Below are 117,727 nucleotides of genomic sequence, written 5' to 3' on the forward strand. Positions count from 1 at the left end.
TACTTCCTGTTCTCACTTACGTTATAGTAGCTAATATAACTATAAATATAGTTTTCTTTCTCTCTGTCATATCTTGATAAAAGCACAAAGCGCTCGGTGCTGGAAAATTTCCCATTTGTTCCAAAAGCACTGAAACTGGAGACTCCTTACATAAACACTAAAATTGGCATCTCCTTACAGAAAACTCCGAGCCTAAAACGTTTTTTCTTGCTGCTCTATACCGGACTTGTTACTGCAGAACTCGACGCAATCGAGACGCCAGAAAGATTCAGTCAGAAAGGAAAATCCGATCTGGGTGTGAGCCGTCACTCGAGAGCTCTCGGAAAAAGGAAACATTAAATAAGTCATAATAACACAACCCTATAAACATGACCTCGTGGTGTGGTTCACAGCTCTTACACACCTGTTCATAAAAAGGTTATGAGGTTGTTGGTGGAAAAAACACACGCACACACACACACAATAAGAATTAAGAGGCTTTATATTAAAGGAACAAGAAGAACCGGAGGGGAACGTTTTTTTTTTTTTATTGTAGAGCGTGTGAATGTTCATGGAAATGTTCTCTTTCGATCCGATGAGTTGAAATGTTCAGAGCATGTGCTCTAACTCTTTAAAATTCCTAAATAAGTGGAAGTAAATATTTGGGAAATACCGTATCATAGCCAGCCAGTGAATAAAAACAAGGACTTTAATTACCATTTGCTTCCAGTTTCTCATTGTGGAAAAGCTCCATCAGCCAAAACTTTAAAAGCACCTAAGTTTTGGGTTCCACCTACACCCCCTGGGCAGCTCTGGTCCCTCCCCTATGGGGCGTGTCTCCTCAGGGCCGTTGGGTGTTTATGGGACTCGTTTGTCGGCGCGTCCCATGGGAGCTCTATCGCATTGGGATCTGGGGCCCAGACGGCAGCGTTGAGTTCTTTTCCTTTTGGCCTTGTGTGCTGTGGGCTCTGCTGCGCTGAATGTTCTGGTGCTTTTCTATCCTGACTATCATTGACTTTTCCAAGCGATTTGTGCTGCATTGCCTTTCCCCTTCAGGCCGGTCCCCGTGGGCATCGGTGAGCCTTCAGTGCCCCATGATCCTGTCACTGGTTTACTGATATATATATATAATTAATATTCATTGTGAGTGTGTAATGGTTATGTGGTTTAATGATCAGTGTACAGGGTACATATTAGTGTTTGTTATTAATGACCTTCTCCTCCTCTTCCTCTTCCTCTTCCTTTACTCCCCACATAATCCCATCACTATTTATAACATAAATGTTTTTTTCTCCATGTGCTATCTATCTACAGTGGTGTGAAAAACTATTTGCCCCCTTCCTGATTTCTTATTCTTTTGCATGTTTGTCACACAAAATGTTTCTGATCATCAAACACATTTAACTATTAGTCAAAGATAATATAATTGAACAAAAAATGCAGTTTTTAAATGATGGTTTTTATTATTTAGGGAGAAAAAAAATCCAAACCTACATGGCCCTGTGTGAAAAAGTGATTGCCCCCCTTGTTAAAAAAATAACTTAACTGTGGTTTATCATACCTGAGTTCAATTTCTGTAGTCACCCCCAGGCCTGATTACTGCCACACCTGTTTCAATCAAGAAATCACTTAAATAGGAGCTACCTGACACAGAGAAGTAGACCAAAAGCACCTCAAAAGCTAGACATCATGCCAAGATCCAAAGAAATTCAGGAACAAATGAGAACAAAAGTAATTGAGATCTATCAGTCTGGTAAAGGTTATAAAGCCATTTATAAAGCTTTGGGACTCCAGCGAACCACAGTGAGAGCCATTATCCACAAATGGCAAAAACATGGAACAGTAATGAACCTTCCCAGGAGTGGCCGGCCGACCAAAATTACCCCAAGAACGCAGAGACAACTCATCCGAGAGGCCACAAAAGACCCCAGGACAACATCTAAAGAACTGCAGGCCTCACTTGCCTCAATTAAGGTCAGTGTTCACGACTCCACCATAAGAAAGAGACTGGGCAAAAACGGCCTGCATGGCAGATTTCCAAGGCGCAAACCACTTTTAAGCAAAAAGAACATTAAGGCTCGTCTCAATTTTGCTAAAAAACATCTCAATGATTGCCAAGACCTTTGGGAAAATACCTTGTGGACCGACGAGACAAAAGTTGAATTTTTTGGAAGGTTTGTGTCCCGTTACATCTGGCGTAAAAGTAACACAGCATTTCAGAAAAAGAACATCATACCAACAGTAAAATATGGTGGTGGTAGTGTGATGGTCTGGGGTTGTTTTGCTGCTTCAGGACCTGGAAGGCTTGCTGTGATAGATGGAACCATGAATTCTACTGTCTACGAAAAAATCCTGAAGGAGAATGTCCGGCCATCTGTTCGTCAACTCAAGCTGAAGTGATCTTGGGTGCTGCAGCAGGACAATGACCCATAACACACCAGCAAATCCACCTCTGAATGGCTGAAGAAAAACAAAATGAAGACTTTGGAGTGGCCTAGTCAAAGTCCTGACCTGAATCCTATTGAGATGTTGTGGCATGACCTTAAAAAGGCGGTTCATGCAAGAAAACCCTCAAATAAAGCTGAATTACAACAATTCTGCAAAGATGAGTGGGCCAAAATTCCTCCAGAGCTCTGTAAAAGACTCGTTGCAAGTTATGGCAAACGCTTGATTGCAGTTATTGCTGCTAAGGGTGGCCCAACCAGTTATTAGGTTCAGGGGGCAATTACTTTTTCACACAGGGCCATGTAGGTTTGGAGTTTTTTTTCTCCCTTAATAACATAATCTTCATTTAAAAACTGCATTTTGTGTTTACTTGTGTTATCTTTGACTAATAGTTAAATGTGTTTGATGATCAGAAACATTTTGTCTGACAAACATGCAAAAGAATAAGAAATCAGGAAGGGGGCAAATAGTTTTTCACACCACTGTATCTATCTATCTATCTATCTATCTATCTATCTATCTATCTATCTATCTAAAAACTTTGTTGAATACTATAGTTAAGAAGTGAAGAAGAAGATGAAGAGTTTCCTTATAAGGGAAAAGCAACTAACTCTAAGACGGTGTGATGAGACGGTGTTAGTATTCCAACCCAGAAGTTAATTATTTTCATATTTTTTTCATACAGGTTCCATTTTATGAAGCCATTGAGTGGTCACATTATATATGTTTTCACTTTGGGAAATTATGGGAAAAGAAAAATGCAACGTGAAAGGTTTTCTAGTTTTTGACTTGCTTTACTAAATTCTGCGCAAACCCACAATACATTGTGACCAATCTTGCCTACTCAGATGGAAATGCTTACATGATGAAGCACTTTTCCGATCCAGCTGTTGTTCAGAATATTAACCGGAGATTAGGTTCCATGGAAACCTCCATAACCACATACGAGTTTAGTGATTCAGACAGTTAAACATCCCAGTGCGTTATAGGAATTTTTAAAACAAACGAGAGAAAAATAAATAAATAAATAAATAAATAAATAAAATACAGCTTATCGTGCTGTCTGTCCTAAATACAAGTTTATAGACGTTACACAGCACTGATACTGGAGACTCCTCCCAAGACACGAAGGCAGGGTTACAATATGATATAGCACCTACAGGTACATAGATTATATTTGGCAAAATTGATCTTTATTTGACTTGTGTAGTTATTAAGTTTTTTTTTTTCTTCAGTTATGAAAGATGTGTGTGTACTTTCAGTGAAGAAGGCTTAAAACCAATGTGCTTTTTCTTTTTGTGTCTTTTAGTGCCATCTGCTGTGCAGAGAAGGAAACTGCTCCAACTCTAACAATCTGGATGGATGGATGGATAGATAGATAGATAGATCTTGAACAAAGATAGATAGATAGATCGATAGATAGATAGATAGATCGATAGATAGATAGATAGATAGATCGATCTATCGATCGATCGTGGACAAAATTCCTGACGTCCAGTAGCAATGAAGACAGTAACACAAAGACGGATGTGATATAGATCTTACATACAGTTAGTAAACACAAAAATAAAAATATCTCAACAATATCTTGAGTAATAATTAAAAAGGTTATAAATGAAGCTTTGATCGATTGTATTTATGACTACGGTGAAAATAGTAATAACATCCAATACAATAAAACATTTATACGTATACAGCGAAACGCGTCTCTGTGTGGAAAGTGACAGCTAATAACATGTAACACTTTAGCCCTAAGCCTACAGTCCGCTCTCATATGCCCCTATGGAGAGGTGTTGAAGTGCATAATGGCTCTGGGGACAAAGAATGTCCAGAGTCTGTCAGTTGAGCAGCTTTACAAAAGAAGTCTTTTACTAATCCCCAAAAAAAAAAAAAAATGTGCAGTGGTTGGTTGTGATTGGCCGTGATGGACAACATTTTGTTCTGTTTCCAGTAGTTACTCAAAGAGAGTACAGTTCCAAACATTAGCTGAGCTTTGTACAGATCTTAAAAAAATCCCTAGTCTCCTCAGGAAGAACAGCCGACTCTGAGCTTTCTTGTTCCCTGATGAGTCGAGTTCGTCATCCAGCTGCATCTCCAGGTATGTGTATGATTTTACATGATCTTAACATCCACTTCCTTAAAAGAGACAGATATCAGGGGAGACCTGGACTGGTGAATGTCCATCACCATCTCCTTGGTCTTGGTGATGTTCAGCTGTAGCTGGTTTAGACTGCACCGCTCCGCAAAGTCCTTGACCAGGCTTCTGTACTCGCCCTCCTGTCCATTGCCCCACAATAGAGAGTGTCATCTGAGAACTTGTGTATGTAATATGACTCTGAGATGTATCTGAAGTCAGGGTTGTATAAAGTGAACAGAAAGGGGCTGAGGACCGTCCCCTGAGGTGCTCCTGTGCTGTAGTTTCTAAGACTTTCTACAGTCCCTCGTTCTGACATGCTGTGGCTTTCTGGTGAGGTATTCAGTGATCCAGATCACCAGGTTTGCATCCACCCGCATGTCCAGTCAGCTTGTTATCCAATCATACCCACACTCTACACACGGTACTCTTTAACATCCAGCTCGGCATTTTCGACTAGAAGATCATTTACAGCCCTAACACCAAAATGTCATACTCTGAAGTTTCTTCTTCTACTTCTTGTTCTTCTTCTTCTTATTATTATAATTATAAAAAGGAGCCATGTTTTCATGATGGTCATGCATTGATTTGATACTAAAACTTATACAAGTCATTCACGAATTCTGAGGTTTAATCTGGATTCTTTAAGATGGGCTAATTAAAATTAAATTAATTAATATTTATTTATAGTTATAAAGGACGAGAGAAGCAAATTAATAGTACAGTGTGTAACATCAAGCTATCTTGTTGAATATCTGAAATATAAGAAAAATATATATGAATATTGAAAAAAATCAGTAGTGAACACCTGTTTAAAAGAATAAAAAAATCAGATATAAATAGTAAAAAAACAAACAAACATAAAATTTAAATCATAATTTTTATTGTTGTGTGTGTGTTGTGTTTTGTTTGGTTTACTCTGACCCACACACCTTCTCTTTATGTCAGCTGAACATGTACACTATATACACTCGCCTAAAGGATTATTAGGACACCTGTTCAATTTCTCATTAATGCAATTATCTAATCAAACAATCACATGTCAGTTGCTTCAGTGCATTTAGGGGTGTGGTCCTGGTCAAGACAATCTTTATTTAAGCAATTTTGAGCGTGGCATGGTTGTTGGTGCCAGACGGGCCGGTCTGAGTATTTCACAATCTGCTCAGTTACTGGGATTTTCACGCACAACCATTTCTAGGGTTTACAAAGAATGGTGTGAAAAGGGAAAAACATCCAGTATGCGTCAGTCCTGTGGACGAAAATGCCTTGTTGCTGCTAGAGGTCAGAGGAGAATGGGCCGACTGATTCAAGCTGATAGAAGAGCAACTTTGACTGAAATAACCACTCGTTACAACCGAGGTATGCAGCAAAGCATTTGTGAAGCCACAACACGCACAACCTTGAGGCGGATGGGCTACAACAGCAGGAGACCCCACCGGGTACCACTCATCTCCACTACAAATAGGAAAAAGAGGCTACAATTTGCACGAGCTCACCAAAATTGGACAGTTAAGGACTGGAAAAATGTTGCCTGGTCTGATGAGTCTCGATTTCTGTTAAGACATTTAAATGGTAGAGTCAGAATTTGGCGTCAACAGAATGAGAACATGGATCCATCATGCCTTGTTACCACTGTGCAGGCTGGTGGTGGTGGTGTAATGGTGTGGGGGATGTTTTCTTGGCACACTTTAGGCCCCTTAGTGCCAATTGGGCATTGTTTAAATGCCACGGGCTACCTGAGCATTGTTTCTGACCATGTCCATCCCTTTATGACCACCATGTACCCATCCTCTGATGGCTACTTCAAGCAGGTTAATGCACCATGTCACAATGGTACATGCACAATGCACAAGATGCTATCCTATCAATATGGGCCAACATTTCTAAAGAACGCTTTCAGCACCTTGTTGAATCAATGCTACGTAAAATTAAGGCAGTTCTAAAAAGGGGGTCAAACACTGTATAGTATGGTGTTCCTAATAATCCTTTAGGTTAGTTTAGTGTGTAGTGTTTAACATACTGTACACACTGTACGCTCTGGGGGCCGAGGTTTAAATTTAGATCAAAAACTTGTTGTTGATTTAAGGTTTGAAAAATTCCTGATTTGTGTTAATACAGCCAACATTTTACAGCCTGTCATTGGCCTGGAGGACATTAAACCCTAATGAGATTTTATGATTTGAGGGGGAAAAAGTAAAAGATAATCCCCCCCCCCCCGTCTCTCTCTCTGTGCTTTTCTCTAAAGTGATGATTGAAACCCTGGGATTGTTCATTTTTACATGACCATGTTTGAAAATAATGACATGCAAATACTTCCTTTAACGTATTTATGCTTTTTATTTTTATGTACGTTTTGACACTTCTTAACTTTTGCTTTTGAGACCCGAGAGCCAAACTTTTTTTTTTTCCTTTTCCCAATGTTAGATTCATAATAAGTAAATTATAATGAACAGTTATTGGTAGTGGCTGTTGGAAACCGTTACACTGTTTCACTTTAATTGCAGGAACTTATTATTATTATTTTTTGATGTTTAAAGGCTTTCTGATCAAACAGACTATTGTAACAATAAATTTTATTGTAAAAATAAAATTTAAAAAAAAGTATGGGCTAAAGGCAACTGTGTGAAACTTCCTTTCTTCCTTCCTTCCTGCAGTGCTGTTACTGAGCTGATTAGTTACTCAGGTGTGTTAGTGAGTGTTGGACCGTGAGCCTGTGATGAGGAACAGCTGAGTGATGAGGATTAATCCATTAACCTGAGCGTGTCATCAGTGTGGCTTTGTTTACATTTGTTTACATTTCTAATCCCCCCCCCCCCCCCCCCCCCCCCCCCACACACAAAAAAAAAAAAAAAAAAAGGTGGAGGTGAAGCTGAGACATCCTGTGTGGGCTCAAGGTAAGAAAATGGAGACACCAAACTGTGTGGAAAAACATGCTGCTAAATAAATAAATAATGGGATATCTTATGACAATTAAAACTATTGTAAATATATGCATGCTGAACTAAACATCTCCTCATTACATGGTTTTAATCCAAATACAGGATTATAAAACTCATTTAAAGCTTAAGCTGAGGTTTATTAGCAACTAATTTCAGTTCTTCAATTTTAGGAAGAAGCAAACTTGTAGACCGTGTGGTTTGCATCGTTAATCACATCATGAGTTACATTCCAAACTTTAATATTCATTCAATTGTTAAATGATGGTTTAAACAGTGCACAGAAATCAGGAGATATTTTGTTTCTAAAGGGTTTTTACTGTATTTGTGATTGTTGGATCTCAGAGCAGCAGAACAGGACATCATACAGTAGATTTGCTCTTACACTTAATCATGCATTATGTTTCTCTCTGCCAGATTTGACTTTCTTGTTAAGAGATTTTTAATGCATTATGTTAAGGGAATAGGGCACAGCAGAACACCGGGATGGTGTAATGTAGAGTAGCTCAGGGTGAAGCTGTTATTTGAAATTAACCTGTTAGCCTGAAATTGCTTGTTTTGAGTAACAACATAGCGAGAAAATCAAACAAAAACAAATGTTTAATACAGCAGTTAATTACAACGTCAACAATTACGTTTCATTTACTGATAAATGACGTGCTGTATAACACTGTATATAATTTGTTTAGTAAAACAAAAATATTAACATCTTGTTAACAATTTCACCGTCTTGTGAAAGTCTGACACTGGAGACTCCTTCCATAATTATATCCTCATCCAGTTTGAATAATAATGGAATCATGTTTAATACGAAACAGAAGTGGGAAAAGATTAAAGTAATTGTATTTTATTTATTTTTTTACTCTTACTGTCAATTTTATTTAATATTTAAGTTATGGTTACAGGTCAAAGCTTGTTCTTATTCCAGACTTGTTCTTTACGGACTATTATGCACAATTTAGTAAAACGATAGAATAAATTAGGGGAACCATGTCCACTCTAATATTTACCAACGCTGTTGAATTCTGATTGGTCAGATATAAAGATTTTCCAAACTCTGCCCCTGAAAGTAGTTCTAGCTGTAATTTAACACGGGGTTCTGTTCCGTGCCTATTCTAATGTATTGTCACAGCTCCTTCACTGAGACTTGTACTGTGGACTCTCCATGTAAATGGACTTTTAAATATTGCGTGTAATTGTTGATATGGTGCTGATTTTAGTTAAACATTTATTTAAGGCTGGGAATGGTTAATTATTTTTTTACATCATTTTCCATTAGGTTTTGAGCTGTTTATTTCTTGTATAGTTGCTGTCTATCTTTTATGCGAATGATTGCACTAATAGTGCTTTTTTTGTTTGTTTGTTTTTTATGTTAGTATTTCATGTTAAAATAAAATGGACTTCGAAAAACATTATAAATGTGAACAGTGAAAGGTTAATTAATATTTATATATAATTAACCTTTCACTGTTCACATTTATAATGTTTTTCGAAGTCCATTTTATTCCTACATAAGACCAAGACCATGTTTGAGAATTACACAAATAAGATTCAAGACAAGTCTTTATACTTTTTACTTTTAAGTCATTTTGGATGTTATACAGTGACCTTGTTTTTTTTTTTTAGACCCACACTTTTGTGTACATATAGTTTTCTGTTTGGCACAGAATTTGAGAAATACACAGTTCTTGGCAGTGAACTTGTGCTATGGGGTTGTGCCGTACCCCAATACAAAATAAAATATAGAATTTAAATATAAATGTATAAATTACAAAAGATTTGCATAATGTACAAAATTAAATTGTAGACAGTTAAGTATAAGAATATAGAAGTGTAGAAATATGGTGTGTGGGTTACACACACCGGGCTGATAAGTGGAATAATGTTAAACATTTATGGAAGTGTAATGAACTTTAATTTTATTTGGTTCTCCAAGGAATGAAATTGTGTGTGTAGAAAATGGAACATATGTTACTGTATCTCTAGTAGTCTTCATCCTATTTTTGAAAAATGTAAAATTTTAATGTTTAACATGTTTTAGTATTGTGTATTCTGCAATCAATTCTCTTTAAATTCTTTTCTGCCAGGGTTGCAAGTTTATATGAGTCCATAAAATTGGAAGAGTTTGGGAGAAAAAAAAAAAAAAAAAACGCACCACAATAACTGAAGTTTATTTATTTGATTTTATGGAAAAAAACATCAAACATGATATCTGTTTTAAACAAAAACAAAAACACCAAAATCAGGCAGTATCTTTTCAGACTCGTCTAATAATTAACAGGATTTTACTAGAGTTTCCTTGAAATGAAGGCCAAAGACTAAACCAATTTAAGACACAGTGCTTTAGCAACAACTCACACAAGGATATATACAGTGGACACACCACCTAATCTTATCTAATAATAAATGCCATAAAAATTAATGTACTGTATAATCATATAATAAGGAGCTGTTTTTCAATATGGTTCAAGACACTGGCTTCAGAGTTTGGATTTATTTTGCTTTGCATTATGGCAAAAAAAGAGAATTACAAAGCAGAAATTTAATACACATATCATAAAAATATTTAAATAAATGTGTTAATTTCTCCCAAACATTTTAATTGAAGAACGTGCATGACCTTCGGTTTGGAAAGCTACTGTAGAGCTTGCTTTTTATATAATTATACTTTATGATATTAAATTTATTATAACTTTTAATATATAAATTGAATAAGTAATATAATAATAAAGTGTACATTCCCACTGAAGGTGAGAAAACCCCTTTGTCGTTGTTTTTGATGTCTGGAAAGCAGAGTCACGAGGCAGGACGTTCTCCATACAGACAAGTCTGACTTAATCATAACTTTTAAGATTTTTGCTACAAAGACTTTTTGTTCCTTGAAAGTGCACTTTGAGTGTTCGTTACATTCTGAAGTCACAGTGATCTGCAAATTGAAGAATCTTCAAAATAAATGTCATATTAATAATTTGTAGTAATTCTACTGTACAGAGACTTTTACAGGTTAACTGTGAAGAGTGATTCTTACTTCACAAGTGTTAATGCCTGAGAAAAGAGCACATTTCCTGGATCTGAGGTAAATAGGTGATTGTTCGATTCCTCTTCCTTCATAGTGATTTTTAAGGCAAGAACATAGAGCTTAAACAATAAAACAAACATGGAAAAGTAGGGATTGCTGATCTGCTAAAAAGGTCTTGGATGAGGAAAGCAGCTAATGAAATGAGAACTACTTTGATAGCAATTCCATTTGGAATTTTTACATGGCAGTAAGTTATAATCCCAGTGAGCACTCAAGTATTTAAAAGATGTGAATAAGTTGAAGCTCTAAACCGCAAAGTTCTGGGTGAAAAAACAAGTAGTTACATGGTTTTCATTATTTGGACGTAATAGTGGATATACATTTTTTTCCCTTCATTTGATGTTTATTATAATTAGGACCCAAGCACTATGATGTCATAGCTCTAATGGTGTTGTCATAGTACTGATATGTCATACGAAAGCCCCTATTTTTCTAAAGATATTTTTGGGTTGTTTGCCGAACGCATCCAATGGGATTTGATATAGTCCATACAATCGCCACTGTGGCTGTTTGATATCTCAAGAAGTTTAGCCATGGCGATGCCTTAAACTTGTGGTGAAAAGTGGCTAAATGCTTCCTTAGTTATATAAAAGCTGGTGACGATGCTGCCTCAGTGAGGAACGCCTTTGATGTGCTACTGTTGTATTGACACGTTTCCCCCTTTTAATGGATGTTCTCACTGATTTACCTTTCCGATGCAAACGGATGGCAATGGCGTTGTTTTGCAACTATATATGTTTTGACTTAATAACTACTAATCTAATTAGCCTAGTTTAGTAAATAGTGGCCTATAATTCCCTACACTTTCATTTTTTTGGCGGTACTGCATTAATTTAAGAGTGGCTTAAAATAATGAAGTTATGAATGACATCTCAAATATTTTCCCATGCACAGTTCGCAGCTTCCTAAGCCTATCAAGTCCGTGCTCACCGGGATTAATGAACAGCACCATGAGATTTAAGATCCCAATATCCGTCTCAGTAGTCTGATTGTTCTTTGCAAAACTAGACTTTCCCCAAAAGGGTGGAAACGGCATACAAACCTGAAGAGTCTAGAGGAAACTAATTAAACAGAGAAAGATAAATAAATACAATAGTTTGTGCACACGTACAAAAGGTCCCTCTAGTCCCTGAGGTCAATGAATTTTGTATGAAAAAAAAAAAGCTACCAGAATGACGTTAGGGGTTCTATATCGATTCTGGAATTTAGTAGTAACTGTTTGAGGGCGCTCACTTGTCAGTTTTTGCACATGGCTAGCTTCTTCAGTAGGTAGTTAATATCTCGCTAATATGGAATGTTCAGGGGTATCTTTGGAGAGCTGTAGGAGCTTTACTCTTCAGACTAACACCAACCAAACTCCATGGTTTGATAGAATTTATTTAGATTTTAGCCAGAGCAAAGGGTTTTAATGTCTCTTCATGTAGAAAAGATGTCTAGGTGGCAGGACGATGAATGATTGAAAATATGAGTTTTTATGTGGAGCTTCCTAAAAGTGTCACCTAGTAAGTAGTTAGCAAAGCGGCTAATTAGTGACTGATTAGTGATCATTTAACTGATCGGATGTGAAAGTTACACTGCATCTTTTAAAAGAACAAAATGCTGGTTCAACTGTGTATTTAAATTCGCTCCTAGTATAACTGTCCGTCTTAACCACACTGAACGCAAACGTTGCTGAAACTAAAACCACAGATTTAGGTAGGCTTAATGAGCGTCAGGTGAATGATGCGTATGCTTGCAGTGCATTATGGGGGGGAAAGCCCTGTCCGTTAGCCATAAAGGCTCAAACAAAGGCTGTGTCTAGGATGAAACTTAACATGGCTAATAGTCTGGAAATCCCTGGGATGCGCCGTTAAAGTTTACTTTAGTAAACTTATGCAGGTTCAAAGCGGCGTAGTCAACTGTTTCGCTTCCTCTTTTCTCACATCCCCAAGGACCACAACCACTTCTCCAGAAGAACAGGAGTCTTTGACTTTATGGAGATCGGTGTGGTTGTGTGTTTTGGGATCGGCAGGGCAGCAGGCTTGCTTCAAACAGTCGTAGGAGATGCACGGAGTGGTGCAGTGGCTGTCCTCCACCTCTTCATTGGTGAACTCCATCTGAAGAGTGACGCTGTGGACTCCCAGTCGATGGAACATCGCTCTGACCTGCATATGGAGGTTTCTGATTTCACCTTTAGAGCTTTCCAGGTCGGAGGTCACTTTGATGTGCAAAGAGGCCACGTTCCGATCCTTGGCCAGCTCCCATACGTGCACTTCGTGAACGCCGAGGACTCCAGGCAGCTGGCATACGTCCTCCACTGTGAGAGAGAGTGAATAATGAAGGGGGAGCGCGTCAGCCTGGATAATGGTGTAAAATGACAAATCACAGATTTAACCCCAGCCTTTTATACTCACAGATCATGGAGACGTCCACGTCAGGTGGACTCATCTGCAGCAGGATTCTGGTGGTCTCTTTTACCAGAGGAACAGCTGAGGACATGATGATGGCCACCATGATCAGCGTCAGACTAGGGTCCACGTAACACTGCCAGTTACAGGGGGCATCAGGTGGCAAGGGCCATACGTAAAACAGCACAGAGGCCACCACCACAACGACTGAGCCCAAAGCATCGTTCAGCACGTGGAGTAAAACTCCTACAGGCAGGACAGGAAGAATAAGAACAAGAGCCCCAGGCCGCCAGCACTAAGACCTGTAAGAACCTTAAATATACTGAAATGTCCATCTTTCTTTCGTTCTTTCTTTTGCTTTGAGTTTTTAATTTTAATTAGTGCTATATAGTACGTTTAGTTCCTGCATTTCCAGGATGATCTCTTCTTTGCTTTAAAATGTATATAATTCTTCAGTTAGTCAGCTCTTCGTGATCTTTCTTTTCCATTTTATTTCTCTTCCCATCTCATCTTTATTCTATGAAAGTATAACAGTGGCAAAATTCCCCAAAGCAAAAAAAAGCATGTTGAATTACATGGACTGAAATAATATTGTTACAATTTTTCTGCAGATATTTCAAATGTTATTCAAGCATTTTAAATTACATGCAAAAATATATTCTAGTGAAAAAATTTTGCTGTTCGAAATATTTGTAATTATTAATCTGATTGGTTAATTAAAAAATATAATAAATTATTTTTCAATCAGGGCTTCACATCCAGGATATCACAGGAAGAGCAATGGATTGCGGTCCGTGCCGACGGGAAAGTTTGGCAAATAACACCATTTATGAATGCGATTCCGATTGAAAAATAATAGAGATTTGTATTTTTAACACTTAAAAATATTTTTGGACAGCAATTTAGTAACTTTTATATTTGCATTGAATTTTAAATGCTTAAATTACATTTGCATTTGAAATATTTAACCACAATTAAGTGCAGTGCCAAAAATTTTAAGCATCTGAAAGGATTTTTTCAATTCAGATCAAATTGCAATGAAAAAAATTTTTTAATTCTTTTTTTTTTTTTTTGCATTCATGTAATTCAACATGCTATTTTGCTTCGGGGAATTTTAGCGCTGTTGTAATTCTATATTATTCTTTTCATCTTTTTCTTTCTTATCCCTTGATCTGTTATATCCTTTCCCTTTTATCTTTTGATTTTCCTAATCAGTCCCCACCACCACCCCATTTCCTTTTTTCTTTGTTGCCCATTCTCTTCTTTCTTTATTATAATTCTATATTGGCTCTTCAATTATTATTTTTTTTATTTAAAGCGCTTTTAACAATCGTCATTGTCGCAAACCAGTTTTACCCAATCAAAAGAAAAATCTGAAAATGTACTCTGGCGCATGTGGAGGTCCAGTGTGATGAATGGAAGTGTGTAGTGACAGTACGGAGGTCTGTGAGACGCTCTCACCTCTTATGTTTAGTGGCGGGCCGTCGCTCTGCTTCTTCTCCTGGTCTGGTAAAGCAGCCTGATGCGAGCCTGTGGATGGACAGAACACGAGTGCTGAGCGCAGTTGCCGCTATCGCGCAGGAGTTGCACCATTTACATGGAGCTGAGGGAGGAGGACATGTGCACGCATACATTGACATGGGTTAACTACTGCTACTTATTTTCAGCATGCATTCTTTAACACATCATCATTTTGCTTTCAAACAAGTCTGTGTGTTTCGTTGCTTCATATTGAAAAGATGTGCACTTGCAGATTACTGACACATTTTCACCTTTTATAGAATGCTAAACTCTAAGGATGTGTTGCCCTTTAAACCCCTTATGACTCGTACAGGAACAACCAGTCAGGCCAGGGGAGCGGCACGAACAGATTGGCCCAGGGGCCGTGTTAAAGAAATGTTGCAACTGCATAGCAAGCATAACATCTTGACAAAGAAGGGTCTATGTGGGTGCAGTTTTCTATATATATATATATATGAATTCAAACTCAATTTGATCAAACTAGGACAAATCCATGGTCTCGATCCTATCCTCCTTTAACACACTGCCGCTTGTGTAACGCTGTGTGTTGATAAAAGCTCTACAGTTAGGGCTGGGTACTTTTTTGCACAGACTGAAATGCTCTGATACAATCTATATCAGAAAATGTCCCGTCATTCTATGCCAATTTTCGATGCTGATAAGACGTACTCCCTGGGTGTCGGTGGATCAGTATGCACGCAGCGTGCTGATTACAGCGCGCAGAGACAAGGCTCACGTGTGTGTTCCGTTTAAGAGTTTTGAAGACAGTGCTTAGACTTAGTAGGTGGAAAAATGCGTATGGTTTTATATGTTCAATATAAACAAACAGCCATCATTGTTAAGTCCGACGACACAACAAAATTAGTGAGACGCCGGAATGTGTGGGATAAATTGTAGAGCAGAATGTTGCACAGTGTCGGGCTGCGAGAACGAGATCTAGTGCACCCGACATTATAAAACTTGCTGCAAAATCTCCACCAGCAGATTCCCTTCATCCTGTATAACTGAGGATGGTGGTGTAACTGGGATTTTAGCTTGGCTGCCTGGTAATATGCAGCTTCCCATCCCAATTATGGGTTTAATACATTTGGTTCAATCGAAATCTAGACATTAAAATTATGACAGTGTTTAAATAACACAAACGTCAAACCTCACACACGGTAATCAACGGAGATGGACTAAGATTTTCTAATGTTAATGAGCTCATTTCCCTGTTCACTCACAATGTATTAACTAATCCACAGTTAGGAAACTGAGCAGACTCATGACGTAACGGCACAACAAATCATCCACACTTCAGTGACTAGTCCATAACAGGATTGTTCTACCACATCACCTTCGGTAGGATGGCAGACGATCCTAGAGCTAGCCAGAGTCCCCACAAGATTTCTAGCCCCCATGGAAGCAAAAACCTTCCAGAGCGACACCTGTTAATTGGCTACACTAGAAACGAGCCTCGCTTATTTGTGTATTATGAAAACCGTATCAGATGAGGCTGAAATATCGAGACTCTGTGCCTTCAGATTTACTACGTTACATAAAGTCATAACGTTACATATTGTGGTTTATTGCTTGATGCTTTGTCACCTGACTCTTCCCTTGTTAGTACTGTTCCCTGTGTGACTAATTAAATACAGCTGGTGGACTAAAGCGCATCAATGACGGGCCTGGAAAGTGGAAACAAAGATGCTGACTCACAATGACGATGCTGATAATCCAATGCTGAATTTCCACAAATTAAACACGCTTTACTACGGTACAATAATCTTCTGGTCCAAGCTTAGCTAATGAAGTTTAATACATGCATTATATTAAAATACACTTTTAATAAATGCAATTTGTGAAAATGGTTCCTTTTTTCTTTTTCTTATCCCCAAAATGAACTAAACCTGTACAGGTCACACACGTTGTTGGGATCATCTGTGATCTCCTGATCCTTTTTGTCTTTGCAAACAACATAAAAGTTTTTTGTGACTAATATTTCAAGTCCATAACCACCCTAAACGTTTTTTTTTAGGAACCCCTCTACAGTATGTTGCCTTCAGTGGTGAACACCTTAACGAGGTCACAGGTTCTACACTTTATTTGATCAATATTTCGAGCCTTTGTTACTTTGTTTCTCCCACTGAACTATTTCATGGTATTTGATAGTAAAAGTGTAAATTTGAGAGTAAGAGACTGTAGCACAAATTGGAGCTCCCTTTAATACCACACCCTTCATCTTAATTTGAGCCTTTTTGTCTTTGCAAACTTGTGACTAATTGTTACTTGTGCAGTTTCTTCTAACAAGTCTTTCATCTTTTTGAGCCTATTTTGTTACTTTGTCTCTCCTACTGAGCTACTGTACATCTCCACTGATGATGAAGTCTACACGTGACTGTACTGTGCGTGACTGCAGCACGATAAAGAGCACCTGCTTCGCCGTTCATGACGATCTTCCCGGCGGCTTCGCCTCGGCCGCGCTCCTGCTTCCTGGGGCAGAGCCACCCGCAGTCCTGGAAGACGAGCAGCCCGACGATGTTGACGCCGAGTCCGAGGGCGCCGACGATCAGCACGATGAACGGCTCGTCCACGGCCTCGGGCCGCGCCAGTCTCTTGAGCGCCTCGGCGGACACGGAGAAGCAGAGCGCCGCCAGGAACGCCGCGTTGGCCAGCGCGCCCACCACCTCAGCCCGGCCCAGGCCGAAGGTGCAGCGCGGGGACGCGGGGCGGCGCGCCAGTCTGCCCGCCGCCAGGCCCACGCACAGCGACAGGGTGTCCGACAGCATGTTGAAGGAGTCCGACACCAGCGCCAGCGAGTTGCCCAAGTAACCCGTGACGATCTCGGCCACGAAGAAGATGACCGTGATCACCAGCATGAAGATGAGGCGGCACGTGTGTCCCGTGTAGCGGCCCATCGCGGTCTGCTCTGCGGGGGAGCGCGCGAGGAACGACTCGGTTAAAGCCGCACGGGCACCGCCTCGCGCCATCCAGGCTCCGCCCCTTCCTCCTCTATGGTGATCTATGGTGATCTCGTCTCCATGGTAACGGCGCATGGTGGTAGTGTTCTATTAATGTGCACAATTATTTCAGTTAAAGTACTGTGTGTGTGTGTGTGTGTGTGTGTGTGAAAAATGGAGGATATTACTTGTAGTAAACTTTCATACATACAGTCTTGTGTCCTGAGCTCCATGGACAGGATCCTCACCTCCTGGTACAGGTATAAAATGGTATAATACAGGTCAGAGATCCATCTAATACTGTATGTGCAGCAATTTTAGAATACCAAAAAATAATTTAATAATGTAATCATTTTCACTTATGCTGAGCTGAAAATGAGAAATCTGCTCGTTCCAGGTTACTGCTTGTTACCTGCATAACGTACTAATAACTTAATTATATAGTATTGTCTTAAATTGTGTACTTTTTAATTTTAATTTATGTTTTTTTTAATTAATCTAAAGGCGTTTCTTTAATCTTGGAGCTGAAGTCTGTCTCCAGAATGCTGGGGAAGAGGTGTAGATATGCCCTGGGGTGTCCAGCTCAGGGTGGTAGTGGTAATGCTACCTATTTTAGTTATTCACTTGAAGTTTAAATAGTATAGTGTATCTAAATTTTTGTTTTGCTTATTGATTTGTCCTGGGTCTGAGTGGATCCCAGAAAGAATGGGCATGAAGTGCAAACACCCTGCATGCAAGGGCTAATAATGATTAAATGTAGTAAGTTGTCCAAAATTGTTGCATTACTTTCAGCATAATAGAATTCATCCAGTATCGGTAATATAAAAATATTTTCTCTTTTTGTCCTTTTTTTTCATTTGCAGGAACACTAGCCATGATGTGGGAATGCACCCTGGGTAATGGGGGTTTAGTAGTACAGTAAGTCTCTGACTTACGAACATTCGTGTTAGGAATTTCCGTAGATACGAACAAATTGCAAAAGTAGCTTGCGTGTATTTTACAAAAAAAAAAAAAAAAAAAAAAAAAACCTGTTGTGCACCAGATACCAATATTTACAATTATATACAATATTAGTGTAACTAGTTCAGTTTAAATCAGCAAATTTTAAGAAATATTAAGTGTATTTTACTCAATTTCTGTTAATACTTGGACAAAATATACTGAGTAGACTTTAAGTGAGATGTTGATGTTTTCTTTAAAGACTAAATTTAAACGTTTAATAAAAAAAAATTGCTACAAAAATTATGGTCAAATCTCTATTCAGCACACCAGGACAAATAAAGACAAGACAACATAATTGTCTCTGTTGTGGCAGACAATCTAGATCAAAATTCCCATCTCAAAGCACTGAAGGGTGTGCTTTAAAAAAAAAAAAAATTATTTGCATGTATCTGTTTGGTCATGCAGATACATGCAAATGTGTCCATGCGTCTTTCTCATTAGACGAGAATCTATCCAGCAAGGCAGGTCTCGTACAGTCACATGCTTGCTAGTGTCATGTTAGCATGCTAACCAAGTCAAAGATGCTATTAGCTTTAAGTCTGACAAAACGATGAATGACATAGCAGCCTCCTCTAAACCAGCGGCCTGTCACAAGTGGTGGAAAGAAAGAGGAGAGATGATCTGGGTGGAAAAACCACAACAATTTGAAAGTGTATGCCAAGGTAAATGTTGCATGTCTTAATGACTGCTTTGCCTTTGAAACTAGCGATGATCACCCCAGAGCAGGACCATCACTCTCTATCTGGTGTTTGTAAGCTAACGTTAGTTACAATGCAGAACTCTCGGTAGTAAAATTTTAAACATAATGGACTTTTCCAGGATGGCACTTGTATTGTTTACAATGCAGTATTGAAGTGAATATCCTATGTGGGGTGAACTTATACTTGCATTTACTTTTGGATGGGTTTATTGACGAAGCCATACATTTCTCTCAACAAATATAGAAAATTCTTTTAGTATATAAACATTCTATTGTCTCAAAAGTAAAGGCTGTTTAGCTTTTTCTGAAAAGGGGTGTTAAGGACGACTGCAGTAATTAAATGTTCCATACAAAATGTTTACTCTGTGAATCTGATATTTTTATTTTACTCTTTCCTTTTATACATTCTGGTAAAACTGCTATATTTCTTTAAACGCATGCTGGGTGGCCTATGTTGGATCCTGCCAATCCCAAAGACACAATTGAGGCTGTTCTGGAAGCTGGACTGTGGGAGGATGTCTTTAAAAGTTCGGCCTGTAAAAATAAGCTTCTTGCTTAAATCAAGGGACCCTTCTCGAATTACAGGGAATTTTTGTAAACTCTTCAAATTGAACTCCCTCAGTTATTGACCTGCTTAGGTGGTTCTTGAGTTGTTAATATTTATGTTCAGTTCAGTTGGGGATTTAATCTTTTTACAGCAGATGGGCATATTTTTCATTATCGCCCTACATACACACCTATACAAGTTGTATACTGTACACCAGGTAGGCAGGTCTTTAGGTAAATCAACATGTGTTTGAGCAAACTAATAACTTGTTTAGGTTAGTGATGTATATACAACTAATAGTGGAGGAGGAAGTGGAGGTACTTTATTCTTAATACTCACACTACTTACAGTAAGTAACCTGATGTATCAAAACTTTTCTAGCTTAAATACTCGAACCTGTTACGGTATGGTATGAACATGGGTCCAGAAGTTTATTTGTAGCTTCAGCCACCTGAGTGATGCTAACCAAGTGGTAATCTCCCAGAATTTGCTTATTATAGGTTTTCTTTTTCTTGTTAAAATGGTCCAAGTGTAGCTTAATGGGGGAAACACCGTCTGTTGGATCTTGTCTATCCCAGATTTTAATTTTGAAGATATCCACTTGATTTTACAAACTCAGACTCATGAAGCCAAATATTACCTTCAAATACAGTTTAAACAGTTATACAACGTCTGAAATGGTTCCAATTTGATAGTTTTTATTTTAAACTTTTGGCATTATGAAAAACTATTGCCAGCAAACAAATTTATACTGTCTATTTTACATAAGCATTTAACATGTTTTTAAAATATTTGAATAATTGTGCTTAGCACTATCGCCTTGCATCTCCAGGGTCTGGGTTCGAGTCCTGGCCAGACTCGATTCCTGTCTCACTGTGCATAGAGTTTGCATGTTCTTCCCGTGCTCGGTGGGTTTCCTTCGGGTATTCCGGTTTCAGACAGTCCAAAGATATGCAGGTTAGGCTAAACTGCTGTGTAGTGTGTGAATGAGTGTGTGTATATGCCCTGCGATGTCCCCACCTTGTGCCCTAAGCCTTCTAGGATAGTCAGTGGTCAGTTTTAATAATTTAACTTTAGTATTATTTATACACATGTATCCCCCTCTTGTGTGTATATATGCAAGTTTTTTTTACACTTGCTTATAACTTACAAGCAAGGTACACTGATGTTTAATTCAGTCTAAAATGAAAAACACCTGAGCTGAAAGAATGTTACAGTTTAATTGCAATCAGAACCTTAAACCAAAGCTTTAAAGCAAACTTTTAAAGCAACGTCCCTTTAAGTGTCAAAGATTTAAAATATGTTCCTAGTGCAAAAGTAATGCACTGTTTGCCTGCAAAATGTTGCTTGTGAACCTAAACACTGTAGGACACTGTAATACTGAGATACTGTACTTCTGCAGTAAACTCCCTGAGGAAGCCCTGACGTCGGGTGGATAAAAGCAGGAAACGCCGTATTCAGATGAAACGTTGGGATGTTCAGCTCCATTTAAAAGCACAGCAGAGCACGCACAGGATGCGGCAAGTGAACTATCGCAAAGTCAGTCCAAACACACTGCGTCCCGGTGTGAGAAACAGCTCAGTGTAATTATAATCAGTGAATCTGAGTGATGCGCGGTCTCTCTACACGGAGTCACTCACCTTTTCTTTGCGCATTGGGATCCGCACATCCACACCGCACGGGATGAATACCGGAATCTTTCCCCCGCTTTTCAGCCTGTTACTGCAGGATCAACTCCTAATTTTCAACTGGACGCGTTTTGACTATGAGGCAACAATTAAACTCTGACGTTAAACATCAAACGCGCGCCGTCTGTCGACGTTGCCATGACAACAGCAAACTATTATGTTTGTTTTTAATACTTGATTGATCCCGAAGGAAATTTCTGACATCCAATAGCAAAGATATTAATATAATATTGTAGCGTTTTACCGCTGGAAGGATCATGGAGAAACAAGTTAGGTTGATTGCTGCCCAATACAAATGGCCGAAAACCCCTGCAAGGCACGATGGTTGTCAGCAGCTGCCCCGCCTACGCCACACTGCCCCACCCGAGCTGTAACTGTCCCCGGTAACCCATGACTACCTCAGTCTCTGAGGTGTGAAGGCGGTCGCGCTGGCGTTGTGAACCGGAGTCCTTTGGTGGGGGAGGGAGGACCGCAAACATTGTCCTGAGGCGGTCCGTCCTCCGCAGAGTTCGATGTGTCCCCGGCGTGCGGCTGGTATAGAGTGAGATGGTCTCGGTGGAGCACAACCACTCGCGCCCGCCCAGCCAACCGCACCCGGTAGACGACATCGGAGAGCTGGGCAATTACCGTACAGGGGCCCAGCCAGTGGGACATAAGCTTGGGTGAGAGGGGGAATACACCCATACCTGCTTCCCAGTAGCAAAGTCTCGCCCCCGGCTGTGAGTGCCATAAACACGGCGCTGCTTAACACCAATGTCCGCCAAGTGTTTACGTGCCAACTCGTGGACACGGAACAGTTTGTCTTTCAAAGAAAAAAAATAATCAAACCCAGGCTTCGTGGGTAAATCCGGTTGGGAAGGTGGTCCGAATACAAGGTCCTCGAGAGTGCGCAACTTGCGGCCAAAAATTAAAGCAGCTGGCATTAGCGGTGAAGACTTCTGCACTGCTGTGCAGTATGCCCAGAGCACGAGAGGTAAATGTTCGACCCAGTCCTTTTCAAGTTCAAGTAGGCTGTATTGTCACTTCAACCATATACACTTAGTACACAGTGAAACGAAACAACATTCCTTCAGGACCAAGGTGCTACATGCAACATAAATTTACAACATAACTTAACAGAAAAACCAAACTAGCTAACTAAGAGGCCTAGTTAGCTGGCTACAAGAGACAGACAGATTGACCTAACATAAATTACAACATAAATTAACAAAAACTAACTAACTAAGAGACTATCGACAGGGTTTTTACAGACAACATAAAGTGTGCAAATGTGCAAACAAAAGCAACAGTGTGACAGTGCGACAACATAACAAATAATAAGGTGTCGAGGTGATGAGTTGAGGTAGTGACAAGAATTAAGAAGTTAAGAAGTTAGTGCAAAAAGAAGTCCAGTTATGAATATTGTGCAAAAGAGCATTTACAGGTTGGTGTGTACGATAGTTTGGTGGTGTAGGTCAGTGTGTTTGCGCTTGTGTTGATTAGTCAGTCCAGTCTCAATTTTTTGAGGTAGTTGAGTTAAGCTGAGTGATAGTGTGTGTGTGTGTGTTTATCAGTCCAGTCCCTTTTTGTTGAGAAGACGGATAGCTTGTGGAAAAAAGCTGTTGCACAGTCTGGATGTGTGCCCGAATGCTTCGGTACCTTTTTCCAGATGGCAGGAGTGTGAAGTATGTGTGAGAAGGGTTTGTCCGATCAGCCACAATGCTGGTGGCTTTGCGGATGCAGCGTGTGGTGTAGATGTCCTCAATTGAGGGGAGAGAGACCCCGATGATCTTCTCTGCTGTTCTCACTATTCGCTGAAGGGTCTTGCAGTCCAATATGGCACAATTCCCAAACCAGACAGTGATGCAGCTGCTCAGGATGCTCTCGATAGTTTCTCTATGGAAGGTGGTCAGGATCGGTGGTGGAAGCTGGGCCTTCCTCAATCTTCTTAGAAAGAAGAGACGCTGTTGGGCTTTCTTATGTAGGGAGCTGGTGTTGAGGTGACCAGCTAAGGTCCTTTACTAGGTGGACACCCAGGAATTTGGTGCTTTCGACGACCTCCACAGAGGAGCCGTTGGTGCTCAGTGAAGAATGGTTGCCTCGTGTCCTCCTAAAGTCAACAACCATCTCCTTTGTCTTGTCAACATTCAGAGACAGGTTGTTGTCTTTACACCAGTCCGTTAGCCTCTGCACTTCCTCTCTGTATGCTGACTCGTCGTTTTTGCTAATGAGACCCACCATAGTCGTGTCATCAGCGAACTTAATGATGTGATTCAAACTGTGTGTTGCTACACAGTCTTGAGTCAGCAGTGTGAACAGCAGAGGACTGAGCACACAGCCTTGTAGTGACTGAGGCCTTCCGGTCAGAAAGTCCAGGATCCAGTTGCAGAGGGAGGTGTTCAGGCCCAATAGGCTGTTGCCGATCGCTGGTAAGCACTGCGAGTTGTGTGGTGAGAGTCCGATTAAGGCGCTCCACTAAGCCGTTGCTTTGAGGATGAAGTGGCTTGGTGCAGGTCTTTTTCACCCCGAGGCGCTCGCACACTGCCGCAAACACCTTAGCCTCGAAATTTCGCCCCTAATCACTGTGTAATTGTACCAGCACTCCTCGCAATAACTCGGCTGCACGCCGGCTCGGACGGCTGATCACCGCCGGAGAGTCTGGAGGACTGCACGGAGGGGATGTTCTGAGCAGATGGTTTTGGAGAGTGTTCTAACTTGCAACCACACACACGCTCTTTAACCCGCTCGCAGTACCGAAAACACGCTTTGTTGCACGGCCTGCGGGATGAAGCGTCTGTGTTAGCGTGTAATTTTTCCACTCTGTGCTGAATGGTAAAGCTTTAGTCTTGTAACCGCTCGAGCCAACCTGCTAACTGCCCCTCTGGCTCTATAAAACTGAGCAACCAGACTAGCGAAGCGTGATCGGTCCGCAGTAAGAAGGCTTGCCCGTATAAGTACGCCTGGAAATGTTTTAAAGCCGCAACAACCGCTAACAGCTCGCGCCGCGTGACGCAGTAATTCTCCTCCGGTCCAGACAAAGTGCGGCTGAAGTAGGCGTTAGCACGCTCTTTGTTAACGAAAACCTGAGACTGTAAACCCCAACAAAAAGGAAACAAAAACTATTAGACGAAATGAGAATATACATTCTTCTAGTGTTTTGCATTTTTCTTTAGTTTTTTGTGCTTGCATTTTACAACGTTTTCGCTAGACAGCATGTGGATAATCAAGAATGGGAGATGTGATTAAAGCTCCACGTACAGCATGCGCATGCACATTGTCCCAGTGAAATGGTTGGCTCTTTTTCATTAGCCCATGCAGCGGGCTTGCAATCTTGGCAAAGTCTTTTACGAAACGGTGGTAGTAAGAGGCTAAACCGAGAAAAGTCCGTAACTGCGACACATTTACCGGTTTAGGGCCAATTCTTTACCGCAGCAATTTTGGCTGGATCGGTAGAAATCCCTTTGGAACTAATCACATGACCCAGAAAGGCGGTCCCTTGCCGCAACAGCTGGCACTTTTTGGGGTTAAACCGCAAATTCGCCCGCCGGATAGCCAGAAATACTTCCCTTAAGTTAGCTAACACGCCCCCTTATAATCTTGTCCGTGCACCAGTAAATCGTCCAGGAAAACTACGCAACTGTGATGAGGGATATCTGCAAGTACTTTCTCCATCAGCGGTTCAAAAGTGGCTGGAGCGTTACATAGGCCGAAAGGCATACGCCGAAATTGCCATAGCCCTTGCCCGAATTGTGAACACGGTTTTAGGTCATGCCTACGGGGCGAGCTCTACCTGCCAGTACCCGCTACACAGATCCAATGAGCTAAACTAAGCCAAGCCCGCAACATGTTCTAAAGCATCATCAATCCGTGGCAACAGATAAGAGTCTTTACGTGTTACCTTGTTTAAGCGCTAGTAATCTACACAGAACCGCCATGAATCGTCCTTCCTGCGACCAGATGTTTACATTGGGGGCCCCACCGGAAGTTCCGCCCCTCAGGTATGTGCTGCTAAAATGTCCGGCTGTTGTTTAGGTATTAGCAACATGGCTAACCCGAAGTTACCACGCAGAGTTCCGTCATTTTAGTCTAGCACAGCACCCCATTTTGTCAAAATGTCCAACCCCAAAATGCAATCATCTTTGATATTCCCCACAAAAAATTATGTGAATGAATCCGGTCACCTATTTTTACTCGAACTGTGCGACAAGCCTATCTTCACGTAGCTCTCAGAAACGTTGTAAATATTGAAGGCTGGATCAGGCAGTCTGCAAACAATAAAACCAGGAACAATAGAAACAAAGCGAAACAATAGAACCAGGCTAGGTTCACCTACAGCGCTCCCCCGTGATGATCCGCCATTATGGGTTCAGCGCGCACCGCCTCGCGTAGCGCCTCGGTAGGGGAAGCTGGTGCCGCTAACCTGATGTGCTCGCAGGGCTGCATCGGTCAGAGTCCATGGAGGAATGTGCAACGAGCTAGCTCTTCCTGCTTATCGTCCTCGAATTCTGGATAGCCCTGGCGCGCGAGGCACCTTAATCCATGGCGACATAATCCATTAAGACAACTCCTTGCACGCTGCCTCTTTACAATCACCAGCGCTGAACCGGAAGTGGAGCGACGTAGCTTTGACCAGTCCTTTTGCTCACTGGCCCTGAGGTCTTCCAGCGCCCAGAGCACTTGCCTTCTAGCGAGAGTGCTACTTAGACTGCAGTTTCCGCAGGGGATCAGCCCGTGAAATCGGCAGCTAGCTCTACTTGCGCGAAGAATGCGTTGGGTTTCATGCAATATATATATATATATATATATATATATATATATATATATAATACAGTATAAATAATATACCAAAAAAGCATGTAGCTGCAATTACTGATCGTTAGTGACAATATATATGGCAAGTTTAATTTAAGAGTTAATTTTAAGTTAAACTAAATTAAATTAAAGAGTTTAATTTAGTTTAATTTACTTTACAGATATCTTTATAAAACATGTATGATGTTGGTCTTTCAGCTGCTCCAGTGGACCATCTAGTCTGCACATACGAGCTTGGCTCAGGTTTTATTCCGGATGGCATCTTCTTGACGTAACCCTCCATTTTATTCGGGCCTGGGACTGGCACTGCATTCTGTGACTGGGATTTTAGGCACTGGCTGGGAAACGAACCTTGGCCTTCCACATGACAGGCGAAACACCCACCACTGAGCCACCAACGTGTAAGTTTTTTCTTACAGCTTTCATATGCTCTCCATAAATGCTAAGCATTTCACTAGCAGTGTTGATAGTTACAGTAGCAGCAGAAACACACACAAACCGTCTCTCTCTACCCCTTATTCTGAACATGGTCACAGGAAGCCTGTAGCCTATCCAAGGGGAAAAGGCATGAAGTATCACATGCACATACTATGGGCAATTTGAAAATGCGAAGTGTGTATCTCTGAATTTGAGGAGGGAGGCAAGCGTGGGCAAAAAGAAAGAAAACTATTATTGATAAAGATATGCTAATAAAAATGTTTTCTTGTTTTTTAACCCCAGGTACTGTGGCTATGAGTTGGATGGTGGACGATGATGGTAGTGGTGGTTATATTTGTTAATAGTTATTGGTGGGCTGATATTTTAAGAATAAGTTATGCACTGATGTTTCTATTAAGGATATAGAAATGAAACAGGTTATTTCTTTCATTTCCAGGAACATCAGGATATGAGGTGGGTTTGTAACCCTGGATTATATTTAACATTTATAAAAGTGATGAAACAGTACTGCATTGTTGCCCATTACACCTCTTATTTTTATTTTTATGGAATAACATTTTTATTTACTGCTTCATCATGTGCAAGGTCATGGTAGTACCTGGAGGAACCGTCGTCCTTGAGTTCATTTAGGGACATTTTTATAGCTGTTAAAAATGCTAGCTCAGCCTCTGGGCCAAGTCACCTACGAACAAAGGTTCAACAGATTCATGCTGTACCTTTTTATAGAAGGTGTTTTAAAAAAAAAAGACTGTAAACATGATTGTAATCTCTACACAACGGAAATTGAGTTGGACTCTTAATTTTTTTTTTTTGCAATGCAGTTGATTTCTATCACTTACTTTCCCATAAACTGCAAGTTTGCATTTTTTTTAAACAGTTTTCTGTAAGGCCAGTCTAACTTGTCCAGTAGCCTTGCTCCTCTGCCATTTGTGTGCTCGTTTTTTGTTTTTCCTACAATTTGATAGTATTTATTTAAAGTGTACCATGTGTAATATTTTTTATTTATTTATTATTTTGGCAGATATTTACTATTTATGAATTCAGCAGTCAGAAAAAAAATGGGCAAAAAAAAAAAAACACAGGAACATTCAACATTGGATCAACATTTTTTAGATTAAAGAGGTATTTGGCTTTTCAAAATGGATACCAACGCATGATGTTCATGTATATTTGAAATAAGACATGCAGTGTTTTGAGATGATTGCAGAATATGATGCAGAAATCTAAATGTATTATTTATAGCTTTGAAACGTGCCGCATGTGCATGAAACTGAAAGTATTAAAGATTAACTTATGAAGAGTGCATGAAACTCAAGCGATGCCCCATGTCAAGTCTACTCTGATTGAGGAGTGTTCAATGCCACGTCTCTCATTTTGCAAACTAATTTTCTTCTGCTCTCTCAGAAAAGAGAGTATTATTATGAGGCCTGGTCACCTGACTAAATGAATCGTTTGGTGTCGTTATGTGGGAAGCACATTTGATCTGAACGAACTAGGTTTAAGAGTAGATGCATGTTTTAACCATAATTGAAACATTCAGCCAGTAAAATGGAGGTTTATTAGAATTCTTTGTGGTATAACTATTCGGCTATAACATACAACTACTGATAATCAAATTTAAATGCACTATTTCTCTTGTATTCTCTGGTTTATTTAATAATCATGTATCTAATGCATTTGAATTGCATTACTCGCTCACATGGCTCCGTTCTGAAACTAAAGAACCAAGTAACCCGAGCTGTCTGAGGAACCTGTCATACGTGTGTTCGTGAGGTTTCAGGTCACTTAGGCTATGTGGGTGATAAACCTTGAGCACAAATTAACTCGAGCCGTCGCATCTCTCATACACACATTTGCAGTAATTAAGGTGGCATGAGTGTGTTGGCTACATAATAACCGGAGTTGTGTGGTTTTGTGATTTCAGACTTTGTCACAGTTAGCAAAAGTTTAATCATAAAACTGTTTAAAAGAGCGCAATCTCCCACCTTTTATTTCTTGTTACAGGATCAGCGGATGTTTGGTGATGTCACCGCTGCAATTAATGAGTGTCGGATCTGACCAATGTGCAAAATGCTGCTCGTAGGTTATATAAGCTGATGTGTACGTGTGTAACGTGCCACTTGAGTTCTTTTATGTTAGATAACGTCTTTTATGTGTGGGAGTGAGGTGCAGCGCAGAAAGAAGCCAAAGCCATATTATAGCCGTGTACTGTACTGATGGCAGAACATTTTAAAACTCTTCCCTCTAAATGTGCTGTGATTACTAATTTTACTAGAAAGTTGGTTATTAGCATAAGAAATTAAAAATAGTAAATTAATGTTCATTTATTATGCAAAAAACAATTTTTTTTGTTTGCAAATTCCCTTTTTTTTTTAAAACACAAAATGATATTTGCTCTAAATTGACACATCATGATAACCCGTGAGAACCCTAGGCCATTAGGAAAGTCTGACAAATATACCAACATGGGAGATTCCTTCCTTTTTGTAAGGCATGTGACCATGCATAGGATGACTCCTTCACCCAAAAAAAGGGAACATGTGGTAAATGAAATAAAGCTTTTCGCTGGATTTCATGGACTTTTCACATTTTAGATGAGTACAGTATACAGTATATTATGTGTACACAGAAGGCTGTGTGTGAAGATCTCAACCTGGTAAATAATTGCAGGTTGTAATGCGTAGAAGGTCAAGCTATTATTTATTCATAGGGTCTTTGTATCTTAAAAATAGATCTGGATATGTTGTGTTGTTAGAGAACTGATGACAAGTACAGCGAACCAAAACAAATTTTTTTTAATAATGTGGCCTACAAGTGTGTAGCCAAGAGAGGTGGGTAGTAACGAGTAGTAACGAGTTTACTTCTGTGAATAGTTTTACTGCACCATACTTACATACATACCTTTTTACTTGAGTAGATTCGCGAAGAAAAAAAACGCTACTCTTACTCCGCTACATTCAGCTACACTCGACTCGTTACTTTCCTGATCATTTATTCTACACATTAGATATTCTATATTTTTGCCAGAGAAATGCAGCCGGTGGATCTACCACATGACGTTGTTCCACCAATCAGATGTAGCAACAATAATCACACGACTCCGTTTAATCAATTAGCCTGGCAAAACTGGCTGCATAGCGGGAAAAAAATTCTCAGCCTTGGTAGACGGCGAATTACAGCATAAAAATTAGCAGAAACATCTGTCTCCAATGCTACAACAGAAGAGGATAAACACCTCTGGCCTAATATAAAAAGCATGTTTCGCTTACACACAGTGCAAAAGAACAGCTTCATACTGCGGTGTCTTCTGTCTGCCAAACCACACAGACACTTCTGCATATAAAAACTTTTTAAAACCATTTAGTTAAGAGTGTTCATTTCCAGTAGAGCCATGCTTACTACAGCTAACACGGTGTACGATGGCCACAATGTTTCACAAATCAGGGATGTTAATTGCCAATTTTTCATTCTGTCACATTAGACCAGGTTTATCTGTTCTAACCGCCATGCAGGATGCTTTCTAACTCACCACAGGACTGTGTTCTGACTTTAAGTTCTATCTTTGCTTTCATTCTTTGTAGTCTCTTCCATCCACGCATCCTGCTCAGCATGAATGTGCTGCATCCTGTTTCATCTATTTTAAGCTCACCCAGAGAAAACTTGTGTTTTTTAAAGGGGGAGCATCCCTTGAGGTTTTTATGATCATCTCTTTATTTTGATGCAAGCTTTGACAAGTCTGAGTCCTCCAACTTCATGTTGATTTGTATAACAACTAAATATCGTTGACTATTTGGGTCTTATATGTTGGAGGCAGAATATTCTTGGTTCATGCTCTCCTTGGAGGATTTCGATTTGCTTTTAATTTTGGGCAAGGGTTTTGATTACATTGTGGTTGTTCTTCATCAGAGAAGAAGCTCCTTATAGCATTACAGGTCTTGCCAAATGTGTAATCCAATGCCCACATCTTTGCTTCGGGCCCTGGTATCACTGCACAGTCTGCACCCTCCAAAATGAGGTAAATCCGCAGAAGGTGCAGTATTGAAGCATATTCATGGAAAGTTGCCTGGAAGGGACAAGTATGGTAGGAAAAGGTTTACAAGCAACAGGGATGACCGCAGGCTTAAGATGAAAGCAAAGCCCTTCAAGACCTTGGTAGAGCTTGACAAAAAGTGGAGTGAGGCAGGAGTCAGTGCGTCAAGAGCCAGTCTTCAGGATGTAGAATATAACTGTTGAATTCCTAGTTTCAAGCCACTCCTAAATCAGACACATCATCAGAAGTGTCTTACCTGGTCTAATGAGAACAATGATTGGGTCGTCACTCTTTTTCAGATAGAAGTTGATTTTATTTTATTTTTTTCATTTCATTTAAAATTCAAGGTCTGGAGGAAGAGTGGAAAGGTGCAGAATCCAAGTGGGATGAATTTTACAGTCTGTGATTTTGTGGTTCTATGTCATCTACTGGTGTTATCCACTGTGTTTTATCAAGTCCAATGTCAATGCAGCTTTATGCCAGGAGGATTTAAAGCAAACGTTAGCATGACTTAAGCATGATGATGATGATGATGATGATCCTGTACTTGATACACACAAAAAAATGCTGGGTCATTTTTTTCTACCCAAACACTGGGTTGCCGCTGTTGGGTCATTTTTCTGGGTTATTTACAGAGAGTTGGGTAGTTTTTGTGTAACCCAGCTGCTGGGTTAAAGTTTGGTTGTTACCGTGGTAAGGTTACACTCAAACTTTCAGGCTGGTCTGAGGTTTAGCTGACAATAGCTGCTAGTTAGCCAAAGAACCCCACCTGTGTATGAAAGAAACGGCTAAGATGTCTGAGCTTTTTAGCTTTCTCTGTAGAATGCTTGCAGGGTGTATGAAGATGGTGACGTGATTAATGAACGCTAAACTGTTAACTGTAGTGCTAGCATGATGCTAACATTTAGTTAGGTTGCTAGCGTGAGCAACCACATTAACTAGTCTGACATCAATATTAAGAAGTTTTATCCTAAAAGCCATGCTTATTTTGCTGTTTTATTTTTGGTAGTAGCTGTCTCTGTTTTTGTTTTAGGTTACCTATGCCCTAGCTTTGTCATTTTTTATTTAGTATCAATCCTATTAAACACTAAATTGATAGTCTTATTCAGTTTAATCTTTGCTTTTTCAATAAATTTTTTTACTTTCTTTTATTTCTTTCTTTCTAAGGTTGGAACCAACATGGTGGAATACCTCCAGCAGGCTGAAGTGTTAAGGCTGTACCCCTACTGTACATCCTGACGTTGGGAGATAATGACCAGCGCTGGTCTCAGGCATTCGTCATACTGGTGGGACAGGCTCTGGAGCAATGCACACTACAGTACTTGGGGCGGTTAATGTGTGCTTCAAGGCATTTTATATTTTTTACATTAACTATCCAAAGCAGTGTGCTCCTGTATAGGACGTTTTGTAATGTTGCTATGAAATAGCAAAGCCTACTTGAAAAGTTATAGACAGTGTTTGTATGTTAAAATGAGACCAGGGCTGGATAGTTTTGTTCTGCAGAAAAGATATCTGAAGTCACAGAGAGATCCTGCTCTGTAGAAGCTGCCTCAGCCTATTTGGGCAAATACTTCATTCTGCCCTTGTGTAATAGTATAGTAATGATGTCGCTGTTGATTATCTGCTCTTGTGCTTTGAGTCTCGATTTCCGTTAAGACATTCAAATGGTAGAGTCAGAATTTGGCATAAACAGAACGAGAACATTGATCCATCATGCCTTGCAATTGGGCACCGTTTAAATGCCACGGGCTACCTGAGCATTGTTTCTGACCATGTCCATCCCTTTATGACCACCATGTACCCATCCTCTGATGGCTACTTCCAGCAGGATAATGCACCACAAAGCTCGAATCAATTCTAATTGGTTTCTTGAACATGACAACACTGTACTAAAATGGCCTCCACAGTCACCAGATCTCAACCCAATAGAGCATCTTTGGGATGCGGTGGAACGGGAGCTTCGTGCCCTGGATCTGCATCCCACAAATCTCCATCAACTGCAAGATGCTATCCTATTAATATGGGCCAACATTTCTAAAGAATGCTTTCAGCACCTTGTTGAATCAATGCCACGTAGAATTAAGGCAGTTCTGAAGGCGAAAGGGGGTCAAACACTGTATTAGTATGTGTTCCTAATAATCCTTCAGGTGAGTGTATGTATGGTTTGCAAAACTTGGAAGTTTTTTGTAATAGACCAGTATATCAAAGTAATTTAACGGTTTAATAGACATGGGTAATTGTTTTTATTTTTTTACAGATTCACTGTAAAACATGAAAGAAATATGTATTTGTAAGGTAGAATTAACCCATTATTTCAGTAAAAATGAACCAACATCTGGGTAGAACATTTGACCAATTTATGTGGTGGAATTAACCCAGCATTATAGGTAAATATGACTCAGCATTGGGGTTGAATATTTAACCCATTTTGCTGGGTTAAATTAACCCAGCATGTAGTTGGTCCAATATTTACCCAGCAGCTGGGTTAAAAACAACCCAAACAGGGTTGTTTTTAACGCAGTATTTTTTAGGTTGTAGGTTAGCCACCTCACCTGATCTGAACCCTAAGCAAAATATATGGGCTATTGTCATGACGAAGATGACAAAAACACCCAACCCGACAATACAGACAAGGGCTGAAGGCTGTTATCAAAGCAACCTGGTCTTCAATGATGCCAAAAGCAGTGCCACAGGCTGATTGTCTTTATGCCATGTCACAGTGATACAGTAATTCATGTTAAACGAGCCCTAAGCAAGTATTAAGTGCATAAATAAATAAATATATATATATATATATATATATATATATATATATATATATATATTCTTTTTTTAGTGTAAATCCTTTTTTAAAATAAGGGAATATTCTATTTTGAGATGCTGTTTTTTCAATAGCTGTATGCTTTTGATCATTGAAATTAAAACATATTAAATGGCTTGAAATATTTCAATTTACTGTATATGTAATGACTCTAGAATGAGTTTAATTTTTTTTATTAAGTAGCAAAAATTATACTACTTTCTGAGATTCTATTTTTTCAAGATGCACTGTCCCCTTATTCTCCTTGCCTGTTTTGTTAAAGGATGAAGGCTCAAATAGTCCATTTCTGTCATGGACCATGTTTCTGCCAAATGCTTCATATGAAACAAGTTTATGTTCTTGGTGAGTTTGATGGGGGTCACCTCTCCGAAATATTCTCCTGCTTGTCATTCATTGATGCTTGTTCCTGCCCCAGTGCATATTATTATGCATCAACACAATCCGTGCATGGAACTATCGTAATTTTTCCGTTGCATCAGCTTGGAGGAGTATGGTTGCAGACATTTCCGCTGCTGTCGTGGTAATCCTCTGGAACAAGGCTGAGCTTGAATGTCCTGGAGATCAGTATCGCTTCTGGGAACGGTATCCATGGAGACATCATAGGCAGACTGGTCTGGAGTTCTTATGCCCATACAGTATATTGATTCTTTCCTGATCCTCATGTCGAAGGTTTCTCTCATCATCTTAATTCCACACTTTTGACACAGTAATCGTTTAGTCTACAGTGGTTTAACCAAGTGTCCAAATATTTCATGTTTACCTAATGAAATTGAACCATGATGCATGCTGGTTTTATGTTCAAACAATACTGGCATTGCATTCTTTTTTTTCTGTTTAATTTCAAATCTAAAAGCTTTGGTCTGCCCTTTCTTACATTAGTAAATTTTACAAAGCAAGGTTTCTGCCAGATAACTATTTATATATTTTTATTTATTATTTAAAAACACAAAGAAAATTCTGAATCCTGCATTTTTTTTTCCAAACATGAAAAATAAATGAACGACGACAGGCACGCCTTAGCCTCACTTGTTGTGCTAACACACCTTACCGGGGATGTAACCCAGTCAGGTTAATCACACTACCTACTCTGTGTACATCACAGTGACTCAGCAGGTCACGTACAGACATAGAGGCATGGAGACTCATCCTCTAGAGGGCTCTGTATCCTGGGACTCTAATGAGACGTGAAATGTCTAAGCTCACTTCTAACCTTAAGATAAACCGCTTTTCCTTATTAATTGCAATTAATTTTTTATACCATGCTATTAGAAAGCAAAGTCATAACTATTTTTTATCTACTGTTCATTTTGAACATGTAAATAAGTCTTAAAAATGCCACCTTAGCTGTCAAAACATTAATAAAGACATGTAATCAGTAAAGAAAGAATTAATATCAGATCTGTTCACTCTAAATTGGTTATATAAACCACAGATTCCATAATCTCTAAATATAATTGAAAAAAAAATACTGTTTAAATATTTAATATTTTTTAAATCCTAAAATTGCAGCGGTTCATGGGCAGTTGATATCCACGATAATTATGCAATAAATTGTGTCCCTATGATTTATCGACCACAATGGTATCCTTGTTGTGCAATCTTTTTAAACCTCAAACTAAGGAACAAATCTACAACAATATTCTAAAAGATAATTGTACGGTATACATGTCCACTCGACTTATTTATTTATTTTTTTTAAGTCATTTTTTATCTGTTGTATTTAATGGCCATTTTTCATGATTAAGCAGCCATACCTGAACCTGAAAAGCATTGTCAGACATAAAAAAAAAAAAAAAACCTGGTTCAGGTCGTAATGATTTTAATACTCATCAGCCATTTCCTCATTTATCATTTGTTTATAAGGTCCTGGCATGTTATTTTAATGTTCTCCATGAGCTTTTCCAATTTAGGTTCCGAACAAGACAAAGCAGATCTTGTTAGAATATCTAATGACCACCTGTGCTGCTGACTATTTGATTACTTTTTATTGTCACTTTGTTGGACCGAAGATCTGCCTTTCAATACGATATCCCATTCTGTTCTTTTAGAACGGGTTTCTGATATTGGTCTACAAGTCACAGTCCATCAATGGTTCACCTCTTATCTTATCAGCAGGACTTGGGCTGATAACCACACACGTGAACAGAACAAGAGCAGTGGTATCACTAGGGGTGTGCCTCCGGGCTCTGTCCTGGGACCACTATTGTTTATTACTGTAATATTTTCACATCAAGGTTGTGAGAAGAAATAGAAGGAGGTTCACATTTCTTAAAAAAATAAAGAAAAGTCGGTCATCTTGAGGTTAAAACAAAGATATTACTGTATGTTGTTTCAGAAGGATCAAATAATTGTCCTGCATCAAGCAAAGAAAACTAAGGACATTTCTGAAACTACAAAAAATGGGTTTGAACTAAAGACTGCATTATTAAAACCTGGACAGATAGTAATGGACCAACACTTTTGAGGAAGAATTGTGGTCGGGAAAAACCATCTTGAAGGAACTTGATGAAATCAAATCAGGAAACAGTAGAGCTCGGGGTTATGTTTAATAGTGAAAGTAAAAGCATTTTCACACACGAGGCAAACTCAAATATCTGACACCTCAACACAATCTGCGTTTAAAACAGCTTAAGTGTCTGTTTTCTGGATAATAATTTAACATACAGTACTTTTATTGTACTTTTTACATATGGATCATCAACATTTGTTTTAATGATTCATTTTGTTTTATACTTCTTTCTAATAATATTTTTACTTTTTATGATCTTGATTATTTTCTTAATTGTATAATGAGTTCATCAGATGGACAACCCACGTTAGAGCCCCTGTCCTGTAGACAACCCTGCCTCTGTCCACGATTCGTCCTCTGCAACTGATCCAAAATGCAGCAGCACGTCTCGTTTTTTAACCTTCGCAAGTTGTCCCACACCACCCCACTCCTCCGCTCCCTGCACTGGCTTCCTGTAGCTGCCCGCATAAAATTTAAAACACTGATGCTTGCTTACAAAGCCAAAAATGGCCCAGCACCCACTTACCTCTCTGCTCTAATTACACCACGCACTGCACCACGTTCCCTCCGAACCTCCTGCACTGTTCGCCTCATCCCACTATCTCTCAGGGATCGAGGGCGGCATTCATCCAAGCTCTTTTCTGTTCTAGCACCTAGGTGGTGGAATGAACTTCCTCTAGATGTCCATACATCAGAGACTTTGACTATCTTTAAACGACGACTCAAGACGCATCTGTTTCTCCAGTACTTGGACTATAACCCCTATGACATCTTGGGTGCTTGAAAGGCACTTGTACATTAAATTATCATTTCTGTTGTTGTTATTATTGCATAAATATTAGACAACATGCAGAGGAAGTTAAATGCTTGTTTTTGCAAATCAAGCCCTTGAGTGTTCTCAGGTTTATGTACATGCACGTCCTCGTGAATTCAGACAACAGGCATGCAGTTAATGTTATCTGATCATTACCAATACAATAGTGATGTTTGATGGTTAACCTCTTTCCTGCATCATCAGTATCAGTGTTAATCTTCTGGCAGAGGCAACCATGTGAAAAATGTTAACATTTTTGTTTGTTTGGAAATAAGTTTGGCTTAATATCTCTTTTCCACAGCCAAGACATACACAGGGACAACTGTGTAATTGTGAAACACACTGGTGGTTTTGTGGGGTTTAATTTATAGTTATAATCATGATATTTATAATTTAAATAATTTAATAAAAAAAAAACATTTAATTTATAATAATTGCACATTCTTAACCACTTGGCAGAGGTAAGCAAATTCTGCACTCATTTAAAAATATTTTTGTTTTAATGATTTCTGGTTTTGGTTCACATAAGTGTTTAACTCAAGAGCTTGTTAAACTAGCAGAGTTAACATGGTCTTCAATAAACATCTTTTGTGTTACAGGTAATGGAGGAAATTTGTTGACTTTTCCGCTGCTATTAATCATCCAAAGAACCAAATGTCTAACAATTTCTTTCATGGGCTTGTGGATTTTTCCCCCTTTTGAGGTTTTGCTCAATGATGATATAACCTCTTATGCATTTCCTGACTTGTACAGTAATATCAATCCTCGGTTTTTGATGTGATGTTGGTTATTTACCCAGATAACCACCAGATAGCGCTCTTGCATCAGTTGTGTGAACTCCTTAGAAATCACTTGGTGTAAGTTGTAAAGTTGAATAATGTGACGTGGCTCCCAGGAACAATTTAATTTATTTTTTTGCTTAGTCTTTTCAAAGCAGCTTTATATTGCTTTCCTTTGTTGCCTCACAGTCTTGATGTTTGGGAATTTAGGATGTGGTTGTGGCAGTGAACCTAAATCCCCATACATATCGGAAACTTTTGTTGATTTTTGTTAGTTTTGTTGTAAATTTGTGTATAAAATGTGTTCTGTCTTTAATATTGATTTGATTATGTTTGTCTTGAGGAATTATCGACTTCATTACTTTATAAAACCTTGTTATAATTTATAATTTCTTTTTGAACTTGGCAGCAAACTTTCACAGGTAGAAAGTTGGAGGTTCCAGGAGGATTCTTCATCTCTGATCGAATTAAGTCTGAGGTTTTTACCAAACCCTAGGAATACAGCTTAGATGGGTCATAAAAGTAGGCCTGCATTAGAAACCAGATAATGTGTAGTTCTGACCACCAGAAGGCACCCTGCCAGAGCTCCCTCACATAAACAACATTCTTTTTTTTTTTTTTTTTTGGTCTTAAGGCCTTGATGTCTCAACCTCTCAGCTCTGCTGGCCTTGTCCACTTCACCAGCTGCTTTATTCCTGGAACTTGCTAAGGTTCTTTCTTAATTTATCCAAAGAAAACACTTCTTTCTTTTGTTCCCTGCTTCTGTTGGCCCTCTACTCTGCTGTGGTCCCACAGCCGCTCCAGAGGTGACCCCTCTAGTTTGCAGATATGCTACTTGTGCTCCAGCTACATGGTTACACTTGGGTGTCTTCTCAGGAACCAGCTTAACCTTTTTCATTGTGGTTGTAAAGGATCAGTGGCCACAGGCTCCTTTGCAACCAATTCTGACTTCTGGCTTTAAAATGAGGCTATTCTTGTGTTTCCCCTCAAGTTTTTAATAAAGATATTAAGACTGAATATTTGGCATTTTACTTGTTTAGCGCATGACCTGTCTATAAAATAAAAGACAGGTTTAATAGACACCCGTGGTTGTCCAGTCACACTATGCGAACTGTCTGATCTACACAGATTTTCTGTGTGTGGATTGGTGGTTGCGGGGCCTCACAATTTAATCCAGTTTACATCACAAAAACACATACATGCAGGCTTATAATGTAATTTTTATCAATTTTTATATAATTTGATTACACTGGTGTTGGACTTTCAGCTCCTTCCTCATCGAGGGGTCACCTGTGGCACAGGTTTTAGGCTGGATGCCCTTCCTGACACAACCCTCCCATTTGAACTGGGCTTGGGATTCGGACACGGGCTGGGATTTGAACTTGAGCCTTCTGCATGGCAGGCCAGACACCCACCACTGGGCCGCCCATGCCCTGATGTGTGAAATTACATATCGTTTTGTAATTCATGGTTTTATGATTGATGTTTCGTTGTATATTTGTGGTTAATCATCTCTTCCATGTGCTTTTGTTAAAATGTTTCAGTAATTCATGCCTTTGTTCTCTTTATTGTGGTTCTTGTAAACGATCATATTTTACTTTTTTGACCAGTTGTAACCATGATGGTGAGAGATTTTGTGTGAAACCTGCAGGATCATGTTGGTCATCTGTAAGATCTTACAAGCATTCGTTTTATCTTGTTTACAAAATTCCACATCCATCACACATGTTTCATTTGTATTATGACTTCTTTTTTTTGGCTCTGTGTGAGTTCTTACTCACTTGTACATAGCTTCTGCTTCGCGGTCATGGGAGCAGAACCTTTCCCCCTCCCCCCGCACTGTTTTGGCAGTCTGCAAAGAAATTAAGCTGATAAAGTTGACCCAACTGTAACCTACTACAATAATATACAGACCACTAATCCTACAGTATCCAATAATACTAAGCACTACACAAACTCCTTGGACCTTTGTTGACCCCCAACATCTACTGCTCAGACCCTGTGAAGGAGTTTAAATACTGAATATTTTTTTCATCGTGTGGTTGGTGCTTGGTGTTTAATCCAAAATCCAATGTAAGTTGTACTGTTTTATTAACAAGTCATAAAAGTAACAACGTCCCTGGGGCTGAATGAACAAATGGGTGTTTTGAGTGTATTAAGTGTTATTTTTGTGGTTGCTGCTTTACTGGTAAGGCTGCTTGTTCCAGAAAATGAATCAAGACATTTTGACCAATCAGAATCGTATATATTATGTTGCCGCTGACAAAAAGGCATGAAGAGGAGCTAGAGGAGAGCTGAAGATGTTGTGATTTCTCTTGTGTGCTTTGGGAGTGGTTAGAGTGGACAGGATCTAAAGTGGAGAGTATACTAGAGGGACATTGCAGGTAGGACAGTTTGGGGACAGCGTTAAAGAAGCCAGATTGAGATGGTTTGGACAAGTGCGGAGGAGGGATGAGGGGTGAATCAGCAGGAAAGTGTTAGGGATGGAGCTGCCAGGCAGGAAAAGGGAGTCTTGAGAGAAGGTTTATGGAGGCGGTGAGGGAGGACATGCTGGAGAGATGTGGTAGACAGAGTTAGATGGAGACAAAAGGCCCACTGTGGCAACCCTTAACGGGACCAGCCAAAAGAAGAAGAATCATGTTCCTCTTTGTAGGATTAAGTAGTTAGTATGTTTATGTTCAGCATGTATGAGATCTACTGTACAGTCCAGATTTATTCCTCTTCTTATGTGTATACTCACACACACCTGCTGGAACTCATTGAAACACCACACAGACAGTAAGCTTACCTGAGACTTGAACCAGTGATCATGGCTTTCCAAGGGGATGGTGTGATCCTCTCCACTAACACACTGTTGTAGATAAACCAAAGATTTTTCACTAGTATCAGTTTTTTTTTATTTCTTTAGTGCTAGGTTGTGTAAAGCTGAAGATACAGTAAACCTAAAAAAAGCAAGCAAAGCAAATTCAATTTGCTATAAAGGAAAGATAGCTCAGAGTGTAAAGAGTGCATGCTTGCCCAGTCTGAGGACCCAGGTTCAAGACTGGGTTTGGGATTTTACTTCATAAGCACATGTCTTTTGGGATTTGTGATGCAAAGTAAAGGATAAATCCCTGTGAAAACGCAGACAGGTTTGTCTGAAGGCACCGGTGGCTCAGATGTCTAAGGGTGAGTCCCTTTGTGGTGTGCACCGCACAGGATCGAGACTGCCTGCAGGTGAGTTGAAAGTGCTGGAACCAGGTGGGGCACTAAATCTGGCAGAGAGAAAGAGAGAGAAAAGCCAGTCTGTCCCACCTGGGGTTCCTAGAGAGATGAGACCAGGGGTTATGCTGCAGTGGACCAGAACTAGGTAATAATTTTATATCTATATAATCTATACGTGTGCACATTAGTATATTTAGCTACACCTATTCACATACTGCATATAATGTTCATGTACATTAATACTATATATATACTTGTATTTATATAGCTATCTATATATTGTACATGTTTGTTCATCATGTATATACACATACATTTATCACACAAGTGTACTGTACATACACATGTATGTTACTGTAAATAAATATAACCATTAGCCATGTAGGTTTAAAACTCTTTCCCCCACTGCTGGAAATCAAACCCAGGACCTCCACAGAACTACAACATATGCCCTTAAACCACAGCACCACAACAGCTACTCAAAGGAGAAAGGTTTTTAACAGCATACTTACCATTCCTTTGCATTTTCAATGGAAACATTTAAAATCTTTTACAACCGCCAAGATTAGATTTGAACCAGCAACCTCAAGGATGATAGTCATGCACTCTCCCACAGAGCCACAGGGGCTGATACAAGCTGCTCAGCATTTACAGTAGTAACTTCGTCCTCCACTGTTGCCGTTCATTGAGCATTTGTTCAGAATGAGACACGACAACTGAGCAGTCCCCGAGTTCTCTGGTGGCTCAGGGGACTAATGCTGTATGGTAAGTGTGTGAGAGGTAAGGTGTGAGGCTTGGGTCAGGTGGATGATGAGACTTTGTGTGTAAGTTCGTCTAGTTACTCAACAATAAATAAACACAGACCTTGCTTAGCTCCTTGTGTGTATCTGAATGTGTGCTGTAAATCAGTCTATAAAGGTACCAGGTAGGTCAGTGTGGATTAGGTGACTGTCTAAGTGGTTCCAGAGTATCAATTGGAAAACATGTCTTCAACGGGCACCACCTTGGGTCATGTTCTATAAGATAAACATCCTTTTCATGGTCAGTGATTGAGATGACGAGGGAATGGAAAGTTTTGGGTTCCCTGCTGGAATCACTACCCCTGTGACCCGACAGGTAAGTGATTGATGATGGATGGATAAGAGGCTACATTGTTGTTTTGTTATGTTTACTGTACATAATGACAAACAAATGTATTTAACACAATAATATGATCATTCCACTTAAACAAGAAGAAAATATGAAGGGTTTCCTCAGGCCCAGCGGGATATTAACATGAAGACATTCTTAGCGCTTAGATAAGGAGTCTCCAGTGTCAGCACAGTGTTGTCCAACATCTTTAGGACAGAGAAGTTTCACTTTGACTAGTTTCTCAGGAACATAAGAAGCTGGGGGTGGTGGTGAGAGAACATCCTTGTTCTGCATGTGTGTAAAAATACAGTATGATCATTAATCTCATATGATCTTAAATCTAAATTTGATGCTTATTTTAGTTCTCGCGGTGTGTGTGCCACCCTTATACAATACGTACACACACTAATATCCCACTGTGTGAGTCTCAGGGCTCATGCTCCTGAAACCCATCTTTCTTTCTCTCCAGCGCCCTCTTCAGGATGACACGCCCTCGCTGTAGCGCTGGCTGACCCCAGGTTGAGAGACCTTAGATCCAGCCCAGGTCGCTGTTGCAGTTTGTACAGCTGATGTAACACACCATCACGCGGGTCTGATCATCAGGGTACAGCGGACGGTCCTCCCGATGTCAAGACCGATACGGACAAACACACACAGACACACACATATACACATATACATATACAGTATACACTAGTGGTTAAATTCTGTGCTGAGCTTGCTGGGCTGCAGCGAGTGTGAACGAGAGAGTGAATTACGCTTGTTTGAAGTCTCCAGACAGAATTCCTTCCACAGCAGTAAACAAAAGGGAGAAAATCCGCTAAGGCTCGGCCACAACTGCGCGTTTGTATATCGGACGTGTCAACGGGGACATATTTTGCCATTGTGGATGAGTATCTTGTCCACCGGTACACGTTTCAGACACGAGTCGGTCGAGCTTTCTCTTCTGGTACGTGAACATCTGCTTAGGATCACATCTGTGTGAATAAGCTAATGTGTAACACTGCCAGGGCGGTAAACACAGGGGACAAGAAGCAGCACACTGGAGGCTCTGCGTCTGTCTGACTCGGTGTGTGTGTAGGAGTGTTGGTGTCCGCACCAAACCATCACTAATTTAGGAAGAAGGACGTGGCATGTCGCAAAGGTCTCCTCATGAGCCTTTTTTTCAAACTTAATAATTTAATAAGTAACTTCAAAATTTTATACATTTGTTTCAAGCTTCAACAAGCAACAATGTCAAAAACGTTCGAATCAACACATTATTTACATTATATTTATATTTTAAACTGCCGCAGAATTCTTCGATCTGATTGGTCAGAAGGTGTGGAGTGATGTTCCTACAGTAGCTTCCGGACACAACAAACAGTAAACATCAGGTTTCTATCAATGTGCAGGCTCGAATACGTTATTGTTTCCATAGCAACAACTCAATCTCTTCTCTGACACCATTAACCTCTTTTTTTCTTTTGGTCTCGTAAATCTTAAGAGGGAAATAAAAGTGAGAAAATGACTGTTTATAGCTGCTATCATGTAAGTGAGAACAGCGCAGATGTTAAATGTAACTATAAACGGATTTAAAAAAACAAAAAAAGAAGGGTTCTTTTAACCGAGTGACGACACTGTAACTACTGCTATGTTCGATACACATTTGTCTTAAACCACTTCACTTTGGTGCTCATTAATCACTATTCTTAATTAAATAATAAAATTGTTGCTACTTATTGTAGATTACAGAGCGCTGCAGTGGTACCACGCTGGTGTCTTTGTGTTGTTGTTGTGTTTGTATAGTTGCTACACAAAACTCCCATGTTGTGGAGGTTCACTATTTATAATGACTTTAACATAAATAGTCGACTTCATCCAAACACTAGCTGAATAGTTGTTAATGTCGCCGGTAACAACTGAGACCGACTGGATGTGGCTACCGAGCGCGACTCAGACAGCTGATCTGGGAGACAGGAAGATAAGCAGGAAACAGGACAGACCCTGAGGTCCTGAGGGTTTGGGGGAAAGAGAATGAAACGCGGCTCTGTATACAAATCCACAGATAGAAAAAGTTTTTGTTGTACCGCTAATAATCTCTTTCACCTACAAGTGACCTCATGTAACATCACTAGGGTTGATGATATTTTTCTTCCAAACCTGTCCGTTTATCTCCTAAAGCATGTTACAGAATCAAACCTACTATATAAATACATCTGATGATGAAATGATATTATCACTTATTATATATGCCGTGATCAGGTGAAGCAGTGGTGCGCGGTTGATCAGGATGGTGCCGCAGTTGGTGTGTGAGAGAAGAAGGAGGTCCGGTGTGGTAGAGAAAGATTCTGTCTGTTGTTGCAAACGTCCACATGCAAAAATACATTAACTATCGCTATAACTCAAGGCTTTGTGAAGATTATTAAAACTCTTTCGAAGAACATCCTAAAGCAATTATTTTAATTCTTACAGCAAGTCATTATTTCAATATATAATCTATTATTATTATTATTACTATTTAATGCAGTTGTTGTGTTGTTTACTAACTCTTATTGGTTAATCTTATTACTTCACAATTACTTCTTTATAAATAGTTATTTCTTAATACATTATCTGTAAGAATTTTTTTGAGAATCTGAAACAGTTTTCTCATTTGTTGTCTAGTTCAGGAAAACACCAATGTCAGGCAACTTATTTTATTTTATTTTCATTTTATCCCTTACTTCCAGCTTTAAAAAAAAAAATCACAAATTATTTCTCTCTTTGTTTGAAAACATGTTGCGGTCTAACATCTCGCTTTGATTAGATGAACCAGGTTTGACTCCGCCCGTGCTACTGTACATGGTTCCTTTTGAACAAAGCATCCATATTAACTGTTTGTGTGTTTAGTTAACTCTATTACTTCCTTTTTGTTCATTCGCCTATAAGGTAATTTAAAAAAAACAGCATTTAACATTTAAACCAGAGTTTATAATTATACTCTGTTACTATGTTTAAATAAATAGCATGTACTTGCATTTGTACTAAAGTAGAATTAAAAGTTATTATTTAAACTCTCTTAAAAAAAGAACACAAAACTGTTTAGTACATTTTCCTACAAAATACAAATATAAAACCCTAGATTCTGACAAACTGCAGAGATCCTGCTATCGCTGGTCAAATAATAAGTGAGACCCTGTTGCGCTTCTGGTTTTAGACTCGTTACTTTCTCTCTTGAAGTTGAGAGAGAAATCACAGCTTGTCATGATACTGAGACTCTGCAGAAATCCTCTGTTCTGAAGTCGACTAAAAAACTTACATCTTTTACCTCTGACACTGGAGACTCCTTCCATCATTCATTATATTAACAACTACGCAGTTTTATTTGCTAAATAACATCTACTTTTAATCCGTTTATGCCTCCGTGTGATTATTATGCAGAATAAAACGGTCATCAGAGGTTTTATCATGTTCAGTAGTAGCAGTAGATCATGTCTGATACAAAGCCGTGTTGGCTGAATCGCATAGATTCCGTCCAGCCTTCGCCAAAAATGGATTTCCTAGATGAGAATTTCTAAACAGTATAAAACTAGGCTCGATGTGCATCTGGTGAAATGACCTCATAACTCTCCATCACAGCGCCTTCTGTGGATCATCAGCAAAAGGCATCTCGACCTCTTCCTGGTCTCTGAGAAGGATCTCCGCAGGCCTGCGTCTTCAAAAACAAATATTTATATGAAAAGCTCTTCAGACTGAAGGGATTTAGGCTGAAGCTATGCAGCTGAAAAATCCGGAGCTGGTGGTGCACTGAAAGTTTATCATCCACAGCCTAGCCTTCAAGAGTCTATTTTTAAAAAAATATATTATACATTTATTTATTTAAATAAGAGTTATTGTCAAAATAAGCTGGAATTTAAGCTGTAGCGTCTGGGACATTAGCGCATGAGCTGAAGCATAGAGTCAATGTGGTCTTGTTTTGAGCAGCATTACAGCATTGAAAAAAATTCCTGGAGTTTGACACGTCGTAAAGTTGAATTAACATTATCTTTAACTGGAAGGCATGCTCTCGGAATGGCTCGCTCTTTTCAACAAGCAGCTTGAAGTCTTCATCGGTTTAAATACACTTAGTTTGCATTCTTGGTGTAACAGACATAATGGAAATGTACTGCCGTCTGGCACACGGTCCGATTTTTTTACAGCTATGAACATGTGCGTTTAGATACTCGGGCCAATGTTAGTGGCTCTGTAGCACTTTCATCACATCTTGTAAGAGCGTGTACACCGATGAGCCGCTGCATTAAAACAGTCTGCATCACACCGCCTCCGCCGGCTTGCCTTCTACTTTAGATATAAAATTAATTGTTACATTATATTTACCTTAATTGGTTCCAGTTACTTAATATTTAAAAAAAATGTCAAGGGTCATCCTGACCTTTGAGATTGATGCAGTGGTATTTTAGAGTGTTTGTACTTGTCCGTTGTCTGACCTGGAAAATCATTCACATTTTTTTTTAATGGAAAGTTTCTATTACACAAAGTTCCAAAAAAAAAGTAAAAAAATAAAAATAAAAGTGCACTGAAATGAAAGGAGTGCTTACATCAGGGTCATCATGCCACATAAAAATCCAACAAATTGCTTAAAGCATGACATTTACTATGTCAGGAAATTACTTTTAAGCCAAGACTAGATTGTACGATTTACTGCCTGGTTTTTCTGTCACAGATAAAAAAAACAAAAAAAACAATCCAAACCGTAAAAGAAACATTTGGTACGTGCTGCTTTAGAGCAAAAACACCAAAAACTAATTTTTACAAAAACGTCAGTGTGAAAATGCTGCTACAGTACAATGCTCGCACTTCTTGGAGAAATATAAACAAAGCATGTCAACAGAAATCATAAATACATACAGTAAATACGCTAATAACTTCAAGCTCACTTTAAAGAACATCCCTTTTTGAATCGACCCCCACCAGCTGACTCATGACTCAAGCAGAACATTAACACTACATAATATTAACACATTAACATTGTTTAAGAATTATACACCAGTAAACTGCTGACAGAGTCATGGGCACCCAAGCCCCACCCATGCCCGCGGGGACTAAAGGCCAGTCCGCTCAAACCGATCCCACAAAAAATCCAATGAATTGAAAAACTGCAATAAAATAAGTCAATTTTAATTATGATAGAACAGTACCAGTACACCCAGTGCACCACAGCCCACCACTCACCAACAACCCAGCCTCCTCCTTCCCAGATCCAGATGTGATCGAGCTCATGACATGCACCAGACAAGCAAGTCTGATGCACAGAGAGACCCCGTCCATTTTAATCACAGGTGTATTGTTATGATCCGACATCGAATTCAAGCAAAATATTATTTGTATTTTGTGATAATCACTGACATGAGGTTATCCAAAACCCGACTTCTTGTTTGATAAACTGCCTCCTTACCCAAGTCTTGAAGGAAGCCAAGGCGAGGATAAAAAGAGAGAAAGAGAAAAAAAAATTATTTGCATGTCATATTTTTATACGGTTATTGTGTCAAAAATCTGGAAAAACCAGATTTAGTCCAAAACACATTTTTAATTTCCTGCAAAGGTCATATTCAGTCAAAGGAACGATCAAAACGTTTTCCAAGACCGCCTATCATATATCGATTGCTACACTTGCTTATTTTATCATTTCCACCATGGGCTTCATCGGAATGACTTTTGCACGTCCTTTCAACTGATTCAGACCCCCCCCCCCCCCCCCCCCCCCCACACACACACACACACACTCTATAAGAAGGTTTTAGCAGCAGTTGTCTCTGTATATCTTTTGAGACTCTGCCTCATCACTTTACATGCACATTGAATCCTTTTATGGTTTAAATGTTAAGCTGTTCTTGTCTTGTGTAGACAAAATACAAAAAGATGTAAATAGTTGTTCGAATTATTATTAATATTTTAATAAATTTCAGTGGTAAATTATAATAATTTCTACTTAATTCTTTTGTTTTAACAAGGAGAGGAAGTCTATGTGTGTGCGTGAGAGAGAGAGACGCGCACACACACACACACACACACACACAAACACTCTTAATGCACTTAATGTAAGCAATGCATCACACAATAATGCCAGAACATTCCTCGTCTGTATGAAAAGAAAGGATTATAAACATACATTAAGAAAACACTGACCGTGCACACACACACACACACACACACACACTTAGTACTAGCTTAGTCACGAAGCAGTTTTGTTACAGAGAAATTACAAAGAAAATCCCGACACCTTCCAAAGAATCAGAACACAGAGTTCAACAGTGCTGCGCTTTAATAATGCGAAAAAAATAAGAAAAAGAGAATAAGTGATATGAAGTGTGTGAGGTGAAAGATTTAACTTGATATATAAATTTACTTCACCTAAACATTAAATAAAATGGACTACTAATTATTATGTGCTGTTTCTCCCTCCTCTTTCTGTGTGTGTGTGTGTGTGTGTGTGTCAAATCAAATCAGTGAGGAGTGGCTCCATAAACGCGCATGCCAAGTATTTCGGTGTCCGCGGTTCTGAGACGCTTTTTTCCTCTGACTTTCATCACCGGCTCATGTAAGTGTTCTGTCTTTATTTATCTCTCACATCTTTTATTATTGAAAATTTTTTTTTTTTACTAAAATATGTTTATTCTACTTGAGTTACTTTGGATTTGGTGTTAATAAGTTTAAATTATAATAATTTAAAACATTGTGTGGACAACATGAACAATATTTAAACTGGAGTTTAGATAAAGTTTCAGGTTATTATACTGAGTAAAGGAGCCTGATCGAGTGTTCGGGCAATTAAACTTTAAACAGAAATCTTAATACGGTATATGTTTATACAAAGTGGAAACTGAAGTAACACCTTGTTGCAACTTTGTGGTATTTTACAGTGGAGTGCACAAGTCTTAGGCAGCACAATAAAAATAACAAAATAAAAACTTTAAATGATGTTTATTTTATGATGTACAGTGTGAGTCGGTTTAAAAGTATGTTCAGATTCAGCATGTTACACTTCCACCAAAAAGATCTGACAAAAAAGTTCTCAGTGAGTTAAAATAGCGACATAATATAAACCGATCTGCCATATTGTTACAATGATAAATATTATTATTATTATTATTATTATTATTATTATAGTATTATATGAGTTGTTCTTGTGCCACCAGAGGAGCCCCAGTCCTTCACTGTATTTCTGCGGGGCCTTTGGGGATGTGCTATGGTGTTTAGTACCAGGATGTTGGCACTGGATCCTTTTGGTGCTGTGAGTCCTACGTAGAGCAGACTTGTTTGTTCCATGGATGCTTAATCAGATTGGGTTCTTGGGTGTTTGAAGGCCGGTTCGGTTGACTTTTTTCAGGGATTTTCGCTTCTTTGGCTTTTCTGTAGAATCAGACTGGGTGGACTGGTTTTTGGCCCCTGCGAGCATGGGTGAGCCTTGGGTGCCTATGATCCTGGTACCAGTTTACTGGTTAGGCAATGTTAATGTTATGTGGAGCTAATCTTATTATTGATCGTTATATAATGCACCCTTTTTTCAAATAAACAGCAATGAAGGCTGTCATGTCAATGTATGGTCTGGACTGTTTAAAGATCAGAGTGACAGATTCTCCACCAAAAATAAAATAAAATAAAATAAAATAATAAAAATAAAAAAGGGTTTAGAAAAGCTTATCATCCAAGTTCCTTCGAGAACTGTCTCCACGCAACTGCCACCACTCCCACCATAGTGCTGATTATTTGCCTCTTATAGTATTACACCATTTCTCTGAGCATACCTACAGTATTACTTTCAAACAACACTGACCCGGATAAAGCACTTTTGAAAAAATCATTAATTAATTATATAATCCACCAGTTTCTATCTATATTTCAGTGAAAATGCTTGCACTTCCCAGTACTACAGTATTTTTGCGTGGGGAGGTGGGTGGGGATTTACTGGAACACTACAGTATGTACAGTATTATAATGAATTTCTCTCTAAAACTAGAAGTAAAAAATAACTATTGGTTTCTTCTGAAATAAGACAGCAACTTGCAACATGAGGCTAAACCAACAAGAAAAAAAATATATAAAGAGGTCAAAGTTCTACCAGGATATTTGGAGAACATTGGATATAAAATCTGAAGTATAACAAATACAGTATTTAAAGAAAGGAAAAAAGGAGAACGATGCTAATATCTTGGTAATATCTTGTTGGCTAAAATATGCTAACGCTAATATCTTGTTGTCTATTTATAGTTTTTCATTAAGAGTAGGTTAACCATACTGTACAGTATACTTACCATTGACCTTGGAATTTGTAATTAATTTTGAAATAAAATGAAGGAAAAGCTGACAACAATGAAATTATAATAATGTTAAAGAATAAGTGTTATCTGCTTTGAAGGATTGAAACTTTGATCAATAAAAATCTTTAAAAAATGTAAAGGTCTAAAATCTATTAACTGTGTTCATGTTTCAGAGTAAAACTTCAAATGACAGTCTGAAAAAAAGTCACATGATAAGGTAAAGTGGATGTTCAAAATTAAGCAGTTTTTCATTTTTACATAGCAAAATTATTGTGCTATTATTCATTTAAACAAATTTTCCAAAATAAAAAAATTAATGTAAAGTATATATATATATATATATATATATATATATATATATATATATATATACTGCACACATACAGTGGGGGAAATCTGTATTTGATCCCCTGCAGATTTTCCAAGTTTGCCCGCTTACAAAAAAGCGCTTATAATTTTTATCATAGGTTAATGGTACAGAACGGAAACAGAATATCAAGCAAAAAAACAGAAAAAGCACACAATACAAACATTATAAATCGATGTATATAAATTACACGGTTTATTTAAACTTAATCACGGTGCCTTGCAAAAGGATTTATACCCTTTTCCACATTTTGCCATTTTACAACCACAAGTTTAAATATATTTTATTGGGATCTTGTATGATGGACCAACATAAAGAGCACATAATTGTGGAGTAGAAGGAAAATTATAAATGGTTGTCCGAAGTTTTTATCCAAATCAAAATTTGAAAAGTGGGGCGTGCATTTGAATTCAGCCCCCTCTAGGGTGATACCCCTAACTAAAATCCAGTGGAACCGATTTAATTAAGAAGTCACCTAATTAGCAAATAGAGTCCACCTGTATGTAATTTAATCACAGTATAAATACAGCTATCCTGTGAAGCCCTCAGAGGTTTGTTAAATACCATTAAGGAACAAACATCATAATGCAGCCCAAGGAACACACCGGACAGATCAGGAATAAAGTTGTGGAGAAGTTTAAAGCATTGTTAGGTTATAAAAGAATATCCCAAGCTTTGAACATCACACAAAGCAACCTTTGAACATCTCAATCTATCATCTGAAAATGAAAGGAGTACGGCACAACTGCGAACCTACAAAGACATGGACGTCCACCTAAACTGGCAGGCTGGGCAAAGGAAGCATTAACCAGATATTGATTTGTAAAAAAAAAAAAAAAAAAAAATCCTTCTCCTTTACAATTATGTTCCACTTTGTGTTGGTTACAATTATGTTGGCACTTTGTTAAAATGTCAATAAAATACACTTGCTTTTTTGGTCGTAACATGAAATGTGGAAAAGTACAAGGGGTATAAATACTTTTGCAAGAGACTGTAATTTACTTATTTGACTTATATCACATCCATCATTTTAAGAGACATGCCTATTTTTAATTGATTTCATGACCATGGGTTTATTTATATGAAAGATTTGAAAAACCATATTGTAAAATAAAAAGATAATTTGCAATTTACAAAAAGTGTTATTTCAGGTGACCAGAAAGGGTCCAGCGATGGGGTTCGCTCATGGATTACTTTGTATTTTTGCAATCTCTTCACACTGTCTCATAGGCCATGGCCAAAAAGTTGGTAAGTTAATTTTAACCAAATATGAGAAATATACTATACTGTATAGGCGGCATGGTGGTGTAGTGGTTAGCACTGTCGCCTTGCACCTCCAGAGTCCAGGTTCGATTCCCGACCAGAATTGGTTCCCGTGTCTCTGTCTGTGTGCATGGAGTTTGCATGTTCTCCCCGTGCTTGGTTCCCTCCGGGTACTCCGTTTTCTTTCCACAGCCCAAAGACATGCAGATTAGGCTAATTGGCATTTCCAAATTGCCCGTAGTGAGTGTGTGTGCCCTGCGATGGATTGGCACCCTGTCCAGGGTGTACCCCGCCTCTTGCCCTAAGTCTCCTGGGATAGGCTCCAGGTCCCCGCGACACTGAATACAGGATAAAAGCGGTATAGACGTTGAGTGAGTGAGATGAAACTATATATAATATGATTTTTTTTTTGATTAACATTATTGGCACTTTTTTTGAACATAGTTATAGATAATCAATAAACTGGCTTCTCTTTCTTACAGTGTGCACACAGGAAGCCAAGGCTGATATTGTGTTTTTAGTGGATGGCTCAGCCAGCGTCGGTCTACAGAACTTCCAACAGATTCGAGAATTTCTCGGGTCCATCGTGTCCAACTTTGACATCGCTCCCAATAAAATCCGGGTTGGCATGGTCCAGTTTAGTGACACGCCAAAAACCGAGTTTTTCCTCAATACCTATGAAGAAAAGCAGGAGATTCTTGATTACCTTAAGCGCTTGCCGTATAAAACTGGTGGCACCAACACAGGCCGGGCATTGCAGTTCTTGCTGCAAAACCACTTTGTTGAGCAAGCGGGGAGTCGGTCAAATCAAATGGTGCCTCAGATCACCTTTGTCATCACAGACGGGGAGTCTCAAGATGACGTGGAACCATACGCTCAAGAACTGAGGCAGAAAGGAATCAAAGTTTATGCCATTGGAATTAAAGACGCCCAGGAGAAATTCCTAAAGAAGCTTGCGAGTCAGCCATATGATCATCATGTGTACAGGGTGTCTGACTTTAATGCCCTCCAAGAAATCTCGCTGGGTGTCAGCCAGGAACTGTGCACCACCGTGGAAGAGGCACAAGGAGAACGACAAGGTAAGAGCTCTATGTACAAAATCAGAGGAGTCTCTGAACACGCTTGTCTATCTTGAGGGTTTTTTAAACTTAAATTGTGAGGTATTTTCAGTTACACCACTGCGCTGTTGAAACTGAGGATCCGATTGCCAAAGTTCTTTTTCTAAAGCATTATCGTATTAACAACTTACACAGGGAGTATATTAACCACTTATGTAAAAAGTTGCATGGCAGAGGATCAACATCAATGGATTAATGAACATGGAATTGTAGATGAGGTAAAGTTTTATGAGATGTTTTTTTAATTTATTTGATTTGAAGAAGTTAGAAATCTCATTATACATCAGTTGAGGCTTAAGAACCTTGCTCAGAAGCCCAACAGTGGCTACCACTGCCCATACCATATACCTATACCCGAAGGCCAAAGTCTTTCATTATTCACTAAAAAGTTAGTCAAAACAACTGAACAAGTTCATCAACTGAGGGGAAAATTACTCTGATTCTTTTCAGTTAACCAAATTCATATTTTTCCTTCTTCTAGAATGCAGCGAAATTACTGCAGCAGACATCGTTTTTCTTGTGGATTCATCTGACACTATTGGAGACACCAAATTTGGAGAAATTCGCCGTTTTCTCCATGAATTTGTACAGGGACTTGACATTGGCGAAAAAAAGGTAAGAGTTGGTCTTGCCCAGTTTAGCAACCAACCGTACCAGGAGTTCTTGTTTAGTGCAGATGAAGCCATGAAGGAAGATCTACTCGGAAAGCTGCTCAGCATCACATACCGCAAGGGTGGGCCAAAAAGAACAGGAATTGCTCTGGACTTCATTAGAAACACCTACTTCAGCCAAGCTAGACAAGACATTTCTAAGATTGCTGTCGTGATCACGGATGGGGAATCAAGTGACGGTGTACAAGGGCCGGCTCAGGAGCTCCGCAAGCAGGGAGTCGTTGTCTTTGTGGTCAAGATGGGACCAGCAGATACTGCACAACTCCAAGCTATCGCTAACAGTCCCCAGAAAGAATTCTTATTTAGCAGGGACGGTTACCAAAATTTAGCAGATCTGATTGAGAATCTTCGCAGAAGAGTTTGTATTGCTGTCGATGACCAATTACGAGGTAATTTGCACATCTTTTCTTTAATCCAGGCTGTGCTCAGATATATTCAGATTCATCAAGTAAAAATGACCTACAGATCTAGCTATTAGCATTATCACGTTAAAGCTGTCACGTTAATTATCACAGGTTTAATTGTCCACTTGAAAAGGTGGTCTAATGGACTGTAGAGCATTTTCTGAAATATCAATAATAGTAGGCATACTGCCACCTGCTGTATCGGAAAGTAAAAGATCTGTATGCGAATGTGCCAGAGTACGGAAAAATAACGGGGGGCCAATAGGGGGGGCAATTCATCCTGAGCATGGCATAAATTACTGGAGCCTAATCTGAAAATACCCTAAATTGCCTGTGTATAAATGTGTGTAGGCATGTTATACTGCAATGGCATACTGTCCCAGTGTCCCAGTGTCCCAGGGATGGGCTCTGGACCCACCTTGACACTGATGACACTGATCATGAGTTACTGAAGATGAGTTAATAAATAAACATTACCTTAAGCAATAAAGAGCTCTGTATGCTTAACAGCCACTAAATCTTTATGCTACTTTCCATTACATTGTCAGTTACAGTCCCATTAATTGTTTTTAATAATCATTAAAATGGCCACCTACAGTATAAAGGCCATGGGCAAAAGAAAAAAAAAAGTGTATAGACGGTCATATTAAAACACATAACCTAGTAATCAGTTGGAGTACCATTATAAGTTTTTTTTTTTTAGTTTTATCTTTTTCATTCCTTTTTCTTATTCTCCCACTTTAGCTTCTTCCCTTAAGTTTGCTGATGTCTTTTTCCTGGTGGATAGTACCGCATCAAAACCTGAGTCCCAACAAATCAGAAGCTTCCTGATACGACTGGTCAACCAGCTTGCTGTGAAAAAGGATGGTAACCACGTTGGCATGGCACAGTTTAGCGACAATGTCGAAGAAGAATTTCTGCTTAATAACAATAAGACCAAAGATGAAATCACAACTGCCATACGCAATCTCCGACTTAAGCCCAAAGGCGTGCGTCAAATAGGTAAGGCAATCGAACATGCACGCAAAAATTTCTTCAATACCTCGGCTGGCAGTCGAATCGCCCAGGGGTTCAAACAAGTCCTGCTGGTGACGAGTGTGGGAAAGTCGAACGACAGTGTCATTCGACCATCACGTACCATTAAAAAGGATGGAATGCACGTAATCTCTGTTGGCTTGGGCAAAGCTGAAATGGATGAGCTGGAGGATATTTCAAGTCCAAATCAAACCTACAAAATAACTTTACAAAGCGTTCCGCTGGTGGTACAGAAAGTCAAGACTGTGATTGAATCCCATGATGTGCCCATTATTTCTGATGGTATGTCCTTTTGCTGTATTGCAGATTATAAATGACCCATAATAGTAATTTACAAAGATTTAAAATTACTTTATAGTTTTGAACTTGTGTTTGCAATAACAGTGATGATTTTATTCAATTCTTGACTAGCACTAAAATAAGGTGTTCGTGTTCTTCTGCAGAATGCAAATCAGCCACTATAGCAGACATTGTGTTTATCATCGATAAATCTGGCAACATGGGCCCTGAAAACTTTCAGCTTGTACGCACCTTCCTCCTAAACACCATTTCAGGGCTCGATGTAGGCATTGATAAAGTGAGAGTAGCCATTGTTCACTACAGCGATGTCCCAAGAGCTGATGTTTATCTCAACACATTCAAGGACGAGAGTGAACTTTTGCAGTATGTTCAGAGGCTGTCCTATGGCAGAGGCAAAGCCTACACTGGAGCAGCTCTACAGTTTGCCAAGGACAAGGTGTTCACCAAGGAAAGAGGTAGCCGAAGTGATGAACAAGTTGAGCAGATTGCTGTGGTCATCACAGACGGCTGGTCTGCAGATGATATCTCCACTCCGGCAGCAGAGTTGCGTCGCGCAGGCGTTAAAATTTTTGCTCTTGGCATCAAAAACGTTAATGTACGCGAACTGCAGGAGATCGCGTCTTACCCACCTAGAAAGTATGTGTTTAATGTTGAGAGCTTCAGTAAGCTCAATGCATTGTCAAGTATGCTAACAAAAAGCCTTTGTGGGGATATCACCTCCTCCTTCATACCTATATTCAAAGATATTACTCTTCAAAAAGGTTTGTAAAATCTATTTTTGCTAAACTTACCTTTTAACCTCAAAAAGATTTAACTGCAATAAAACACTCTTATATTTTCTTTCTTTATTAAACATTCTTCTTCCAAAACTTTAGGCTGCAAATTTACAGCTGAAGCAGACATCTATTTCCTACTTGATGAATCAGGAAGCATTTCCTATGAAGACTTTGATGAAATGAAAGCTTTTATTTTAGAGTTCCTTCATATGTTTGAGATCGGACCCAATAAAGTACGCATTGGTGTGGTGAAATTCGCAAGCCATGCAAACACAGTCTTCCGCCTGGACACTTACAATACCAATTCTGACGTGGAAAAAGCAGTAAAAGGTATAATAATGGATGGAGGCGGAACAAGAATTGATTTGGGACTGGAAGCAATGATCCCGCTCTTTAAGCAGGCATCTCAAACGCGCAAGGAAAAGGTTCGGGAAATACTCATCATGATTACGGATGGCAAGTCTGAGCCTGTGGGAACACCAGTAAACGTTCCAGCTGAAGAACTGAGGAAGGAGAACATCACAATCTATTCAATCGGAGTAAAAGATGCAGACAGGGCCGAGCTAGATGATGTGTCCGGAAGTCCTAAAAGGACATTTTACGTCCAAAACTATGATGCCCTGAAGCTGATCAAAACCAAAATTCTTAAAGAAATCTGTTCATTTGAAGGTAATTTCTTTCAAGATAAGGTTCACTTTTAGTGTTATTTAAATCACAATATTTAAACATTTTAAAATCTATTCTTGCTTTATCAGCAAAACTATTCATAGAATGTTAGTGGAAAGATACAACCATGAAGTTAACAACTTTCTTCTGCCCTTTCTTACAGCTTGTGATGATCTTTCAGCAGACATTGTCTTTCTTATTGACGGTGCAGATGCTGTTGACGAGCAAGACTTCAGTAAGACAAAGGAACTGATAGGATATGCCGTAGAAAAATTTCCTATTAAAGAAAACAGAGTGCGACTTGCTGTCATTCAATACAGTACTAAAACTATGGTGGAATTTGCCTTAGATGCCATCCATGATAAAGACTTGTTACAAAAGAAAATCGCATCCATCCAGCAGCTTAAAGGAAAAACCTTCACAGGAAATGCACTTAAAGAGGTTTTATCAGTGTTTAAGGAGGCTAGCAGGGGGCGTGCTAATACTTTGCAGTCCCTAATACTGGTTACTGATAGCGTATCCAAAGACGATGTAGTACAGCCTGCTAAAGATCTTAGGGAACATAACGTCAACATTTATGCTATTGGTTTGGGACATGCTAGCCAAACCCAATTGCTTGATATCTCTGGATCTTATGAAAGAGCCTACCTAGACAACAATTTTGCTTCCATACAGACCTTGGGCAGTGAGATTATCTTCAAGATTTGCAACACTGGTAAGTCACTTATGTTTTAGGTTTCTAAACAATAACCACAAGGTACTAAATTAGATTTGACATTAAATATTAGATTAGAACAGAAAATTGTTGGCTTGTCATTTCTTGACAATCATAGTATCTTTCATAGTCTAATCATAGTATCAACAAACTTTTTCCCTACTTAGAGTGCAAAAGACCCGAACTGATGGATGTAATATTTGTGGTGGATGGCTCTGGCACTAGCAGTCCTGACAATGCAAATTTTCAGCTAATGCAAAAATTTTTGGAAGCAATGGTAAAAAAGGCAGACGTCGGACAGAAGAGAGTTCGCTTTGGTGTGGTCGTTTATTCTGACAAGGCTAAATCAGAGTTTACTCTAAATCAGTCCATGAGCAGGGACAAGGTTCTGGATGCCATCTCAATGATGCGTGCTCCTGGAGGAAGAAGAAACACGGCCCAGGCTTTGAAGTCCTCACTATCCTACTTTGCAGCAGCACATGGAGGAAGGCATTCTGAGCAGGTCCCTCAGGTGCTATGCTTAATAACAGATGGTCCAGTTGCCGACACTGCTGGTCTCACAAAGTGGCCTGAAGATCTTAAGGCCTCTGCGGTCAACATGTTTGCAATTGGAATCGCAGAAGCCAACAAGGCTGAGCTCACAGAAATTACCGGAAATAACGAAAGGGCCTTCTATGTTGACAACTATGATGCTTTTAGAATGTTGTATAAACCAATAAATCAACAACTCTGCAATCTGACGAAGCGAGGTAATGGCATTCCATACCAAAGAGAATTTAAGTACTAGCAGTTAAAGTAAGTTCTTTTGATTTGATTTCAATATTTCTTTCATTTATTCTTTTCAGTGTGTGAAAAGGAGAAGGCAGATCTGGTCATTTTGATCGATGGGTCCGAATCGATCTCCGAGGCGAATTGGGAAGTTGTTAAGGGCTCCGCAATCAACATCATAAAAAAGCTTGACATTGCACCAGAGAAATGGCGGGTTAGCGTGGCCCAGTTTAGTGACAAAGTGCTGAACCACTTCTACTTGAACGAATACAACAACTTAGCAGGAGTGGAACAAGGAATACGTGAGATTACCCAAAGGAAACAAGGTACAAACACCTGGGAAGCCCTGAAGGAAATCGGAGATTACTTCACACCAGAGCATGGAAGCAGGATAAACGAGCGTGTGTCACAGAACTTGCTTCTAATCACAGATGGCAAAGCTAATGACAAAGAAGATCCAAGTACACTTGCTAATCTCAGAGCAAAAAACATTGAGATATTTGCCATCGGGATTGGGCATGATATAAATCACCATGAGCTTATCAAAATCGCTGGTTCAAAAGAGCGGGTTTTCTATGAGACCTTTGAGAGTCTTCCACTGAAGACAACTGCGAGTAAAGTTCTAGAAGCCATCTGTATACCAAATAACATAAAAGATCCGGAAGGTAAGTGACCTTTCAGAAGACAAATTTGGTGTCTAATTTGTATTTAAAAATGTATACTGTAGATGAGCTCTACCAACTTTTGAGTTGGGAAAGGGTTTTGTCCTTGGCATTGTTAATATTGATTTGCTTATTAACGTCATTGGCAAATATTATATATATATATATAGTATAAATGACTGTTTTTGTTCCTGTTTGGTTAGGATGCTCAATAGACATTGGAATTGGGTTTGATGCATCAAGCACAAGCTCGCAGCATCTACTTGGATCACACACGGAGTCCCTTGTTGCTGCAGCTATTCATCATGCATCCATGATTGGGGCACTCTGCTGCGTCGCCGCAGACAAAATCGAAACAAAATTTGGCTTCCGCCTCGTCTCTGGCAAAGACGGAAAAGTTCTGGATGATTTTAAGTTTAAAAAGTATGACCAGAATGTGGTCACGAAGGTGCTCCAAATACGGCCTGCGACACCTACGGCTTTCAATGCACTCTTACTAAACTCCTTCAAACAAAAATTCACTACCTCAAAGGCTGGCGTGAAGGTGAGCCATCTATGTTCAGTTTGGGCTGTACTGTATGAGATTTAGAAAAGCATTTTTGGTTAAATTATGGCCATATATAAAGAAACGCGGTGGTACGGTGGTTAAGTGGTTAGCACAGTCCAAGGACATGCAGATTAGGCTAATTGACATTTCCAAATTGGCCATAGTGTGTGAATGTTGACCAGAGGTTCTACCACAATCATACGAAAATGGGAATAAATACAACGGTCACCATTGGCCTTTACGGTCCCTAGGTGGATGTAGAGGTTTCTAGATGATGAAGACAATACAGAAAAAGGAAACATAAAGAAATCCTACAAAGACTGATATAAACAATTAACACACAGACCACACATGATCTCACAGCTAAAGTCGAACCCTCCTATATACAAAATGATTTAAATTAGCTTTTTTCCTCCAGGTGCTTGTCCTATTCACAGACGGATTTGATGATTCCATGGAGTCTCTAAAGGCGAGTGCAGAGAGTCTCAGACTAAGTGGTATGTTAAAAACTCAGACTGGTGACTAACAGCTTTAGTGGGGATTAAACACAAAAACACATTTGATTGTATACAAATAAAACACAACAAGAAAGATGCTCCATGATCACTTATAAGAGGGGTGTCCAGAAAAAGTCCAGCCGTTGGTGATATAACGAGTACAGGTTGCATAACACGATGTATGGTTCAGTACATTTTTGGTTCAGTCGAGTAAAAAAAAGGCATGAAATTTCATTTCATTTCTTAGGAATTTAACTTAAACATAACGTAAACTTAAACATATAAGCTCATAAAAACAGCAGATAAAAGGCTAAACTAAATGGTGCTAAAGTATAAAAATTAACATCACCCATGCTAATCCTTAAGGTGCTATCAAAGTTCAGTATGGGGTCTTTCAGGAGTGGATATCCGATCATCTATATTATCTGTACAAACTAAATCCATTCCACTGTATTAGAACATCTAGTCATTGCTACCACATTTTATTTTACAGTAAGGCTTTTTTAAAATGAATAACAAAGTATTAAACAATTTAAAAATCATTTTTTCTTAATCTTTGATTCATTACAAGTGTACATGTTTCTAACTGTTTAAGGAACAGAATTTGTGGTGTTTTCATTTCAATTTAGGTACTGCCATGCAATGAGTTACATCTATGATCATTTGTGCCGTAGGGGTTAGCGCACTGGTGATTGTGGCTCTAAAAGACAGCGTGGACCACCAAGCTCTGGAATTTGGACGAGGCTTTAGCTATATCAAGCCCCTTTCAATCAACATGCTTAATGTTGGCAATGCACTGCTGGAACAACTTGTGAGCTTCTTCTATTACTTGATAAACTCAAACAAGGAAATTATATTGAGCACATTAAAAATTAAACCGGAAATAATGGAACAAATGAATTCTTTGGATTGTTGTAAAATTTAAAATAAACATTTTACAACAAGTTTAATGTTTAAGAAAGCGCACAATACTGAAACTTTTTTCTTCTTCTTTTTCTGCACAAACAGGAGGCAGTAGCATCAAGAGAGTGCTGCAATGTCACATGCACATGTAGTGGTAATTTTGGCACCTTGGGACCATTCGGGCCTCCGGGGATAAAGGTACACCTGGTGTTATCTTTGGCAGGCTTTTTTATTATAATTATAAAATTTTTAGGATGATGAACGAGTATATATAATACTGAAATGGTATTTTTTAAATATGCTGTAGAGAACAAATCACACACAAAAAGGTTGTACCAAGAACAATCACACCACACCCATTTATACCACAGAGCCTATGGATTCTATAATCTGATTGGGCAGAAGGGTTCTAATCACATTAGATCAAAAAGTGACATTCTTGTTTATTTGTTTATTCTTAACAGTGCCAGTGATGGCGAATGTGGATCACTAAATGTTTTATAGCTGAATCTATTAGGCCTTAGTCCAGTCTCACATCCAACCATAAAAAAGCAAAGCTTCACTGTGTTAGCAAACTTAAAACATTTACAACTTTTATGTTTTTTATACATTTCTAAAAACAGCTTATTAAACTAGTTTGACCAAAACAACAGGTTAGTTTTGGTTAGGTTTGGTGTGGGTAAGAGACACTGATGGAATTTATTAGACTCACACATACTTGCTATGATTCTGGACACCCTAAGAAATGTCCTAGGATTACTCAGGACTAAGCAATTGGACACATCTGTGGGATAATTCAGAACATAATGGACTCTTAACAGGGTAACAGAAATCCAAAAAAATCTCAGTATAATGGTGGAATCCTTACCTGCCAGGAGGGGTAGCGTACAGGGGGCACCCTAAGAAACTAGGGGTCACTAAAAATGCTATGTCAGTTGAAAAGGTTGAGGGCCTAGTAAATTACGTAGGGCCCAGAATCTCTAGCGGTGCAGAACTGACTTTCTTATTATGATTCCAGCCAAGAGATCTCTTTATTCTATTGTTGGGTTCTTAAACTTTTATGTGTTTGAAGTGATTCTCCGACTTTTCTGAATTTAAAGGGAGAAAAGGGACTAATGGGTCGTCAAGGAATGTCTGGAGATGAAGGAAGCCCTGTAAGTATCTTATTACCACTGCTTACAGTATATACTGTATAAGATCAAACTACAATGACTTGACCATGTGTCATGATGGATACTAATATTTCTTGCTGTGGCCAGGGTGTAAGGGGTGAGCCTGGTATAAACGGAACTCAAGGACACCAAGGCTGCCCTGGAAAAAGAGGCATCAAGGTACACCATGCTAGGAACTTAAGATTTTACTTTGCTTTGACTGCTACAGATGTATTGTACTGTATAACCATTTATAGGCTGTCAAGCTGATATTCCAGCAATTCTCTTGCAGACAACAATCTAAACAAGCTAGTCTTCTTACAAAATCTATATATCCATAAAAACGAATCTCCATGAATTCATGCAGAAATATAAAACATGCATTTGTCCCATCAAATCGTTAACTTTTTTTTTTTTTTCCTTTTTCTCTCCAGGGGGCTATAGGACACACCGGGAACCGAGTAAGTACCAGGATAGCTCTTCTTTTCCCCGTTTTATCACCATGTTTGTGCAGAAACTGACTGTGTGTTATTTGTTCCTAACAGGGAGAAGATGGAGAGTTTGGTTTCTCTGGGGTTGATGGTGAACAGGTGAGCTTCTATCCCTTAAATACATTATACTCTATATACTTGTATTCTTGAACTTAGATCTTTTAAATTCCATTACATAACAGGCTTATAGAGCTAGCTAGTCCTGGTCCAGGGGATCATTAATCATTTCCTAAATTAAAATGAAAGTAACTTAAATGATGTAGACTAAATAAAAGAAACAGGAACAAATGTTTTACTGAGAAAGGCTGCAAAGCGGCTAAAGGCACACTTTTAAAAAATTGCTTGTTTATGAGACATTAGCAGCAACCTTATTTCCCTTCTTGTCTGCTCCGACTGCTCAGCAATTACCATCACCAGTACACTAATCAACAACCTGATCATTCTTCCTGGTTCATGCCTTAAGTTAGATATTTTTATGATTGAATGATTCATAGGTCACATAGGTCAACCAATTCCTCAAGCCTATATTAAAAATAGAATAACATCAGGATCATAAGAGAATATGAAGTAATGAAGAGTGGCACGGTGCTAGTTTTGCAACCAGAATGCTGCGAATTTAAATCCTAGGCCTACAAAGGAGAAAGAGAGAGAGCTGCTGAGCCCCTAAGCAAAAGATGCATTATAAATCTGAGTGATTCTCTGATACACTGTATTGATTTTCGGTCATGAACAGGGTGAGCAGGGTGCAACCGGAGCGGCGGGACCGAAGGGAGATCCAGGACGTATAGTAAGTACAGTACAATATATAAAAAATTCCTTTATTTGGAACTCCATTAAAAGGTTCAGTTTAAATATTATAAATATGAATAAATATTTCATAATCATTCTAAGAGTTGTTTTATTTATGTCTTGTGTCTGTTTGCAGGGTGTAAAGGGTGTTAGAGGAAGTTCCGGCCCAAAGGGTGAACGTGGTGTGAGAGGAGATCCTGTGAGTCCTTTAAGAGAATTACATTTTTATAAAAAAAAAAAAATAACAGTGGTTAAATTAAATCTAATATATTCTTCAGAACCATATTATTAATAGTACCACAAATGCTCCTTCTTTAAATTGTTTTGCTTTCATGCTCTATTTATTCTAAGGTTTTCCTTTTTTTGAATTTTATTAGATTTTAATTATTTAATGACTAAAACATTTAAATATACTTAACCACAACATGAACTGTTTGGAATAACTGAGTATGTAAATAATAATAATAATAGAACGTAAATTGTTTTTTCAAATAATAATTAAAGGTTAGCATTTAATCTTTGGCACTAAATATTGGTTAACAGGGAATACCTGGAGCAGACAGCAATGTGCAAGGTCCAAAGGGTGAGCTGGGATACGCCGGGCTTCCTGTGAGTGTTTGCGTCTAATTAATCAATCTTATAGAATCAAAAATCAGAGTTTGACTTATTATATAACAATATTAAAGGGAAAATCCAAACAAAACCACTTATACAAATGTTTGTTTTAAAAAATGATAAATTCGACTATCTTCATGTCAGGGTGACCAAGGCCCAGATGGAGCTCGGGGTCAACCTGGCGAGCGTGGCGAGAACGTAAGTAAACTACAGCTGCGGCTTTAACGCGGCTTCTCCGCTAATGTACCGATGTTTAGTTAAAACTTAACAGGACTTTTTTTTTTTGGAGTGAGGTTTCGGCAGTGGGAGCGCATGGCCGGTGTTGTTGCATGGGTCATGGGTTTTATTGCTCATGGGAAAAGCATGCAACAGCAGGAAATATTTGCAGTGCAAACATGAATTCTAAGGAATTCTGAGGGAGTGCAGTGATGTCTCATTTCTTCTGCTTTACAGGGCTTTAATGGGAGGAAAGGACCACCAGGATTGCCGGTAACGCAATTCCTAATTTTAGTGTAAAAAATTAATCAGTCTTTTTATTTTATCTCATTTTATTTCATGCATTTCTGTTTCATTGTATTCTCTTTCACAGTCACTGCTAAACCATTATGCTTTCATATTTTTTTTATTCCATCTGTACTATTCCTTCTTATTTTATTATACAGTATTTTGCATTATTCTACTTCATACCATTTTGTCCGCTTTCACAGTGACCATTCTGCTTCATTTCCATTTTGTTCATTATCTTTATTCTATTCTCCTCTAAGATCATGTATACATTTTCCATTAGATAGGTTTTACTGTCCGGTTTAACCAAATCATGCCAGGCTTCCAAAACTTCGATCACATGACCATCAATTTTCTGTTATCTGAGAGTAAAACTCTTCTGATAGATTTTCTTTAACGTGTATCTTCTTAACATATAACATATGTTTTTTTTTTTTTATAACATTTAACACTTTTCACTTCTACTGTATAAATTCCAAAATCATATAAAGGATTAATATATTTTAGGGTCCTACCTCCACTGAACAAGGAGAACCTGGAAGTGTGGGGCCTGCTGGACATCCAGGGTTGAGGGTAAGAACTCCAAGTAATCTTAAAACATAAACATAACACTGCTTTTCCTCGACATGTTGTATTTATTATAATGTTATTTCAATGCACAAAACTACAGACACACAATAATACCATCAGCAATAATAATAGTGATTTGTCACTGTCCTTGTGTCTTTGTATCAGGCATAATGTATCTCTCTCTCTCTCTCTGTCTCTGTCAGGGTCTTCCTGGGAGAAATGGAGGCAAAGGAGAGAAAGGTGATCAAGGTCACCCTGGAGTTCTGGTAGGTCCAAGCTGCTCCTACTGTATAATATCTGTATTAATATAACTATTATAGAAAAATATTTAATATTAGCACCAGTTCATCACACCACACACACACAAATGATTAACTTATGATTTGTTTTTATTTTAAATATATGAAAAAGGGTAAACCACTGCTTCAACACTTATCAAAAATTTCTAATTTAATTGACAAAATAGATCAGACTACCAATCCTAAGATATATCCTAAGAAGGGCTGTAGCTATCAAATATTTTAGTAATCGAGTATTCTACCAAAAATTTAATCGATTAATGGAGTAATCAGATAAAATGTTATTTTGCTTAATTAAACAGCAATGTAAAATATATAAGAGAAACAAGGATTTTTATTTTATTCTTTTCTTTTTAGAAAAATATACTTTTATTTTTTAAATGCATACAGCATTTTATCAAAAATAAACACTGTCATTATTTACCATATAAGGAATAGCTTCAAGTTGACTGAGATGAATTAAGTGCATTACAGTGAAATACATTATTATTTTAAAGCCTTTTCTCTCTCACTGTTATGCGCTAAAATGCCTCCCTGCCACAGATTGCCCTCCCCTACATAATCTCTATCAAATATTATATTAGAACATAAATTCATAGATTTATGATTTACAAATTACAAATTGCACCAAACGAATTTGATTATAAAATAAGCAATATAAAAAAGACATGTTGTATAGGGAAGAAATATATAAATTATTTATATTTTTTTCATAAACAACATGTATATTTTTATATTGCTTATTTTATAATCAAAATCCTTCTGTGTAATTTGTCATCATAAACAATATTTATTTAGTGTAAACATTTCGTATTACATGACAAACCCCTGCAAAATAAATGTGCCACAAAATAAACATTATATGAGAATTTGTATTACGTGTCTTAATTTTCGTGTACTAATTTGTCACGTGCCTAGAGTTAATTATACTAGTAATAATATATTTTATAATAATAAAATGAATTTTTGATTGTGATGTTCTAATATATTTTATAGAGATTATGTAGGGAGGGGGCAATCCGTGGCAGGGGGGGGGCATGAAATTAATTAAAAGAAACTATGAGGCAGAAGATTTTGCCTCGATAACTTTTTTGTAATCGAATTACTCGAGGAATCGTTTCAGCCCTAAACTGCATAATTAATGAGTTTAAGGAACGCATATCAATAGATATGGATACAATTTCATAAAAGAAATTTATATTCTATAAAACACATTTTCTGAAATCTATGTACAGTATTTCCAATTGTAGTGGTTTACTTTTATATGGTACAACTGGTGCAATGGTGTAACTGCTTTATCATCGTCTTCCTGATTGTACAAAACCATTCAAAAGTCTGGACACGCCTTCTAACTTCATGGTCGTTCCTAATTATTATTTCTTTCTACCCTGTAAAACAATACTGAAGGCATTTATCCAAAATACACAATAATCTCCTTTGAACAGGTGATATTGAGATGTTTATCTGCTACTTCTGCTCTGTAAAGCTTCATAACGGCTCTAATCTGAGGTGCTGGTTGTTAATTGGTGATTTTTGAGGCTGGTGACTCTAAATGAACTTCTCCTCTGCAGCAGAGCTCAGTTTTGGTCTTGCTTTCCTGAGAAGGTCCTCATGAGAGCCAGTTTCATCATGGAGCTTGATGGGTTTTGAAAACACGCTTGAGGGTTGTTTGCTATAAAAATTACTGAACAGTTAAATGCTTGTTGTTTTATTCAGGTTTAAAGACAAATAAAATCTTCGGACTGATATTTCTTTTGGCCAAGCAGCCATGGTGAAAGCAGATGTGACCCACCTATTTTTTGTTTATATAAAATTAGGTGTAAATTAAGACTGTTCTTTGGAATCATAAACACACCCTAGCATTTGGTCATTAGTATAATATTGTTTTTAGCTTATTTTGCATGACGATGACATGAACCGAGTTTTGTGCGGCCCATAATTACTGGAATATCCACAATGACAAATCAACAGTTTAAACTCCTTGGATTGTTTATTTTCACTGATATTGCTCAGTAGGCTCCAATTACAACATAAACTGAATTTAAATAAGCATTAAATAGAAAACACTATAGTTAATTTTAAATAAAGACAATGTTATATTTTGCCTGGACCATTGTTGCACTTTGTCTAAGACTATTTAAACAGGCCACCCTTACTTTAATTAGGGCCCAAGCAGGACGCTCTTGTTTTCCTAAGTTTTTTTTTTTTTTTAATCCTTTTGGGCTTTTTGAGGTTTTAACATGCTGAAAACCTATGAAAATTGGCAGACAGGTTGGAATCTGCTGCCATTAGGATGCCTGAGAGTTGCATGGCCACACGAGATTTTGGTGCATAAATTTTGGTGCACACTTGCACATACAGTATGCACACAAAACTCGGTACACATTTAGAGCTCATTGAGCCGAACAACTTTCGCACTGAGGACGCAAAATTGCAGAGAGATTTCACAAACAGATCAGCCGTGACGATGCCTTAAACCTGGGCTGCAAAATAATTAATAAAACAAAATAATATTATTATAGCATTATATTGAGTGACATCAAAGTGTGATGCTTTTTTTCTAGCGTCTGCGGCCTATTGTACACACATACACGCACAAACACACATTACAAATGTTAACACTCTCACCGACGCACACATACACAAACACACTCATATATCACACATATACACACACCCCTCTCTCTCCCACTCTCGCACACACACACACTAACGCACTTAACACATATTTAGGGCCCAAACTGATATCAGCCTTGTATAGTGCGTGATGTGTGCAAGCTGTGCGGTGCCCCCGGGTGGCGATGGCACAGGGTGCTTGGGCCCGTCATCATTGCTTGCAACTATATTTTCACATTAGTCCCTATTAGATAATTTAAAATTTTGATATTTACTCTACTATTGATAAATACATATAAAAGGCTGCAGGAAGAGCAAATATCTCTCACACTCCGATGCTCAAACTGATCAATCAGCCAGTGACCAGAATTGGCTGTTTTCACCTTGATCAGCCATGACCGAAAACACCATGTGCGCGAATAAGTCTTGAAACATGCACGCATAAAGCTGCGCGTTCTCACAAAAAAGTTGTCTGCATCGTGTTTGCAACTGCTCAAAATGCGCTCACAAAATGACATATGACATATTAAAACGTCATCGTTCCTACAGGTGGCGCACTCTTCACACAAACTATTCACCCTGGCATCCTGTGTTGTAGGAGAGAAATATTTGTTTAGAAATAATAACTATGGTTAATAACAAAGACACGCGCTGCCTAGTAACAATGTAGCTTAATTTAATCTTAAGTTCAACATTAAAGTCTTGCGTTTAAAGTAATTTAACATTGAATTTAAATTAGAAAACCGATGCTATAAGGAATGGGTTACACTTAATCCCTCATGTTTGGTTCAGGTGTAAAGTTTTCGCATAAAGCTATTCAGAACAAAACTTTTGAGTTATGACTGAACTTATTTTTTAAGGTCTTAAAATTGTAACCAAATCTAAAAGAAAAATTTTAGAGCAAATTGGGATATTTATAAAATCCTGATACTTACAGAATCAAAATATTAATGGAATCTATCGTTACAATATTGTATGGGGTTGTGACCGGTGATTCCCATCCTTAGTTAATTGCAGTTATACTTTTTAGTGCTACACCAAGTGCTCCATGGAGCCGTCTCAGCAGCCGCATTGCTAAAATCTGGTCGCAAACAACTCCGTAAGTTCGAGGCATCGACCCTCGTCTTCCTATAGCGCCTTCGTCTTCTGTAACACGGCTTTTTCAGTTTGTTGTCCTTATTGATTAACTGCTCAATAAGGACTAATGCTAATGCCGCTCTAATGACCCGAATGGAACCAGTTGGCCCATCAGTTGGGATCTAAGAGGGCCGCACTCACTATGGTGAAGCACAAGCACGTTAGTGTATGTGAGCATGTGGCTCAGATCTACAGTGCAACAACTTGCTTCAGTCTAAGTTAAACTTAACTAGCTTAAGTTATAACACCATTTTTACATTTAGGGCGTCGCCAAGCCGTGGCCTACTTCATCAAATATACACGACAATAAGCTTAATCTACATACACACATTTCCTAACCTGAAAGTGATATTTACAATCACTACAAACACTACAAATAATACACACAAATGATGTGGCAATCATATAATGGCCAAAGTTTATCTTCATGTCATTTCCTTTTAAAAATAAAACAATCAGGAAAAAATGGACAAGTTCTCATTTTTTGGTGCCAAGATTCACACAGTGGAAAAAGATTTATTTTCACTTTAGCTAAAACCGCCTGTATGCAAACGTTTAGATTTTCTTCATGGTTTCTCCTCAGGGCCTGTACGGTGCAGTTGGGGATAAAGGAGTGAAAGGAAACCCAGGACTGAGAGGGCCACGGGTAGGTCATCCACTGTTTCTGTTCCCAAAATATCAGGGAACTAGCCTCAGAAAGAAATGCATTGTTCTTGCTCAAACAGACATTTTTAGATGGTCTTCAGAGAGGCAAACAAAACACAATGAACCATACTGTAATTTAATATAATTTTCCGGCTTTTGCACAGAAGCAGCGAAGCTTGACTTTCTTAGTCTGTGGGTGCCATTAAGAAACCAGTAGTTAACAGTGAACTTGAGCAATAGATTTTTTAATATTATAGTAGAAATATGAGATAGACTAGCCCCGAATAAACAGAACTGGTATATTTCATGAAATGAGACTGGTCAGATAACTAGCACAGGAAAGTAAAACATTTTTTCCAGAAGAAAATATCTAGGTAGGAATAAAAATTAAGTACTAATACCTTGTCTGAAGGGCGTTCAAGTCAAAGCAGGACTTTTAAGTGTAGAATAACAGAACACAGTACGAAGAGTAAAAACTTGCTTTATTTCTCTATATTATCCCCTGCTACACTAATGCACTTCTCCGAGTGTTTTATTAGTGCTTGGATACCATCAAGGTAGAAAGTTGTCTCAGTACGTCAGAGTCATGACCAGACTTCCCAGGCCTCCTTTAATGATCCAAACATGTAGAAATGCCTTGGAGTGAGGAGTGAGGTCTGGGCGATGTGGCAATAACTCCCAGCCGAGACCCCGTAATGTGCGAGAGGTGCTGGTAAATGATTGTGTGTCCACAATCACACAGACAGATGCATCTCTATAAGTCATTGATCCAAGTCAAGTTATCCATCAATTTTCATGGTTCAGGCGTTCCACTCGCCGAATGTATAAGGGAACGAGTCTTATCACTATAATAAATAAATAATAATTAGCAGTTAAATTAACTGAAATAGGGCTATGCTATAAAATCAAATCTGAAATCCTGAGTCAAAATGATTTTCACAAACACATTTCTCACTATTCACATCAATTTTAGAATTTATTTCTAGCCCATTTCGCTACGTACAGTATACAGTATACCATCTATTATTTTAGTGACCGCATGCCCTCGAGCTGGCACAGACTGCACAAGTCCAAAAGCTGATGAAAAGTGCTGGAAAATCAGATTTAAAAAATATATATATTATTATTATTATTATTCAGTGGCTTTAACTCTTTAAAATGCTTTAAACTCTTCTCACACTGTGTGTATGTTTTCTTCAGGGTCCAATAGGTGACATGGGCAATAAAGGTGACAACGGAATGGAGGGTTTCAGAGGACCACCGGTCAGTATTTCCTTATTTTAAATAAATTTACTATTGAAATAAATAGCCAGAATGAGAAAGACAAACATTAGGGAACTGAAAGAACACAGAGAGCGACGTGCAGTTTAGAAGTTTAAAGGAAACACAATGTGGTCTATTTACTGTAGAATAAACCTGAATAAGAACATCATCACAGCCACAGAGGAGCAAACAGGCGGTGATGTTTCTAATGTTTTGACACAAAACCAAACTGAGTCAATTCAAACTTTTTCTGTATTTTAGTTTTACTCGTTCATTATTTTATTAAATGACTTGGATTTTAACTCCCGAAAATGGCACAAACCACCATATGTAAATTGAAAACCTGACTTCAGCTGTATCAGTCCTCTGCACACCCTGGTTGAAAATCCCTTTGCATGATGTTTTGTTTCTTGTGGGTTTTCTTCAGTAGTTTTCACCTCTCTATACTGTATGCACACGGTACTGTAGTAAAGCAGAGTATTTTGTAGCACGGAAAAAGATTTTCATATTCATAAATTTTTCACAACATGGTACAGTGAGTTAGACAGCAGATGTCATTTTATCATTAGTTCCATGAATTAAAATTATGTTACAATTGTTGGAAGTTTTGCCTGAGATCAGAAACTGTACAAGGTTTAAGATGATGGTTGTCACAATAATTACCAGAAAAGTAAAACTAATGAATGCTTTTCTGTTAAACAGGGCAACACTGGTGCAGACAATTACGGACCTCCAGGACGTAAAGGACATAAAGTACTGTTACATTTTCTCTTTTAAGCATTATTATTATTATTATTATTATTATCATCATTATCAAAATTGTCAGTTTACTGTCAGTTTACTGCAAGCAAAATAAAGATTTTTTTTTATTTTATAGAAAAATCATAGCTCCCTATAAAAGTATTGGAACAGCAAGGCCAACTATTTGGTTTTTAATGTTTTTTTTTTATTTTTATTATTATCAAAAAAATTAAAGAGATGATCAATCAAATTTTAGGCATCCCTTACCTGCGCTATGCACCATTTGTTTGAACTCACTTATTTTTCAAGTGATCAAAATTACTGGAACATTTGCCTGACTAGTGTTTTTTTTTGTCCAGGTATGCCATTGTTTAAACATCCAATAGCTCTATTAGCATCTAATTTGTTATTAAAAGAATAAAGACCAGAGAGCCATTGTATAAACATTGGGCATGTCCTATACAAAAGCTTGCAATGTCTTGTAAAGACTAGAAACCACTGGCTAAAATGTGAATCACATTGTTTCCTCCATGGGAACTGAGATCACGATTCTCTGACACCATTCTCGTTTTTTCAACCAAAATATTTATTGCACTCAAGTAGAAAAGCTCATGATGTCTACAGACTTTTAACTATACTAAAGTGCTGGAAATAAACGTCTATTCCAAAACAAAATAGCTTGTCCTTATTTTAGAACCCTGAAAGTAAATAAAGTGAATAAATGAAGAACAAAAAGTAAATAAAGGTAAAAAAAAAAAAAAAATGAATTATTATCATTTTTATTATAATCAGTATATTTAAATGGTTTAGGTAGTTTTAAATTAAGTACAAACTGTAAGTTACGATATACAATTCATTGCAGTAAAAAGTTTTATTCTAGCACACTTCTAGTATAATTCTAATATAATTCTAGCAGTTTTCGGTCTGGTTTTAGAGTCTCTGGGTAACAGCTAGAGGTAAGGCCTCAGGTTCACTGACACAAGTGAACTATTAGTAAATTATATCCCTATAAGAATTGTATATGTGCATCCCTGTTCAGACAGTAAAGTGCGAGCAAGGACATAATAGACAAAGTAAAAAAAAATTCTCTGGTCTGCCAATGAAGGTGCCATGTTCTAAACTGTACAACACATTTAGGTGCAAACTTTACAAAACTAAAGCAGAAACTAAGATGATCAATTAACTCATATTTATCTTTTGCACTTAAACCCAAATGCCGTCACTAGTCCAAAAACTAAAAGACGTGGCCTTGTCGTTCCAGTACTTTTAAACAGCACATATTTTCTTTATAGATCTTGGGATTTATTGTAAATGGTTATGACCAGCTGATCACAGTAATCATTTTTGTCACTTGCAGGGAAACCCTGGTTTTCCTGGATATCCTGGTTTGCCGGTAAATCTTTTCCACTTTCTTTTAAATTATTTAAAATATTTTTTGTTTTTCATACAACACATCTAAAACATGTTTTTTTTTCTTCTTTTTTCTTTTTTAATTGAAGGGTGAAGATGGAAATAAAGGATCGAGGGGAGGAATAGGACCCAAAGGACACCGGGGACGTCCGGTAAGGTCTCATAGCCAAGCTATAACAGTGATTAATATTAAATTAGAGGCGTTATGTTGATGTTGCTTTTATATACAAAAATTACCAATAATTAAGTGATTTTTCTCAGCGTAATTACTACAAAGATGTAAATAATTATGGGTTTGTATTACTGTAAATAGGGAAACAGCGGAAACCGGGGACCTTCTGGAGAACCTGGAGATAATGGGATGATTGGACCTCAGGTCGGTAACTCCTAATGATAATTAGTTCAACTGTCAAAAATATCTTTGTTAAAACTAATTAAATCATAAAACTAATTGAAATTGGGAGTTGGGCACTATATTTTTTACTTCTTTTTTTTTCGTCTTGAAGGCATAACAGCTCACAGCTAGATGGCATTCTTTGTTCAGGCATAATTTACACAGAAAAGAACTCACTTCATCCTACAACCCAGCCTTTATTAATTAATTTCATTCAATTTTATTTATCTCATTTTATATAGTCATTGTTGCAAAGTGTATGTAGTAGTCCAACTACCAAATAAAATTGCGAAATCTCACAACTTACAGATGTAAATGTGTCTAATACCTAATCTTGTTACAAAATATAATTTATTTTTTCTGTGGAAAAAAAATTATATTAATTATTAATGGCTGATCTAAAATACTTTATGTAATACCTTTTTGTACTTTAGGGTCCTAAAGGATCACCAGGAACCAGCGTGAAAACTGTAGGTTCTTATAGTTCACCTTTGATTCTACAGTCGTCTATAAAACATGAGCATTTACATTCTGTTTAACGACTCGAGCGCTTTGCTCTGTTCTGTCTTCTAGGAATGTGGACTTGTGAATTATGTGCGTGAAAACTGTGGTAAGTAAAAACTGCATTAATGTATTAATATAATAGGATTACTACCAAATTTTTTGCCTTTACACATGTTAAGCTATTAAAATGTTAAATTAGAATTTACAAAATATAAAATAGTGATCATTCTGACCTGTGTCTCAGTAACATGTTTTATAACTGTTTATTATTCATAATTAATGTTCCTGCGTTTCGGCAAAATAATTTCAATAATTTTAAACTTTCTTTAACAGCTTGCTGCGCAGGTAAGACCACAATCTTTCTCTCTCTCTCTCTGATTTATAATCATGCCATATGTCTCCCGTACGTCCGGCTTTCTGTCTGTCCATCCATTTGTCGACCAAACCACAGTATCTATCCATAGCCTTATTCTATATATCTGTCCTGTCTATTCAACCATACTGTTAGCCAAATATTGATCTATCCATACAGCGATCTGTCCATTTTTCCATCTGTCTATCTCTGTCTATTTATGGTTCAACCTTTCATTAATCCATCTATCCATCCTTTTGTTTATCTGTATATCCATCTACCCCTTACGTTTGCCTTTTATGGAGTTTAGAGTGCTTTGCTAAATCTAATTTATCTGTGCTGTAAACATGTTTCGTAAGGTGACTGGCATTCAACATACACTATGCATGAGGACTAATACACCCAGCAACACTTTGGTAAATCTGAGAGCATCCTAGAGTTTAGAGCAGCAGTGAAAACATTTACAAACAACTCAACTGGATGGTTGATAAATTATGCGAATCACAGTAGAACACCGCTGAAACATTTCAGGACCAAAAAAAAACAAAAAAAAAACGGCCAAAACACAGCATTGGTGTTGAAAAATTGCCATGTCAGCATTATACTGTCTCACTTCAAACAACAATCGTTTTAAATTTAAAATATTCATATTTCTTTATGATGAAAAATATGGTGTAAATTTCTAGAAGCATATGCCCTTTAAACATTGTTGCTTAAATAGTTTTTTTTTTTTGGTAAAAGCTTGAAAAGCAAAAAGATCTGTAGTGTCAGTAACCTTGTCAAATTCATGTTGCAGTAAAAATGCAGTTTTGCATTTTTTTCGAATAATATACTTTTTCAGGTTTACGTATTTTCACGTAAAACCTAAATTGACAAAGCTTCATCTGAAGATAATGAAAAGATTTAAATAATAAAAAAAAGTATATATAAATGTGTATGCATATTTACAAAAAAATTGAGCATGGATGGAGAGATAAGCATTAAGTACAGTATTATGAAAAATGGTGTTATATGATTCTATCTGAAAATTCACTTTTTGACCTATAGTAGGTGAGACTTTTTTTAGCACTGATACAATGTTTTGGCCGTATACAAAAGCCGGTGTTGGAGCTGAACATGTTGCAGTTATACTGCAGGAGTGTTAACCAGCACGTGAAAAGCAAATTATTACTAATAAACAGTTCGAATTAGCAATCTGATTGGATGAGAGGCATTTTTGAGTGGTGATAATGCGTAGAAGAATGCGTGTTGGCGGAGCAAAATAACTGGTTAAATAAAGAAACAAATCATAATCTATTGATAATAAATGGTGTTTGTGAAGCTCTTGTATAAAAGTAATATCACACAAGTGGGAGTGCTGTTGTGCTCAATATCAGCACTCCCTATAGTGTTATATTGCTTAATTAAATGCACATCTTAAAATTTTTTTTAATTCTTCTTATTATTATTTTTACATTTTAGGAACACCAAAGTCTTCCCTGTAATGATAGTTCTAAAAGCACCATGTTTAAGCTGTTTATACTCCATCATTCATCCTTATTGTATGGAATTTTTCTTTGATGCATTTAGGTCACACCAAGTGTCCAGGTTACCCTACGGAGCTAGTGATTGCTCTGGACATGTCCTCTGATGTAACTCCGAATGCATTTAATAAGATCCGCTCTACAGCCGTGTCTCTGCTGGAGGACATTGAAATCGCCGAGACGAACTGTCCAGTAGGAGCTCGAGTTTCCGTTGTGGCTTACAACAGTTATACCAGTTATCTGATCCGCTTCTCCGACTACAATCAAAAGAGAAAGCTGCTGGAGGCGGTCCGGGGAATCTCTCTGCAGCGCACCAGGAACCAGCGCAACATCGGAGAGGCCATGCGCTTCGTCGCAGAGAACGTCTTCAAACACGTCCGAAATGGCAAACTCGTCAGGAAGGTGGCCGTATTTCTGGCAAACGGGGACTCACAGGACACCTCAGCCATCGACTCTGCCATGATGAAGCTCAAGGCTTTAGATATCAATCTGGGGGTCATCACCTTCAACGATGCTCCGAATATTCTTCGTGCCGTCCAGGTAAGAAAACGTTGGATGAAAAGTTTATGCACACATGCTAGAGCACACACAACCACTGGTTTGGTTCCATGTTTGTGTCAACAATTTATAAAAACTTTTTTTTTGTTCAAGAAGTGTATGCATCATCAATTTCTCCAATTTTTTTCTCCAATTCTCAGGCTGACGAAACAAGGAGTTTCAAGGTTTTTAATGATGGGGAAGCCAGACGGATTAAAGAGTGCGTCATCTGTTTTGGTAAATTAAAACACACATTAAAATAAAATGCTCACACAATCCTGGTGATATGTCCGGCTCTTTAAGCTACACTATAATATACTCAGAACTACAAACATTTTCAGGTTATTAGATACACAAATAACAAAAATACTGTATGTTACACCTGATGTCATATGCCTCCAAAGTTGCCATGACAGTTGATATTCCAAATGAGTATCATGTGATTGTCTATCATTACTCTAGTGTTAAGGGAAAATATGTTGGTATTAAACAATTTTTATGCTACAGTATAAAGACAAACTGTCATGATGCAGCTAATGTTACAATCGCAAGTTTATAGTTTCCAAAAAAGAATAATAATTAATAAATACAGTTCAGGCTTTTATTTCAAAGTTGGACATTTGTAAATACTGAGACTCAGACTTTTTTTTTCAATCACTTAAGAACTTCTCCACTCTCTCTGCAGATCGATGCAACCCAGACCAGACGTGTGACGTAATCCTAAACCCTGAGCCTGAGGAGTTGGATGTGGACCTTACCGTAATGATGGATTCCTCTTATGATCTTCAGGCTCATCAATACTCTGGCGTGAAGGAGCTCTTGGCTTCTGTCGTGGATGTAATAGATGTGAGTAACGACCCTACCCGAGAGGACAGAAAGGCCAGGATCGGTGTGTACCAGCAAAGCTCCACTTACCCTAACTCCAACGTTAAGGAAGTGTTCGGACTCAGAACGTTCAAAGACCGTTCCCTGATCAAGAGACACATTTCAAAAAACATGCAACAAGCCGGCGGTTCTCCACGTCTCGAGTCGGCTCTGGACTGGATGATGAACAAAGTCCTCCTGGAAGCACAGGCACCGAGGAAGAAGCGGATGGTCCTGAACATCCTCGGTGAAGAATCTGAGAGATTTGTGGACAAGGAAGAGCTGAAATACATCTCCACGCTTTCTCAGTGTAATGATATCGTGATGGTCACGCTGACCGTAGGAGAAAAATTCGACTGGAAGCAGGTGGAAGGTCTGAGCACATCACCAGTGGAGAAACACCATATACCCCTGGGACAGCTGGGGCTCAAGGACCGAGAGTATGCTCAGAAATATTTACGAGCTTTTCTACGCTTGCTCACCAGTAAGAGACGTCTTCATGGATCTTTACTTACCTCGCGCTGTATTTAGAGTCAGCTCAAAAGATGCAGAAATATTGACGTGTCTATATTTAGTGGTTTAATTTCTGTACTAGTCCTTAAGCCCCTCCCCAAAAAGGTTAAAACAGAAATATAGATTGTGAACTGATAAGGCAGTTTAAGATTTGTTTTCAACGTATGTTTGAAATCACAGTTTACTCCTCAGTATACTTTTTTGACATATGATTTACTTCTGATGCCACATTTTCTGAGCTCCTACATATACATGAAATTAAAAAATATATGTACTTACCCGGGTAGCACTATAAGGCGGCACAGCGGCAAAATACAGGTCCAGGCCCGAGTGTTTAAGCTCCACCTTTGGGTCCGTAGACATGGGATTTGCATGTTCCCCTCTTGCTTGATTGGTTTCCTACAAAGACATTACAGGGTAGGTTTACTGGCCTTTACAAATTGCTTATTATGTGTGGGTTCTGCCCTGCGTTGGATTGGCACCCTGTCCAGTGTATACCCCACCTAGTGCCCCAAGTCTTCTGGGATAGGCTTCAGGTCTCAGTACAGGACAAGCACTACACAGAATGAGTAAGTGAATGAGTAGCACAGTAGTTTACGCAGCTACTCACTGTGATCGATATCAGGCAACATGTCGGACTCTCTGTTTTAATCAATCTTAGCTTATCGTGTGCAAACTGTGCAGAGACCTATTTAATTCAATTCAATTTGATTTATATAGCGCTGTTAACAATGGTCATTGTCTCGAGGCAGCTTCACACAAATAAAATAAAAATTTGAAAAGAAAATTTCATTGGACACGACTAAATTAGGGAGAAAATCTGGAAAAAAATCAAAAAAAAAAAAAATAATAATAATAATAATATTGTCCCTGATGGGCAAGCTAAGGGTGATGGCAAGTGGCAAGAAAAAACTCCCCGAGATAGCAATAGGAAGAAATCGTAAGAGGAACAAGACTCAACAGGGAACCCATCCTCAAGTGGGTGATAACGGATAGAATTTATTTAGAAAGTTCAGTTGGCCTTTGTCTACTGAAGCTGGTACAATCTCCAGATGCCTCGGGATGGGTAGAAAAATAAAGAACAGATGGAAAGAATTAGCGTAGTTGCCATTCAGAATAGATGTACTGGAGTATGAGGTTATGAGATGAATTACGTGTATGCCAGATTAAAGAGATACGTCTTGAGTCTACTTTTAAACAGGAAAACTGTGTCTGAGCCCCGAACACTGTCTGGAAGGCTATTCCAAAGCTTTGGAGCTAAATATAAAAATGCCCTACCCCTTTTGTAGGTTTTGATATTCAGATGTTGGTAGCGCACCGCGATCTGTAACTGAGATTGTAGAATTTTTCTTTTCCATAGAAATCTCATTTTGTTTCTTTTTTGTCTGATTACAGGAGATTTCTTTCCCAAACCCTCTTCTCTAAACGATGAGTGCAGCACATTTGTTCCAAGAAAGGTTGGCCAACTGCCTGCTGTTCATCCAACAAAAAGGTAAGATGTTTTTAATACAATGCAATCTATTCTCCTCTAGTCATTATAGCAGAAATACTCAAATCTAGTCAAAGGTGTTGTTTTATGGCTGTTTGACACATGGGCAAATACTTCTACTTGTCAGACATGAAGTATTAGAGACGACCGAGGAGTTCACTATGGCAACTCAGCCTGTGACCGAGACCTACACCGAAGCGAGCGCAGAGATCTACGAGGACAACGTGGCACTGGCTCCCCAAGTGTTCACGGAGGTATATACGGAAACGTACACGGAGGTGTATACAGAGAAATACACTGAAGTGTTTACGATGCGTCCGGAAATATACCCCGAGATATTTGCTGACGTATACGAGGACATTTATGTGAACGAACACCGGGACCAAGAGGCGAACGAACAGACTGAGGTGGACAGCAAAGTGATGCCGGAAAAGAGCGAGATGGCTGAAAAAAAGGATGAAGAGCAGTCAGAGTCATCAGATGGTGTGTTCCACCGTTTAATCTATTTTTAATGTGAAATGAATTTAGACTTAAAAATAACGGCACAGTTTGGGGGTTACAGTCATTTTGGTAACACGTGAGATTAAACGCGTGTGTTTTCTAATAAGGTCAAAATGATGTTTCCTATTAAACATACCTTGGTACGCAACTCTTAAGTTTGTTTAGAATGATAATTTTTTTGGTTATACCATCACGCTGATGAATACTCGATTCTGATGGGCCAGGAGGTATTGATGTCCGACCTTTAGTCCTTTCTTGTGTTTATTATTATTTTATCTATACTTTTACTATATATCATAATTTACTGCTTTGCACACTTTGTTATTTGCGATTCAGCCCGATGCTTGCTTGGCAAGGACACGGGGAGGTTGTGTTCGGATTACCAGGCCCGATGGTACTACGACCAAAACACTCAGAAATGCACATTCTTTTGGTATGGCGGGTGTGACGGGAATGACAACCGCTTCCTGACGGAAACCGAGTGCGAGGAGATATGTGGGGCATTACGTGAGTATGCAGTGCTTCATTTATTGTCTGTATATTATACATATACACAGTGGAACTCCCGATTGAGAGTAACCCGGTTTCGAGTGTTCCGATAGATGAGCAAAGATTTTTAATAAATTTTGTCTTGAAAAGTTTTGGTTTACGAGTACCCAGTATCATGTATCACGCATGGTCTTCTTGTTTTAATGCCGAGCACCACATGATCACAACTGAGCCAATGGTTTTTCTTTCTCTTGTGCTGCGGAATTGTGGGTAATCGTCTCCCCTGCTCGGTCTTAGTGCCCGTCTCCCACTGGTATAATTAACATCCGTGCACGCGGGTACTTTTTACTATAACACTGTGACCATGTGCGTAAAAAAAAATATTTTTTTGTGTTTGTATGCGTGTGTGTGCAGCGTGCGTGTACTGTTTATTATAACACACATGTGCGCATGTAAAGCAAAAAAAGTCTCATTAGAGAGATTCAAAATCCATTTTCTCTCTCTCTGTATGTCAGCATGCCGTTATGTGTGTACAGTACATCATTCGACACTGTGCCCCTTCACACACACACCCTTCTCTCATACACACACGCACTCCTCCTCTCGGCTTCTCTCTCTCTCACACACACACACACACCCCTCCTTCTCTTGCCTTCATGCACACACACACTTCTTTCTCTAATGCAGTGGTTCTTAAACATTTTCTGTCATTCTCCACTTAAGGCGATGGGCAAATTTTCAAGCCCCACTTGTCATCAAAATGATAACGAAATCAGCCAAGTTTACTATTTATTGAAATATCAATTTCTAAACCAATAAGATCAAATAACACCACGTTCAAAACAGATAAAATAAACGTGCAATTGTTATAACAGGCTTACTTCATCAATTATCTGGAGCTTTTTTTCAAAGAAGTCGAGTGGCTTATTACCGTGACTGGGGTGTGTTATCACTAAGTGTCTTCCTACTTTGTTGGGTCTCGTACTGTCTGCTGCCAGCGGTTTAAGGCACATAACACACAGAGGTCTCTCCTCTGCCCTCACCATCTCCACCATGAATCCAAGCGCAACATAGGCTTCATCATTTTCCTTTCGGCTGAATTTTTGGTTGATTGGGCTGATAGGGTTGAATCACCTGGTCCATGTAACAAATGTATTCATTGATGTTACATACAGTACGCTACTGACCTGGTTTGTGTCTGCGGTAAAGTTAGTTTGATATTCGCGTCTCCGAATTCAATAGCAGCATAAATAAACCCGCAAATAAGATACCCACATATATTTTTCTCTCTACATTGTCTTTAAGCTACATCCGCCTTAAATTATACATGTTTAAAAGCATAAACACCATTATTCTCTACGGCGCAACGAATGATTTAGGGATCATCGCAAAATGCCGCACAGCAACAAAAAGCGTAGAACGATATTGATCTTCCCTTCTGTTCAGCGCCTGAAGGGTCAAATAGCAACTTTGTTACCACACTGGAAACTAGAAATGCCAGACTAGTACTGCCTGATAAAATATTTATTTTTAACAAAAATACAGAAACATCAGCATACACATTGGAATAAATGAAATGACATACATAATACCGATTTTTTCCTTATATATTGTTCCTCTGCAATTAACATGCCGATGTTAAACCGTTATTGTTGCACTATGGTTCCACTTTTTCTCTGATGTTATTTTAATTTACTTGTATTAATGATCCATTTCTTTGCGTGTGATTGTTTAGTTTCAAATGTCCGATCTTTTTTGTCAATAAAGAAAAGCATGAATTAGAATAGGTACTGTCCTATTATTTTCCACTAATTCCCTCACATTCATTGCGCCCCACCTGTCATGTCTGTATTCCCCACTAGTGGGGCGCGCCACACACTTTGAGAACCACGGCTCTAATGGAAACACTGCCCTATATTAGTATATATACTATCCATTAGTATGTGCTCACGCCAGTGTTTATAGCGATGTTCCTTGTTAATTTTTTCTGACAAAACAGTCTTTCCGTTAATGTGAACACGTAAACACAGACACTCACACACACACAGAACGCCTGCGCGCATAAAAGGAAACACTTATGTCAGAATTTTTTTTAAAGGTAAAGTGCAGGTTATTTTGTTTAATTTTTACTTTATATTTTGTATTAATTATTTTTATGTATTTATTTTTTTGGGCTGTGGAACGAATAATTAGAATTTTCATTATTTCTTTTGGGTAATTTGCTTTGGTTTATGAGTGTTCTGAACTACAACCCCACTTCTGGAGTAAATTATGCTCGTAATTCAAGGTTCCACTTGTATAATAAAACTAAAATAAAAGATTTTACCACTTTTTAAACACTAACGTATTAATTTTTCTAATAGGGGCTCAAGTTTTTCTTAAGGATGAACCGGCAAACACAACAGGTACCTCACACACTTTTAATAATTTTTATTATTATTAAACACATAAACAAAATCCCACAATAACAGTGTTTCATTTGCATACCTACAGAGTCGGAGAAAACCTAAAAAACAGAAAGGATATTTTCTTACCCCTTTAGATTTTCCTTTATCTTAACCAAAGAGATCAAAGATTTGATCCATGACAAGACATAATATCACCTGCTTTCATTTACACAGTAAAGTACCATGGAGAGTACCATGCCATGGTACAATGGATTTGGGGAAGGGTCTGTCCCTTATTTACTGCAATACACAGAACAATATGAGAGATTTTAGGGATCTCACAGAGGGAGAAAAACCTTTAGGTTGTAATTTAGTCTGTAAAGGGACATGTGAGGTCCTTCTAACCAGGACACAGAAGGTGGGATTTGCTGGTGAAATAAAAAAGATGAAATATAACTTTAACCTCACCTGAGCTTGCTAACAGATTAACAGTCATATTTTTTTTCTGTACTAAGAAATAAATAAAAACAAATATTTCTAAAGACAACCAAAAATATAGATGTGATTTTAGAAATTGTCTAGCAGTGATGCATCTTGATCAGGACTTCCTCTCCAAGTCAGGGATGAACTATTGTTTTTTTAATGGTGTTTACTTACAAGTAATCTTTAGAAACAGTAAACGTAGTAAATGTTGATTTCTCTCCGCTCAGACGTCTGCCAGCTCGCTGAGGACATGGGCAGCTGTTTTAACTTCATGTTGAAATGGCGCTACGATGCGTCTAAGCGAGAGTGCAGCCGCTTCTGGTACGGAGGCTGCGAGGGCAACGGGAACAGGTTCGACACGCAGGAGGAGTGTGAAGCTCGCTGTCTGAGAAACAAGAAGAAGCTCTGAACGCACCGCACTACAACAACATCCGCTTCGTTTTACAGCCGTTAATTTAATTGATTACTTTTATTCAGAACTTTTTCAAATGTTGTATTTTTCTATGTTTCCTGATTAACACCAAATGACTAAATATAAACACCAGGGCAGCACAGAGCAGGAATCAGTGATGCACTCCGTTTCATTCACTGCCTGTATGAACAGAAGCGACAGAACATTATTACATGTTTCATTACAAATAATATGACCGAGATTAAATATAATTGGTAACATATATACAGAAAAAAATGTTAGGCCTGATTTATTGATTTCTCTACTTTACTGAATCCTGAATCATTAACAATGTGCCCTTGTGAAAGTTTATGATGGTTTGGTGTGTATAAAGAAAATTAACTTCACTCTTCAGCTTTGTCTCATTTTTGAGTTTTTAAGTCATGTGTCTGGTGTTAAAATGTCCATGACAAATAAATAAATAAAATAATGTGCCCGCGTTCAAGTGGAATTTATTTGCACACTCCCAAGCCTGTATTAAAAAATGTACAGCGGCATCAGTTAAGTTTTAAAATGAGCTAAAATTTTCATGTGTTACTGTGAAGTGCGCGAAAACAAGGTGCTATGATCGTGTTTATTAAGTAGATTTCAATCGCACACTCATGAGGCCGTATTAAAAGAAATGTACCGCACCATCTGTTGAATTTTGAGATGAACTAATGATTTTTTCAAGGTCATTTTTTTCAAAGGTGTTTTTAAAAGTAGCATATCTTCTCTTCCCTTAGCCAATTGCGATGAAACTAAGCTTATATGTTAACTAAAGCTCGGCCAAATACACCCGATTGAAAGTTGTTCAGTAGTTTTTACATGATGCATGTACAGAGACAAAAAAAAAAAAAAAACATCTTGATATGTGAGAGAGTGTGTGTGTGTGTATCTATATCTATCTATATATCTATATATATATAGAGAGAGAGAAAGAGAGATACACACAGTATATATACAGTTAAGTACAAATAAAAATTGTAGACACAATTCAGGAAAAGAATTTTTTTTTATATATTATATATATATATATATATATATATATATATATATAAATGTAAAAAAAAGTATACTAAATTTAATGCGATTACATATTGATACACATAATATCATTAATATAATATATATATATATATATATATATATATATATATATATATATTATAATATAAAATCATACAATTTTTATTTCCCTGGACTGTGTGTACAGATTTTGGCCAAATCTGTTTAATATTCCAGAAACTACAGTATGTGTGTAGAATTGCTTTTGTTGTCTCACTGTCAGTTTTAATTACAGTCATTAATACTAAAACACAAACATTTACTGGTAATTAATACTGATTAAGTTCAGCTTGGATAAATTCTCAAATCAGGAGGTGTTGCTTAATCTTCTGTAACAAGAAAGAAAAAAGACACACGTGCACCCCTCAGACAAATCGTTTTGATTTTAAAAATAATGTATATAATCCACCCTGAATAGATGCAAGAAAAATGCGCATAAAATAGTTCCAACCGCTTTTCAAAGCTTCGTGCCAGTCAAAAATACTTGCGCAGTTGAAACCTGCAACCAATTTGCGCAGAAAATACTCAAAACGAAGCATGATAAGCTTACGATTAGTTCCAGCCCATGTTTTTTATTTTTTTTATTTATTTTACTTTTAACATAACATTAAGTCTTAACTAATGTTTTATTTAAAAAAGTAAAACGCATTACCTGTTAGTAAACTCATTTTAGACAAAATTAATGCGATTTTAATGAAATCAGTATTCCTGTTGCTCCCAACTGCTGCAAAACCGCCACTACAAGTGATAGGAAGTTCGAATCATTTTAGTGACTCGGTTCTTTGAATCTCGTTCCTAAAAATGAACGCCTCTTTTTTGAGTCATTTAGTTTATTTCGTTCTTTTGATAAAATTAAATAAAATGTTGCATTTTAAATAAAAAAGACCCCCAATACGTCTACATACACCATTTTTGACTATAGTTCCAGTAATGAAATATTACAATACAGCTAAGGACATATTATAATAAACAGAATGAAAAGCTCACCTCTTATATCTTCCAGTCTGAGTCGTTCGTTCTTTTGAATCTATTGCACTGCAAAGCGTCTATGGGAGTCACGTGACAAAAAGAACGAACGACTCGGGGTAGAAGAGTCATTGAGAAAGACTCGCTCAATTCTGATTCCTGTACATAACCTACGGAGGTTTGGCGATGATTTGCGCATGCGCGCCAAGTGGAAAATGAAGGAGTCACGTTAAAGATTCATAAAAAAAAAAAACGAATCGTTCATAAACGACTCCGTCACTAGTCACTACGGCAACGAAGCGCTGTTTTACGGCACAGTATTTTAAATGTTTAATTTTTCACTTATATATATATAAAGAAATATATACTGGAATTGTCAAAAAAAAAAATTCCTTCATCACTTTCAGAATTCAATTTCCTTTTTAAAAGTAATTTTTTATTAGACCTAAACGCAAAAATGAGTAATGAACATATTTTTACATAAATAAATGCTCCCTCAGTAAAGAATACAACATCATCCGTCATGCTGGTATAGAAAAATCAACTACAGAGTATGTGTGAGGATGCAGAGTTAAAGCCATATTAATCCTCGTATACCCTCGTATACACAGCACCATGTCAGTTATACAGTGCTTTCAGAAAGTCTCTCCGCGGCGTACAGTAGTGCGTTAACGCGCTCTTGTTTGGCGCCACCAGTGTGTTGTACTGTACGTACCCAAGGAGTTCTTTGCTTAATGTCGGCCTTGTATTTATGTGTAAACATCAAAGACAGTGTTTTTCTAGTGGAGCACGTCTTTAAAAAACGGATTTAGTTCATGGGAAATTTCACACCGCTTTTCTGAGGGAAGAACACCACACAATACTGTGCGAGATTTAGGAAATGAATACATGAGTGAGAATAATAATGAGTTTCATTCAATGAATATTTTCCCATAACTTGCTCTACACGGCCACTACGGAGGTCCTTTTTAAACGCCTGGTATATGAACTAGGAATGAGTACTTGCCATTGACAGGAAAAGAGTTTGTAGAAATACACGTACTTAAAGAGTTAAAGCTGAAAATAATTTGATGAGCTTTGATAATCAGTGATATTATTATTATTTTAGGTTGAAGCCCACGTACATGTCTGTCTGTCTTTCTGTACAGCAGAACTCTCTGTCTAACTTATTAATACAAAGAAATCACATTCTGTAAGGTCGATTATTTTATGCCTTGTTTACGTTAAGTTCTACCTCATCAGCCAAATACACTCCCTGTTCAATAATCAGAGAGTGAAAAAAGTAGATCAGGTTAAAGATTAAGTTTTGTCTAAATTCACTTATACCACTTCAGCGCTGTTATTTCAGTGAAAGTGAAAATATGTGCTAATCCCAGTAAAAATATTCACTTTATCTTTTCTAATTAATATCTATTGGTGCAGGTGTTAGTTTACATTGAGCAAGTAGCGCATTAGTAGCTTTTAGAATGGGGAGTTACTAATCAGTGAAGGAAGCATTTAATGTTGTTTTTTAGGAAGACTGGACTGAAAAGTTGACTTTTAAGAACAGCTAAGCTGAGGAGAGAGAGAGATCTATAGGTGGTAGTGGTGATTTAACTTACAAAACTCCAACTAAAGTAAATGCTGGGCGGCACTGAGTGTACCAGAAGTACCGGATGAAGCAGACAAAGAGTTTTAGACACAGATCAAGTCTAGACAAGATCAGATAAGGCATTAGACGTTTTTTGAAAAAGGCTGGACTGGAAAATCGGCTTTAAGATGCCAGGCAGATGAGGGAGAATGAGACCTACAGTACAGTAATGGAACCAACTTAATTGATTCCAACAACCTTTAGACCTTGTTCACACCGGCGTTAAGTTTTTGGATAAACGAACTCGCTCTGAACGTCCTAGATGTTTATGTTGTGTCTTGTGGTAGCGCTTGATTGACTTCTACACCGGCATTCGTTTGTCTCTGTCTAACGTCAGCCTGCAGCCCAAATTGTAGTTTGTGTGTTAACCTGTGGGGGCAGTGTGTCGGGAACTGGATATGAAAGCCCGCTGCTACCGGGTTCACTCTCTGACTGCACAACGTCGGATTAAAGGAAGTTTTTTTCTGGTTTATGAAGAAATGCGAAAAACAGGCCTTAAACAACAAAGAAAAAGCAGAAGGTAAAAGATGTAATTCAAGTTATAGCATTACTTTAGACTGTTACAAGGCACTGACACTGGAGACTCCTTCAATACAACTTTAATCATCAAAGATTATACTTTTTTAAAAAGCTGTTCATGGGGAGCAAACACAAGCGGTGCAAGTTGTTAACTGTCAAAGCGATAATGTGTTATTAACCTTCACTAAAATCAGAGCTGCTGTTGTAGAAAATAAATCATCACTATATGATCATTATATCACTCAGGCCTTTGAGATGCACTTGGCTCTTTCAGATCCTGAAAGCAAAACTGTTTCACCTTGAATGTGGTGCAGTACAAAATCTATAATACAGACAAAATGGTAAAAAGTAATATTTAAAATAATTCAACAAGCAATACAAAAAAAGTGCAGAGATTACACACACGATGCACGTTCACTCGGATTTATACACCTAATGTAAACTGATATTAGTGCTAAAAAACACAGCGAAGGGATTTATATTGTTAGCAGAAAACAAATAATACACGCATCATCTTTTTCTTTTCATTTTTGCCGTACAAAAATGTATAAGATTATAAAAAGTGATCCCTTCACATCTCACTGAAAGTCAATGTTAATTAATGTTCCCGTTATGACGTTCTCATTAGCAAGTCCTGGATTATTGCTGATGTGAAATCTTTGCAGCCCTTGGTGAAAGTAAAGGTTCATTTCCCCCAGAGGAGATCCTGGCGTCTGTGAGATACCCGAGTGGACGTCCTTGGGAGGCGTGTCCTTTAACGCAGGAGTGTTTCAGTCCGGATCAAGATAGCAGCTCCATAATTACCTTGTCTTCTCTTCCTTTTCACACATCGTCACACTTTCTTTTTTTTTAACTGATGAGTTACAGGGATGTAAAAATAAAAATTAAAAAAGTGAAATTATAATATTCAAAGGTTCACTGACCTGTACTGTAGGTCAGACATCAGTTTCAGAAACATGACGGTGATGATATAAAAATGTACACACGTGCAAATTGTTATACAGTGGTGTGAAAAACTATTTGCCCCCTTCCTGATTTCTTATTCTTTTGCATGTTTGTCACACTTAAATGTTTCTGATCATCAAACACATTTAACTATTAGTCAAAGATAACACAAGTAAACACAAAATGCAGTTTTTAAATGATGGTTTTTATTATTTAGGGAGAAAAAAAATCCAAACTTACATGGCCCTGTGTGAAAAAGTAATTGCCCCCTGAACCTAATAACTGATTGGGCCACCCTTAGCAGCAATAACTGCAATCAAGTGTTTGCGATAACTTGCAACGAGTCTTTTACAGAGCTCTGGAGGAATTTTGGCCCACTCATCTTTGCAGAATTGTTGTAATTCAGCTTTATTTGAGAGTTTTCTAGCATAAACCGCCTTTTTAAGGTCATGCCACAACATCTCAATAGGATTCAGGTCAGGACTTTGACTAGGCCACTCCAAAGTCTTCATTTTGTTTTTCTTCAGCCATTCAGAGGTGGATTTGCTGGTGTGTTTTGGGTCATTGTCCTGCTGCAGCACCCAAGATCGCTTCAGCTTGAGTTGACGAACAGATGGCCGGACATTCTCCTTCAGGATTTTTTGGTAGACAGTAGAATTCATGGTTCCATCTATCACAGCAAGCCTTCCAGGTTCTGAAGCAGCAAAACAACCCCAGACCATCACACTACCACCCCCATATTTTACTGTTGGTATGGTGTTCTTTTTCTGAAATGCTGTGTTACTTTTACGCCAGATGTAACGGGACACGCACCTTCCAAAAAGTTAAACTTTTGTCTCGTCGGTCCACAAGGTATTTTCCCAAAAGTCTTGGCAATCATTGAGATGTTTTTTAGCAAAATTGAGACGAGCCTTGATGTTCTTTTTGCTTAAGTGGTTTGCGCCTTGGAAATCTGCCATGCAGGCCGTTTTTGCCCAGTCTCTTTCTTATGGTGGAGTCGTGAACACTGACCTTAATTGAGGCAAGTGAGGCCTGCAGTTCTTTAGATGTTGTCCTGGGGTCTTTTGTGGCCTCTCGGATGAGTTGTCTCTGCGCTCTTGGGGTAATTTTGGTCGGCTGGCCACTCCTGGGAAGGTTCACCACTGTTCCATGTTTTTGCCATTTGTGGATAATGGCTCTCACTGTGGTTCGCTGGAGTCCCAAGGCTTTGGAAATGGCTTTATAACCTTTACCAGCCTGATAGATCTCAATTACTTTTGTTCTCATTTTTTTCTGAATTTCTTTGGATCTTGGCATAATGTCTAGCTTTTGAGGTGCTTTTGGTCTACTTCTCTGTGTCAGGTAGCTCCTATTTAAGTGATTTTTTGATTGAAACAGGTGTGGCAGTAATCAGGCCTGGGGGTGACTACAGAAATTGAACTTTTAACTGTGATAAACCACAGTTAAGTTATTTTTTAACAAGGGGGGGCAATTACTTTTTCACACAGGGCCATGTAGATTTGGAGTTTTTTTTCTCCCTTAATAACATAATCTTCATTTAAAAACTGCATTTTGTGTTCAATTATGTTATCTTTGACTAATAGTTAACGGTTTTTGATGAGCAGAAACATTTAAGTGTGACAAACATGCAAAAGAATAAGAAATCAGGAAGGGGGCAAATAGTTTTTCACACCACTGTATATTATTCATCTTAGAAAATCAAATTTTATTTTGAATTTTATTCAATTTCTTTGTAAACACTTAGTAACTCGATATAAAACCGACCGAATCCTTTCTTCTTGCAAACTGAGATTCAGCACAGTGCAACACATCACTCCATATTCAAGCAAATTACTGAGCAATAAAATACGCTGTTATAGGAAATTAATCAACTACATTACCGTTACAACCCTCTGAGTTCATTATTCACCAATTAAAGGCCATTCTGAAGGGTTTCACTCTTTTTATGCAACAAAAATTTGCCAGCTTTTATACTTTTTCCTTTATTAAATCATAAAAGTGTACTTTCCTTCCTTTTATAATTACTGCAACATCAATAAAACATTTTATCTCCTATCTTACAGCAGCTTTGAATAAACAGTCGCTCCGTCGCCAGCTTTTTTTCTTTATCGTCTCTTGTGTCAGGGTAACGCAACAGAGGCGCTGGACTACGCTTCCCATCATCACCTGCATGTCCACATCCTTAATCATGTCCCCTAGTTTGTCATTGGATCTGGTTAAGCACCATTTATTCATTTCCAGTTGAATGTGTCTATTGTGTCCTAAAAATGTTGGGGGGAAAAAACCCGCTGACACTGGAGACTCCTTCCTTGAATGTTAATGTAACACATCCTTACAGAAAACTTCACGTCACCAGTTGTGTTTTTTTTTTTTATCTTGTCCCTAAATAAGTAGTTGCTACAGAAACGCCAGGATAACATTAAACTGTGACCGGCAGCCTCGTTGCTGTCAGAGGTGCTTTCACAGAAAATCAATTCATATACAGTGCTGTGGTATAAATGCTTTATCAAAAGTTATGTCTCGCTCTAACAGAAGGGAGGAGAAGAGGGTTTTTTTTATCACTCCAGCGGGTCCTCATGGATCCATGTCAGAGTAATGATGTAGAGAGCAGCTGAGTGTTGCATGACAAAACGGTGAGAAAAGCTCGCTTTCCGTTCCAACCCTGCATTTTTCGTCACTAAAACCCGTAGGCGCGTCACACACATACGTCCTCCTGTTTGTCCATCATCTCCTCTGCTCTTTATTAGACTTGAGCCAGGTGTTGTGATTTTTCTTTTCTTTTTTATTTGGAAAAAGATGTGTCCTGCCACACCTTGTTAACAGTCACGGATGCCATCCAGTTCTTGCTGTTGTTGTGGAGAACCTGCTTAAAAGAGACAGAGAGAGTGACTTCAGCAAAAGAAAGGGACAACGCTTATACATCACCCTGGAGTTAATGTTTAATAGGAGTTATTAGCCCCGGCCCTGCAATCCTAATAACTCAGTTTTATATCCTTCTTCCCTTCTATTAAAATGTGCTTCCGCAGGATGAAGCCTAAGATATGCACAATGCATTGGAATATGAATATAAATATGATTTTCACCTTCTTTTCACAGTTCATGGCATAAAACAAATAGGCAGCGCTTATACAGAATATGCACCTAGACAATACACGACTACTGTATGCAAGCAGATATACAGTGTTTATATCAAACAGAGAGGGTTTGTTCAGAAAGAACAATGAGTAGCTAACACTAAACTTACTCTACAGGTCTCTTTCATAACATTAGGCTTCATTATGGGATTAAAACCACAAGCAGCCCTCAATCTGATTAGTAAAGCTGGTCAGTAAAAGCTAGCTAATGTGGCATGATTAGCAAGTTTGATAGCAAGTCTGGGTGTCAAACACACACATTTCCTATTTTTACCCAGCCTTAAAATGAACAAATAACTAAAGTGCAGATCATTTTGACTCGCCCTCATAGCTAATTATTTAGCAGAGCATAAATTTCTGCTTCTTTACCACTCTTTTGCTAGTTAGTTAGCCATACATAGAGTTCTGGTTTGTCACAGCTACATAGTTTATTAGCAAAGATGAATAGATAATAAAATGGATATTAATTCCCAGTTATTTTTTAGTGTTGGTTTTTTAATAGTTTTATTTACATAGTTTTATTATATTTTAGCAGAATTTATGATCTTTGTACTGTTGTAATGAATGGAGCTCACAACCAGCTAGTTGCTAAGCTACTAGTTACAATAGCTACTGTATTTTTTGTATGTTCAAAAATATCTTGACTAGTGAAAAGAGGTTTCTAAAGATGAATAAATAATAAAAAGCTATAAAATATCAGGTTATTTTCCAATCGTATTATCTATATTTTATTTACATAGAATTACTTTAAATGATCTTTGTCGCTAAATGTTTACTGTAGCAATACACAGAGTTCTGGTTCTCCACAGTTAGCTAGTCATTCAGTAATAAAAGTAAATCTTCTCTTTCACAGCTGTCTAGTTATTTACTGATACACAAGTTCTGGTTCTTTAAAACTACAGTAGCTGGTTATTATTTACAAGGACTAGCTACTTAAATTGTGCAACAATACTCTGCCTTAGGAAAATCATGTTTCCAGAGACAAATAAATCGATTTTCTTGATTGCTTTGGCTTAAAAAAAAAAAAAAAGGCTATTATTTTCAGAGTTTAATGTGTATTTGTCAAAACTGTTGTAAAACAGAACAGCACAACACCATAACTCATCACAAAAAGCAAATAACCGACCTTGGCTCATGATTCATAACTAAATTCTTATATCGATAAAGCATGTCAAAATGAAATTTTTATTGGCATCGTGTCAGTCAGTGTTCTCAAACTGTTTATCTACAGGACAATGGAGGACATACATTTGTGATAATGCGTGGAAACCTTTTATTTATCAGCAAATACAGGAAATATATAATAATGTATTACAGCAACAGCTATACGTACACTATTGGAGCAAAATATCCAAAAAGTGTGTGTTCACAAAAAAAACTTTATCCAACTATACAGAGCTACATTGAAGACTTTCGTAGCAGAGCATCATGTTGTTCTTGCAATGTCATTTGGTCAGAGGTCTATAATCATACCCTGTACTTTCCACCTCCATGCTGAAAAAAAATCCTTAATGTGTTTTTAAAAAATGAGAGCATGGTGGCAGGAACTCTCTCACCATCCATAGCTGAGCATCAAAACTTTGCCTGATGCCATCAGAGTGGTGGAAACTGACACTGTCCCACACAGTGCCATATTTCAGCAAGTCATCTCTCATCCCACCGCTTTCATTTTCAGGATGCGTCCCTGCGGGAGAATGTCCAAGAGAGGTAGCAGATGCTGCATCTTGTACGGCTCAGTAGTAGGAGTTTGAACCCAGCTTCATCAACAACTTCATCAACTATAAAGTCATTTACTCCCTTCAAGATGCTGATACGGTTGATGTTTCTGAATCTGCCATTGTACTCTAAAATTGTCCTCAGGATCTCTTTGAGTCTGACAGCATTATTTGCTTTGACTCTGTTGGGGGTAAAAACTGCTTTTCTGACATGACCATGAAATAATCACTCAGTCCTGTAGAATATACAGTAAAATAGTGCAAACTTTTATGTACAGTGATACTTCAACATACTAATTTAATCCATTCCGGAGTCGAGTTAAAGACTTAAAACAATTAAGATTTTTTTATTATTGTGAAACGCATTTTCTATTGGAAATAATGTAAAAAAAAATCCGTTCCAGCAACACAAAAATATTACATTACCAATATTCTATTTCTGCATATAAAAACCATCAAAAAATTACATGAAAAATATAGACATTAAACCTCGCTTAACATTAATTTATGATTTGTACAGTACATTTCTATTTTCAGTTTCTATTTTTAGTTCTATTTTTCCTAGTTAAATTTTATTTAACTTTGCTTAACTTTACACTTACGCAACCAAGTTTTAATTGGCTAGCTGATGTACGCGCAACCGGAAGTCGCTCATATGCTGAAAATTCTTTTGTATGCCAAAGCTAATTTCGTGCTAAATTTTTATTCTTAAGGTAAAAACTTTAAATTTGCCCAAAGCACCATATATATTTTCTGTAATAGGGTTAGTGTTACTATACTAATATTGTACTTTTACTGTATATCCGGTTCATACAGTACACCATGCATTCCTATAGTAAGTCGTTTATCACAATAACGATCATTTACCGAAATATGTCACTGTAACCATAATAGCATAAAGAAGATTATACTGGTGGTGAGGCCGTTTTCTCCTTATGGGAGAATGTCACTACTGAGAATAACTAGAATGCCCTTCAGTCACCACTGTGCTGGGCAAAGTGCAGTACCCAGTAACTCCCCACTTGCAGCACAGTTTCTCTGTTAGCACATCCTTTGTAACTGGTTTCCTTTCACAGTGTCTTGACCATGTCTTGCCTGAAACTCAGAAATAAGACAGGCCATGATGATTCCAGGCCTTGCGGCCAGTAATATTCCACCTGCCGACATCTTGGTGCTGCCTGGTGACTTCATCGCCATACTGTAGGTATTCCAAGATAAACACCTGAGTCCTCCTATAACTGTCACGACCCGTCAAGCTACAGCTCTGCCATGATCATATGAGCACTCCTGCTCCACGTTCCCAACCACCCCTTGCTTCTTGCCACCTCACCTTCCACTCTCAACACACCTGTGCATTGTCTCCAATCATCCTCCTTACCTATTTAAACCACGCTCTGCCACAGTCACGTTGCCAGATTATTGTGTGCCTTTCGTAGCCCAATTTTCCAGCGTTAGTTTCATGTCTCGACTACCTGTTACCGACCACGCTTCGTTTCTTCTCGACCACGCCACTGCCTCACGTTTGGATTCCACGCTCACGGAGTTTTGTTATCGACCCTTGGATTTGCCTCAACGACCACGAATTCGGATCACGGACCTTCTCTTGTCTCTCTGGCTCTGAACCTTGCTCACCTTTGACCACGAAAAAGCCTAGCAAAACCAGCCACCAACCTGTGCGGCGTCTGCATTCACTCGCCGGTTCTCCACGTCTCTGCAACACTGCGCGAATCACGCTGCACACCAAGTTTCCTCACCGGCTCTTTGCACTTCCGCATTCCTGCACGGGACACACAAGGCGCTCTCGCCGACTCGCGGCGCTTTAGCATTCCTCACAGGTCCACGCTGCACACAGAGCGCTCACGCGCGCTTCCGCATTCCAGCGAGACTCTGCTCACGCCACAGCACAGAGCTTAACCGGCACTTTCTCTTTGATCCACTCGGCCGGCTCAGTCTGCTACACAAGCACTACCACTAACCACAGGTCTAACTCTGCGCTTGGATCCATCACGCCCTCTAGCGCCCCGTGACAATAACTTCAAATGGACCCAGCAAAGCAAATGCAATCAGTCTTTTACTACTCACCAAATGCATAGAGCACAACCTGGTATTCATCAACACTTTATTTCCCATAAAAGACAGTCATAAAGGGACATAGCAACAACCACAATCACACCACTGGCACATTCTTGCCTACTGTATGTGATCACGAGCCAGAGAGGGACCAACACTATGCTACGGATACATGTGCAGTCACTGGCAACGGCAGCTTTTTCACTGATCATCGCTTAGTCAAGGTTGTCTTCAAACTGAGATGAAGTAAAAACCTTGGGAGACAAACCTGCCTTAAACTAGAGGTCAGTGTCTTTAATCAGCTGGAACTCATGCTTAATGTTGGCAAGACCGAAACACTGTTCCAGCATGAGCAAGGCTATCCATCTCCTACCTAACCCATTCAATCAGTCCAAATCAATGGCCAGGCACTTAACATGGTCAGCAGTTTCAAATATCTTTGCAGCACTGTCTCTCCATTAACGACTCTCTCTCTCTCTAGTTATGGAAATTCAGAACCGCATCAGTGTTCCTGCTGTGGCATACAATGAACAAGCTGAACAAGAGAGTCTTTAGCAACAAACACATTCAATCCATCAAGAAGATGCTTGTGCAATACCATCCATGGTGTCTGAGATTAATGATGATTATAATGAGATTAATGATTAAGATCAAACTATCTCAACGGCTCAGATGGGCTAGACCTGTCCACAGAATGCCAGATCCTGCTGAAGTACGCGCAAAATCAACTCCCAGAAGTGGGACACGTTGGCCACTAACAAACTGACCTGTAGATGCGCTGTCCATGTGGCCGTCCTACGTTTTGAGTGAAAAAATGTAAAAAATATTTTTGGTAAACCTACTCAAGTATGAGTTATGTGAAATATGTACTTAAGTACAGTAATAAAGTAAATGTACTTAGTTACCTTAAACCTCTGTACTCAACAAACCCATTTAGCTTATATTATTTAAAAAAATTAATAAATCAAACCTTCACTTTAAAATATAGTTACAACATTCAGTCATCATTTATACCACTTTATTCTATATTCAGGGTCATGGGGGGCCTGAAGCCTATCCCATGAGGCTTAGGGCACGAGGCTAGGTACACCCTGGACAGTGAGAGGAAACCGGAGTACCCAAAGGAAACTCACCAACTTCATGCAGAGACGGGAATCGACCCTGGCCAGAAATCGAACCCAGACCCTGAGGGTGCAAAGCAACAGTGCTAACCACATTTAATTAACACAAAAAAAATAATAAATTGAGCCAAAGCGATTAAAAAAAACGGTTTCCTAATTTCTATAAACTGGTAGAGTTATTTTCTTTCTAAGATTTTGATCAGTATAATAGGCAGGGCAGTGGTGGCTCAGTGTGTCAGAAGATCAGCGGTTCGAGCCTCAGCTCCGCCAAGTTGCCGCTTTTGGGCCTTTAAACAAGGCCCTTAACCCTGCCAGGAGCGCCGTAAAATGACTGACCCTGGGCTCTGACCCCTGCCTACTAACAAGAAGCTGGGATATGCGAAGAATAAGTAATATATGTGTGATGAATAAAGGCTGAACTGAACCTAACTTACATGCCAAGAGGATACAGTGAAATGGAGGTGAAGATAAGGCTTAGGCTTCTATAGAGAGACCTCCCAGAACGATTTACCTGCTAGTCGTCCTCTTCGCTCGGGGAGAAAGTGGAGGTGGAGGTGGTGGGGTTACACCTTGCTCCGTAACAGACCCCCTGTTGGATGCTCAGGGGTACTGCACTCTGACGAATTCTTGGCTTTGTCTTTGTTATTGTTAGGCTCGTTGTCTTTGATTATGTCGTACTGACGGCAGAAAAGGGCGATCACACCTGAAAGTAATAGAATGATGAACGAGAGTTATTTGTTTAGTGCGAGCTAAAACAAATGATTAAGGTTTCATGACGGTTGACCTGATAATCATCGTACAGTACCAGAATGTTTAAGGAATTTACTTAGTAGCGGCGGTTGATGGGTAAAGCGTTAAAGCTAAAAATAAAGTATTTTTTTTTTTTTTCCTTCGTAATAGCATTTCAATTTCTTCTTACCTGCCCACATTACGAGCACCACCACGATGATGATGATCTCCCCCGCCCTGAGCTGACTGGCTTGCCCCACTTCCTCCATGGTGACTTCGTCTACAAAGATACATGGCAGCTGTCAGCTTGACAGAACGTCACACTCCTAAGTTTAGCATGACGGCTGTGTGAAAGTGACAGTCCATAATTCTCTTAGCTGATTAGGAACTTCGTGCCGTCTGCTTTTGTCAGAAAATGAGCTCTCAGATCACTTTTAGCAGAAGCTGACAGGCTTTCAGGAGTCACAGTGTGGATGAAAAAGAAAAAGAAAAAAGTCGAGATTCAAGCTTCTTTGGAGGGATAATGGCTCTGGCTTTCTATACAGCTCTTCCCTGGATACATTTTGTGAATGGTCACCCATTTACTGTAGATAGAACCTTACAATAGGAGGGAAATCTTATTAAATATTAAGAATGGAAGAAAGCAATGTGCTCAGTATGCCCTTCGAACCCTGAATATACTTTCTGTCTGACTGAATGAGTGTGGCTGTGTGTGTTTTTTTTTGTGTGTGTGTGTGGGTGTGTTTACTTTTAGAGGTCTGTCTCTCGGCTTCTTTTGGCGTCCTGAAGCGGAGGGTTTCGCTTGGCGGACTCGTCCCGTGCGTGCTGATGGACTGCACGTGCACGATGTAGTCAGTCTCTGCCTCCAAGTCCCACAATGCACAGCTCCGTGTGGTGGTGTTCACTTCCTGTATGAAGCGCAGCATGTGCACATCCTTTTTCTGTCATCAGAAAAATAAACAAAAACAAAGAAGAGGTCAATAGTTTCTCATTTTCAGTATGTAAAGTTATAAAAGATATAAAATGTGTGGACTCTACTCTCTTCCCCTCCTCCTCTTGGATATGATATTAACATGTTCCACGTTCTCTTCCTTTTTTTTTTATTCTGACAGATCTACACCATTCATTTGGCCAAACATATAAAAAACGGCTTTTGCTGTTATTAAATAGCAAACTTTCATTCGCCAAGAGACGTTCAGCAACTCGTTCATTCATCATCAAAAACTAACAAACAAGAAAGTCTGGGAGTTTCAGAAAGGAAAGTGCTTTATGCCTTAACTCTGTTCATCTAAAGTAAGAAGCCAGAATTCGTATATACCTCTGCTGAAATAATATGCAATCCCAGATCGAGCCTCTCACAGTATCTGGCTTTGTTCTGTGTCCTTTTTAAGCAGTGAATTCTGCTGACTTTGACAAGAAAGAGCATTCCTACAACATGATGCTACCACCACCATGCTTCACAGTAGGCGTGCAATGAGTAATCAACTAAAATCAATAATCAAATTAGTCAACAATGAATTTAGCTGTCGATTTGTTAATGATGTCATTGCACTTGATTGATTGTGACAGCAAACGCCTTCACTGGCAAAAATCTCCTTTGAGTTGGAACATCACAACTCAAGCAAAACAGCCGAAAAACTTAGCTTTCTGTTTGTTTTAGGTTATTCATTAGGAATGTTCATTAAAAGACATCTTTTTTAAAGAAGTTTTCATCTTAATTATCTGGATTGTTACTGTATTTACCACATGCACAAAATAACCTCAAGAAAAATGTCAAATCTGGGAGCTAAAAAAGAGCTATCAAGTAATTGTAACAGCTTGAATCTGATTAATCGTTTCAATAATAAATAGATAAATCGATTATCATGCGGCTCCTTCCTGGAGTGGATGTGCTCCAGGTCGTCCTCGCAGTCTGCATCGAATGGTGCACATGCAGCAGATTCTTACTACATTTTTAGGGTTAAAGGTAAAACCTTAATATGCACATTTACTTAAAACTGCTATAAAGTACACGTGGATTTTTTACTGCGTTAGACTATTACACACTTAATAACACAAGGATCTTATAGCCTTTACAATAAGGGCTTTAACAGCTGGAGGAATTCTCTCTCTCTCGCACTCTGTACCTGCTGTGTGATGGCAAATCCAATAACCGGCTCTGCTCCTGGGATCTCCCATGTCACTGTAGCTGAGTTGGCCTTTAGATCCCTGACAGAAACATTTACGGGAGGAGCTAAACTGTCTGAGAGAGAGAGAGAGAGAGACAGATTTTCTTTTCTGTAGAAAAAAAGTGAAAATGTTTGTACACACTTGTGTGTGTGTGTGTGTGTGTGTGTGTGTGTGTGTGTGTGTGTTGGTGAAGCATACCAAAAAAGGCCTGAATTATACATAAGAGCTCTACAACTGGGTTAAGATCTTCGACTACGACTTATGTGTGTGTGTGTGTGTGTGTGTGTGTGTGTGTGTCACTTAGGTAGAAAAAAGCCAATAGAAGTCTGTGTTTAATATTTGTTAGTTTTTTGCTGTTTATCATCCGAATTCTGCAACAGCATCAGGTTTAAATGTTCTCTGTGAAATGATTGACAGATCAAGAGAGAGAATCCGGCCGTCTCTCCAGCTGCTGGGGCTTTACTGGAATGGAATCTTTTTTTTTCTTTTACTAATCTACTAATCTGGGGGGGGGGGGGGGGGGGGGGGGGAATGCAGATTGCGTGAGATCTGTGTATTCATACATGATTAACACCACAAAGGATGGATGGATGGATGGATGGATGGATGGATAGATAGATAGATAGATAGATAGATAGATAGATAGATAGATAGATAGATAGATACAGTAGATATGTATAAAATGAATGGCTAGGAAAGATAAATAGACAAATTAAGAGACAATGCGGTATTAGCCCACACTACAGCCAGACTTTAATGTACAGTTGAAAAAAACAAACACACAAATGAACAAACTAGAACCTCTGCAGTATAATTACAGAAAGTTTCCTGTAATGCTTCATTAGCTGTAAGAGACCGAAGAGATGTCCTTAACCCTCCTGTTCCTCTGTCTCTGCTACACTGCAGTTTCTCCCCCTATCGTTCCCATCACAGTAGACAGAACAAATGCCAAAATACTGTTAAGTGCACATGTTTCTGCGACTGCACCATAAAACCCAGACGGACAAACAGACAAACAGATGTGGGTGTCTTCCTGCCATAACAACCCAAAACATTCTGCAAATGTCACCAGAAAAAAGAGTTTGTAATGTTTCAAGGCATTTAAGCTCCTCTCATCCTCCAGATGTGATTCATCTGGCAGTGGAAGAATGAGTGAAGTCTGGCCAAGCTTTAGAAAAGAACGGATCCAGGAGCTGCTGAGAGGTTGGGAAAGCTATGGGAGGCGGCTCTAAAAGCAAAACGTGGGCAGACAGGCTGTCGGAGAACATCAGTGCAAGCGAGCTGTAAAAATTTTACATTTTAGTATGTATAACTGCTGGGACTCAAAAGCTCAGGGCAGGGAGAAAAAGCATCAGAGTTTACACTGAGAGGGCGATAACTTTTGTGCTTAATGATGAAATAACAGCAGACTCAGTTGTAGCAGGTGGTGGAAGTGGTGGAGGGGGGGGGGGCTTTTTTTGCAAGGAGAATTGTTTAAGGAGCTTCATTCTTTTATCATCTTCACATCAGTGGCTGCGGTGAATACGTTTTTAGGCACCCCTATTAAAACATTGTAGCAGGATTCATATGTGATCATCTTTACAGTTACAATATTTCCATCCGGACTTGAGGGAAGCACTGGAATTACGCAGCTGGAGCACGTCCCATTTTTGCTACAACTAATCACAGGTGTTGTCGCACTTTATGTTTGTGTTTGGGGTTCAGAAAGCAACCACGTGTTGAGCGAATCCTTCACATGATGTGTATTTACTCCAGAGTTCAGTCGTATTGTGAAGCTGTATTGCATCATGTTGCATCATGCTGTGGCTGGGCAAAAAAATAAAAAATAAAAGGTGCTGTTTGGATTGGCATGTTAAAGATGTATGGTCTGGTTGTGGAAAAGATGGAAAACTGTGTTTCAGAAGATCAAATTATAATAAGCGTTTGCATCAAGCAAAGAAAACAACTAAGGAGATAAGTGGAATTAGGTTAAAAACTGTCCAGTGAAATATTAACACCTTCAAGGATAATGCTGAACAGTCAACTTTGGAGTAAAAACGTGATCCAGAACTTGAATGTGATCGGAGATGACTTAAACACTGTCGAGAAACCTACCTACTGAGCCACCAATGCTCCTTAGTTAGTGAGACTAATCAGAAGAAACAGACTTCAGTTTGCAAGGGATCATAAAGATTGGACTTTGGATTCATAGAATTGAGTCAGAATGTTGCATAAGGTTACTGTAAGAACGTCACGACAGATACATGCCATAATCAAATCTAAAGGCGGTCCCACAAAATATGAGACTGTGCAGCTTTACAGTGTTTGTTTACATTAGTGCATTACTAGATTATTTTAAAGTAGATTATTAAATCTGCCACATAACTTTCCATCACATCACTTTTACTCAACATTGTGATTTTACTTATGATTCACTTCAGGCAGATAACTAAGTACTGCAAAAGTTGAAATAAATTCTGTCCAGTCAATTTAAGACGCGCCCACAGTTTGATGCATGAACAGTACACAAAAACTTGTGGGTTTTTAATCTGGCACATTACCATAACTGCTCATAACTTCACTTTTACTAAACATTTTTATTTTAATTTAAGGCACAAACTTCAGGCAAGCACCAAATTACAGAATTAATAGACAAGTTTCACAAGAATTAAAACAAAATTTGGCTGGACATACAGACAGATTTTTTTCTAAGATTGGTTTCAGGTCTTCCAATGTTGGAAACGTAAAGATACCATTGAAGTCCCGAACATATGAACAGTTTTTGTTTCGAGAGCTTGTTTGTAAGTCCAATTTGTTCGTAAATGCAACAAACATTGTCCAGGTTATAGGATTCAACACACTTGGCTAAACACAGTATAAAACTAACATGTTCCATGATTTAGTCCATTAGGATTGTGAAAATGGTTGAACAATTCATGTTAAAAGAATGAGCAAACTTTTCACCTTGCTTCATTCTCTCACTTATTTTTACTTTTGTCTCCATCGTTATTGCTTGGCACTTCTTAGCAGTACCAGCTTTTTCGCCAATGCTTTTGCGGTTGCTTCTGGACGTCCTGGGATGCCATGCTGCCCGCACGGGACAATGTACACTGGACATCTAACTTGGTGATCTAACTTTTGTGATATCTTAAGGTAATAACTCAATTGTTCATATGTAGGGGACGTACTGTAAATAGACAAAACCTTTCTTTTATTTAAATAGATTAGTAATAATAATAATAATAATAATACACTCTGTTGGGTTGTTTATGCTGGGTCAAAATTCTGGGTTATTTCAGGTACTTTAAACACATTGTTGGTCCATGTTGGGTCAAATGAAATGTAGTGGGTCATTTACAAATTAACACCTGGTTGGGTTATTTCATGTTTAATGACAGTCTTAATATGTCTTCTGTTTCTGTCTATTATTTTCACCCAGCAGTTGGTTTATTCTTTGGTGAACTTTCTGGATTCTTCACTTCTAACTCGATCACACTCAGTATTTTATGGTAAGTTAATGTAAAGTCTTACTTATTTTTTTTTAATTGTTTAAATTAAATGCTTTGATATGGTGGTGTGGGGTGGATTTTTTTCATTCTTTTTATTATTATTTAAAAAATGAGAATGCGTCATCATTTAAAACAAGCTTTTTCTTCATCCTTATGAAATAATTGTAAATTCATCCCCTAAATATTGTATTCATCTAGGGTTTGTTGAGAATTTAAAAAGGGGTTTCGTATTAAATCCAGATGTCAGAAATCAGAAATATAGACTAAATTCATGTTCACATTATGTATTTTTGTGTATTGACAAAAGAAAAGACGTTTTTGCATTAAATACATATGTAGTTGTATGTCCTTAACAAAAATGCTTGACGCAAATGTTAGTTATATTGCAACACTAAGTGATGGTGGAACCTGACAGACCTTTCCCATTGTTGGAGGCAATGCTATTGATACAGACTCTTTGGTGGAGGCCGTTGAAGTTTGTTTTAAAGTTTTTTTATCTTTGATGTTAACTACACAAAGCAGTGCCTTCTCACCTGCGAGTTTCTTCAGCATACTGTATATTAGATTGATGGACACGAGTACTCATCTGTTAAATCTAAACATTTTCACCTTATTTGATAATATTTTTAAAAGTTTGATTGTTTTTGCTTTTAATGTCATTTTTTAAGAAATTTAATAATAATAGTTAAATAACTAATAGTTAAAATATTAATATGGGGAATGTTTGATGTCATGTGGGCATTATAAGATTTGTATTGAAAACTTCTATATAAAAAGTCTTTAAACTTTGTATTAAATGCAAAAAAATGCAATTTAAGTCAGATTTACAGAGGCCTCTTGTTTCTCATTGTTTTACAGTGTTTATGTTACATTTATTTTATTTATTTAAAAAATGGTCAACTTGGGATTATATGATTTTGTCTGACATTTTTGTCAAAATTGGATTATTCACTTTATTTATTCTGTGACAATCTATTTACATTATGTGAAGTTGTGTACATTTTGCGTCTTCTTTGAAAATAAAAAGAAATAATCAAATGAAATGTGTCAACCCAGTAAGAGTGTTAATTTCACCCACTGGTTGGATCTGATGAACAACCCAGAATTCTGGGTTAAATGGTTAAACCCAGCACTTGGGTCAAAACAACCCAGCGCGTGTTCTGTCCAATAGTGACCCAGCTGGGTTATGGTTAGGTTGTTTTATTAACCCAGCATTTTTAAAGTGTATTAATAATAATAATAATAATAATAATAATAATAATAATAATAACTTGTTTAGAAGTTATTCATGCTTATGCTTTTTATGTTGTTTGTTGAAATTAAAGCATTTAAAATAACTTTTAAAATAATTTTAAAAAATTAAATAACCTTGTGTGTGTGAGTGTGTGTGAGAGAGAGAGCAACAGGTGGAAGAAATATAGTCAGGTATCTGTCATGCAACATGCATTACACAAGAATGATATTCATGGTGCATGCAAACCCGTCTCTCATCACACACACACACACACACACACACAGAGATATCTCCCGCGCGACTCCCACAGCCCTGGTGAAAAGCCTGTTGCCTTTATTCTTGTCTCGCGGATGACAGACGCGCTCGTCCACGTACCTGCCAAAACCCGCGACACGCTGAAGCAGCTCAGCACGCGCAGCACCGCGCGCGCTAAACACGGCGTCATCCTCTTCTCGCGCGCGTCCGTCCGCGTCCGCGCCGTGTCGCATTAATGGCGCGCGCGTCGCTGACGAACAGCGTGTTGCTTTACAGGGAAAAAGAAAAAGAGAGAGAGAGAGAGAGGTGGGGGGGGGGCAGAACCTTGGACAGCACAGTGTGTGTGTGTGTGTGTGTGTGTGAGAGAGAGAGAGAGAGACGGAAAGACCGTTCAGCGGGTTTCAGCACCTCGGACAGCGCGCGCAGCACGCTGTTAATAACGGACGTAGTAACGGGGACAACGGGGAACAGATGCAGCGCGAGACGTCTGTACTCAGTGTCTGCGTCAGAGTCAGACTGCAAGTGAGAGAGGGGTTCAGAGAAAAAGCCCGCCTCTGTGTGTGTGTGTGTGTGTGTTGTTATTCAGAACGAGCTTTACTGCCAAGTACATTTGCACTTACAAGGAATTTGTTTTGACAGAACCTTCTAGAGACGACAACAACAACAAACACACAATGGAAAACAAAAAAATAAATAAAATTAACAAGAAATGCCATAAGCTGTGGTGTATTATTGAATAAATATCAGTCGTATTGCATATATTAATGCAATAATAAAAAGTTTAGCTTTCCTTATTAATGTCTATTGGTGCAGGTGTTTGTTTAAGTAGCTTTTTTGTAAAATAAATAAATAAAAGTATATTATTAAATGCGGCACGTAACTGTTCGTAACATTGCATTTATTCAACATTTTAATTTCACTTTTGGTGCTGGTTAAATTTCAGGCAGATATCTAAGTACTGCAAAAATTTTAAAAAATTCACTAAATTCAATAAAAAAAAAATTTGTATAGCAATTTTAACAATCGTCAGTGTTACAAAGCAGCTTTACACAATCAAAAGAAATTATGTAAGTTTGTATGAAATGTGAGTGTATGAATCAGAATGATAAGATTGTCTCTGATGAGCAAGCCGAGGGTGACGACGGCGACAGTGGCAAGGAAAAACTCCCTGAGATTCTGTCCAGTGGTCGATTTAAGACGCGCCCACAGTTCACGTGCCGCACGCACAGTACACTGTCAAAATCTAATCTGACAAAAAAATGCTCATAACGTCACTTTAACTCAACGTTTTGATTTCCACAAGAGCTTTATTGCCAAGAACATTTGCACATACAAAGCGTTTGTTTTTGGTGAAAGAAGCTTCCAGAGATTGAGGTGGTTTGGACATGTTCAGAGGAGAGATGGTGAATATATCAGTAGAAGGATGCTGAGGTTTGAACTGCCAGGCAGGAGGTCTAGAGGAAGACCAAAGAGGAGATTTATGGATGCAGTGAGAGAGGACATGAAGTTAGTTGGTGTGAGAGAAGAGGATGCAGCAGATATTAGAATGAGGCAAATGATTCGCTGTGGCGGAAGGCAAAGAAGAGTATTATCAGTGGTACTGGACAGTATTGCACATATCAATATTACACATATTTTAATTGCACAGCGAGAAGAACCTAAAACTGTTTATGAGGTAGATTTCCTGGGGGAAGAAAATGTTCTTGTGCCTGGCTGTCCTTGTGGTCGGTGGGCTTTAGCGCCAACCAGACAGGAGATGTTTAAAACCGCTAAAACCCAAGAGGCACAGATACATGTCGGGGACTCACCATAGATCAATGATATTAAATGCTTTCTGGTGTGTGTTAACGGGAAGGCTTTAGACTTCAAACTGTGTATGTCAGGTAAAACTAAAGTTATCAATACTTTTATAAAGGGTAAATTTATCATTACCAGAATATGGGAATGAGGTTGCAAAAATGAAGAACTTTCAAAATAAGCTCATTATTATTATTATTATTATTATTATTATTATTATTATTATTATTATTTGGTAATACTGTAAAAACAACCAAAGAGATATGTGATTTTGTGTATTTGTGCTATTTCTTTCTTTGCCTTTGTGACCCGGTTTCCCATTTTTCACTCAGTCGTGTTTGGAAAATTTGGTTAAAAATAGCTAAAATTCAGTTCATTATATTGCCTTTTTGTGCCTTAAAAAAGAAAATGTCACTTTATACTGCATAATCCTGAGCCCTATATATGTTTATTAAAAAACAGCAAAACAAATATTGGCTAAAATGCTCTGAGGGCTACAGAGAGGATGGTATATATATATATACTCAGCAAAAAAAGAAACGCCCCTTTTTCAGGACTGTGTATATCAACAATAATGTTGTAAAAATCCAAATAACTTTACAGATCTTCATTGTAAAGGGTTTAAACAATGTTTTTTTATGCAGGTTAAATTAACCGTAATCAATTAATTAACATGCACCTGTGGAATGGTCGTTAAGACCTTAACAGCTTACAGAAAGTAGGCATTTAAGGTCACAGTTCTAAAAACGCAGGACACTAAAGAGACTTGTCTACCGACTGTGAAAAACACCCAAAGAAAGATGCCCAGGGTCCCTGCTCATCTGCGTGAACGTGCATTAGGCATGCTGCAGGGAGGCATGAGGACTGCTGATGTGGCTAGGGCGATAAATCGCCATGTCCGCACCGTGAGACGCCTAAGACGGCGCTACAGGGAGACGGGAAGGACGGCTGATCATCCTCGCGGTGGAAGACCACGTGTAACAACACCCGCACAGGATGGGTACATCCGAATATCACACCTGCGTGACAGGTACAGGATGGCCACAACAACTGCCCGAGTCACACCAGGAACACACAATCCCTCCATCAGTGCTCAGACTGTCCGCAATAGGCAGTCCATGAGGAGGAGATGCACTGCAGGACTTCAAGCAGCTGGTGGCCACCAGATACTGACTGGTACTTTTGATTTTGAGCCTCCCTTCATTCAGGGACACATTGGGAAACATTTTTAGTTTATGTCTTATGGTGTTGATGCTTTTAGTGTATATATATATACTGAAACTGTCTACGTTTTTATACAGAAATAGACAACATAAAGTGCACGTGCAAATGTGCAAAAAAAGAGCGACAAAGTGACAGTGCAACAAACATGACATTACTATACCCTGTAAAACTGGAACAAGAAAAAAAGTATTGAGTTTTTCTTAATGCATGCAAAATAATTATTACAAATAGTCTTGAAGATCATTAGAAACTTTATGAACAATACAAGAAGTTCAGTGTACAGCATCGTCAGCTTCCTGCTCCACCAGTTTCACTTTAGTGATCGATGATACAGTAGCACCTTATCACCAAAGTCCATGACTGCTGAGGAAACTGCAGTAACAGACTCTAAATGCCCTTGTCTTTATCTTGTTTTTAACATTCTTTAAATGTGCATCAAACGCTTTTAGTCCAGCCAGTGGTTTCACCTTATTGCTGACGTGACAGAAAGAGGGGATGCGATATTCACTGTAACATTTTGCCAAAGTGTGAAGTTCAACGCTTATAGAAGAAAGATATGCAGCGATTTTGAACTGAGGAAAATATGTTGAGATGAGAGATGAGTGAAAGACAAAGAAAATAGTGTTCATCTCGTTTTGCCATCAAAGGGTTTATGTATCAATGGGAACATGTACAGTAAGTAATATTTTTATTGATTAATACTGCATAGATAAAGTATATTAAGTAAAGAAGAAGGCATAAGAAAGTTATTTTGTATCCATGTAAGTCTTTATTCACACTGTTACTGTTCTTTCATTCTTTTCTCATTAAATTAATTTTAACAAATGCCGAATTTGTCCCTCATTAGAATTCTGTGTCTAATGAGAACAGAACAGCACGGCAAAACAAACCAGCTATTATTTACTTTCTCCTTATAATCCAGGGTTTACCTCCCTACTGTGTGATACTGTACATACACTACAGTATATATTATAGCATTATGGTTATGAAACATATAGATCTAATGTAAAGCCATTTGGGATTTTGCATTGAAACAGAATGATGAAGCCCTCCTCCGTTACAATACAAGCATGCTATCTTTTAATTGGGCTTCCGATCACAGCATTGGGGATTCGCTCACCTTGATGATGTGGATTTAATCCACAAATATCGAACTCATCTGTGTTTATGGAAATAAATACAGAATGCAGAACACTCTGCGCTCAGCGGTGTTGAACCTCAGCTTTAAGGTCAGCAGGGAATAAAGCCTCGCTTCGAATTTAATGGGGTATGTAATTCCTCCGGGGTGCAATTTTAAGCTCAGCACATTAAACGCGCGTTAAGTATGAGATGAACAACTGTCCAGTAAAGGTCTTTGTGTTTTTTAATTATTATTACATCATTTGGAATCTACAAGCTCAATATGCAGCACTAGTTCCCAAACGAGAAGATTTCTGATAGTCATTATTTTCATCATTTCATTATTCACAGTACGACTTTCTCACACTGGGCACCAAGTAAGAAGAACTCTTTATCTGCCAGATATATACTAAGGGGTGTTCGGGTCAAACTGGGACTTGTGATGAAATTGATGATGAATGAAGTTTTAAATTCGACCAACATTTACAGAAGAATTTAAGCACTGTACGGAGAGGAGAGTCTCGGCCGCAGTAAAACATTTAAATAGTGCAAACGTTTTAAATAAGGTCGTACGTCCATGAATGACAACATTCAGTGAGTGGAAAAAATGCTCTACCTTGATGGTATCCAAGCACTGATGAAACGCTGGGAGGAACACATTAAAAGTCCCAGTTTGACTTGAACACCGCTATACATTACACAGTGAAATTCTCTTCTTTACATACTGTTTGCCACATTCTTAAAACAGGGTCAGACATGATACAGTACAGCTGGAATCCGAGGTATATCCTGTAGACCAAGATCAGGTAAACATCTAAGGCTTAATTCTATTCGTTAGACTTACACACGCATATCACAGAGTCTCTGGAGTTTTTGTCTAGCCAGCATGTTGTGATCGACATGAAGCACATGTGTACCAACAGATAATCCATGAATCCTTTTTCTCTCCCCTTACAAAATCCCCTAGTGGGTGTTAAAGGTGAGAAAGCAACCTGTCAGTCAGCCTTCATCGTATCTTTGAGCTGACCTTTTCTCATTCCTCTGTTCAGCACAGAACTGAAAACCGTGCAGCATTTCTTTTTTGTATGCTAAGCAATCTGGAGGAGTGCGAATGACGGTGCAGGACCATCAGAGTCAGCGAGGCGCGAAGACGCCGCCGTATAGATCTCTCCGCAGTCACCGATCACACCATCCAGCGTGTTTCTTTAGCACTAAAACCCTCGATCATTACAGCACCGTTCCCAGGAATGTAAATTACGGCTTATAGAATGGAAGAAGGAACGCTGAACGTCGATCAGACAAATTAAATGATTAATGTGCCCCCCTTTCCTGTAGATGCTACCATGAGGGTCAACTTACACACTCATACACACTCATATGTATAACAAACACATGAATCAGACCTATGACATCAGACATATGAAGTACAACACTTAGTGGCTGTTGTAGAAAAATTATCAACATCGTGGTAGTGTGATGGAGCTGACATCATTCTATTATATATTAAATATATTAATATTTTAATAATGAGTGTGTATGACACACACACACACACATGGTCTTACATCAATGTTTATAATGTTAACAACGTCAGCGTCTTTCTGGCCTAACTTTGTAGACTCCTCTATCACTGTCCGCTTCACGGTCAGCTCCGAGCATGCAGCCTTGGACCGGATTTTTGGAACGGTTCTCCGGTCTCACTTGGAAGTCGCTTTGGATCCGAGTGTGTGCCAGATCAATAAACGTAGGAATGTAAATGACAGTAATTCAGCAAATAACACAAAAAGGTCAACAACGCGTGTGACAATGAGCTCGACAGATCAGTGCTCTTCTGAGAATCAATTTTAGAACGTATGGGAAAAGACAGAGAGAGAGAGAGAGAGAGAGAGAGAGAGAGAGCTTTAAAGGGCATGTTTTGCATTTAAAATGTAAGAGAAAGTCAAAATCATGCTAGAGATTCAAGGACCTTCTTAAGAGAGAAAGGAAGAGAAAAAGAGAGTGATGCAAAAAGAAAAAGAGAGAAAGGGAAAGGTATGCTTGAGTAATAATGGAACTGTGCTTACAGTGATGAGGGAGAGAGAGAGAGAGAGAGAGAGAGAGAGAGGGTGGCCTTAGTAACAGTTAACAACTTGAAGGTTAGACTTTACCTACAGGCCAGTGTGCTGAACTGTTAGTTTTCTGACACCCTCACACACACACACACACACACACACACACACACACACACACACACACACACACACACTGACTCTCTGTCTTACTCACACACATACACAGATTGAGCCTTTAAAAGTCCTGACCTCATCCTTTCTGCATCATGAATATTCATGTCAGACACAGCTGGCTGACACAGGCACACATCTGGCTGGCCACAATTTCCAGAAAATGTGTGTGTGTGTGTGTGTGTGTGTGTGTGTGTGTGTGTGTGTGTGTGTGTGTGTGCCAGTGCAAAATACAAAGGAAAGTATATTCCAAAATACTGCAATTTTACAAATAGATGTAAATATTTTAACAAGTAACATGTAACACTTGTGTAAAGTACATCTGCATTAATAGAGTCTATACACATCATTTACGAAGAAGCATTACACATTATACAGTGGAACCTTGGATTACGAGCATAATTTGTTCTGGAAGCAGGCTCGTATTTTAAAACACTCGTAAACCAAATATAATTTTCCCATAAGAAATAATGGAAACACAAATTATTCGTTCCACAGCCCCAAAGAATAAATACATTAAAAAGTAAAAATAAATCCCGACAGATAATGGTTTCCGTTTGTGCGCACAGGCGCTCTGTGTGTGTGTGTGTGTGTGTGTGTGTGTGTGTGTGTGTGTGTGTGTGTGTGTGTGTGTGTGAGAATTTTATCGGAAAAATAAACAGGAAATCTCCCTAATGACACTCGATTGAGCCACACACTAACAGAATCATTGCTGTAAAGTAAAAATAAAACTAATTAACCTGCACTTTACCTTCTAAAAGAATCACGAAAGAGTAGTGTTTTTGTGTAGAGCAGAGAGAAAGAGTGTGTGTTTCTGTGTGTCTGTAAAGGCGAAAGTACAATAGGAGGGGTCTGTGTGTGTGTGTGCACACACACACAGACCCCACACACACTCTCCTATTGCATCCAGACACAAACTAAAGGATGTTTTACGCACACACACGTGGTCACAGTGTTATAGTAAACAGTATCCGCGTGCATGGATGTTGATTATACCAGTAAGAGACGTGCACTACCGTTGGCTCAGTTGTGATCACGTTGCGCTTGGTGTCAAAACAAGAAGTGCATGTGTAATACATGATACTCGGTACTCATAAACCAAGACTTGTTAAAAAATCTTTGCTAGCCATGCGGATCACTCGCAAACCGTGTTACTCGCAATCCAAGGTTCCACTGTAGTTAGATTTGTAAGGCAGATTATACAACAGTAGTTCCAACCGAATAATCAGATTGGACAAAGGACATTCCACAGGTAATGATAAGGATAAGGTCGGTCCAATCTGGATCTGTCATCTGTCCTCATCCGCCTGGACCTGTCAGCTGCATTTGACACAGTGATCCACAAGATTCTCTTGTCCATTCTCACAAGCCTTGGAATCTGTGGAGCAGCTTGGCAATGGCATGCCTCCTACCTAGTAGATAAGTCTTAAGTCTTATGAGGTGACATGGAGGTTATCCACATCTGATCAACTCTCTACTGGTGTCCCACAAGGCTCAATACTTGGTCCTCTTTTGTTCTCTCTCTCTTTATACCCGGGCTCATGGTAAGGTCATATCCACGCACAGCTTTTCATACCATTGTTATGCAGATGACAGGCATCTCTTCCTCTCCTTTTCTCCCTCAGACACTCAGCTTTCCACCGAGATCTCAGCATCTCTAGCATACATCTCATCCTGGATGACAGCTCATTAGCTGAAACTCAATTTCTGTAAAACCAAACTACTGTTCATTTCAGGTGATTCATCCCCCTGACAAGATCTTATGATCTCCCAGGACAACAATCGGATCACTCCTCCAATGACTTCCCGCAACCTTGTGGTAACTCTGGACGATCAACTATTGTTTTCCTTACACATTGCTGACCTTACTCACTCCTGCCAATTTCTTTTTTTTCAACAACAAAATAATTTGCCCATTTATTTCTCCACAGGTTAGTCAGGTGCTTGTTCAGTCCCTTGTTATTTCAAGACTGTCCACTGTTCACTATTTGTCACCTGCAGCTGATCTGGAATGCAGCCACACGGCTTGTTTTGAACCTTCCCAAGTTCTCGCACTCCGCCCCACTTCTCTGCTCCCTGCACTGGCTTCCAGTAGTTGCCTGTATCAAACTTTAAAGCGCTGATGCTTATGTAGAAAGCTAAAAACGGCCCAGCACCCACTTACCTCCCAGCTAAAATCACACCACACACCACACCACGTCCCAGCACTGCACGGCTGGTTCCACCAGGTTCCACTACCCATAAAAAAAACCTTTCCAACAGTAATTGACTAATGGTCCTCAGTTAGTGATCTAGTAACCAATGAAAGGATCTTCCAATGACAGAAACTTCAAAGCACTTTTGTACAGTAAGTCGCTGTGCATAAGTCTGTCATCTGCCAAATGCCTATATGTAATTGCCTAAATGACATATAGCAGAACAGCTGGGACGTTAAACTATATATTTCACTCTGTGTCCCAGGTGTGCTAACAGTCATTGATTACACAACTGTGTGTCTCAGCGTGGGTGAGAGTGGGTCTGTACGGTCCACAGTACTGAGGAGAGAGCGGCTGCCTGCCAAAACCCACATTCACAACCAGTCACAGAAGCACTTCCAGTAAGAACACACATCTGATAATGTCATCCTAAACAACCACTGTCTCCCCAATAAATTCTTTTAAGCCATTTCGAATCAAGTGCGAATCATCAGTGCTCATTTGTTTTACGGGTAACATGAGCTACAAAGCTAACTAGGTTCTAAAACAAGGCTGAATCCCGAACGCAAAGCCCTCTTTACCCTCTGATTGAAGGGATTGCGCTACATAGCAAAAGCTGCATGGTTAGATCAGCATTTTGCAGGACATTGATTGGGACATTTAATCAAGCCAATGCATTCCATCCCCGACCGTTTGAGGAAACTGGTTGAAAACTACATTTTCTATGTAATAAAGTACATGAACAATTTTTGTAAATAAATTTGAATTAGAAATATGGATTTAATTTCCAATTTTAAGCCTAGTTACTTTTCACCCACCCTGTACACCACACACACAAAATAAGTGGAAATATAAAGGTAAGCCATGGTTTATTCTGCTCACCTTTTGGCTTTATCATACCGGTAAGAATTTAAAGAATTTAAAACAATTTCACCCTTGATGATTAAACTAACTGTTGGTTACTAAATGTCAGTCGCCAGCTCCACCAGTCACAGTTAGTGAGTTCCTCCAGTGGCAGAAGGATATTTGTTTTTGCCGGACCAAATAACCGGTTAAATAAACAAACAAATCATAATCTGTTGACAAGTAAAGGTGTTTGTGAAATTGTTGTATGAAGGCAATATCACACTCGAGATCGTGCTGTTGTGCTGATTATCAGCACGACTGTGATGCCTTCGGTACTTGATTATAATCATCAATACAGTAAGCTTTTATCAAATCTAAAGAAGAACCTAAAGACAAACAAAAAAATAAAAGCAGCCCCTAGGTGTTTATTCAGTAAAGAGGCGTGTTAAAGCCATAAACAGGAAGTGGCTTTCTGTCGATCAGCAGCGCGGTCTCCGTAAATCAGCCGAGGTGCTTCATAACCGAGCAAGCGTTCGAGTCTCTGGAGGAAATGGACGCCGTAAAAGTGTCATAGTGAAAGCCATTTCATGACTTACAGTTTCTGATAGGTTCGGATTTATGAGCGTATAGCAACTCGAGCCAGAAAGAAGCCGAGAGGAACAGAAGCGCTTCGATGCTTCGAGAGTGAAATGCAGGTGGTGTGGGTTAAATCAATCAGTCCAAGTCCAATTAGATACCGAGAAGATCAATTAAAGCAAGGTGGGGTTCAGGAAGAGGTTGTGGCTAAAGGGGAAATGTATTGATTATTATTTACCAGAAATGCTGTTGAGGTGTTGAGATATGTTTAGTGTCTGAAATGATGCTAATGTAATGTATGTAAGAAGTAAAGTAAATATAGATAACATTTTTAATGAGAAATTATGCTGTGTTTGGAGCCCATTTCCTTTTGTGTGCGTGTGTGTGCGTGTGTGTGTGTGAGACCTCCAAAAAAATACTTTAATACTTACAGTATCAAGCAAAACTGTCTGGACAGAATTGACTGAATCTCCTGCAGTCCTCAGATCTCCGCCTGAAGTTTAATCTGCACCATCAGTGAAATCTAAACGTTGAGTAAAAGTGATGTTATGATCAGTTATGTGTGGGATTTAATAATCTACTGTAAAATAATCTACTAATGCGCTACTGTCTCAATGTAAACAAACACCTGCACCAATAGATATTAATTAGAAAAGATAAAGTGAATATTTTGACTGGGATTAGTTCATATTTTCACTTTGGCTGAAATAACAGCGCTGAAGTGGTATAAGTGAATTTTAACACGCTGGAGTGGTTTTAAGACAAAACGTCATCTTTATCCTTTGATCTACTTTTTCCATTTCTCATCTGTGATTTACTCTCCGATTACCGAACAGGGAGTGTATTTGTCTGAGCACCAAAGAAGGGCAACTTAGTGTAAACAAGGCGTAAGATACTCAACCTTACAGAATGGGATTTCTTTGTATTATTATAATAATAATAATAATAATAATAATAATAATAATATCACTGATTACATTAAAGATCAGAAGATTATTTTTAGATTTAACTTTGTAACTATTTCTGCAAACTCTTTAACCGTCAAAGACGCGTACTTACGCCAGTTCTACAGAATACAGAACCATCTGCTGCACACATTTTTAATAAAGATTAGTGTGTGTGTGTAAAAAAAAAAAAAAATCCTTCTAGACCGTTCCATCTTTTACTCATCCTATTTCAAAGGAAAAAGTGAAAATCCTGACTAAATGTTAAACAGACACACTGATCATTTTCCCGGAATTAAAAAGTTCAAATAAAACCGAAAATGAAAAGCGCCTGAGACTGATGGTCTTTATTTCCCAAACGCTACAAGACCAGGTCTCATTTTGACCTGCAGTATTGCATTGGAGAGAGATGTGTGAGAGGGTTCGATGTGGTGTCACACCATGGCAAGGATGTAAGATTCCCCATCAAACTAGTGGTAGACAGCAATTATAGTATAATTAAACAACATGTGTCATGCTGTAATAGAAAATAAATCAACGACATGGTTGGGGTCAGAAGAGACAGTCATACTACTAGATACACCCACACACCTACATGTACATGACAGCATTTAGCGTCTCAGTCTCTATCTCTCTATCTCTCTCACACACACACACACACACACACACACACATATGAATGCCGATGCCAAGGATCACAAGAGCATCTCTATGAGAAATGACTTGGTGTGTGACAGTCAGTACTTGCTCCTGAGCATAATGCACACACTGCCGCACATACACACACAAACACGCGCGCGTCTCATTTCACTGTCGTTAGTTTGCTCCTGTGCTAGCCGGAGTGTGTAACCCCGCAAGCCCATTTACATTTAGACGACCTTCTCCTCTCCCACTTGGCATTATTTTTTAAGGCTTAGAGGCAGAGCTTTTTTTTTTTTTTTTTTTTTTTTTAAATAAATGGTGCTCGAAGATTATTTCCCAAATCCTGAAGTCCTGTATACAAGACATAAGTGTTAGCGAGTGACGTTTTTTTTTTCTTTTTTCTTTTTTTTTTCGAAAGGGATTCTGCTGACTCTGTACAACAACATGGTCACTGAGGTGCTTTTAAGTAACAAGGGAAATAAAAATATCTTTATTGTGTGTGTTATCACATTGTTTTTGGTGGAACTCACAATGACTTTTCTTCTTTTCTGGAAAATTGACATGGAGTATTTCTGGACTTTAAAAAAGCTGAGAGATGTAACAGAAATTATAAAATGATGAAATTTCTGGTGAATGAAGGCGCAAAAGTGAGTGACATTTACAGAAGACTTTAAGCACAGTACGGTGATGAGACCCATTGTTTTATCAGTTACACATAATATGTTTTATAATTAATCATTGTTTTATCAATTAAAATAGTTATGCAATCGATAGTTACAAAATATTAGATATTATAATATATAATATTGATAAAAATTATAATAAAAAATGTAATGTTTTTCTGATTTTTTTTAAACTACAGTTTCGCTCTATTGCAGCAGGTCATAATAGCTAAAGATGGCTCTACTAAGTACTGAAGTAAGACAACAATAATTATTAAAATGGGCCATTTGTGTTAAATTTAGAGAAATCACTTGTTATATTAATTGTGTTGAGCTGTTTAAATTGCGCTTGTTTCACTGATTGATTACAAACGGCTGCAAGTTAGTAATTTTGGTTAAAAAAATTTACAATGATAGAAAATCCTGTAAAGCTGTCCTGATGGGGAATAATAATAATTTTAGAAAGAGTTCACAGTCCAATATGGTGGAAAACAGCTCTGAGACAAAAAGGTGTCTGGGATTCCCCTCGCAGAGACAACACTGTGACATTTGATCAATTGAACTGAAGTAGGTTTAATTTCCTTTTTTTGGCCACATGATAGCAGTTTGGGGAAATGAGATAGAGATCCGTATTAGTATGCTTTACATTGTATATTCATGCCAAATTCATATAAGACTCATTTTGTTGGACTTAAGAACAAATCTGATTTAAGAACATGTTCCCAGAACAGAATTCGTTCATAAGTTGAGGACTACCTGAATAGTTATGTACTTAGGTGGCACCGTGGCATTTTAATTTTCTTGACTGAAGACAAACACTTACTAAGACACACAGGGACTTGTTTATTTGAGATGAAAACTTAAAAAAGCTTTATAAAGACTTTTTGATTAAAGGCCAAGACTTTTTACGACTTT

The 117,727-nt window shown here is 38.5% G+C and overlaps 3 protein-coding genes across 3 annotated transcripts; 1 reads left to right on the plus strand and 2 right to left on the minus strand.

Moving 5' to 3' along the window:
- Positions 1-11,014: 11,014 nt before the first annotated feature.
- slc30a10 (solute carrier family 30 member 10) lies at positions 11,015-17,437 on the minus strand. Its single transcript, XM_053502804.1, has 4 exons — positions 16,895-17,437; positions 14,422-14,490; positions 12,967-13,206; positions 11,015-12,869 (listed from the first exon to the last, which is right to left on the minus strand). Exons 1-4 carry the CDS (start codon positions 17,376-17,378, stop codon positions 12,454-12,456), a joined length of 1,209 nt encoding a protein of 402 aa, XP_053358779.1. The 5' UTR covers positions 17,379-17,437; the 3' UTR covers positions 11,015-12,453.
- A 30,913-nt stretch (positions 17,438-48,350) lies between these two features.
- LOC128528954 (collagen alpha-4(VI) chain) lies at positions 48,351-83,993 on the plus strand. The gene is made up of 43 exons (XM_053502171.1): positions 48,351-48,433; positions 50,327-50,370; positions 51,672-51,768; positions 52,266-52,862; positions 53,383-53,961; positions 54,721-55,293; positions 55,455-56,072; positions 56,187-56,756; positions 56,917-57,468; positions 57,636-58,217; positions 58,314-58,901; positions 59,102-59,442; positions 59,864-59,942; positions 60,617-60,753; positions 60,951-61,043; positions 61,946-61,999; positions 62,105-62,176; positions 62,431-62,457; positions 62,542-62,586; positions 63,221-63,274; positions 63,413-63,475; positions 63,820-63,885; positions 64,036-64,089; positions 64,345-64,380; positions 64,903-64,968; positions 65,169-65,231; positions 69,601-69,663; positions 70,863-70,925; positions 71,628-71,678; positions 73,024-73,059; positions 73,166-73,228; positions 73,390-73,452; positions 73,905-73,940; positions 74,044-74,080; positions 74,308-74,319; positions 75,896-76,389; positions 76,548-76,623; positions 77,072-77,734; positions 79,159-79,255; positions 79,380-79,735; positions 80,090-80,260; positions 82,606-82,647; positions 83,340-83,993. Exons 3-43 carry the CDS (start codon positions 51,693-51,695, stop codon positions 83,519-83,521), a joined length of 8,490 nt encoding a protein of 2,829 aa, XP_053358146.1. The 5' UTR covers positions 48,351-48,433; positions 50,327-50,370; positions 51,672-51,692; the 3' UTR covers positions 83,522-83,993.
- Positions 83,994-91,080: 7,087 nt separating this feature from the next.
- fndc5a (fibronectin type III domain containing 5a) lies at positions 91,081-104,799 on the minus strand. The gene is made up of 6 exons (XM_053502566.1): positions 104,706-104,799; positions 99,566-99,681; positions 98,188-98,380; positions 97,630-97,719; positions 97,222-97,413; positions 91,081-91,533 (listed from the first exon to the last, which is right to left on the minus strand). The coding sequence occupies exons 1-5, from the start codon at positions 104,773-104,775 to the stop codon at positions 97,274-97,276; spliced, it is 609 nt and encodes a 202-aa protein (XP_053358541.1). The 5' UTR covers positions 104,776-104,799; the 3' UTR covers positions 91,081-91,533; positions 97,222-97,273.
- Positions 104,800-117,727: the final 12,928 nt, after the last annotated feature.

This window comes from Clarias gariepinus, chromosome 8 (assembly GCF_024256425.1).
Source record: "Clarias gariepinus isolate MV-2021 ecotype Netherlands chromosome 8, CGAR_prim_01v2, whole genome shotgun sequence".
NCBI classification, from domain to species: Eukaryota; Metazoa; Chordata; class Actinopteri; order Siluriformes; family Clariidae; genus Clarias; species Clarias gariepinus.

What these genes read in the sequence shown, in the direction of transcription:
- slc30a10 (XM_053502804.1), bottom strand. Translation starts at nt 17,378, where the DNA reads ATGGGCCGCTACACGGGACACACGTGCCGCCTCATCTTCATGCTGGTG. An exon ending in CGTCATGAACGGCGAAGCAG is followed by an intron (nt 14,491 to 16,894) that starts GTGCTCTTTATC and finishes GTCCATCCACAG; the next exon opens with GCTCGCATCAGGCTGCTTTA. An exon ending in CCCGCCACTAAACATAAGAG is followed by an intron (nt 13,207 to 14,421) that starts GTGAGAGCGTCT and finishes TCCTGCCTGTAG; the next exon opens with GAGTTTTACTCCACGTGCTG.
- fndc5a (XM_053502566.1), bottom strand. Translation starts at nt 104,775, where the DNA reads ATGACGCCGTGTTTAGCGCGCGCGGTGCTGCGCGTGCTGAGCTGCTTC. An exon ending in CGTGTCGCGGGTTTTGGCAG is followed by an intron (nt 99,682 to 104,705) that starts GTACGTGGACGA and finishes TCTCTCTCTCAG; the next exon opens with ACAGTTTAGCTCCTCCCGTA. An exon ending in GGTGCTCGTAATGTGGGCAG is followed by an intron (nt 97,414 to 97,629) that starts GTAAGAAGAAAT and finishes TATTACTTTCAG; the next exon opens with GTGTGATCGCCCTTTTCTGC.
- LOC128528954 (XM_053502171.1), top strand. Translation starts at nt 51,693, where the DNA reads ATGGGGTTCGCTCATGGATTACTTTGTATTTTTGCAATCTCTTCACAC. An exon ending in CTGCAATCTGACGAAGCGAG is followed by an intron (nt 58,218 to 58,313) that starts GTAATGGCATTC and finishes TATTCTTTTCAG; the next exon opens with TGTGTGAAAAGGAGAAGGCA. An exon ending in ATGCACTGCTGGAACAACTT is followed by an intron (nt 60,754 to 60,950) that starts GTGAGCTTCTTC and finishes CTGCACAAACAG; the next exon opens with GAGGCAGTAGCATCAAGAGA.